Genomic DNA, 130,589 nt, shown 5'->3' with positions numbered 1-130,589 from the left:
CAGAGCAAATCCTGGGCAGAAAAACAAACCACTTAGTAAGTAAGAGCCTGAGGGAGTAAATGCATGCTAAGTGATGTAGATTTGTACAGATACTGCACACCCTCCTGCAAAATAAATAAGTCCTGGTATGGTGCAAGCAGTTACAGTGTAAGGGGTTTTATTCAGCTGTAATAATCACAGCAAGAGGGTGGCACACCAATGAAAACAGGGTATTCTTCAAGGAGAAAAAAAGTGGAAATACAAATCAAGAGTAAAATAATTTCTTTAAATGCAGACTTCTGGTTTGCTGGTTTAAATCATTTTGATTTAAATGAAATGCATCCTTTTTATCAGAAACGATTTGCTGCTACATTGCTCCAGTTTTTCTTCAGTACAGGTTCCTTGAATTAGATAGATTAGATGGACTGGGTTGAATTACAAATCAGGCTTTTATTTTGACATAATTAAAACGATGGTACTCTGTAGAGAAATCAAATACAGGTTATAACATTTCTGTAGAGAGAAAATCATTGTACATGGAATGGCTGAGAGGAGTCTCTTATTGAGTCAGACTGGCTTTTTCTCCATCACAGGGTTTTGAGTGCCTGGGTTTTGTGTTTTGGGCTATGATCTAATTCCTGTACATTTGTGCTCCATCCATGCATTTCCCACCAGCATGTTTGCAAATGCAGATGACAGCAGCACCATGTGCTTACGTAGAAGAGTTTCCATGGTGCTCAGAGGAGAAGAAAGTGTCATTAACAGAGCCAGCCACACAGAGCTTCCCTACAGCTCCAGCTCCCAGGCAGGGACTGCCTCTCTGTGAGTCAGATGGAATAAACTTTCTCCTGCTAGTCTAATCAAGAATCCTTATCATTACAGAGTTACTGCCAGCCCTGCTGCAGCTGTACAGTTCATCACCTCACTTCCATTTTAAATCCAAACCTTTTTAAAACACAGATTTCTGTCATTAGCATATTGCAGCTAGAAGGAAACTCCAGCCTGTTACGTTTGTGTCTGCATTTCTTCCTCAGGATTTAACCCTGCTCTTGGATGAGCAGTCCCAGGGAAAGTAACTGAGCTCATCAGCTGCCAGACTGTAGTATGGAAATGCCACAACCCCTTATCACACACAGAAGAGCCTGGACCAGCTAAAGCTGCCTAAATTTTAGACAGACAGCTGAGCTCAGGGCTGTTATTCTCACGCAGGGCTCCTTCTCTTTTCCTAGGTATTACAATTCTTGGTACCTTCTCCTCCAGAGATTTCCCTGATTGCAAGGAGACTGAAGTAACAGAGAGAGGAGCAGTCAAGAGCTTTGCTCTGCTTTGATCAGAGGCAGAAGTGGTAATTTTTCCATCACTTAAAGCTTCCCTAAGCACATATCATATCCTTGATTCATGAAATCCATCAGCTCAAGGGAAGAGGTGTTATGCATCTTTAGGATGTTAACAAAGCTAAAGGACTCATTCATACTGAAGTCACAGAAGAGAAGACAGCACTTTTGTGAGCACTGCAGAGAATAATATAAGCCCACCAATTCACAGCAAAATCCCCATAGAAATAAGGTTTCTTGTGCACCTGATGAGGCCTTCAGCATGTCACCTCTGTGTGCTCCAGAAACAGCTTTAAATAGGTAGAAGCATTGCAGAAGAGAAGCCAAGATTTAATAAGAAAGGATGGCTAAATTCTGCTAAAAACATTTACTGCAGAAAAGAGGAAGATGTGACAGCATCACACAACTACATTGTTCCATTGCTTTCACAGAAAACCATTAGGGAAAAAGCAGAAAAGACATGTGAAATCTTGCAGCATATGTGCTGTGTAGGGGAAATTAATTTCAGTAATCAGCACTTGTGGTAGAAATCCTTTGCACCCAAAGGGAAGTATTTTCAAATATATTGCTGCTAGTGTTCTCCTGTTCTCCAGTGCAGACCCACTGACATCACCAACTTTTTCCCCCTCTGCAGAAGTGCACTTCCAGTGCAGTTGAACATCATTGCTTTGAACATTTATTGATTGTCAGGAACATACAAATAAACCCCAACCTCCCTCTCTTTCTCACCTGACATCTCAGAGAACTCTCAGAAAGGTCAGGACTGGGTAAATACCAACCCAAAACACAGCACCTACTCTCCTACTTATGATGATTCATAACCACATTCCCTCCTACAGGACTGGGGTACCCTTCACTGTTTTCAAGGTGAACAGCCATTCCAATCTGTGTTAATCTGAACTAAAAGCACATCTGCCTGCTTTTAATACCAGAATGCCCAGGTTGGATGGGAAGCACCCAAGATATGTTTCCAGAGATGTACATCATCAAAATACGGTTGTGCGAATGCCCTAGAAACATCATTGTCAGAGAAATGATCCCATTGCAAAGCAGAATAACATTTTTAGGGATACTTCCCCATTGTTTCTTTCATCTTTCAATGTCTAATTTCGTTTATCAGCAGCCCTAAAGTTTATTTGTAAAAGCAAATATCTTTTTCCATTTCATCAATCAGTGGGATCCTTCCCATTGTTTCTTTTATCTCCCAGAGCTGGTTTTATCTACCAGCAGACCCACAGCTTGTTTGTAAAGACAAATCCACTATTCCTCTCATCCTGACTACCATTTTCTTTCCTTTTTTTGTGATATTACACGGAAAAATGTAAATGGGACCAGGAGCAAGCACTGCACAGGGTGCACAGAGCACATTCCCTGCCCTGCCTCTCTCTGCTCCAGGAGCCAGCAGTGCCAGGGTGCAGCTGAGGACAGCCAGATCCCTGGAAATCCTGCCTAATCAGGCACTTTGCTACTTGGCACAAGTGACTCCAGCAAGGGGAAGGTGATTTTGGGGCTGTTTCCTATCCAGGACTGCATTTCCCTGTGTTATCCTTGCATTCACTGGGGAAAAAAGTGTAAGGTTCTGAGCTGGCTTCAGAGTGCGTCACACAGAGGCAAAATCTGGACCTTGGTCCCAGGGGTTTTGCAGAGATCCACGGAAATTCACGCTGTCCTGGTCGTGGAAGCACAGTGACAATGAGAAACTGACATCGTGCAAACATAAGCTAGTAAATATTTAAGTCTATGTGCCAAGATGATAATATGTGGATGTGAAAATGCACCTGCAAAAGGAATGAATCAAGGTGTTGATTCATGTTGATTCAATCCATGCTGGAGAAGCAGCACTTTGGATCTGCCTTCTCCTACCACTAACAGTAAGAAAATAAAGGTTTCTTTCCTTTTGCTGAGGCTGTGATTGTAATATCCTTATTGGGCTCTGGCTTGTTGTTGAGGATGGGAATAGAATAAATCTTTTCTGTCTTGGAAGAAAAATTCAATGGTCAGAAGAGCATTGTCAGGGCCCCTGCTTTTTCCAGCTATTCTGGTTTTGAAAGGAATGAATCAAGGTGTTGATCCATGTTGATTGAATCCATGCTGGAGAGGCAGCACTTTGGATCTGCCTTCTCCGTGAGGTCTGCTGGGCATTTGTCCTGCCAGCTTAGGAATCTGTCAATGTGATTAAGGACTGACAAACTCTAAGTGTGTTTTGCCCATCAAAAAGTTGTTTTTGATTTTAGTAATCCACAGCTGATTCCCATGGTGCTCAGTTTCTAAGATGCAGGCTTACAAAAATCCCAAGAATTACTTCCATACGGTTGATCAGAGGCAGGGACAAATCTCACCCCTGAACATTTATCCCTCAGTGTCCCCTTGGAATTTGGTTCAACATGCTAACTCTGCAAAGAAAAAACAATTAAACAAACTTGCTTTTCTTGGCCACCTTTGTGAGTTGCATTGATTTACTGGAACCAGCATCAGCAGCAGGACGTGGGGGACTGAGAAAGAGAGAAGGGACTGCTGACAAAAAATGGGCATTAAATCAGCTCCAAATGTTATATATATATTCACCCAAATCATTGTGTTCAAACCTCTCCTGCCTTTAAGAGTGAAGCAAAATAAATCACCCCTGGTGCCCACAAGAGCATGTAATCAAGGAATTAATTAGAACCAATGAGCATGCTGCTATCTTGCAGTCCAGCTTCCTACCTGCAATTTGCCCATATGGACAAGCACCATATTTGTAAGTGTGAATGCCATTCTGACACAGATTTATATATAAAAATGCAACACTCTTTTCAATGGAAATCATGCCCAAAAAAGCAGAATTATATGCTCTGTTAAAAGCTGAGCTGAAAGCACTACCTGTAATCAGTGCTGCTAGGCATTGTTGCTGTCTGCTTTGGCTGTGGTTAGGCTTCATTTAAAAAATTTAACGCCCTGGGATGATTTTTTTTCTTCTTTTTCACATCAGATATGGTTTAGACAGATCTATTAAAAATCCACCAAAAAAGAAGAAAAGAAACATGTATTTCTACTACTAATAGTAAGAAAATAAAGGGTTTTTTTTTTCCTTTTGCTGAGGCTGTGATTGTAATATCCTTATTGCGCTCTGGCTTGTTGCTGTCTTGGAAGAAGAAATTCAATGGTCAGAAGAGCACTGTCAGGGCTCCTGCTTTTTCCAACTGCTCTGGTTTGAAAGCAAAACCAGTGAGAAGTCGGAAACACAATTCATTAGGAAAAGGATAAAAAAAACCCCAAATACATGCAATAATACAGAAGAAAAACCACTGACAGAGTCAGAATACAACCTGTCACCCTGCTAGTTAGGGTGGTGGTAGCAGTCCAGATGAAATGGTCTTGTCCAAGTGGTGATGCCATAGGAAAGCTCTGGTGGCTCTTGTCCTCTAGAAACCAGAGGGTAAGGGCAGCTTGTTCTGTCCCAAAGCCCAGATTGTTTCCAGGTGGGGATGCTGAGCTCCTCCCCCTGGGCAGAGCATCTCACAATGAGCTGGTATCATTCTCTGGGTCATGCAGTGGGTCCATAAAACAGAAATGGCTCCTGGAGAGAGTTATCTCTGTGCCAAGGCATTGATGGGTCCATCAACAGGAGATAAGGAAAACAATGCCCCTCCTGGTTTCAGCAGCTCTTGAGGATGGGAATAGAATACATCTTTATATTGTAACCTAGGACACCAACCCTTTGAAAAATTATGCCCATATGTGTGTTAGGAAACATTAGCTGGTTTCATTTTGCATGAAATGCAAATCCTGCTCAGGAGAGGGATCAGTATAGAAAACCTCCAAAACCTCCATCTGCAGCAAGGTTGTGCTGGCAACCCACAGACTGGCCAGTTTTCTTGCCAAACACAACATTTCTTGGCAGATTTGCTTTCTTAGAGGCAGCCATGTATCTGCCCTTGCTGATGCATCAGCAGACATAGCTCACTGTAGTGTACACACAGATCAGACAGCAACACGGGAAGTGCAAATTCTGGGCTTTCAGGAAGCAAAGCTCAGAAGGACTCAATTCCAGAAACCTGCCAGCTTGACATTTGGAGGTAGGAGGGGGAGTTCAGGACAAAACAAACAAAAGCAAAAGCCCCCAAAACCTAAAACAAGAACCAAACCTGAAAACATTCTGAACCTCAAACCTAAATGTGATGTCCAGCTTTGGTTTGTTTCTTTTCCATTTGAACATAAAGAGAGTAATTTCTGTAAGAGTGAGCTGTGGGGTTTCCCCTTTTAAATGGGTACCACGATTTTTTTGGATGGAAATCCTCAGGCTGCTGGGACAGGGGTGTCTTTGGCTTGGATCTGCCCTTCTTCATGGGCCACATCCACTATCTGTGAGGCTCAGGTGAGGCTGTCTGGGCAATACAGCTCCTCCATCAATGTATCTCATCTTCCACCTAGGGCAAAGACTGAGGGGAGGCATGAGATCTAAATGTGCCCATAAAAATCTGCCAGGAAAGACAAAGCAGTGCCACAGCACAGGTGCTGTGTTTGCCTTCTTCAGCAGATGTGCTCACCTTCCTCTTTTTCTTGGCTACACTATGGTGAGAACTCATCCTCAATCAAACTCCTCTTATTCTGTATTTTTCAAATGGCAGAGAACAAGCTAGGAACAAAACATCTTTACAGCCATTGTCTGCATATGAAAGCTTGCACTTTGTGCTGCTGCTTTTTACCTCATTTCCCCTATTCCTGTCCTCGATGCCATCAGTTCTTCTCTTCCTGTAGCCTGAGAAATCTTTGCAGTGACTTAGCCCTTCAAATCTGACCAAATCTGATTACAGCTTGTTTTCCTGCTGGGTAAACAGGATCACCCCTTGGAGGAGCATCATTAATAACCCCTTTCTACCCAGCTCGCTTCCCCTGAGGCACAACCTCCTGACATCCTTTCTTTAGGCAAATCCTTACAATGCTCACATTAATCCTCTGGTTCTCCAGCTTAATGGCTTTGCCTGTAGCACTCTAAGTGCTGCCTTACTGAAGTCCACTGTCTACATAGTCAATTATCTTATCAAAATAAACCTACTAAGATAGCCAGGCCTGAGATAGCCTTGGTAAACTCATTTTGCACTTGATCTCATTTCCCATTTACTGAGGTCAAGCTAGTTGGTTGCTTGGGGATCCCAGCTCACACAGCTCTCCAGCCTTAGTTTCTTAATGATGGCAATGACCTTTGCTACTGGTAGAAAGTCTCACCACTGGGCTGTGTTTTCACATGCCAGTTCCTGAATGGGGCAATTATGTTGCCCCTCATTTCCCTTTACCACCACCCACACCCTTTTCAGCAAGGAGTGCAAGCAGCTCTCCTGCTTTGCTTCCTCCTGCAGCTCTTCTGGTTTGCTTCCTGCTGGCCACATCCCAAGGCTCAGAGGGGTTCCTCAGAGCCAGCCCTGTTTCTGGCTGGACACAGCAATGCCAGTCCAAGCGTGGCCTCGCAGGTTTCACTAGCACAGCCAGAACAGCTCGAGCCACGCATGAGCAGCTCACATCAAAGCTGGCATGGCAGGGATACCCAGCAGAAGGAAATGAGAAGGCTCTGGGGACTGAGGACAGGATAAGCAACATTTCACTTTCCAAGTGCAAGCAGGTGACTGAACAGCATGAACAGAGTGCACAGAGATCTCACACTCCTCTGCCTCTTGCAGCTCCCCAGCTACTCCAGAGCGAGCGGTGGCAGCGCTGACAGACTGGAAACCAACACATTTCCCACACCCAGCAAATGTCTGTGCTGACACAAAGCCCTGGGCTCATGCTCTTGTCACATCCATGTCAAACAAGGAGCTGTCCTGTGCTCCTGTTGCCGTGGGGCTGGGGGAGAGCACAGGGATGGGGTATTTGATACAGGATGAAAGCACAAGTGTGATTTTCTCTCTGCTCCAAGCAGAAGTGAGTGCTCGGAGGCAGTGCAGAGCCTCTGTCATGGGAGAGGTACAGATCACAGCAACTCTAAACCTACAAGAAGGGCAGCATCCTTATTCCCGTGCTTCTCTCTCTCTCTTGGAGTTATTTTCTTAACTTTCAACAACATGAGGTCTGTCACCACATCAAATATGCTTAGTTTTTTTTGCCCCAAACCACATTCTCTTACACTGTCTGGCAGCTTTGTACAGACACATACCTGGCAGATAGTGGCCATGTCCTCCTAGACCTCAAGTGCTGCCTCAGTTTTAAGAGCAAGAGGTTTCACAGTGTCCTGGTTTGAAAAGGAAGTGAGTTGCTTGGGATGCTGTGGTCAAACCAATAGGTGCTCAGATTTGAATATTTGCACCTGAGGACATGGATACGCCTCTGAGACACAAGAGGTTTTAACTGTGTTTCCTGGGGAAGCCTGTGGTACAAGAGGGACTCCTCTCTTCTTGATGAACTGAGAATTGATTATCTGAAGGGTAGTGATGGACTGAGAGTTGGTGATCTGAGGGGTGGTAACTGAATTGAGAATCCAAGGTTTTGTCCTACTGTGATGTATTGGAAATTTGGTGGGGGAGAGGAGGGATGTTTTTGGAAGGTTTTCATTCTGAGTTCTGTGTGTGTTTCTTTTTACATAAAGTTGTAGGTTAATAAAGTTGGTTTTTTTTCCTTTATTCCTAAGCTGGAGCCTGCTTTGCTCTATTCCTGGTCACATCTCACAGCAGACTCCAGGGAAAATACATTTTCATGGGGGCACTGGCATTGCACCAGCATCAAACCACAACATGCAGTGAGCAGCTTCCTTTGCCTGGTGATTGCTGTCAGGAGCTTGCCTGCCCTTTCTGCAGGACCAGGCTGATCCTGGGAACACACCAGGGGACAGACCACAGCACCAGTGTCTTTGGTGACCCCCCTAAAGCCTTCATTGCCCTGTGAGTTTGGGTACGTGCACAGGGTGAGGGTTAAGCTGGAAGAGCAGACGCCACTGTCAGTGTGATGCAATTCAGTGAAGTCATTGTTTTGATGCATGGAAAAGTCTTCCTGGAAGGATTGCTCCTTACAGGAAGACTTTTCCATGCATCAAAACAATGTCACCACTAAATTGCATCATACAAAGCATGTAAATAGAGAATGGAAACATAGGCAGATATTTTTAAGCCCTGTCAGACCAATGGATAAAATAGAGCATTCAGTAATGTTGCTTACATGTTCCTCTTCCGTCACAGACCAGCACTTCCCAATTCTCTGAAATTCAATTCATGAAGAAACAAATGCAGAAGTAACTTTTCAAATGTTGAGCTTTTTGGTGTTCCTAAGCCCTTTCTCATGAATTCTCATGCTCTTTTGTTCTTTTGGTACATGTTCAAAAGCAGGAGTCATTCCCGAGAACAGCAGTATTACAGAGGAAGCTGGTGAAGAAATAGCCACAAGAGAAAGACAAGAAAGAAGGTCCTGGTCACAACTCAGCATCAAAGAAATCCCTGTGGTGGAATATAACCACGCAGACAAGTAACTCAAAGCCACCACAGGGCTTTCCCTAACTTATCATACCTACAATTTCGCCTACTCTCAGTTTAAGTCATTCAAGCTGAGGAAAGTCATCCTTCAGCCTGCTCTTGGTACTATAAGCTCTCCCCAACAAGCTAATAGGAATTTCTGAGTATCATTCCCATCCTCCTGCTTTCCTAAATTTCAACTACTGCCTCCAACTCTCCCTCCCTCAAGCTTAGCTCCTGTGCCTGTACACAACCCATGATTTCCTCAGACACCTTGAACACACTTGCAACTTGCTGGCAGAAGAAAGAGAAGCCCTTACTTATCAACCTTGCTCCTTTCTCATCCTTATTTGTACACTACTTCTGTCCTTGCAAACCCAGGAGCCTCACCACAGCTTTGTCTGGGATTGGAGGGTTTTCTGTCCCAGAAGACTGCAGCTGTTCTTCATTTTCCTCACACCTGGCACAGCTTTTCTACACTGTGGGCTGCAATCGTGTTCCCCAGACTGTCTCTTTTCCCATAGAAAGGAGAAACCTGCTCTCAAAGCAGAATGCACATCTAACACTTCCATCATCACTACTTGCACAATGCAGGAGGAGCATCACTGTTTCAAAACCCATAGCATGATGAAATCTTCACCCCTCCCATTGCTAAGCACCACATTCCATTAGGGTTTATGTTCATTGGCAATGCCAAGGACCTCCAAGTTTAGCCTGCTGGTGCTGTAGGGTGAGTTGAGAGTGGTTGAAAGGCAGGATTGATGGGTGCCTCTGTTTGCAGGCATGACCCACTTCTGATGGGCTCCCCCTCCACCCTGTACTCTCTGAAAGGACAGGGACTCAAGGCCAGCAGCTCCTGCAAAGAAAGCACCTGAAGGGACAACAACACAGACCCTCAGACACTGCCACCATGCAAGTAGGGAACACAGTGCCATCACACAACCCAAAACGAAAATGTCACTTGATTCACAGCAAGGATCAACCAGCCTGTCAGCCCTGGAGCTTCAGATCCACCACTGGAACCAGATACCAGCTCCACGAGAGCTTCACTGGTGTTCCCAGGCTCAAAAGCAGGATCTGGAGTGCACTAGGGAGGCCCCTGTCCACACTCTCCCCTTTACCAACATGTGAGTTATGAACCTGATGAAGGGCAGTAAAGATGAGTTTGCAGTTCCATTTTATAGATGTGGACAAGGGAAAGGTGATCACACTCCAGGAGATGTTCCCTGAGTCCCTGACCTTCCTGGCTGCCCCAAGCTGGCATTGAAGTGCTTCTCTCTGTTGCAAGGCAATTACCCTGCTTATCTTCTGCCCTGCAGAATTATAGTTATTAAGCATCATGAGAAGAGCACTAGGTGCCACAAAAAGGAGAACACACAGATTTCCCACCATTTCCCTTTCGCCCTGGAGAGTGAGTTGGGACCACCCTTGACAGTTTGTAGAACACAAACCTGCAAAGAACCAGGCTAATAATTTCTGCAATAACTCTGTTTTGTCAGCAGGAAACCAAAGTTCAGTATTCCCTGTAACCCAGCTGCCCAGAGGCACCTCTGGTCCTGCAAGGGCATCCTGCAAGGGTGAGTGCTTCCCTTGCACAGGCAGGCAGGGTCAGGCACTGCTGCCCCACCAGGCTCACTGCAGAGATCCAGACCTCACGTGGCACTTGCTGCCCCGGCTTGGAATGCCCCTGCTGCAGAGCACTGTTATTTACTGGCCACTGACAGGGCACTGAGAACTGGGGTAAGCCCAGAAATATTCCCCACTCAAAAACAAAAAGGAAAAAAAAAAAAAAAAAGCCTGCTGTTGTTACAGAGAAAAAGGTGCTATTAAAAGAACGAGAGACTGGTAAGAGTTTAGCACTGGTCCAAAAAGATTCTGTGGAAAGTGTGGGGAAGCAAAGAGAAGATGAATAGGGGAGGTGAAAAATGAGAATTCCAGATGTGCCTTTGCAGTCCCATTTTGGGGACAGCTGTAGGATCTAGAACAGGAACACTGATGTGTTTAAGTGCACCATGCATTTTTAATGTTCAACTTTTTTCTAACTCCTGGCCTGAAGGGCTCTTGCAGTTCTGAGGAAATGTCCTACAGGGTCTCAACCAGTTTGTAGCTCCTGTGCTGCAGTGCTAACCTCCACAGCCCCCTCAAACAGGAGCCCTCAACCCTTAGCTCATCTAGAAAGGCACATTTTTTTAGTCAGAAAGAATTACCCTTTTTTTCCAGATGAATGCGATGGAAAATTCTAAGTCTAAATGAGTGCTAACCACAGTGTCCAACACACGGCAGGGGCAGCTCAGCAAGCTGCTCCAACATGGTGTTTTCCAGAAGGCATATCCTGGCCACTGGTGCACAGAAGCCTAAATTTTCATTAATAAAAGATAAAATTCCTCCCCAGAATGGTGCAACATGGTGAGTTGAATGCTTTGCAGTGCTCAGCATCAAAGGGCCATCTTTGCAAAGGGGGAGAATCGTGCCCAGCTCCCCACAGCACAGTCTGAACCAGGGCAACACTTCCCTGCAACATTTTGGAGATGGAGGTGCTCCCTGATGGAGAATGCTCTCCTCACCACTTGTGGACATCCCATGGGACTCACACACAGAGATCCCTTTGGGATCACTGCATCCCTTTGAGCCTGAAGACTGCTGCTCTGCCTACCTTAGGTTTGCAGGGTCCTGCTGATGGTTCCTGCTGCTGGATCATTATCCTCCATCTATCTGTGAGGAACCCTCAACACTTTTCTCTGACATCTCTTGGATGTCACTTAACTGTGCTGCACATCAGGTTTTCATTTTTTAGGAAGCTGAGAATTCAGGAAGCTGGAAGCAATTATGAGAACCAAACGTCTCAGCGCCACAGGCAATTTTTTGCCAATGTAGAGAGGTTGTCTCATCTTCCTTCCCTGTTTGAGGAGCTCTGTGACCTTCCTCTCCACTCCTCTGTCCTTGAGGCTGGAGCAGAAGCCATTCCTCACAGGCAGCCATTCCACAAGACAAAAACACGAGGGGTTTTCCCTCTCACAGGCCCAAACCTTAGGAGCGAAAAACCCCGCTTTGCTTTTGAGCACTGCACCGCCCTGGGTAAATTCAGAGCTGTTCTAGAGAAAACAAAATGAACCAGAGAAGCAGAAAAGGTCATCAGGTACTGCTGGCAGTGTTGGAACATCGGCAGCTTTTTTTCCTACTTCCTTTTCTGTTACTATTTCTTCTGCTAGATGCTCCTCAAACTCTGCATTTGCAGCAGGGTGCAGAGGATGGGTAGATCTAGGAATGAACATGGCATGGTGAAGCATCGAGGCCACCAGGCTGATATTCCCATGCAGACCTGTGCTCTCAGCCACCTGAATTCCCCCAGGGTGCCCTCCAAGCCCCCTCCACTCTGACTTGCCCCCAAATTCCCCAGGGACTCTGCTCTGACCCAGCACTACATTTGAGATTGCCCTGAAATCCCCCAGGGCTGCAGCTCAAAAACTACCGCTGCTATAGGCACCAAGGGGGAAATTTTTGTTTTCCCTCCATGTGAGAGGTGCTGGTACCTTCTGGGGTGAACAAGGACGCTGGAGACCTGGTGTGGAGGTGATTGTCAGCTGGTAAAAATGTTCAGGTTCTACAAAGTACAATTCCAGCCGTGCTCAGTCCTGTTTCTTGCTCCTGTGTTGTGCTCCTATCCCTTCCTCACCCACTGACCAGATTCCTTCAGCTGCCTAACCACTACCAAAAATAAAAGCAATGGATAAAGCAAGGCAGTGGGATCACAAGGTGCCTCAGGACACTATTAAAGCAGCACTGCTAGACACAGCAAAGATCAGCCCTGGTTTGGGAGGGGTTGGGGTCATCAGGGAGCTCATCTGGGCCATGCTGGGGTTGTGGGGAGAGCACTGCCCCCAAATTCTGAAGGAGGTTCTCTAGAGAAGAGGCTCAGGGGTGACCTCACTGATCTCTACAACTACATCTTCTACAGTCTCTTCTACCATGCCTACAGAAAATGGCCTTAATCTGCAACAGGAGAGATTCAAACTATGTATTAGAAAGGGTTTTTCACTGTTAGGATGGTCAGGCATTGGAATAGATTTCTCAGGGAGGTGGTGGAGTTACCACCCCTAGCAGTGTTCAGGGAGTGTCTGGATGATGGTTTTGTGGCTAAGGGGTTAAAGTGTTGTGCTGGGTGGATAGTTTGACTTGGTGATCTTGAAGGTCTCTTCCAACCCTGATGATTCTGTCGGAAATGATGCAACTTTAAAAATTTTAATGTAACTTTAGGTTTGTTTGCCTTTGCGCAGGGGGAGGGGAATTGAAGTTTCTCTTTAAAATATTCTGTTCAAAGAGGTTGGGTGAGGTCTGATGAGTTTAACGTCCATAGATAGGGAGTTGCCAGAAAATACACAGGAGGTAAATGAACATTAACAAATATTACACAGGGTGGGGTCAAAAGAGATTGATAAGAGAACCAAAGAATGAGGACTTAACCAGCATCAAAGGCGAAGAGCTCAATAACCAACAGGAGATTGAATACCAAGAACTGTGTAATTTAGGACCAATGAACATGAATGTCTTTGGAGTTATTTTTATGTATACACAGATGAAAAGTCTAGTAAAGAACTATGTATGGTGGAATGATTTTCACTGCGCAACCCAGACATGTGTGGATGATAATTTCTACTGCACATCCTGGCAGAATAAAGTAACGCTGTGATTTTCTAACACTGAAAAGATGTTGTCAGAGTTCCTGTTTTCCTCGCAGTTTCAGCAGCAATTCTGTGGTTCTATAATGGGGTAGGCACAGGGGCAAAGATTCCTGGCAAAGGCTGGAGGCTCTGCTCAGGCTGCAGAGCAAGGAGGGGAAACAACCCAAAAGTGAGGAAAACCCTCCCAAAACCTGTGCCCTGAGCAGACAAAAAGGGGGATCCAGCCAGTATCAGGAAGGGGCTGCTCAGCCAGGAAGAGGGAGTGCCTGTTCGTCCACGGGAAATGCTATCAGCGCTTTTTTTTAAAAAAAAGAAACAGTTCGTTGCCTTGCCCTGTTTCACTTTCGAGTCCGAGGGCTCAACCTGGCTCCCCTGAGGGCAGCCCCGAAAATGAATGCCAACCACTCCGTCCGCTGGCGCCGAACGGAGTCCGGCGGGGGGGCCGAGGAGAGCCCGGCGGGCTGGCAGGGAGGGCCCGGCCCCGCTGCCGAGGAGGAGCCGTGCCCGGTGACACCGCCTCGGGAGGCCGCGGAGGGCCGGGCCGAGCGGAGCGGCCCGGGCCGGGCTCAGCAGGCCGCGCCCAGGGCCGCGGAGGCCGAGCCGCGCCCCATGGAGCGGGGCGGGTTCCCGTGCGCTGCTCGGAGCGTGCTGGGAGCGGCGGGAATGCTGGCCGGGCTGGCGGCGATCGGCGGGCTCGCTGTGTGAGTAGCCGCGGGTCGGGAGCGGCCCGGGGCCCGGCTGAGGCGGGGCCGCTGGCGTTCGCCGCTTCTGCTTCTGAGCAGCGAAAAGGAGAAGCGAGGCCTGAGCTGCGGAGGGTTTCTGGGGGAGGGCGTGGTTGGCATTTCATGGCTGAAGTACCTGCGGGGTGGGGGCGCTGCCTGTGTGAGCAGCCGCTGTTGTAGCCTGCCCGAGGAGCAGGGACAGGTGTCACTGCCATAGCATGGCCCTGCCAAACTTCACCCCTCGCTTCTGTACCCCCGAGGGTCAGCCTCGCCTTACCCCAGGGTACAGGAGCCGCTGGGTGCTGATGTGAGCTTGCTCAGGCACTCAGAAAGGTGGAGAACATGGTTGTGGTCACATATCCTGCAGCCCTGCCCTGGGTTTTTGGCCTTTGAGCTGGGTAGGATATGCAGCTTTATCCTGTCAGCATCCCAGCATCTCCAGGAGCTGCCACACACCCACCCATGGTAGGTGCACAGGGTCCCTGTGCTGTGAAGAAATACATCCTCTGAGTGAGACTCGTGTGACAGACAGGGTATCCAGCCTGCTGGAGCTTAGCAGGACAAGCCCATACTGAACTGGGAAAGATTTAATTCTCCTTCTCCTTTTTTTTCTTTCTCATAGTGTCTTCTACACTGGGGTAGCTGTGGGACAAAAAATGTGTCCTAAAGGAGTGGAAAACTATGTGGCATCCATGGTGCTGAGTGCAGTTGGTGACACAGTGGCATATTACAACGGGAGATGGGAGTTCCAGAAGAGTGGACCAGTCATCCACAAGGAGCTGGCAGACATGGGGGGGCTGGCCAACATCAGCCTCCAGGGCTGGATCGTCAGCGATGACACCGTGATGCACTTGGCCACGGCTGAAGCTCTGGTGGCAGCTGGGAAAAACCCAACGTTACCACATCTCTACACTCTGCTTGCAAGGAACTACAAGGAGTGCATGAATGACATGGAGGGCAGAGCTCCAGGTAACCCCTCCATCCTGCTGTCAGGGTAGAGCTGTGCTGTTGTTGCTCATGTCTCTCCTGCAGCTCGGAGCTGGGGCTGGCCCCGGCTCTGCTTTGGGCTGTTTACTGTATTTCACGTAAAGGAAAAGTGTTCCACACTCAGTACCTGTTTCAGGATGAGCTAAAGAGAACAGAATAAGGCAAGCTGAAGTGGTTTGGGCTTCTCTGAACTAGATGAAAAAGATGTTTTGTTCACATTTACAAAACATGGGTGTGTTTGAGCTTGACCTCGAGAAGGGTGATAGCTTTTGAACTTGGAATTCCTACATTCAGTGGCTAAAAAATTCACATTCAGCTACTGTAATGCACACCCTGAGATGCACCCTACAGAACTAATACAGAACTTCTCATCATAAACACAACAAATGACATGTAAAATATATTTAAGGGCATAAAGATCCTTGCTTGGAATAATTACACTTACTAAACCCAAAGACTGCTTGTGGCTAGCTCTGCATGCCTGATTTGTGCACCAGGACAGTGAGGCCAGTGTTCTTTTCTGAACCCTGTACTTCCATCCTCTCTTCTCTGCATAGACACATTGGTGCTGAGTTTGTGTCACAAGCAGTGGGCCTGGCAGTATTCAGGAAGGGCACCTTGACAGGCTACAGTAGCCAAGACATGTACAACATATCCCTGTAGTTCCTGCCCTCCTGACCCAGCTCTTCCCTGAGGATTCTATCTGTCTCTGTGCTGGTGGCCCAGGCTCTTCTGGATGCTTGGATTACATTTACATTGGAGCTGCTTAGGCTGGGCCTCTAACTTGACCAGCACAGGAGGCATGAAGTATCCAGGAAACACTCAAATTCAGCAGTCCTGTGCAAATTTTATACATTGAAATTGTATGTATGCTGAGATGTGCTTATTTGGAGTGGCCAGAGTAAGTCAAGAGTGTTCTGTCTTGACATTAAACATGGGAAAGGCCAAATCTTGCCACTGAGCATAGTGTATGGGAGCTGTGCATTTCCAAAATAAACCAGGTTGGAAACCTGAACAGGAATTTATTCTGCTTACCTTTCCACAGTGGGCTCCTGTCCTTGTGGAAAGAACTAAATTATCAGTCTTCTTTTAACACCCATATTCCCAGTTGCTCGAGTGGCCTAATTAATAAAATATTTAGGAAGAGGTAATGATGCTTGTCAGGACAGCTGAAGGTGGCAGATGAAACTTCCAAGAGATTCATGGCAGTTTTGGTGAAGCAGCATGGTTTAGTTCCCCCAGCAAGATGGATTAACCACAGCTGCCAGTGAGACAGCACCTGGAAGGATCTAAGATGAAAAGGAGAAGAACCTAAAATTTAAATATTAGTAAATAATATCACACCTACTGCATTCCTTCTGTGACTAAACTGAGCTGCAATATGCCCAAAAGAATTCCTTTTCCTGGAAGTGATGATTTGAAAGCAAACTTGCTATGGACATTAAGAGGAATGACAAGGTCAGGTCAGATTATCTAGGTAAAAAAAGAAGTACACATTGTTTAGTGGGTCCAAAGACAATTAAAAATTTTGCAATCAGAATTGCTTCTGCTGCAGGTATGAAAGGCATTCAGCTCTGAGAGTTAAATCCTGACCCTTGGCAGTTTAATTCCCACTGAAGGGAATACCTAATCCATACCCTGAAAAGCTGTCTGGATTCTCCATGGCATATTGATAAGTCCTAATGATAAAAGCTGCATGCCAATAACTTCTTTTGGCAGTTGAGAATAAATGGATTTTAACTGAGAACATAACCCAGGGCGGTGCTCTTCTGGCCTAAGTACTCACCAGGGAATTGCAGCCCTGAAGGCTGGGAATGGAAAGTTGCTGTTGGAACTTTTGCCCAACACAGATTTCCTTAGAACAGTGGGGGAAAGTCACACTGTTGGCTCACATGAGGCAGTCCAGACCTGAAAACCCAAAGCTGCGGTAACAAAGGGATTCCCACAACGTTCTGAGTCACAGGACAGCCACAGCAGGGTCCCTCAGGGACACAGCCCCAGGAGAGAACTCTGGGGTAGTGATTCAACGACAAGGTAATCCCTACACCCACTGCTGCTATTTGTGATGTGCCACAGCCCCACATTCATTGTTCCTTGCAGATGACAAAGCCAGTGAATTAAGCAACACAAGCACAGACATACTTCTTTTTTTCATGGTACAACTAAAGCACTTCTTCAGGAAACCTCCTGCTTCAAAACTGGTCCTAGTCCTCTCCCTTTGGAATCATTTACCACTGTGTGGTTTGTTTAACTCACCTTTTTTTATGTGTACTGATCAATCCCAAACAACTGTTACCTGAAGAGTCTTGGTCCTATCCCAAAAATTGAGTCCAGCTGTTCTTGAAACTTCTTCAGGTTGCCCTAATTCACACACTACTTTTTCCTTGTATTTCTTTTTTCCTTAGACCAGTACCATGCTTAGGTTACTTTTAATTTCCTCTTGTTAGTGCAAAGGATTTCTAACCTGGATGTAAAGGATTTCCAAAACAATTTGCTAATTCAAAAACTCCCCACAGCAGTTTTTTTAAAACCTGTTTTTTAAAAAAAGAGACCTGATGTGATTCCTTCTGAAGTCTTCCTAAATTGGCCTTCCAATGTTTTAATATTTTAACTGTTTAAAAGTGTGAGGGATACTACTTGTAATACTTCATAAATTGTAAGTCTTAGCTCTCTTACACTGGTTTGGTATACACGTTGTCATACACTGGTTTACACAATTTTTTCCACTTGCAAGTTATCAGTAGTCATTTCCTAAAATAATATGCACAGGCATAAAGCTGCAAGCAAATTGTATTGCAAAATAACCAGTCTTTCTTTCCATTTAAAGCCTCATCATCTTCCCTTTTATTTTAGCTACAATTAGTGCAAGAACAATCTCACTTTTTATCAAGCACTGAGGTGTGTGGTCTCAGCCTGCCCAGACAGATCTTGAAGAAATGATTTTCTCAAAGTTTCAGCAAGAGTAATCTTTGCTTTTGTTATGCAGATTTTGATTTTAAACTTCCTTAGTCCCTGTGCTCTGTCCCTTCCCCCTTGCTTTCCTGGAAGAAGTTCTCTTTTACCAGAATTGACAAATAGAGTAGTTGGCACAGCTTTTTAAAAATGTGGCTTTGTTTGACAGGTTCATTTTAATGTCCTGTTACAGGTCACTGGGTTCAATGCTTGGTAAGGTGAGATTTTTAGAAAAATGCCTCAATTTTCTGTTAGTCATCATGAAGTTGGAAATTATGCTGCTATCCCTCTTAACAATTTTGATACACAGCAGCCAGCACTGAATTAGTAAAGTACATGAAATTTAGAGGCCTGGACATGTTCCCACACTGAGACATCCTAAAAGCAAACTCACAGACACTACAGTTAGAGGCTGGTTGTGACTGGTCCCAGTATAGCTAAAGACACTTGGCCCAGCACATGACATTATTCCTGACAGTGACCACCCTTAGTTATTTTTAGCACATGTCCAGAAGCCAGTCTTAAAGCTGTGCTTGGATTTGGAGATATTTCAGTTACAGAGGGGCTGTAAATGCAGGTAAAACAGGCTGCCATAGACTAAACCCTACTGCCAAACATGTACATGGAAGTGCAGAAGCCAAGAGCCCTGCAGGGGACTCAGTGCAGTACCTGGCTGTGATGAGCAAGGTCACAGATCATGGTGACTGAGTTGCACCAAAGTGAGGTGAATTTGCTTGACCAGGCTTCTTCCTTGCTACTCTATTCTATTTAGTTTGACTTCCAAAGTAACAGAGCACCTGCCAGTTGATCAGCTACCCATCCCAGTGAGGGAACAAAGTCTAGTTTTGGGGGTGTGATAACAGCCAGCTGCTGCTGCTATCCTGTGTGTCTGAGAGAGGACTCAGCACACTGGGGTTACTCTGTTGAGCTCACCTTTGCCACTGTCCAGCATATTAAAACTTAAATGAAGCTGCTCAAAACCTGCCTTGATTTACCTTCCTGCTGGAAAAGAAGTATTTACAGTTGGGCCAGAAGAGAAGACTAGGAGGAAAAAAAGCAAGGTAGAAGAGAATCAAGATAATTCAGTGTTCCAAACCTATTTCTTCTTTACACACAAGCATTTGGGCTTGGCTCTCAAAACATTTCACTGTCTTGGCTGGGGAAACTGGCTGGGCTTTGAAATTTGGGTGTGTTTTCTTTGTCCTATGAATGTGTTGGACTAACAAGTGTTAGTCTGAAGAAGCAGCACTAGAAGAAACAGAGTAATTTCTTTAAAAAGTAAATAGAAATCTGAAGGAGATGGAGGTGGGCTTGCCACATTTCTTATAGTCTTTCTGTAGTTCTCCTTTAGTGGCAGTGTTTGGAGATGAACTAGTGAGCTGGATAAACCTTTGGTCCCACCTAATACAGCTGCTCCTAAGCTTTTGAAAGAGGAGTACAGTAGAGCCAGTCATGCAGACTGTGTTGAGGTGAGACAGGTGCTACACTCAAGGCTTCCTGTCAAACTTAAACTGCAGCAAGGGAGAGATGGAAAACATTTTCTACCAGTACATTTTCTATTAGTGAGGCAAATGAGGAGCTTGTGGGGTCTCTGCCTTTCCAAGTCCTGTGAAAAAACAGTTACCTAGACTGGCCTTGTGTCAGAGATCCTACAAACCTTTCTGTTTACAGAGAAAGAGAGATATCTAGGTATGTGCGTATATATCTATTAGTATATATGGCTTTTTTGGATAACACAAAATGTAAATATAAACCATGTCAGGAAATGAGCAATGAGGTGTTTCCTACCCCCTAGACCTTTTAATTGCTTTCATAAACAAAAATTATCAGGTCTGCTGGGGAGGACGTAGGTTGCTCCAGCAGTTTAAGGCAGGATATGCACGTAAGCAGACAACTTACGGTTTTAAAAGGAAGCTCAAATCCCTTACACAGACCGATGCTTTCTTCCCCAGTGCCCTGCCTGTCTTCCCCGTTCCCAAGCTGCCTCCTGCTGATGTTTGTGTTTCTCCCTTCCCTCTGTGGCTGTCTCCAGGTGCCATGTCTGTGGAAAGCACCAGGAAGCTGGCTCCGGGGCAGCCCAACGGCTGGCGGATCCCGTTCAGCCCGCGGGCGGGGGGCTGCGGGGCCGCCATGCGCGCCATGTGCATCGGGCTGCGCTTCTACCGGCCCGCCCAGCTGGACACGCTGATCCGAGTCAGCATCGAGAGCGGCCGCATGACCCACCACCACCCCACCGGCTACCTGGGGGCCCTGGCCTCAGCCCTCTTCACGGCTTACGCGGTGAACGGCGTGCCCCCCGTGGCCTGGGGGAAGGGGCTCCTGGAGGTGCTGCCACGGGCAAAAGCCTACGTGCAGGAATCCGGCTTCTACGCGAAGGAGAACATGGAGCAATGGTGAGCTGCGTTCCCTGCACTGCCATTTCTTAAAGCCCTTGTACCACAGGGCGAGCTCTGCTCATACTTAGGTTTCAGTAATCACATTACGGCAGACTCCTAGGGGGGCCCACACCTGGCACAGTATCAAATCAATTCAGAGTACCTTACCTTGGGGGGGAAAAAAAAAGGCAGATTGTGTTTGGGTCAGGTGCTAGTGACCATTTTTTGGATCCAGTATGAAGTAGGTAGACTTGTCATCTCATGCAACTGTGACCTTATGAAAGATGGCAAGCAGGGCTGGGGAACAGCATCAAGCTTAGGGCTGAGCTCACTTTGAAAGTTATAACCAAATCTGCATATTCACTGCACCTCTGTGTGCAGGGGCACACACAGAGGTAGAGCTGCTCTGAATTTGGGAGGATGACTCAGTTCTCACTCTGAGCCTTTGAATCCTGCAGGTGCTGGGCTGCCTTCTCCCATGTGACTGGAGGGAGGGGAAATCTAACTCACTGAAACTTGTCCTTGTGCCTCTTACCGTAAATCATGCCCCTAGTTTTGACAAATGGGGGCCACCTGCCATTTTGCCGAGCCCTTGCTCCGGGCTGGTGACGCGGTGCGTTTTCCGCCGGCGCCTGCGTGATGCTCAGCTGCATGCCGCTGCCCTGGGACAACTTACAGCCGCTCCATCCCCTCCCGTTTGGCAGGTACTACTTTGAAGAGAAGTGGAAAAAATACCTGGAGGAGAGAGGCATCTCGGATGGCGTCTCATCACCCAAATTCCCGGCCAAGTACGGCGTGGAAGAGAGAGACTCGTTCTACACCTCGCTCAGCTACAGCGGCTGGGGCGGCAGCAGCGGGCACGACGCGCCCATGATCGCCTACGACGCCCTGCTGGGCGCGGGGGACTCCTGGACGGAGCTGGCTCACCGCGCCTTCTTCCACGGCGGGGACAGCGACTCCACGGCTGCCATCGCCGCCAGCTGGTGGGGCGTCATCCACGCCTTCAAGGGCGTTCCCCCCAACCTCTACGCCCACCTGGAGTACAAGGAGCGCCTGGAGAAGGTGGCCAAGGACTTGTATAGCATACTGTAGGCAGGAGATGGCAACCACACCACAGACACGCTTACCTGTGCTCTCTCGCTTGGTTTGCAAAGCTGCCAGATTAAATCTTGAGAAAGTAAGCCAGAGCCAGACCTGCCTTTTCTCTACCAAGAGGTCAAATGTCATTCTGAGGGGCTACTGTAATCACAAACCTATTCTCAGCTATCCCCTACATTGGACAAACACCAGTCAAATGAGCCTGAGGTGGGTTCTCTGTCGATAACCCCACATTAACTCGATTCTTTGCCCTTCATTTCCTCCTCTCATTCGTCATCGTAGGCCCCACACTCGTCCATCTCACCTTCCTCCATGAAACAGGCTCAAATAACCCACTAGGCATCCCCTCAGACTGTGACAAGATCCCCTTCCACCCATACTATACTATTTAAGACATCCTAGGATTCATACTAATTGGTGTGCTGGCTTCATTGGGGAGGCCACATCGGTGCTAGTTTGGGGCTGGTGCTTTGATGGGAACACACAGTGGTGCCCCAGACATCCCTCCTGTGCTGCAGGGTGGCTGCACATCGTGTGCTCCTCAAGGGGAGCAGGAGCACCCACAGCAGCACTGCTGGGCCTGCTGCAGCAGCAGGACAGGCAGCAAACCCCACTCAAACCCCCCAAACCAGCACTGGGCAAAAGCAGCCAATTGTGTCTGGGGGCAACAGAGCTTTCTTATAAAATTATTTTAGCAGAGGATGTTTTTTGTTTCAAATGAATGTGGAAAAAACCCCCAAACCCAACCTTAAACCCAATTCTACACCACTCCTGCAATACATGTACAATGCATCATGCTACTTGCCTATTTCAGTGAATATGGGAGAATTCAGGACTCCTGACCAAATCCTTACTTAAGGCAAAGTGGGTAAGGAGAATTAAACAGGTTGCATTGTACATCAGCTTCTGTAGTGAACTATATTCTGCTTTCATCAAGGTTACTGAAAGTAATTTGCTTAACATTTACTATGCATAATTCTATGAAAATAAGGTTTTTCTTCAAATCCAGACTATGACACAGCAAAGTACTTATACTGTTTTCAGAACAATTTCAAAACCAGTGTGTTCAATAAAAAGTCCTGACAGACCTCTGTTAAATATTCTATTCTATTATGGCACGGGCTAAGGGTTGGATGGGGTATGAAATCAGAGGTGCCAGGTGTCTGCAAGCTCCAGCTGCAACAGAGAGGAGATGTGCTACCAGTGGTAGGGAGAGAAGTTATTGCATCAAGGAGTAGGAGCAGAGGGAGAGGGTTCCCAGGAGCAGGGCCTCAGCACACCTTTATGTTCTGAGTGTACATAAAGGCATAATAAAAGCCCAGAACTGACAAAAACCAGCAGCAATAGGATTCACAATTTCAACACAGTTTACTACAGCTCTTGGGTGTGTTGTATAAAACATGTTTTAGTGCAACATAGTACAAAGTTTTTGTTGGGTTTTTTTTCACTTTTTTCTTTTTTTAAAAATCCCAAACATTTTTCCACATCATGCATGGATAGGATCTCTCTCTTTCTTCTTGGGTTCATTACAGACAGTTACTGCAGAGAGAGTGCTTTGAAAAGCTTTGTGTCAAAAGTCATTACAGGAAGAGGCTGCCTTATAAAAACTGAGAGAAGTTTGAGACTGGGCAACACACTGCCAGAGCAATGGAGAAATGTCACCAGCAAGGTACATTCAGGGACCACTGTGGGAGCCACTTGCCAGGAAAGGCTGGGCTGTGTGGCAGGCCTCCAGGAGAGCCCTGCTCTGGGGCAGACAGGCTGGCGAGGAGGAGCGTGGCTCAGGTGCAGAGCAGAGCTCTCCCAGGACAGAACGGCTCCTGCTGACTTCATTCTCTCTTCTTCCTTAAAGCTGAAGTGAGTCGTGGTTCCTGCTCAGGAGCAGTACATACAGGAGATAGAAGAGTCAGGAAACAAAAGCCACTGGCTTGCAGCTGCAGCTGCTTGCACCTCAATTCTTCATTTCCATTCACTTCTCATCCCACTCCTCTCTTTGCAGACGTCTTAGCCAGAAAGGGAAGACAAGTGTGCGGGTGTGTGATACGTACAGATATAGGAATGTGATTCTATGCATATGCTGGGGCCAGGAAGCAGTTACTTCTCCAGGAGGCAGACTTCACAGAGGGCGAGTGAAACTGGGGCTTCCCAGCAGCAGAAGAAACCAGTCCTGTTCTGGTGGAGGTACAGAGGTGGCCAACTTCAAACACCTTAGCACAGGATGATCTGCAGCCACGTGGGTCCTCTCCTAGACAGGAGCAAGGCTTCACAGTGCAGATCTCCCACCTGAAGCTTCACCACCTCCGAAATGTCAAGGCATCAGGGTCTTACTGACTTAGTGCTACAGAGCATCTGCTGAGGTCCCCTCTGCTCCCAAAGAGCAGTCCGACCCTCCGGAGAGGACAAGGGCTGTGGGTATGGCACCTCTCACATGTGAGGCAGGGGGCTCTTGTGGCTGCACCCGTCCGCCCCCGCTTGGCTTCAGCCATGCTGCAAAAAAAGAAATGGCCGGATTTGCCAGGAAGACATCAAGGAAGACAACAAAAGGCCATTTTTGGCAAACATTTTCTTCCGCCAGACGGAACGCTTACAGGGGAGGAGGCGGTTCCTCCACAGGACAGGGCAGGGGTTCTTGGCATTAGGGGTGCAGGGGGGCAGGTGCCCCACGTGGCCAGAGCCCTGGTTTGGTTCACAAGAGCATATCTTTCACAGAAAGAACAGCATTTCCTGCCACAGCGACTTTTACAAGAGCAGGTGACATTGCCAGGAGGGGGAGCTTATGGAGAAATGGATTCTCTTCCTAAAGTCCCAGAAACAAATGGCAGATGCACATACACACAGGGGGAAGATTTCTCTTCACATCACAGGGTGCTGATGGGCTGCAGGCCCCTTGCTTTGTCCAGGTTCACCCTGGGGAGCAGTGCAGCCACAGGAAAACTCGTGACACATGGTGGTTAACTGCACTACGTGGCATGTTTGCTACTGGGCTCCTTGGCTGAACCATCCAGGGACTGTGAAGGTGACCCGTGGAGCTTCTCCTTTCCTCCTTCCGAGAGTCTTTACTTTGGTCATGTTGAAGCCTTCAGAGACTGGATTAAGCCTCCCATTCCCAAATGACTGGGGCACAGAGGAGATCTGCCTCATCTGAGGTGGCAGCATGGACACCAGGGAGGAGCATGACTCTGGTGAGGCCACACAAGGACCCTCTTTGCTACAACACAGTCAGGGCATTCAGGTGTCCTTCCTTTCCCCCCTTCCGTTCCGTGAGACAAAATCAACTGCTTTTGTCCTGACCGCAAGCACGCTCAATATTCAGTCTCTCCAAGACCTGGGAACACTCCCAAAAAGTTAATTGCTCCCTCCTGAGAAAAAGAGTAAGGTGGAGGCAAGAAGATGCTGAGGCTACAGCCAGTCTTTGAAATGGACCTCTTGACAGACAGCCCAGTTAACCCCTCTGGGGACAGACCTGGCTTTGTCTGTTTTGGAAGAGGGAGGAGTTAGCTCAGTGCACCTTGGGAAAAGATCTTCACTGTGGCACTGAGTTTGAGAAGGAAAAACAGTCTGTTTTGGAAAACATATACGTTTACTTCCAAAGAGATCATCCTAGGACCAAATACCCCCTGGGAACTCCACACTGTGTGGAGGGCAGGTAAAGTCTACAGTTCTTTGAGTGACCAAAAAATAAATGATAAAAAAGCAACAGTCCAAAAGAGAGGAACTGATGTGAGTCAAATTAGTCCGAGAGGAACATCTGCTATGTACAGCAAGTGCCTCTGTCCATTGGGGTGGGGGGGTATGTTCCCACAGGCGCTGGAAGAAGCCTTGGACCTTCCTGCTCCTGGTGGCTGGGCAGAGCTCAGCCACTGTGTCGGAGCACAGAGACTGAAACAAATGAAACAAGAACAACAAACCCCACTGTGCTCCTCAGGGCTCCCGGCGTATCTCCACTTCTCTCCCTCTGTGCATCCCTACAGGTGTCTCTGCCTCTTTAGTCCATGGTTCCCGGGTGGATGCTGAGGACTGGTGGCTCTAGGCAAGTGGGAGAGTAGTTGAGGTGAGGCTCTTTGATCCACAGCAAGGGAACCCCATTCTTGCCCTCTGAGTTCTTGCTGGAGTTTCGGCTCTTGAACCGCACCAGGAGGATGGTGATGATCAAGATGCCAAAGATGGGGAAGGGGTAGAAGAACACAAAGTAGAAGAGGGCATCATTGGAGCAGATGACAGACTGCAGCGTGGAGCCTGGAAAGAGACACAGGGTGGTCACATTTCATGGTTTCTCTCTAATCAGGGCATGCAAACTTCCTCAGAAACATAGAACACCAGATGCTCATTATTCCATGTCAAAGCAGGAGGTGGAGCTCTGGGAAAAATAACAGTGTTAGAACAGAAGAAAGTTCTAATGGGGCATGTTTCAGCTTTATTCCCCCAGGAGTTTAAGGAGTGATAGTCCTCGGTTATTGTTATATTTTTTGGAAATTTTTTTTTGTTTAGGATTTTTTTTGGGAAGCTGAGAAGCTTCAGAAAAAATTGAAAATAATAATTATCTAATTATTTATCCAACAAGCAGTTGTTTAATTGGTTTCATGTAAATTGTTTTAACTTAATGACCAATCATCATCCAACTGCATCAAAACTCTAAAAACAATCACAAATTTTCATAATCATTCTTTATAGCCTTCTGTAGGTATCCTTTGTCTATTCTTTAATATAATTTTAGTATAACATTCTAGAATAGAATAGAATAGAATAGAATAATAACCTTCTAAAAACATAGAGTCAAATTATCAATTTGTCCTTCATCCTAAAAACCCCAAAAATATCACAGTCCTCCCTGGTGGAGATTTTATAGTATCTTATAAACCCTTGAGCTGATTGGGAAAGTACCAGCACCACAGACTTGCCCCAGTCCCACTCACTCCTTGGTCTTCTCATCTTGGTCGAACAGAAGATGCAGGGGATGCCAGGGCCACGGCCCCAGACAGTCACCAGCAGTTCTCACCTGCATCCTGCACGTGCACAGCCACCATCCCCGACTCCTCCTGGGCCAGCCGGTACCAGACGCCATTGGGATGCGCCAGCCACTCCTCCACTCGGCACGAGTAGTTGCCGGTGTCGGCAGCGCCGGCCTGCAGCACCGTCAGCCGGAAAAGCACCGCCGAGAGCCTCTGGAAGCGCAGGCGGCCCTCCCAGCGGCCAGCCTCGGGGCTGAAGATGGCATCAGGGCCCACACTCAGCACCGCTTCCCTCTCCTCCTCCTCCTCTTCCTCCTCCCCCTGCTCCGCGTGGTCGCCCGCCTCCCTGGCCCGCAGGCTGTACCACGTCACTGCAAAGTGGGACTCAGGGCTGGAGCGGGACAGGATGCTGCAGTCCAGAGGGAAGGACTCCTTCTCCTGCACCGTGAGGTTGGCCGTAGCTGTGTCCACCTGCAGGGTGGGATCTGAGATGACAAGAGGACAAAAATCAAGAGGTGAGTGCTGAGATATCATCAAAACCATCCTATCTCAACACAAACTGTCATGACTCTGGTGCTGGGAACGATCCAAGCAAAACCCCAATCTTGATGCAGCCTGCCAAGACTCACAGGGACCTCTGAGGCCAACCCTGCAGGGACAGCATCCTCACCTCACCACACACCATCTGGCATGGGGTCAAACAGGTGCTGGCTGAAAGCACCATCCTACCCCTGCCCACCCTCATCCCAGCTAAGGGACGAGAGGAGAAAGCTGGGCAGCTCATCCAGACATGCAATGTGTCAGGATACCAAGGTCTGGTGCATGTGCTATTCCTCCCCAGCTACTGCTGCACAGAACATTGCACTTCCTGCTTTTTATTTCTCTGAGAGTGCTCAAAGGACTTAAACATCTTTATGACAGAAGAGAAGACCTTTTCCAGCAGCTTGGAAAGTCCTTAGGTGAGAGGTTCCTCCACAGAGATGGTCTCAACACTGATGCAGCAAGGATGCTCCTAAAGTCTACCTCATTTTTTTTCCTCTAGTGCTTGCTGCAAGGCTAAAGAGATGTTTTTACCTAACTGAGACACAGTGGCCAGAACCCACGATGAGTTGATTAAAGGCTGACTTCAAGAGCAATTAACATTTGGTTTAGTCATCTTGCCAGGGAGCACATACTCCAGGGATGACAATCAGTCTGGATCTAAGCTTTCATTTAAAGATTAAAAAGCCTTTTCCAAAGTGGAGCTGAGCAGGAAGGGCAAGTCGATAACTCACCAAAGAGAGAGGCACTTTCTTCTCCAGTGAGGAGAGCTGGGCAAGCCCTCCCTTGTGCAGACCCTGGGTGTCTCAGGAGGGAGCTGCTGTCCCTCAGCTCTCATCAGCCCCAGAGCTGCTGTGTCCAGTGGGCTTCTCATGACAGCACCCTCCCAGCCCTTTTGACATGGTCCCGTGAGGAAAATCTCAATTAAGGTCCGAGCTCTTCAGGCCATAAGCAATAATAAGTATTTGCAGTTTACACCTCCCCAAAGAAGACTCCTGAGCAGACACAGAAATGAATTAAGTCATGAAATTTTGGGGACTACGATGGTAAAAAGGAGGAAGAGAAGGAAATGGCTTGTCAAAACTAACACAAAGCCTCCCTCACCTTTAGCAGGTTAAACAGAAAGAGGAGAATTGATGTCTGAGGGTGCTGAGAGGTTTTCCCCCTCCTTGCTGATGATTATAGCCCTGACAAATGAGGCTGGAGATCCTCACTAATGAGACATGAGTCACAAGCACAGTTAGTCATTTTGTTAAGTACTGACTGCTATGAACAAAAACAAACAACAACAAAGCACTTCTAGAAAAAAAAATCTTCAATTAGTGAACTCCCAACTCCCTCTCTTCTTCCCACTCCACATTCTTCTGCAATTCAAGAGGAGCCTCAGAGATTTTTCCTGCTGTTCATTATCCCCTCCATCAGGGCTGGCAATTACCACACTGGATGGAGAGCTGTACTGACAACCCAGGGATTGCCTGGGGAGGTCTCTCTGCTCAAGCCACTTTGGCCAGCAAAAGTTCCCAAGCAAAGATGTGGCTGATAAGAGCTCTGCTGTCCCCTGCTCCTCCTCCACAGTACGAATCTCTGCCAGGAATGACCACTAAAATCTTTCCAGAACCTCATGCTTTTGCCAGCTCTGCTGCACAGCTAAAAGGCTGACATCTTGCTGGAATGGGCAGCCATGAAGCACTGCAGAACATGCAGAGAGGTTGCTTTAGAAGCTGGAAAGTACTCAGAGAGGGACTGTACTGTTATTTGTCCTACGGCCTTTACGATAGACATTTAATCTTGAGTCATATGTCTCAAAAACTAGGGAATTTGTATTTTCCAAGGTAAACTGCCTTTGCATCTTATCTGTTGCTAAAACAGGCAAAACTTAGCAGAGTACTCTGGGAATCTGCTTTCAAGGGTTTAGGAGTCCATCAGTGCTGGTCAGTTTTAAGAACCACCTTTTGGGAGCACAGGAGACGGCAGCTCCACTGTGTCCTAAGTCAAGGAACGTTGGCTGAACAGCAACTCCTCGTGGAGCTCAGGAGGAGAAAGAAATTGTATGATCTCTGGAAACGAGGCTCTGCAGGAAGATTACACAGCTGTAGTTCCCATGGGCAGGGAGAAGAGACAAATGTCAAAGCTCAATTAAAGCTGAAATTAGTCAGTGTAGTGTCAGGACTTTTTTAAAGCTGTTAATAGAAGATGTCTGAAAATGTTGAACTGGTACCTGCTGAAGACAGTTACCTATTTAATAGGGATGAAGAAAAAGCAGAGGCATTCAATGTTTATTTGCCTCAGTCTTTAATAATACTGATAGACCTTGGGCTGCCCAGTCCCATGAGTCAGAGGGCCATGAGTACAGGAACAGTAACTTTTCCATCCACAAACTCTGGAATTGTGAGGGATCAGCTGTGTCAGCCAAGTGTCCACAAGTCCATGGGGGCCTGATGGGACTCAGCAGGTGTTAGAGCAGGACTCCTGAACATATCCAAGGGCCCTGGGAGTCTGGGGAAGTGCTTTTTGGCTGGAAGCTGGCCAGTATATATTCCAATTTATAAGAAGGACATGAGGGAAGACACTGGAGACTACAGACCTGTTAGTCTGATCTCAGTTCCTGGAAAAACTATGGAGAAGATTATTCTGGGTACTACTGAAAGACATTCAAAGAACCATGCAGTCATCAACACAGCCAACATGGCTTCACAGAGGAGAAGTCTGGTTAAATAATTTAATATTCTTGTTTCACCTGCTGTGTCAGTGGATGAAGGGAAACCAGTGGATGCAGTTTTTCAATTTCAGTAAGGCTTTTCATATTGTCCCTCACAGCACCCTTCCAGCTGTGGGATGGGGGGTTTATGGTGCACTGGGTGAAGAACTGGCTGAAGATCACAGTTCAAAGGGACACAGTGAATGGGGCTATTTCTGGCTGGTAACTGGTCACCAGTGCTGTTCCTCAAGGTTCAGTTTTAGGGTCAGTGCTGCTCAATATATTTATCAAAGATCTGGATACAGGAGTTGAATGCACCATTAGCAAATTTGCTAACAATACCAGACTGGGAGGTGCTGCTGATTCTCTTGAAGGATAAGAGGCCTGACAAAGTGATCTAGATAGAGTAGAGCTCTGGACTTTAATTAATGGAATGGAATTTAACAAGTTGAACTGACTGGTCCAAGTAACACCATGTACAAGTAGAACTAGGAGAGAAGTAGCTAGAGAGCAGCCCTGCAGAAAAGGAACTGGGGGTGCTGGTTGGCAGCAAGCTCAGTAAGACTCAGCAGTGTGCCTTCCACTGCCCTGTTCTCATGAAAGGACCTTGCCTCTGAGGCACACACCTGGGAAGCACAGGTAGCTTCTTCCATCCTAGTCTCAATCAAAATGTGTGCAAAATCAGGAGCCTACCCTGTTTAATCTGCCAAAAGTGCTGAAGAAAAATAAAGTAAATGATAAAATGCCAAGCCCATCTAGTTGTATTTGCAGAACTTGCTCTACACCCTTTCCAGAAAAGAGTGCAATCAAGAAGACAGAGATAAAGGAATCAGCATGGTCTGTCCTGTGGTCCTGCCCTGTGCCCGAACCCAGTGTCACTGACAGACAGATGGCAGTTTGTGTGTGTGCCCTAGAAGGCACAAGGCTGCTCACAGCCCCAGACCCCACTGACCTGGCTGCCTGACAGTGAGGGTGCTGATCCCACTGTCACTGACACACAAATGGTGATTCGTGTGTGCCCCAGACGGCACAAGGCTGCTCATGGCCCCAGACCCCACTGACCTGGCTGCCTGACGGTGAGGGTGCTGATCCCACTGTCACTGCCAGACAGATCTGTGTGTGCCCATGAGGACACAAGGCTGCTCATGGCCCCAGACCCCACTGACCTGGCTGCCTGACGGTGAGGGTGCTGATCCCGGAGAGCTGCTCGGCGCGCTTGTACCAGCGCTCGCTGGGGTCGAGCAGCCACTCCTCCACGCGGCAGCCGTAGGCGCCGCTGTCGCGCACGGTGCAGTTGTGGATGGAGAGCAGGAACAGGCCCGGGGCCGGGCTCTCCAGGTGCAGCCGGCCCCGCAGGTCGCCCAGCGCCGCCGGCTCCCCGTAGTGCAGCGTGCTCTGCCGGCTCAGCCAGGCCAGCACCTCCCCGTCGGCGCGGCCCGGCCGCCGCACAGACCACTCCACCGCGAGCTGGGATGAGGGGCTGCTGCGGTTCCTCACCAGGCACTCCAGGGTCACCCACTCGTTCTCCAGCACCGTCAGGTTCTTGTGCGTCTGGCTGACCTGCAGGCGGTTATCTGTGGGAAAAGCACGTTAGAAATGCAATGTGACCAAGGGCTGCAAGGGCCCTTTGTCACCCCACAAGCCTTTCCTGCACGGCCACAATCCTGGGGTGTGATGGAAGAAATAAGGAAGTAGAGGAAAAAATGATGGAGAAAAGAAAGGACAAAAAAAAAATACTAGAGGAGGAGAAAAAAATAAGGTTTGTGTTTTTTAGTGTCTTCTGAAAATCTCAAGCTAGTCACCAACAATGACCCATTTAGTGCATGGAATTGGAAACCTACCATCTCCCACCAGGACCTGGGAGGTCTTAAGTGCACAGAGACCTAATGAAGGGAGATCACACCTCACTCTTTTCTTGTCCTCCTCATAGGATGAGGCAGTAGCCTCATCACACTCCAACCAGTAAGCCCCCTGTTGTGGAAAAAGGAAAAAAACCAGCAAGGTAGAGAACAGACAGCTGATTACAGGGAAGCCCCGCAGCAAAACAAGAAGTGGCATGAGGGCACAGTCACACGCAGTGTTTTGCTGCCTCGGGAATGTCCCTGGTTTGTGCTCCTCAACTTCATTGATACACGGGAGGGTGACTGGAAGCACCTTTTATGCGAAATGACGTGTCCAACTCTCCCAAACCCCTCACAATTCTTTCCAGGGCCAGCCTGGACTTCCCTGGTATCGCTGCTGCAGGAAGCAACAAGCACTGTACTTCCCAGAGAGAGCTGGGTGATGCAAAGGAGGGGACAGTCACAGGCCCCCGTCCCTGACCACCCCTCAGCCATCCCGGGACTCTGCAGACAGAAATGAGGAGCTAGCACTGGGAGCAAGCCATGCCCTGCTGTGCTTCCTGTGTGTGTCACCAGGCAAAGCTGCACTGGGGCTCATATCCAACATCCCTCTTGCACCCTTGTCAACAGAGCTCGTGTCTAGCCAGCCAAATCCAGACAGAGAAAATGCACTAAATACCCTACTCCAGCCCTGCTATCCATCTGGCCTGAGGGATTTTATCTTCCAGACACAGGCAGCTGGAGCAAGCAAGGACAAGGCAGGCTTCCTCATGAAGTACCAATGCTCTGGACAGTACCTGCCTCTCCCCTCTCTCCCAGCTTGTGGGGCTATATTTAGCTCCTCCACCAGCTCACCTTTATCAGTGTCATCCACTGCTCAGAAACCACCCACAGAGCAGATTTCTCCTTTCCTGGCAGCCAGCTCCCCACCTCATTAAATGTTATTCCCATCTCATGTGCAAAGGGAAAAGACACAAGTCTCCCTGTGCCGGCCAGGATCCAAGCACAGAGTAAAATTAAACTGTGTGCAAGACATAAAATTGCTTTCCCAGACAGGCACACACACAGGGGTTCTCTCTCAGTAAGTCACTAGCTGACACTTGCTACATGATGCTCTCAAGGATAATGAAACCTGGCTGGATGCAGTGGCCCTACAGGTTATGGGGGATGGACAACCTTTATGTGGGGACACTGAACAGCTCAGGTTGGAGGGAAAACCAGTCAAAGAAGGGAAAATCCTGCTTCCATGCAAGGATGTGCAGGCATGAGGATGCCAGGACAGGGTGGCAATCTCACAGGCCGCGCCGAGAGGTCCCCACCTGGCTGCTTGACGGTGACCTCGGTGCGGCCCGACACCTCCTCTGCCAGCTTGTACCAGGCGTGGTTGGGGCTGAGCAGCCACTCCTCCACGTGGCAGTAGTAGCTGCCGCTGTCGCGCACCTCGGCCCGCTGCACCGTCAGGCTGAAGAGCCCGCCCGAGGCGGAGCGCTCGAACTGCAGCCGGCCCCGCAGCCCCTCCTCCTCCGCGTAGGTGCCGTACTCGAAGGCTGAGCTGTGCGTGGTCTTCAGGATGAGCTTCCCGTCGGCGTCCGAGGGCTTGTGCACGTACCACAGCACGGCAAAGTGCGAGTCGGGGCTGGTCTGGGACTTCACCGAGCAGTTCAGGAGGATGGGCCGGTTCTCCACCAGGGTGATGCTGCGCTTCGACTTGCTCACCTGCAGCTTGGTCACTGCAGGGGAATGGAGAAGGATGGAGAGAGGTGGGTTATTAACACAGGAAAGAAATTCACCAGATTTGGGGTAGACCAGAGAGTGCTCTCTTGCTTGGATCCCACATACCTGTAAGACATTACTCAAATCTCTTCTTTCAACCCCTATCTACTCCTGGATCCTCCCACTGTGTCTCTCAGCAAGACAGGCTGCTTTTTCACAGTCTGACCTTTAAAAGACTCTTTTTAATTCATAGTGGTCTAAGGCACCAGACTTAGTAAGATGACTACGCCCAAACTCAGTGGTTTTTCTCATGGTGAAATCATAACCCTTGTACCTCAGGAAAATGAGCTGTTGACCAGTTCCAGAGAAAACCACTTCTGAGAAAGTGAATTAAATGAGACCCCAGTGGTGTCACATGCCAGCCATCTCAGTGAGATGTATCCCACAGACACGCAATAGCTAGGGGAGGAAGTGCAGGCACAACTGGAAAAGGAGAAAGAGCACCAGACTGGAAGGGATCAGCAGGGATCAAGCTCTGCTCCCCCTGGAGCCAGGAGATCTGGCTCCAGTTCACCACAAACTGCACAGCCTAGGACAAGCCACACGCCCATCACCTCTCTTGGCTTCCCAAGCACAAGTGCAACTCCCACGCTGTAGCTAAGCAATCCCACGGTGTTGAGGATGATGCAGCAGAATCATTGGCTCTAGTTCCTGCAAGGAGAGACACACAGATTCCCAATCCCTCTCTCCCTGTACAAACACAAGACAGAGCCTCCGCTGCAGTGTGTGCTCACGCTGTGCTGTCACCCCAGCCCTGAGCCAGGGCACTCCTGTTGGCAGGGAGGACACAAGGCGCCCTCCTGTGACACTTGTGCTCGGTGTGCCCTGGAGTCCCTGCCAGCCACAGACAGGGGAGAAGGGCAGCTCCCACCCAGCCAGACACACCCCTGTTCCCCTCTGAAAGGGGGAATGCTGCCTTGCTGCTGACAAGCTGCAAATCTCTTAAACAGAGCTTGGGTACAAGTGGCACCACGAAAGTGTGGCACCACAGACACAAACAACTGAAGGCTGCCAGGGGACCTGTGCCCATCCACACCCTGGAAACACATCCCACGCATCCTGTGTTTGTGAGGAAGCAATGTTTCTTCTCTCTCTCTCACCAAGGCACGGGCTCCTTGCTTTGCATCATGCTTTGCATCATGCTTTGCTTCCAGCTTCCCTTGGGCACCAGGGCCTCGGATGCCTGTCGGCACAAGTGATGAGTGACGGTGCCCAGGGAGAGGATGGGCACAAACAACTTCAAATGGGAGGAACTCCCACCACAGCAATGCTTTCTGCGCTATCACATCTGAGATAGGCATCCTGTATCGCATCAGACATTCCCCTGGAGCCTGCATTGCCCCTGGCTTTAATCAGTATGCTAATAAAGACTCCGTGCCTGGTGCCTGTGGTATGGCATGCACATACTGGAGGAAGGAAAGGAGGGGAAATGTCCTTGTTTTTCCTCCCTAGGGACTTCAACCTAATGGAAAGAGTCAGTGTCACCCTCTTGCATTTCTGCCATACCCCAGACACATTCCTTCCCCTTTGTTTCACTCCAGGACAACAGCTTTAGCTACACACCCACCCTCATCCCACCTTTTTGGCTCACCATTGGTTAAGAATGATTAATGCTCGAAATAACCAATCTTCCAAGTCCCTAGGAGATGAACCAATAAAGGATAAGGTGGTTCTCAGCAGCTTCCTTTCTCCCCCAGCCCCCTTTCCAAACAGTTTATTTTTAATTGGTACTGGATTATTTTCTGCAACCGTTACTACGGAAACCTTTGTTACTATAGCAACTGTGTATGTTAAGTCAGTAGCCCTATATCTATTAAAATGCAGTATATACACACACACAGTGTGTGGTGGGTTGCTCAATATCAACACACACACACACACAAAGCCAGGGTACACACAGAGCAGAGCTGCTGAGAGGCAAGCACCCCTCCCTCACAGTGCTCTTCCCACATCATGGCACCTCCAGGAGATGAAATGAGGATGGCTGACACTGAATAATTCTAATCTTAGTGTTTGGGGCAACAGACCCACCTTGTACATGACAGATGTATTCCACTGAAGCAGGGAGGACTTGTTCCCAGACCATAATCACAGTAATTGTCACTGTGTACAAACAGCATGGGCCCCTGAGGTCATCCAAGGACTCTCAGATGGCCCCTCAGCAGCTTTCCCTGCTCCCATGCAACCTTTGGGAAGAAACCTTTTTGAGAGTAATGGGGAAGCAATCTTACTAACTCTGGCAAAAATGAGATCTTAAATTTTGACACACACCCCCCCATCCTTCCAAGCCATCCTTGGCAGGCACTGCAGCCAGCAGTCAGGAATTTGCCCACATTTGCACTGAGTCTCTAAGATATTGATGAGGTAGTGCTTCTACAGCTGCTCCCAGCTGGAGCAGCAAGCCCTGGCAGGGAATCACAGGTCTTCTCTTTGCCAGACTATACTCTTGCAGAGGTTCATATAACACTGTGCACAAAGTTTCCTCTCGATTAGAGGTATCAGTGATATGTAATGACATCCCTGCCAAAGCACTTTTCATCAGACATGAATTATTTTCCTAAGGGAGGCACACCAGAAGATGCAAGTGCAGGTTTTGTTTCCCTCCCACAGAATTAGAGAGGACATTGCCAGTCTTTTCCAATTCTGTGAATGCCAAATGCTTCCACATCCTGGGGCTGGTTCCTGCACAGTACACAGGCACCCATCTCTTCTTCATTACCTTTTGCAGATCCTACAGTAGTGATTCAGGGCTTTTATGGACCACAGGCTGATAACAGCTAAGCTGGAAATCCTGTGGCACACAAGTTACCTTGGGGCAGCCCCACCCTCAAGGGAAAGATTCTGGTTAAGACATGGGAAGCTTTGTGGGGTAACTCACACTTCTGCTCTGCCATGGGGCTGACCATCAGCCACTGTTCACAGATACACAAATCCACAAAGCTCATTCTGCATTTGGGATAAATTATTTAAAAAGCAGAAATTAGATAATATTGAAATTGGTGGTCCAGGGTAATGGGAATGGCACAATACAACACCAGGGAGTCCATCTATCCCTTCCCATAGTGGTGATAAGCCTATTCCAGTGCAAACTGAGCCTCTCCGTGCCACGTGCAGCCTGCCAGGTCACGTTTAGAGATGTTGCCATGACATGGAAATGGTTGTAGCTGCTGGTGCACCAGTGAGGTTGCAAGAAGTCTGACACCCCAGGCACCCAGCCAGTGAAACCTCACCCTACTGACAAGGGGGAAACTCCCTTTCCTGGCTTGAGGATTTGCCTGGGCAGAGAGCCAGGAAAGGGCTTGGCCTTCAAATGCTGAGTTGATCAGGTGTGCCCCAGGGGCTGGGGTTTAGGTGAGGCAGAGCTGCTCCAGCCCCATGCCAGGCAGCAGAGGTGGTGGGCACAGCAGTGCGAACAGACACAGTTACCCAGCATTTTCTGCTGGCTGTCAAGAGGCTGATGTTCTCTTAACAGCCTCCCAAACATCTGCTCTGTGAGAGGAACAGGTGCCTGCGTCTAGGTGAAGTTATCGTGCATATCATCTGCAAACCATAATCCTTGTTGCCACAATGTCTCCTGGCTCCCTGGAGAGTGCCAGTAAAGAGGATATTGTACCTTAATGTACTGTAATTGGCCCTACATATGCTATCAAGGCTTTCAATTTACACTGGCAACAAGTCATGGTTAGAAACCTCTGAGTTTTTTTTAATCATTATTTCAAGATGCGGCAGCTTCTGGTCCTCAGAGCTTGCACCTCTGGCTGGGACCTCAGGTCAGACACACCTTACAACCCCAGTAAGCTGTGACACAGCCAGATCCTCTACAAGCTGACATGTAGTAGATGTTTTCTCCACACCATCAAGCAGGCTCCTCAAGCTGAGCATGTGGTAAGCACAGTTATACAAATATTTGGGGGAAGGGAGAGCAGTCATCAGAGGAGGAGGGCTGAGACAGTGATGTGATTCATGGTTTTTCTGCTGACTTGCTGCCTCTTGGCTCCCTCCCCTCCATTTCCTAATCATCAAGCTGGGGTTACAACACTTACCTTTAGCAAAGCACTTTGCAACCTGTACCTAAAAATGCTGTGATAAGAAGATGCTCAAACACCTTACATCATTTTGCCTTGTAGGCAGCAAGAAAACACAACAGCAGGAGTTTACTTCCCACCTGGGAGCCACAATTACCAAGTCCTGGGAATGGCAATGTTTAAAAGCAGATGAAGATACCATTTCCTCAAAACAGCCCCACACAAAACCCCAGAATGTTGCCCCTGCAGCAAAGGAGGAGGGGGCCATCCACTGAGGAAGGGGCCAGCTCTGCATGAACAGCAGCTGTGGCACAGGAGGGTGGGCAGGAGGATGGCCACCACATCCCAGAGAGTCCCCAGAAAGCCCTGGCACCACAGCAGGGAAGCAGTGTCCCACTTTGGAGGATGCTGCTCGCTGGGGAGAGCTCCTCCAGAGAACCCTTTTGCTTGGAAAGAACTGATTTCTGGGGAAATGTCCTAATTTTAAAAGCCCCCACCGAGATTTCACTGTGCTGAGGTGTGTGTGCAGGGGGAGCAGAAATGAGGCCAGCCCAACCTGAGCCCAGCCCTGGTTTAACACCATACTGTGGGTTTAGCAGGCCAGTCAGGAGAGATTCTTTTCCAGCAGCACAGCCCCATGGTGACTTCTACAAGGAGCCCCTCTCTCCCCAGCGCACTCAGTGCACAGCCCCGACGGGCACTGGCCAGGCCTTTGGCACAAACTCAGCCATCCCCTCAGCCTGTGGTCACATCCCAGGGGTACTTCATCATTACCCTCACCAGGGTCTGAAAAACACTCAGTGCCTGAATTCCTCCAGGAGGATGTTTGCCCGGGATTCAAGAGACCAGTGTGCAGGTTACTGCCACAGGCTTAGACATGTACTGACATTCAGACCCCTGCCAGCTCTTCTCCCTTCCACAAAGCAGGGCTGAGGAGCCTCCTCCAGCTCCCCAGACACTGCAAGGACTCCTGCTTTAATGACTGAACAGAGTCAAGCAAGTACACGCCAGCCTACTGATTCAGCATGGCGAGAGCCGGGTGACTCATGTTTATTAGGTTAGCTGAAATCAAACCAACCTTCAAAAGGGAAAGATGTGCAAGTCCTTTTGGAGAGGAGGCATCAGAAGAAAGGCATTTGCAGAAGGGAAGAAAACAAGATGCTCCTAGGAGGACTGTGCTCATTAAGCTTAACCACAGCACAGAAATCACAGCAAAGTAAAGACAAAGGCTTCCAGCACTGGGGCAGCCTCCCCAGAGAAGGCAGGAACATGGCAGCACAGCTCCCAGCTCAGGCTATTCTCTTTTAACTGAACACAATTCCTCCTGAAACTGGATTAGCGAGGTTGCAAATTGCATTAGCCAACATGGGAGGCTGCTGGTGCAACAGGAGCAGCAGAAAGGGAAATAGCATTAGACTTTGCCTGCCATTATTACTGCCATTATTAACTTGTCACTTTACTGTAGTGTTCCTATAACAATGAATTATTGCCTGCAAACAGGCTGACATGATTGAATTACTGGGAGAGCAGCTCTGTGGGAAGGAAAGACAGCGTTAACCCTTTCCTGAGGAAGACTCAGCTTCAGCCCCCTCCCATGTGGTCAGACAAAAGAGCTGAGCCTGTGACTCTCCCCACCAAGTGACCTGCATTTCAACGTGTTCAGCAAGTTGCTGTGCAGTCCACAGCCCAGCAGGCAGCCCAGACACTCCCCAGGCTCAGAGCAGCTGCTGCTGCAGCAAGACCAGCTGGGTATTTAAGTAGCTGCACACGTCCCTGCTGACCATCACCTGTCCCACAGCCCTGCCCAGCACTCGGCTCCAAGCACAGGCACAGGACTGAAGGAAACTGTGCCACTGCAGCCTGGGGAGTGGAGTTTGATGCTCTCAAAATGGTGCCAGAGGGTGCTGTGGCAAAGCAGAACAGGCACCTCTCCTCAAGCCCTAGGGTGGATCCCCTTGCTCATCTGCACCCCCACCAGCTCCAGCCCCAAGCCTGATCATCCCAGAGTTCCTACAAGTGGCCCCATGCCCTGCCCCTCCCCAAAAGCAGCACAGTCAGACTGCAGACCCATCTGGGGGAGCAGGTCAAGTCCATCTCTGCACGTGAAGACTGCAGGCAGTGACAAGGACATGTGCTTGGCTAGGGAGCAAGCCTGGCATTACCAGCCGTGGCAGAGCCTGTGGAGCAGCTAACAAACCAGCAGGTAACCAAGTGGGGCCTTGGGGAGGAATCATGTGTGACCCAGAAAGGCTTTTTGAAGCCCAGAAGCCATACATCTGCCAGCACATACAGGAAAGGCAAGGATGGAAAAAGCTGGGAAGCTCACAGCCTCCCAGGTCCAGCCAAGGCTAAGGCAGAGACCACTAACTGGGATGTACCACTGGCCTGGAAAAAACAAGGCTTTCCCCAAGAAACAGAAACCATGTCTGTGTAAAGAACAGCAAGAAACAAATGTTGCCCCCAAAGCAAAATGCCTCACAAACCTAAAACCAGAAACTTTCCTGCAAAAGCCTGAAATGCACATAAAAGTTCTGCATGAGAGAGAAGAGGGGAGGGAGGAATAAAAGATTCCCAGCATGAGTTGTGCCTGCTGTCAGAAAACAATATACAGCTCACTGATCACTTGTAAATTAAAATATGGAGATAGGATCACTGGAAGATAAATTCACTACCAAGCTACACTGCAGATAAAGAAATAAAAAAGTAACATACAGAGATATTTAATCAACTCCTCGTCAGAAAGATTTCAAACAAAGGAGTGCTCCGTCAATTAGGAAAAAAAAGTAATTAAATGCACTCAAAGAACAAGTTGTAACACACACAGCAGCACCACACTCCAGCTCCCATGCCATGCTGGAGGCTAGATTTCCTGAGATATTTCTTCCCTCACAAAACAACTTTGCAGTTTTGTGCAGTTGCACGCTCAGAGCACAACTGCACTCTGTAGTGCAGGGCTGATTTTCACACACCCTGTGTGAACTTGGCCATTTTCAGCAGCTCCTGCTGAATATCTGAGTGCTGGGCAGGCAGCAATGAGCTGCCTAGGGTGGTGTGAAATGTCATTTCTTGCCACCCAGAGAGCAAGCTCTCCAGACAGAGCTCAGGCAGGATCAGGAGATATTCTGGATACTGGCACACCAGCCCTGCCAGTGTCAGGTGCTGCTCTCCATGCAAAGAGAAGTCCCCTGTGAGAAGGACCCAGCTGAATCCATCCAAGCATTAGCTCACTCCACTCACCTTTAACTGCTCCCTTCCACTGGGCTAGCTTTCTGCAGGTGTACTAAACTGAACTGTGGCACAGCAGCACCTGTGCCAGCACAAGGAATAGACAAGACCACGCAGCCAGCAGCCCACATTGGAGATGAGGATCACCTCCTTCTGGGCAGCAAAGTGCAAGGTCAGCTCCACCTGCAGGAGTTGACTTCCCACCTGGGAGCCACTATTACCACATCCTGGGAATGGCAACATTAAATTGCAGCTGAAGGTACCATTTCTCCAAAACTGAATGCTCATGGATGATGCTGCTTCCATAACTAGTGAGTACAACTACTGCTGGTAGAACAACCCAGCAAAATGAGCCATCTGTCATTTCTGAAGATATTGTATTCTTGAACTTCTTAAGGAGTAAGGACATATTTCAGCATAATGGGCTACAGATCCATCACCATCTGAACTCCCTGCTTCTCTGTTAATTGGGACAAGGAAAACTACAGTAATTTTCTTTAGCAACATCCCAAATGCCTATTTAAGAAAATAAGATGGCCTTAAGAGAAAACTTTTATGTATACATACATATGTTCAAAAAAAAAAAAAAGAACCTGAGCCACAGGTTCAGCATGTTTGCAGCCATTTTGCTGTAAGGAAGCAGATCTCATGAATTCATTCTTTGCCCAATGTCAGAACAAGCAGCTTCTCATGCCAGGAGATTCCTCAGGATACAGAGCACAGAAAAATGGTGCAGGTGCCATGTACAGGGGTGGATTGCCAAAGGTGCTGCTTGGGCATACGGGGAGGGACCCCTGGGCTGGGCACTGCTCTGACTGGAGGGCTGAGAGGGCAGCAAGAGCAATATTGTGCTGCTGCAGCACTGAGCCTGCTGGCCCCAAGGCCACTCACCTCACTGAGAGCTGGGGCTCCGTGCAGAGACTGGGGCAGGACAAGAGTAGTCAGCACCTGGCTGCAAAGCTGCTCATCACCTCAAATCTCCCTCTCCCTCAAGGGCTGCCCCTGCTGACTCTGCTTTTGAGATCTTCAAGGGCAGGAGGAGTCACAAAGCTTTAGAGCTGGACACCATCTAAGTACTGCTCACAGCAGAGTGTTTTAGTCCAAGAAAAGCAAACGGGGAATCGATGAGAAGCTAAAGTGTGTGGAGAGAGAGAAGCTGTTCAAGACAACATCAAAGAAGGTGCATGTGCACAGACTGCAAACAGGCTGACACCGTGGTTTTGTACATCCACGCTGCAAACAGGAGTGGAAAACTGCTCAGGGGATATCAAAGAGAGAAAGCAGAGAGTACTCTGAAATGGAAGTGAAAAATTTGGATCTACAAAGTAACCATGGAGAGAGCTAATCTGAAGAGAGCAGCATAGCCTGGATATGGCCCAGGTCTCCTGACACTGTCAGCCTTGTCAAGGGGCTGAAAAGAAAGACTGCCTGCACTAAGATCAGTGGGCACACACAGAGCAGGCTGAGTCAGGTTAAGGTCCCACTAGGTGCAAGGATGCATTCCCACACTCCTCACCTGTGTGTAACGCATCCAAGATGCTTCATCCATTCAAAGTTCAACTTCTCAGGTCACGTCCCTGGGTGCATTTTCCAGGCTGGAGTCCCAAGAGAAACCTTGAACATAACTGGCTGCAATCAGCTCAACAGACCTGGCTCTTACAGAAAAAGCTCTCACAGAAAAAGCTGCGGAGGAGCCAAGCAGCACCACTCCCAGAAGGAAAACAAATGCAGGGAGAGGTGAATCACAGCTCTGACCCTACAAGGCCAGTGTCACCATCCCCAGTACAGCATCAGGAATGCAGCAGCACATCCAGCACAAGCTCCCTCCCTGCTGCTTACACCTGAGAGGACAGGGATGTTTAGAAGAGGGAGTGATGGCTAAAAGTGGAGAAAAAGCACCCTGGGGTGCTGGCCTGGGAAAAATAACTGTGCCAAGAGGTGACAGTGGAGAATCTGTCCCAGAGGACCTGGCAAGTGTGGCAACAGAGCTCCCCAGGGCAAATGGGCAGGAGTAGGAGATTACCTGGGGTACAAGGCAGGAGAATCAACCCTACATCTGCTATCTGCACAAGAAAAAGGGCTCCAGCTGGGTCACTAATGCAGGTCCATGCAAGGGGACAGCTCTGGGTCATGCAACACTGAGCCTCTGCACTTCATGTGTTCAGTGTGCTGGAAGGAAGGAGCAGCAGCTCTGAGGAGGAACAGCAGGTCTTACCCCACTGGCAGTGAAGGGAAAGGAGCAAAACATCGAGCACCCAGGGAAGAGGAGACTGCTCTGTGGCACAGCCACTGCTGCTGAGGAACAGGCCCCTCTCTTCTGAGCTCTTCCTGAACTCCTTCAGCACTCAAGCAGGAGTACAACCATTTGCCAGATGGAGCAGGCAGCTGTAAAGCAGGGAAGCAGTGCTGTTCCACAGAGCAAAACCACTCTGGGATCAAGCAAGCAGTAAACTTCAGTTTCCAGACTTCACTTCTGTAAGGAAGTTTCCAGCTCATTAACTCTGCTTGCTTAACTTTATTGCTGGATGCTGCCAGAAGCAAGAAGTGTCAGGTTCAAGCAGAGACTTTGTGGCCTTTGAAAAACACTTGTTTCAGCTTCCACTGAAGAGTCTGGTCGGTATTCCACTGGCCACCTGTAGTACAAAAGGCATCTTTCACAACCATCCCTGAGAGGATTCCTTAACCACTGAAATTACTAAAAATTACTAAAATGAGATGGAATAAAGGCATTAACAGAAATATCTGAGTTAAGGAAAGTTTCTCACTATACTCCACAAATGTCTTGCTGGCTAATTATTTGAAAATCAGTCCTCCTCTCTCAGCATTAAGTGTGCTATAAAGCAGCCTCCTTTTCCAGTTCTCCTCTGCCTCGTGCCCTCCTCATCTTCCCAGCATCCTAAGCCTGCACAGTCACAACCATCCACTGCCTGGCTGCTCACTGAGCCTTCAGAGAGAAGGAGGAACATGAGACTGATCAGTCTCCCTGTGGTTGCCATGGATGGACTTGGACAAAGAGGTAAGAGTCCTTCATTCTCCACTCGTTTGGTCTCTCTGGCCATTAGTTAGTTTCTGCTAGCCCAGCACAGCCACTCTCTGGTTTCCTGTGGAGAGCAGAAAAGCAGCACAGGGCTCTGCACCCACCTGAATGCAGAGCTTGAGGGAGAGCACAGCTCTGGCTCACCTCACTGCTAAAATAAGGTTCAGGAAGAAGCCACCCCCAGCTCCTCCAAGGCCAGCCTGACAAGCCTCCATCCCCCACTCCATGATGGTTTCAACTTGACAGCTCCTAATAAACCAAACTTTAAGAAGCAGCCCCTGGAGAGCCTCTGGAAGATAATTAATGCTCTAATGAAGAGCATGACTGCCTTGTTTGCTCGACGGCTCCCAGGTCAATCAATCTGCTGTAGACTGGCTTGCAAAAAAGCAGTGAGGAGCCCAGCACCCCTGGAGTCTGCTCAGTTATCATCCCCTGCCATCCCTCCTCCCATGTTCATTACTGTCAAAATCCCAGCAGCAAGAGGACAGATTTATAGAGGCGATTGCAGCTTCTCCCTGAGCGCCCGATCCAGATTTAGCCACGAAGGAACAGGACAGGGGACAAGACAAGGATGGAGGGGTGGGGAGCTGCATGAGCATGAAAGGGGTCAGAAGGTGCTCTGAGAGTGGGGGTGTTGTGTGAGAGCCCTGCTTTCTTACTCTGCTGTTGCCAGACACACTCTCCAGCACTCAGACCCCAGGACTCTGCTGAATCACTCCCCCATCTGTGCTGCAGGGGAACAATAAGTGCAGTAACACACACAGTGACAATGGCAATTTAATACACCAGCACAAATCTGCCCCAAGACTCCTTGCCAAAAGAGAGAGCACTCTGCAGACACCCAAGCCTGCCCAGATTGCAGCACAGCCCCTGTTGTGCACTGTCTGCTGCCCTTGTCTGAGTCCTGCAGACCACATGGACAGGCACTGCTCCCAGACAACGCCTGCTGTCTCATCCCTGGACACCTGGCAGGGAGAAGCAAGATCCAAGGAGGAGATGGGAACAGAGCCTGCCTGACAGCCCTTGGGTCTTCCCCTCGACCTGTCTGAAGCTATCTACCACCTTCCTCCCTCAGGCAGGACCCAGAGCCCGAGTGCTGTGTCCCCTCTGAGCTGTGCAAGAAAGGGGACAGGGAACAGTGAGGTCAGCTGGCATCTCAGTGAGCACTGAGAGCTCAGCCTGAATCCAAACGTTTCCAGGGTCACTTGGGTTCAAAAGGAACCCCCTGCTTCCCCTAAAAGGTAACTCTGCTTCCCCTAAAACCCAAGGAAACTCTAAGTGCCAGGGAGCCACCACACATGTCCTCTCCAAGGACAGGACACAGCTAATCCTGATGGATCTCTCAAGTATCAGCCCACTAAGCCTTCCATGCTGGATGCTCTTCTCAACCTGGAAAGGGGCAAGGCAAAGGGCAAAGCAATGTCTCCAGATGGGAAAATGGTGGTGAACCCTCAGGGGAAAGGGATTATGGCCTTGGGGATGACAGACCCAGGTTTTCAGACCCAGACCAGATACCACAGCAGAAGGAGAGCCCCAAACACAAAAGAAATCTCCACTCCTGCACTCAGGGCTCACTTCTAGTTCACACTGACTACTGTGCATGGTCTCCTGCCAGCTTTGGTTTCAGGGAAGCAGCTGGTGTGAACTTGTTATTCTTCCCCTTCTGCTGCAACAAGAGCTCACCAAGAAAGAAACAACAGGCATCTTGAGAGAACCAGAGCAGTCCCTGGTCTGACTGCCAACATTTAATTCATGAAGAACATGAACCACCCGCTCCAGGAGGCTGCCTGGGACACAGTAATAAAACACAGAGAGGGTGCAGCCATGGTGCTGGGAGAGCTCTGAGGAGCCCCTCTTCTCTTCCATCCCCACTTGTGAGCCATAAAGCCTCAAACAGTATGCAAGGCTCACTGAACTGACAGCTAAGATTTATTTTGGAGTCATTTGCTAAGCAGCTGGGAGACAGGGAGAGGTGAAACCATGGAGACCTGGACAACTTGTTCTGTTAAGGCATCACTTGAGTGTTACTGCTGCCAGAGCATGGTTTAACTGAGCTGCCTGCCACCCTGAGCTGTGACACACAGGCTCTCTTCCTGAAGCTGTTATCAAGGATTTCTCTTTCCCTCTCTGTCTCACACACAGATATGCATGCATGGGGCTGTGAAGAAGCATGTTACTCCAGGGACCACATCCATTCACCACTGCTTCCTAAGGAAGTAAGCTAAAATGATGAACACCACCAACTCGACCTTGCAAGCAGTAAAACATGTATTACAAGGCAGCATAATCAAGATAAATGGAGAAGATTAACCTGGAGATGAGGGCAAGGGAGAGAGAGGGAAGAAAAATGATGGAGGGCTCATGAGGTGGCTCAAGCCTACCGCATCCCCTGAAGTTGTCTAAAGACAGGGTTGGGGAAGGTGGAGGGAGTATGAAGAGGGATACTGACGGGAAAAACATAAAGTCCAACCAGCAGAGACCCTAGGAAGGAGTCCTTCTGCACAGGAACACAAAAGGAGAACTCACATCCAGCAAGGACCTGAGCAAACAGTCCTGAAGGTGTTAAAAGCCTCACTCCAGACACCAGCTCCATCCCTATGGCCAAGACAGCAGTACACCATTCAGCTCAGCAACATCCCACAGCTACCATGGCCACATATGTTTGCACTTTCCATGCACAATAGGGACACCACCAAAATATCAGTGACAAGGCCTACAGAAGGCCCCTCACTCACTCCAGTACAGGGACAGCACCTTGTAGGTTTTCTGACTGCCCCTGCCATGCCAGGTGCCTGTTGCTTATCTGTTGCACACTCTGTGTGGGCACCCATGGCTGTGGAGACTTTCAGCCAAAAGGGCTCAATTTCTGGTGAGGATGAAAATCAGGCTCTTTGATCACCATCTGTTTTTGAAGGTGCCTCCAGCATAATGAGAGATGCACCCAGTTATTGGACCACAGCTGCAGCACCCACCTATGGTGCATGGGCAGCTTTGGTGGCAACACATCTCTCTCTTTGATCCTGTTTGCCCCACTCTTCTCCTCTCTTTTCCAAGTCTGCCCTGATAAATGGAGGTGGCACGGAGTTAAAACCACCTGTACCGTCGATTTTAGCCCTTGGAAAAAACAATTACCAACTTTATATGATGATGCACAATCCAGGAAAGTTTAAGTAGAATGATAGTTTGTTACAAGATAGAAAAGCAGAATTTAGAGTTTTTAGAATGGGAGTTCAGAAGCCAGGATGGAGGGATTTGGGCGTGCCTTGTCCTTCTTCTTTCTTCTTCTTAGCCTCACCTTCTGAGTGATGGTGGCACATTTGGATTGGTTTAGAGTAGAAACACACTGTCTAACATAGCTGATAGGTATTGGAAAATTATTGCAAATAATGTACACGTAGTTTTTAGTATAAAAAGATAAAATTGCCTCTGAAGTGGTCAGTGTGCCTCAACCTGACCTGCCAGACAAACCTCGGCGGGTCGGAGAAAGAATGTATTAGCTAACAGCAAATAAACAACGTTGAGAACAAGAATAGAAGAATCCTGACTCCTTTGGCTGTCGGGCTGGGAAAAGAGACTCTCTAACACATTCCAGGGTCATCCGGACCACAGAGACTCTGAGAATACCCCATCCCCTCATCCCCCTCCGCACACCCTCGGCACTCACCTGGCCGCAGGACCCTGATTTCCAGCAGGTTGGAGGTCCTGTCCGCCAGCCTGGTCCAGCTGCTGTTGTAGTTCTTCCTCCAGAGCTCGGCCACGCACTGGTACTTGCCGGCCTCGGTGTCGCTGGCCCGGCTGATGCTCAGGCGCACGTTGTTGCTGGACTCGGCCTTCTCGATGGCGGTGCGCGTGCGGAAGGCCGCGGCCCTGTCGCCCCACTGGACGCCGCCGTCGCGCGTGAAGGTGACCAGGTCGTGGAACTCGGTGCTGCCCGCTGGCTGGAAGCGCCACGTCACCGACACCGGCACCCAGGACGGGTAGTGGGGCTTGATGATGCACTGGAGGTCGAAGGACTCGTTGTAGGTGACGCCCGGGGTGCGGGAGATGGCGGTGACGGCAAACCCAGCCTCTGTGGGAAGAGAGGAGAGGGCTTTGAGACACACCTGCCTGAGGGGGCCCTGCTGTCAGCATGCAAAAGCCAGCGTGGTCATCCAGCGGTGTGCTCAGCCACTGGAGTTGTGTCAGCTTCTCATTTGCTATGGCCAAGTGAAGTGAAAAGCAGAGGCAAAAACACACAAGTGGTGATGGCCTGAGCAGCAGTGATGGCCTGAGTGAGCATGGGCTGCAGCCATAGCAGGATTGCCCTCAATTTCTGCCCAGAGGAGCGAGATCCCCCGAGACACAGCCTCTGCAGGCTGCCAAACCCTGTATGGAAATGCAGCAGCACAACGGCAAGGGAGAGCACCTTATGGTAGAGTAGCTACTCAGCAGCAGCCCCCTGTGATTCACATCCACCTCTTGGGCAGGGGGTCCCACCCTGTCCCCCTACCCAGGTCTGCATCTGGCTGCTGCAGCTGGAGGAAGAATGAGGAAAGCAAGATGTAGCAGCCTTCAAAACCTGCATCGTAGAGGTGACAATGGTTACAAAACCCCAGGATGGAGGCAAACTGAAAGAAAAGCTGGTTGCTCCTGCTCTTCACACAGCACAGCTTTTGCTCTCTTCTAGATCACAACTCCAGGACAGCTTTATGCAGTTGTGCTCATGTGTCTGCCACTCTGCAAGCTGGTCAATACACTTTGACTTGTTCAGCCCCAGCAGTCTGCTTAGAGGAGTTGAAATTAGCAGTCTATTAGTAATTAAAAAGTAACATTTTCCAGTTAGCCAGTCAGGCATACATATTCAGGCAGAGTATTTCCACTGCTCATCTGAACCAAGCTGCAGACAGAAACATGTTCTCCTCTTCCAATCATGTCAGTGTGGCCAGCAGACTCAGCAGGGACCTTGTTTTCTTCTGCCAATGTCCCCAAGAAGCGCTCCCCTCCTCAGAGGCTCCATGGGGCGTCCCACATGGGCTGACAGTTCCCCCTCTCCCTGCAGTGCTGACCACCCCAGCTCTCAGCAGAGCTGCCACTGCTGGAGGAGACCCCAGACAGTGCACAGTGAAAAAAGGAACATCTTCTGGATCAGCATGGAGCTTCAGCATGCCACTGGCTCCAAAAGATGAGCCAGGAGCTCCCTGCTGCTGCAGGCAGACCGGGCACAGCATGGAGCCCACCAAATCTGCTCACTTCCAGCAACCCCACGGCGTCACCGTGCCAGAGCTCCAGGCCGTGTAATTACTGAGAAAACAGGTCAATCTTTGGGATTAAAGCCTCTCACAGCATGTTCAGTGATTACCCAGGAGGGCAGTGTGAGACCCAGGCTGCCTCCCCTGCAGAGCTGTTGAGTCTCAGCCCCACATAAGTCCTCACCTCCATATCCCTCAATAAGCCCTCCTGCCCCAGTAAGCAGGCCCAGCTCACAGAAACCCTGAGCCAGAGAAGGCCCTGGAAAGCCAACTTAATTTCACCAAGACCAGGTGACTTCATCAAGTTTACTCTCCAGTTGGCCTGGGCAAGGAAGCTTCATGAAGTCATGCAGAAGGCAGGTGTGTTTCTCAGGTCTTCAACTCCATCAATACAGTCATGGCACTTACATGGCACAAACAAAAGCCCTTCTTTTGGGACTTGGAACAAAAAGCACAAAAGTGGATTGATTTTCTGTAAAACCTCCCTACAAAAATACACCACTCCCTCAACCCCTCCTTCCGTGGCCAGACTGGGACTCAAGTCTGTGCCACACACTCAAGAGCCTCAGAAGTTCAGGAACATCTGGTCTCTTCTGCCAGCACATCTCTCTCTTCTGGCTGTTGCTTCTGAACCATCCTGTGGTTAGATTGGTGGGTTTGAATATCATCAGTTAAAGAGTTTCTTACCCCAGCAGGCTGGCAAACAATGAGATCTGAACTTGAAACGTGAGTGTCACTAAATTTACTGCATTTTTTTTAGAACAGCAGTTTCTGAAGCTGTAGACCTCTCTTGCTTTTTTCTTAGTACCCTGGATTTGAGTTTTTCAGGACATTTCAAAAACATGAAGCTGAACAAGAAAACCAAAACAGATTCAGCAGCAAAACAATACTCAATAGTTTCTCTACTATATTTTTATGAGGTACTTCAGCTTTGCTAGTTAAAGAGACCTAGGAATTTCTTAAGCCTAGGCAGAACATGCTCAACAGCCAGTGACTGAGGAGCAGAGATGATGAAACAACCTTTCCATCACATCTTCTGGAACTGTTGTGCACTTCTGAGCATCTTAAATTTTAACAAGAGTAGAAGTGACACATTTTAAAATTTCAGTGCTCAATCTCAAGACTTTTACAAGTGGCAGAGTAAAGGGAAGGGCTGACACTTGGGACTTGTAGCAGGACAAATGCTGCTGACCTCATGAGGAAGACACCATTGAAATTAGATGAGAATCTTGCTTTAGTTCTTTACAAAAGAACATCCCTACCTGCTTTTGGAAGCTATACAGAAAAGATTTCTAACTCCAGACAAAACAGCCTCTGAAAGGAGGTCAAGAGTAAAGGAGAGAGAGGAAAGGAGGAAAAAAGCAAGATTTTCATCAGAATACAATATGACTTTGAAGTCTGGTCTCACACACATCTTGTCAAAGCTTAAGATTAATACTTCAGAGTACCAGTAAGAGCCACACAATCCCCACCCTCCTGCCAAAATTCCCATCTCAACCTTTCAATAGAGCTCCCTGACTGTCCTAGCCTTGGCATTCTGAAAATCAGTGGCCTCATAGAAGCAGTCATCCCTTCTTCAGCCTTCTGCAGACCCCTTTTGGAACCAGCCCAAGAGGACCAAAGTAACTCACAATCCACGCACAATGTCAGACAAACTCCCTACCTGCCCTCTCCTAAACTGATGTGGCTTCACTGTGTTAGAACAGAGGAATCCCTTGGCAGAGCAGAGTACCAGCTGCAATAACACCAGGTACTGGTTTACCTTGGTCATGGACGATGCTGTGGTTCTGGGCCAGCAGCTCAGTGCCTCCCTGCAGAGACAGCGAGGACCATTCCTGACTCATGCTTTCTGTCAGAGATGCTCATCATTTCTGCTTTGTGGGCCAACAGATGCCCAGCATTCTGCACTCCTGATCAGGTGTGGGCAGAAGTAAGGTTTACCCAGGGCAGGCAGGGAGGCTTCGATGTCCATGGGCTGCCATTGGAGCACCACCACTGCACTGACCAAAATCCAGCTCCAGTACTGGCAGGACACACCATGGCACTGGCAGCCTCTCTCCTCTGAAGGACACTGGAAGCCCTATCCCTCTCCTCAGCCATTCCCTGCCCTGCTCCTGCCACAGCCACCCCTCAGACTTTGCCCCCACACACAAGGGCGCATGCAGGCGTTTTGCACCAACCTATGAGGAGGAGCTGCAGGCAGGCTGCTGGTGCCTCTGTTTTGCTGGCAAGAACAGGCAGCAGCGCTGAGAACAGCCTCAGTGATCTGCAGGTGACCTCCTGGGGGACGGCCAGGCACGTGGGGGACCGTGGCCCCAGGGCCCCCCACGCCTCAAGTACTCACCCAGAGCAGTGATGGACACCGGGGTGCTCGTGTGCCGCTCCCCAACCATCTGCCACTCCCCATCCAGCGTCCGCGTCCACTCGGCCACCCGGCACTCATAGTGGCCCTCGTCCGCCTTGACGCTGTTGAAGATCTCCAGGGTGAAGGAGCCGGGGCGCACCTGCTCCACCTGGATGCCCCCGTAGCTGCTGCGCTCCGCGTAGGCGGGCCCGGGGTGCAGGGTGCCCTCCCGGTCCAGACGCACGATTTCGCTGCGCCGGTTCAGCTTGTCCACCAGCTGCCACGCGACCGACAGGCGGCTCTGGGGCCCCAAGCCCGAGCGCACGTTGCAGCCAAAGCGCAGGCTCTCTCCCTCCAAGACATTGGTGGCGTTGTTGATTATCTCCAAGGAGATGCTGGTCTCTAAGGAGAGAAACGCACACACACAGGGGAGATGACACACAGTCGCCACTGCTTGGGCTGCAAGAAGGACGTTGTTGGCCACAGACGCTTTCCACCAGGTGCAGGAGACTGCCCACGCGTTTGGGTCCAGGCACGTCTTAACCTCACGCGTGACCACATCCAAAAACAGCTGGTGGGCAGCAAGCTGCTCCTGGTGACTCGCACACTCAAGGCAGGTGTAGGCCAAAGCTGGGAGAAATCTCTGCCTGCGGCTCAGGAGACAGTGCCGTGTCTTCTGGTCACAGGTCCGGGATGGGATCTCGGCAAAACTTGAGGGAATTTCTGTTGCTACAATATGCACTGCGTGCCAACTGGCTCTTCCAAAAAAAAAATGCTACCAGCGCCCTGTGGCTTTTTCAATTCACGTCACCATGATCACCATCTTGCCACATTCATTCCTACCAACAACTTTTGGGAGAAGCTCTCCCAAACTCCCACTTTAGGTAGCTATCGCTGTTTGGTAATGTTCAAATAAAAACAACTGGTATCTTGAGCTTCCCGGAGGTGTAAGGCTTTGTGGCTGGCTTTTCAGAGATACTGAGTGCTGGTTACTCCTGCTGCCTTCCATCACAGTTATGGACACTTAGCACCCTTAAAAAAAACATCACGTTTGTTCCTACAGCTGGTGATTTATCAAAGGCAAGAATCAAATCTGTCTGAAAGGTGACTGGGTCTAGAAACAAAACGTTTTAGAAATTTGTCCAGTGCAAGATTTCTAGCTAGACTGATTTTCAAAGCCAAACAAATGAGACCAAATATTGGTAGGATAGAAAAGAAATAGAATTTCTTTTGGAGAAATGAGGAGGGAAAAAAAAAGCTAGAGGAAAGGGCTGTATTTCCCTACAAATCTCAGAGATAGAGGCCAGTAAAGCACAAAATCCTCTTGCAGCAACCCTCTGCTTGCTCCAAGCCCACTGTCACTCCACTGGTAGCCTGGGCAACCCATGCAAGGTTCACCATGCCATGGCCACCACAGTTTCAGAGAGCAAAACAAGGAATGAGCCAGTGGAATCTTTCCTCTCAACCTGTTATTTCTGTATGTACCATGTTTCTCTCACAAGGCAAGCCTCCAGCTGTTTTCACCAGAGCTGGCTGACACACAGCGACCAGGACCGAGCTCCACGCTGAAGATCACTGCTGCTCAAGGAGCACACCTGGTTTATTCCAGTACAGCTGTCTTGCAAGACAGCTGAATCACCATCATAACAGCCTGCAGGAACCTAGCAGTTCCTAGGCCAAGCTGGTCTCCCCACTCTGCCTGCTGAGTACTTTACAGAGCACCCAGCTCCCTGCAGAGCAAGGCCAGGAGCGAGACGTGAGGAGCAAGTCAGAGGCTGTCACTTGTACCTTCAGCTCAAGAACAGAACTGCCAGCTTGGTGTCGTTACAAGGTGGGGGCCTGACTCCCCATCTGTGAACCTGACACACACCCCTCCTTTTCATCCCCTTCCCAACAAAAGAAATACATCTTGCCAGTAGGGATTCCAAGCCCGCACCGCACGTGAACTCCTATCCTCCCTCTCCTGTACTGCTGGGGTCTGGGCACATCACATCTTTTCCAGCTCCCTGCCCAGTACAGCAATGCCCTCAGGAGGGGATGGGCACGCCCCTACTTACTGAGTGGCATGACAGTGATGGGGATGTTCTTTGGCCTCTTGCTCTCCTTGTCGATGAAGTCTCCGGTCACGGTCTTCTCCCGCTCAGTCACGCGGCAGTTGTACTTGCCGCTGTCCTCCAGGCGCAGCCGGTAGATCTTCAGCACGAAAACGTTGTCACTTTCTTTGGCCACCTTGAGCTGGCCCAGGGCCTCGCGCTGGGCAAACTCGTTGTTGAGCACCGGCACGGCGTTGGGGCCCAGGCTGGCGATGAGGGAGCTGTTGAAGGCCCAGGAAATGGAGAAGTAGCGGTCGGAGACGTTCTGCGCCTCCAGGATGCAGCGGAACTCCACCGGCTCGCCCACGATGTACATCCGCTTCTCCGTCTCCAGCCGCACGCTGAACTCCTTGTCTGGGGAGAGAGACTCGTGTCAGGATGGCAAAACACACCAGGACAGCCAGCACACCTCATGTCAGGTGCTCACAACTTGCTACTCCCTGCACAGCCAATATCCCCCAGAAAAGCACATCCAGAGGTAAAAAGGTTAGAGACTTGTTTTTGCTGTGGGAGACCAGATGGGCTGTGCTCCCATTGAGCCACCTTCTTGCCCATCAAGCAAAGAGCAAGCAAAGACTTCCTCAGTCACATCCCTGTCCTCCAGGCAGCAGCTCTGGAGCATCCAGTACCACTGTGGAATATGACCTGGAGTCTAGTCCTACTCCCATCCTGCTCAGCCAGAGTCAAAAGGCAGAACTTTTGGGGATATCCTAGAGGAACAAAGAGCTCAGCCAGGGTATTTAGATCCTTAGCAGAAGCTGTGCAGGTGGCTTGGAGAAGAATTTTGACTTGTAAATGGACCTTGTGCGATTCAAAAGCACTTGATGAAATTTTTAGTTTTATTCCCTGCTGTATCACTCTTACCTCCTAACTTACCAAAATCCTCACTGTCAGGGCTAACGCCAAGTGTTTAAGATGTATGTTTTAGCTTCTGCACCAGCTCCAGATCCCCGACCACATCAGGAGATAGGTGTCATCACCCAAGCTCCCTTGTTGCCCTTTGCTGACACTTCCCTTGGCTGCAGGCAGTGCCTGGGCCCTCCTTTGCCCTGTTTCACCCTGCCAGCAGCCCCCCAAGTGAGGCACGTGGCAAAACAGGGAGCCAAACCCCAGCCCCCTAACACGGCACAGCCCCATTTTCCATCTCCTCCCACTGCCCAGCCCAGGGAGAAGAAGCAGAGGAGACACTGACCAGTGGCTTGCACGTTGACGATGGCGCCCTGGGAGCGCTTGCGGGTCATGGCGTACCAAGAACCGTCCGGGTCCTGGATCCACTCCGCTGCCTCGCAGTAAAACTCTCCCTGGTCTGAGGGGTGCAGGTTGTAGATGGTGAGCTTGGAGGTGGTCTCCCCAACCTTGTCCAAGCGCACGTCCCCCGTGGCCTGTCGCTGGGCGTAGGCGCTGCCGGCCCGCAGCACGAAGTCGCGGCTCAGGGAGATGATCTCGACGGGCGCCTCGCTGCCGCGCTGCCGGTACCACGCGATGGAGACGTGGCTGTGCTGGGCTGTGCTCTTGGACACCTCACACTTCAGCTCCAGGGAGTCGTGCTCCACCTTGTTCAGCGTCTGCGGGATCGCCGTCACCCGCAGCGAGTCCGGGATCACTGCAGCAGAGCAGGTACAAACAGCCCAGAGTTAGCCACGCCAAAATGCTGAGGGCAAAGGCCAAACACCTTAAGAGAGCTGGGGGAGAAGTCTCTTTTCACAATTACAATTAAATACTAATTGTGTTAACTCACATTTAGCCTCTAGGAAGAAGAGAACTGTCCCCAAAGCCCTTGGCTGGGAAAGGCCATGACCTGCAGCACAAACTCCAAGTGTGGTGCTTGAATTCCTGCTCAGTGGGCCCCAGCAACTGAACAAGGCTTTCCATCATGCTGCAGAGCAGCACAGTTTATTGCATCCATTTCCCATCAAAGCATTTTGTCACGAGGAGCCTCTCCTCCATCATGCACCCCCCAGCATGATCTGTGACCTCCCTCTTGCCCCCATCCTTCAGCCTCACCTCAGCCCTGATATGGTCTTCATCCCTCCTCAGTCACTGGTGGGACCAAGCCAAACATATTCAGTTCCTTTATAAAAAAATCTTCCCTTATAAAAAAGTCAGGAGATCCAATTCCCTTCTCCATAGTTTATATTGTTTCCTCTTTTAATGACTCCCTCAGGCCAAAGGAAGGAGTTTCTGCATTCAGAGGGAACTGGCTCCTCTAAGGGCAGCAATACAATTGCATCCTGACCAGTGCTCACTCCCAGGACACAGCCACCTCAAGGCACTTGGTAGTAAAACTGCTGGCTGCTTTTCCACTTGATTAACTAGAGGAAAGGAAGTAAAGCTGCTAAAATCAGGATGAAGACCAAAAACTGCAGCCCTCTGACCTTGCTTGGATTTAGAGAGAGGTTTTACCACCAGAAGATGGGATTTTTTAATAAAGAAGCCTTCTAGACTTTGCTGTCTCAAGGAACATCACGTGGAAAGAAGAATGTAAACCTTCTCCCCAGCTCTGCAGGCAAGGCAGTGTTAGTGAGCCTGCTAATGCCCACGGTTTTGCCACATACCAGTGGAATATAATTAACATATCTCAGTTTGGTTTCATTGACAGCTCTGGATGGTTTGACAAAATTAGCTGAGCTGCCAGAAGCTGCATCTGTTCCATTCAGGCACTGCTACAGAGAGCAATGAGCTGCAGTGAAGACAACCACTGGGATTATTTATGGCAGAAAAGTCAAAATCAGAAGAGGGCAAAGAAAAAAAGGAACAAGCTGGGAGTAAATGAGAGGGAAATCTTCCCACATCCAGTCCAGATGGGAGCATTTCCTTTTACTACATGTTCACCACCCAAGTTACTGCCTGCCATGAAAAGTACCTTATAATGCTGCTTACAGTGCAAGTCATTGTCCCTGTCACCACCACATCTTCTAGTCCCTCTCTACCCCTCATCTCTCTCACTGGAACCCCCATCCCCTGCTCGCTGGCAATAGTTTCTGGCCAGGATCCTTCTTACTTCACCCTTCCCCTTATCCCTGACTCCCAAACAGTGACGACAGCAACAACCAACCTTGCCAATTCACTGTACAACAAGCTTTAAACTTCTCATTTCAAACCTTACTGAGTAATTTTTACACATGCACGGCTCCCTTCTCTCTGCCCTCCAGCCACGGGCTCTTACAACTTCTCCTATGTTATTTAAATAAATTAAGCCTCATCATCAGCTTGCTGGAGTGACTTTCCTGAGGAGATGCTTTGAATGCAGAGCCTCTGTGCAACAGTTTATGGGGTGAAAGCAGGTACCTGTGAAGGAAATGTGCCTGTCCTCTTTCCCCTGGTCTGAGAGCCCTGTGTGTCCCCCAGCCCTGCTCAGCAGCACAGCTGCTCCCTGGGTAAGCACAGGGAGCTGCTGACCCCAGGAGCCTGTCTGGCATTGCAGGACAAGCCAGGTCATGCTCCAAGAGGGGACAGGCACTTGGCCTGCCAGACATGGAGTTGCCCACTTCCTGGGAGTAATACAATCCTGTCTGAAGACTGGGTCTCAGGCAAGCACTTCCACACCATTCCCTGAGCAGGCTGCAGGCTAGCACAGACATCATTTTGCCAGCTGGAACCATGACTTTGTATTTCCAGGTCATAACCCAGATGGAGGGTTAGCATCCTTTATCCCACATAGGCATGTTTTTGCAAAGTGCACTCCTGGAGAAAAGTCAGGAGGTGTCAGCGTGTGGTTAACGCTGTAATTTAACTGTGGCAACGCCTGACACACTGTGCTGCATTCCTCCTGCTACTTCACTTAAAAAAGCCATCCAAGATCCTCCTGGTTAGAGGAACTGGTGAGACCTTTTGGGTTGCACACAGCCTTCAGGCTGTTGTTTTACGTCAGCATGGCAGGCACAGATATTCAGTCAGTGCCACCTTCCTAACCAGGAGGACTTGACACTTGCTTGATAAATGACAGCCCAGCTTCTCAAGGATCAGATGATCAGGGAGGAACAAGACAGAGCCCTGAGGTGGCTGGGACAGCAGAGAGGCTCTGTGCCTCACACCATCACTCTCATTCTTGGCCAGTGATGCACAAAGAGCTGTTTATTTACACTGTAAGATGTGCCTCGGTGCTGTGCTCAGTCGGGGGGAAGCTGGCAGGAGAAGAGAAAATGCAATTCCCAAGGCACAGACCCCACTGGCCTGCACCAACAAGGGGTAAGTGAGAGGGGACCTCATCAAAGTATGCAAGTGTCTGAAGGGCAGGGGTCAAAGTGGTGCTGAGCAGTAGGAGGAGAGAAACACGAGGAAACACTTCATTTCTGTGAGGATGCCGAGAGCCCTGAAACAGGCTGCCCAGAGAGGCTGTGGAGGCTCCTTCTCTGCAGATACTGAAAAGCCTTCTGAACACAACCCTGAGTAATGTGCTTTGGGGCACCCTGCCCCAGCAGGGAGACTGGACTAGATAACCTTCAGTGGTCCCTACCAATCTCACCATTCTGTGACTCCATGTGACAGGAGAGCTACAGGCATGGCTTAGCCCATCAGGCTGGAGCAGACTAGGGCTGCAAGTCCCAGGGAAAAAAGGGAACACCAGAAAGGTGCTCACCAGGACAGGCTAGAGCATGCAGGATGTGCATTCTTGGAAGAGAAGCTCCTCCCAAGCCAGTCACCCTGCTCAGGTGGCACAGACATCAGTTTGCATTTCAGGACATAAGTGAGTCTCAGCACTGTGCCCACCTGGGAGCTGCCAGCCACCCACACTCATCCTGCAGCCACCTGCCACAGGAAGCACCAGGGCTTCTGGGGACACTCTGCAAGCTGAGCTCCACTTGAAAGCAAGGACAAGCTCAGATGAGAGTCACCTCCCTGTATCAAAGGGACCAGAGCCACACCTGAATCAGAGCCAAGTGGGATGCTGTAGGACACATCCTTCTGCTCCTTCTTTCTCACCCAGCTCCTGCCTGTTTCTCCTCTCCTCTCTTCTCAATGTGCCATCCAGGCAGCCTTCTCTGCACTCCTCCCAGCATCCAGCCTTGCTTCCTCCTTGTCCCCAAGCACAAGTCCATCCCTGCAGCTGTCACAACCCTCTGCAAGTGTCACTAGAACTCCCTTCTCTCCAGCATCAAGGTCAGGTTTGGCAGCAAGCAGCTGGACAAGGAGAGGAGTGACTGAAAAGCAATTCCTGGCAGCAAATCCACTGTGCTATCATCCCTGAGCCAGTCTCAGCTGACAGCCTTGAGCTTGTACTTAAAACACTTAAGGAATACAGCATTTCCTGTGAGTCCCCAGGCCACTGGTCATTGCACAGGGTGCTCACAACCACCACCACGTTTTGAAAGCTCCTGAAATATTGAATATAAATATTTCCACTAGAGGGTGTCAGGGACTCAGCCAGGGAGAGTCCCAGGAGGAGGAGCTCAGAGCTGCTGCCCACCGGCCAGGGCAGCCCTGCTCAGGAGGCCTGCACACCCAGCTCCAGTCAAACCACCTCAAAGGCACACACCTCAGTAACACACGACCAGTGAGAACTCAGTGAGCTAATTATGGCTGATTCCAGGACAAGGAGCTGGCTTACAGTCTCCCAGAAAACAGGCAGGGACCAGAGACTGGAGTTCCCAGGTGTGCACAGCTCAACACACTTTTCTCCAAGCCCCAGGACAGGCTCCAGGCTTCCAGCAGCTCCCAGTGCCATGCTGAACTCTGCCCACATACACAAGGATGATCCAGGTGTCTCACCTTTCCTCAGGCTAGCTCTGGTTCATCCCTGGGTCTCCAAAACCCCAAACATCTCCAAGGGGTGGGTTATGAAAGCTTTTATGAGCCAACACAAAGCAGAGATCTACCAATGTTTTATCTACTCCCAGGCAAATAGCAAAGCTGCCTGAGACTCCCTTTCCTTGCTAAGAGATGCAGGAGGAGCATCAGGCTGGGAGCCAGAGGCTGGGGAAACAGTGCTGTGAAAATCACTTAGCACCACAGCAGCCTTACACTTCAGGCTCTTCAGGAGTAAAACAACTTAGACAGGCTACCCAACACAGCTGGACCATCTCAGGGCCACTGCAGAACAAGCAAAACCCAGCAATCTCTTCTTCTCTCAGATTTCCTTATAGCTTTTACCCACTGATACACTTCAGAGACACTGGTGTTACCCTGTGCCCCATGCTGCCTGCTTTATGCCACCTGGGCAGAGCTAAGCTTACCAAGTATCAGGTGTGAGCTATTTAGGAAGAACAAACACATGCATTCCCTACCCCTAAGAAGCTGTTTCTGGCTAAGACATACACCCTGGATTTTGCAGGGAATTAGTGCAAAAGATATCTTTCCATCTGCCCCACATCATCTTGTTGCCCCATAGGGATCACAGCTCAGCACCAACAAACCTTCCAAAACAAGATGCTCAAGGGGAACAGCAATGCCAGAGCTACCCTGGTGAAACCAGAGGGAATGGCAATGAGGGTGGGAATGTGAGGAACAGAGCACAGCACTTTGTTATCAGACTTGCAAAATCTGCTAACCCTTCTGTGGCCACCAAGCCACCCCAGGGAAGGAGGGAGGCTCTGCCAGCAGACACAGGAGCAGCTGAAGGGCTCTGTTTTCTCCCTGGCAGCTCTCAGGGATCCATCCCTCCCCCACAGCACTATTGATTCCTATTCCATCCAGGATCCAGGTACGTGTGCAGGCGTGCCGTGGGAGGGAGGGGGTGCTGGCAAGGCAGGAGCAGTATCCAGATTAGCAGTGTGATCCTCTGGAGCCCTCCTGCCTGGCAATTAGCTGCACATGCTGATCCATACCTGCTGCAGCACCAGGCACTCCTCCCTGTCAGTCAGGAGCACGTGCAGTGCCTTCAGCAGGGAGCAAACACGCACACCCTGTCACACTGCAGACCCTCAATGTCACCTTTGCAAGGGGGAAAAAAAAATCTGAGCTGATCATGCCACTGGTAGCATCTCTTTAGCTTGTTTTAGTTTTAAGTACCAGCCAGAAACTCTCAGGTGGCTGCAGGCAGAGGAAAGCTGTGATTCTGTTGTTGCTGCTTCTAAGTTGTCTCACTGCCCAAGGTCCTACCTGAGGATGCGAATCAGAGAAGTAAAACCTACCACCCCAAGAGGTATTTTTACTGTGACTGAGGTGCAGGGTCTCTGTGCAGAACCTTCCCTCTTCTCTTCCTTGCCTACCTACATATAGCCACAGGCTCTGGCTACCACAGGGAAAAACAAGTATTAATAGTCTGGTTGGTTGGGGATTACTTTCCTTCAGCAAAGCCCCTTCTGCACTGAAAAATAAGGATAGTTAAAGGCAGATAAAATACTAGCAATTATTTAACTAAACTAAAAAAGAAGTCATGCACTTCCCTGAAGTAGCAAATTCCCTTCAAGGTCCTGCAGAAGCAGTCAAAATATACTTTCCATCTTTATGGAAATATTTAGATCTTATTTTAAATTAGAAGTTTAACAACAAAGTCACTTTCAGCTGCAACTCAATCCAGAAATGGATAGTGAAGCACTGAACTCGCTCTCACTCATATCACTGCAGCATCCTATGGTAAGAGCAGGAAAAAACCTGAATATAATAACACATCCCCAGGTTGCATGCTTGCAGCTCTTTTAAAAGGGCAGTTTGCTACTGGTTGAGCTGCTGGCAGAAGACAGGAGGGGAGCTGAAGGGTTAAGTGAGACAGCATGGCAGTTGTTTCACAGCAGCAGTAATAAATCCTCCGATTACAATGGTATCCTTGTTGGTACATTAACGACTGCCTGCAATGATTACGCCAATGGAAATGCATCTCCCAATGCAACTGGGTGAGTTCAAGCAGCAAGTGAGAAAAGGCACAGCAAAAAAAACCCAAACAGAAATAACTAATGTAGGAGAAAGGGGAAAGAGAATCCGACAGAAGACGTAAAAAGTGGAAATTAGGTCAGCTTTCCGACTCAGGGCCTGAACTCCTCCGTGCCTGTCGAGGGCTCTGCTTGTCACATGTGCAGCCCATCCATCTGAGGCTGTGCTCCCTCCCAGGCAGTGCCAGAGGGTCCCACTGCACTCACTGCCTGCTCCATGTCTCCACAATGACCCTTGCAAGAGGTGCTTCCTGCACATCTGAGCTCTGTGAGACCCCTCAGACATCATGGACAGAGGTAACACACCCACCCCAGGCACACGGGGCAGCAATGCTCTCCTGCAGCTTCCCCAGCCCCACACAAACCCACAGGGGCTGGCAGCAGGTACCCCAGGACCCTCTCAGAAACCCCCTCCCTGTGCACCCAGAGCACGTGTGCAAGGGGAGCAGATGTGCTCAGCCCCAGTTCTGGCTTGTCTTTGGAGGAACCTGGGAAAGCTGAAGCTTTCCTAACTTCTCAAAAGTGCTTCAGCTCCAGGAAAAAGGACGCCTGCCCATCCCTTATGCCTTGGGCTTTACTCTGGGGCTCCAGCCCCACCAGCACAGCACTGTGCAGATCATTTCTTTGAGTGGATGCTCCTCCAAAAATGCTATCCCCCTTCCCCTGACTGCTTTGGGTGCAGTGTGGCAGGTGCTGGGAGCACACTCACAGCCCCTGCCCTCAGCTAAAGCTGCTCTTGGCAACAGCACAAGCCAGGCTCCTGCTAACAAGCTCCTTCTCCTCTATCCACCCCTGTCCCAAAGCATCCCAAGGAGCATCTGCTTATTAGGACAGCTAATTTAGGTGGAAAAGTTCAAGCAACCTCATTAAAATTAAAAAAAGAGAAAAGAGGAGAAACCAGAAAGGGGTGGTAAAAGGACAAGGCGGCGCCCAGCAGTGAGAGTCATCATTTGTTCATTAAGCAAAAATTATCTGGAGCATCAGTGGAGCAAACCCTGATGACAGCAGCCCAAAGGGCAAAGGCACTGAGGACAGAGAGGCAGCCAAGGAGTGCCATGAGCTGGGTGTGGGCAGAGAGCACAGGATTCATCCCTGCTGCCATCTCCCAGCCAGCTCAGGGAGGAAAACCTTTATAAACCTTTATTCCCTCACACATGCACACTTTCTTTTGCAATCCTGCTCTGAGAGGTAGATGTGCTCTGCAGGGACTGTGCAAATCAGCCTGCAAGTAAAAAATAGCCTTGAGGAGGTGGCAGAGATGACACCCAAAAGGACATGGATGTTTGCTTCTCTGCAGCAAGGGAACTTGTGCTTGGTAAAAGGCTGGATGTCCCTTCTCAACTACCCAGCACTTGGCAGGAGGTGGTTCCTGGATAAGCTCAGAACCCCCAGACATGATCCAGGCACTCTATGGCACTGCCCTGCTCTCAGAGCTCTCCCAAAGGTAATGCTCACACCCTGGCTCTGCTCTGGGTGATAGCCCTGGGATTTGTCCCTGCCCCAGCCGCTGTGCTCAGTGACACCTGGCCAGCCTGCCAGCCCAGCCCAGCCCAGCCCCACCAAGCACCCCACAGACCCCTCCAAAACAAAGCCTGGGAGGGCAGCAATGGGCTGCACACCACCATGTGCCACACCAACCTCTCACCTGTGGGGGCAACAACCTCCAGCAGCAAGCAAGGTGAGACAAAGCACAAATCCCTCCTCTGCCTCCCTCCCTGCTCCACAATCTCACCTCTGAGAGGGTTTAGCTCTCCCACTGATCCTGAGCACCAGCAGATACTGCAGCTTAAGGCAAGCCTAAGCCACTGCAAACACGAGGGCAGAGCGCATCAGCACGCAACTCTTCCACCCAGGGTTAAGCTGGTGTGTTTTACTTAACAGCACTTGTGAGCTAAGAGCAGGGATGTGGGAATTTGCTGGGGCTTAAAGCAGCACAGGGCAACCTGCTAAGCCACAGCCTCCTGGGGCCCGCAGGACAGGCAGGGAAAGCAGACAAGGAGCAAACACGGAGCTGATGCAGCCTGGGCTCCTCTGAAGCTGTGCAGGCAACACTGTCTTAACGTGTTACACCTCTGAAGCTGAAGTTAAGAAATGACAGAAACAGGAAGCTTAGAAAATCCTCTTTTCTCCAATTTTTTGAGAAGCCTGATTCCATTCCACCTAGTGCACTCAGGCAGGCAGGCAATAGGAACAGCTGAACAAGGAGAGTTGTGTAGTATCATTTCAAAACACATCCCAGGCCACATTCCCCCCGGACTATAATGATGTTTGTGGTGCTTTATAGTCAGGTAAGTCGCCCTTCTCAAAAATCAATTTTCAAGGAGGATTCATTCTCCTCTGCCTCAGCTATACAAGCAACACCAAGAGATAAGAGTGCAAGAGCTGCTTTCAGAGATTAGTGCCCCCGCTTCAAGAGCTCGGCAGAGATCACACAGGAGGTCAAGGTATGCACGTGAGAGCTGCTTTTCCTTCACTTATTCAATAATGAAGATTTTGAGACGAGCAAGCACCTTTCTCCCATCTGCCTTTGGGCACCTAACCTGTCCCTAGAGGTGCAAAGCCCACAATCACAACTTCCAGCATCCCCCTCTGTCCTACTCCTTAGGCCCAGCAGTGCTTTATTTTTGCCTCCAGGGCAAGACAACACAGATCAAGGCACACCTGGGAGATGGTTTTTGCAAGCAGAATCTGAGTCCATCCCCTCCAAAACCCACTTTTTTGCTGAACACACCAGAATGGAGAATTTCAACCCTTAAATGCAAAGCACCAAAGAAAGCACAGAATTAGGCTTTACTCTGTATTATCACAGCTAAAATTCCTGTTCAGCCCAGGTCTGGGTCTCAAGTTCCTATGGAAAGACAGAGAGAGAACTCTGGCATCCTGATGCACAGACAGGGAAGGAGAGAATCACATCCTTCACATGCAGATTACTGAGAGACATGGGATAGTTAATAGGTAGATGAGAAGAAGTTTTGAAATCTAAGGCAAAAACCAAATCCATACAAACTAAAACAGTGCAAATCTTTTCTTCATCTATTAGTCCTGTTTAAAGCATGGAAATTATTTCTAACATATTATACAAACATACACCTTCACCAGACAATAACCATCTAGGAGCCACAAAGTCAGCGTGAGCTGGAAGGATTTCTGGAAGCTGGAAGGAAGGGTGGTGGCTCTTTTGCATATTTACAAGCTACTTTCTTCCAACAAGGTTTTGGCAGGTCAGAACTGTTACTCTGAAGCTGGCACCCTCATAATGAATGAAAGGCACAGTCTGGCTCTTGCAGGATGGAGTCCAAGTTCCCCAGCCACAAGGACCACCTGCTCTTCTCCTTTACTAGAAACTGAGGAAAGCAGAATTAAGATGAATAAAGCTAATTCAGCCAAATAGTTGACAGCCTTCCGCCATCTGGTCAAGGTAGCATAGATAAAGCAAGGCAACATCCATTTCTGCAAATCTGCTTCCTTGAGGAGTTTATTTTCTAACTGTACTTCTGCAGTTTGGTGTCTTACTCACATGGCTATGTCATCTCTCCTCTCCAAGCTTTGTCTAGTTCAGCTGGTGGTAATTTGAGGGACAGAGGATAAGTAAAAGGGAGGTGAAATGGCTCTGCTTGAAATCTTTGGGCTTCCCAGACTGCAAAAAAGTGTAATTGTGTAGCAATGAGCTAGTCTGGAAAAGCCAACGTGGCATGTACAACCAGCTGACTTCCTGCATGAGAGTGTCTGGCATCTCTGTATTAGTACCTTTTAATAAATGAGTTTATTTTTATATGCATTGATCTCAGCAGCACAGACAGACAGGCCAGTGATGGTTACAGCCAGAAGGGAAAGCTCAGTCTTACAGAATACAGGTAGCTCTCCTACACCACAGTGCTCCAAGTTTTCCAGGGCACCCCAAATCCTTTGCAGGAGACTGTGGGCATTTAAAAATAACTGTTCAGGAAATAAATCTGTCATTAAAATAAGGAGAAGATGCTTTTGGCACACCTACCACTAACCCAAAGGCACACAGTGCATCAAAGCCGTGCATTAAGAAACCCACTCAAAACACTAAAGAAAATAAGTCACAAAATAAACTGGTAAATAGGAAGTTTCCATGATGTTTACAGGGCAGGATCAATAGCACTGACTCCAGCAGAATTTAGCATTTTATTTATAGGGTCTCCAGCCCTTCTACTGGTAAAGCCTCTCAATGAGAGCCAAGTTGACACACTCCTGTCCCCAGATCCACAGACAGCTCCCACAGTTTTCCCACTCTGTGCTTGTTTCACCATTGCATCCCAGTGCAAAAGGCCCTGCAAGCTGCCAGCTTCCCAGCTGCTGCTCCCCTGCAGGTAAATGGCAAAAGGGCCAGCAGGAAGCATTGCACTCAGGCTGCTCCCCAGGAATGCCCTGGGCAGAGGGAGGCTCTGGAGCTTGACTGGCTGAGATACCCAGGGGGAAAAGCCTGGGAGCAGCAGCAGACACTCTGCTGGCGGCTGTCAGCTCAGCAGATGGAGGAAAGCACAGCATAATGGAAACACCACCAACTCACATCAGCCTGAAATGACCCTGGAGCAGGAGGAGGGCGAGGGAAGCTCTACAGAAAGAGGAATCTCTAAATGTGCTGGGCTGCTAGGAAAGAAAAATGAGGGAGCAATCCTAAGGTAATCCTTTTGACAAGAGTCTTCAGGAGGGGCTTCTCAGCACTGCAAGACTCTTGGACAGTATCTTTTTCCATATTCACCTTTTTACCAGCCTCTGCCTGGTAAATGCTCTCAGGCTGACCTCTTCCTACAGAAATTTAGGCTTCCAGAGGAGACAGCATCACCTGGCAGTGCAGTGTTTGCACCTGCCTCCCACCTAACTTCAGCAAGTGGCCACTACTTTGAGAATGGCTAAAGTTCCCAAAATGAGAGGGAAGACAGCAGTTCAAGAATAAGTTTTGCAGATCTCATTAAATAGCTGGAGAAGCAGAAGAGATACCCACCACATACTAATATGGAAAACAATTAAATGTTTGGTCAACCTTTAGACACCAAAGAAGTCACCTGGAAAATAACCATGGCACTATGGCAATCAGGGGAAAGCGGTGATTGCACTTTTTTAGATACTGAGCAATTCAACCAGGCAGCAAAAGCCACAAGAAACCAAACTTCAGTAGTTCTTCTGCCCACATTTATTCTTCTCTCTTTTATAAAAATCTCCAAAGTTGGCACTGGTATCAGCATTCTATCCTGTCTAAAACAAGGGACCACTCAAACAAAAGAACCCACTGAAGGTAGACTCAAGAGCCTTGTTTTGTGGCATAGCTAGGACACATCTTCCCCTCTTGCTTATCACTGTTTTGTTCCCTGTAACAAAGCAGGAGAGTTTTAAAGGCTATCATATTTCAGATCACAGCTAAATTCTTATAAACACAGCCTTCAAAAAGGAAGGGAAGAGCTTTAGACTGTTCCTTTTCTTCTGTTACATTAAAATGGTATGTAGGTTTTTTCTTCTTTTCCACATAATTATTCTGGTGGAGTTTTTTTGTGTTCTAAAAGCTTTGCTTGAGCACATTAGGTATTCAAGTCTCCTGTGCCCTGGCAAACTCAAGGGTGACTGAAGAACTAGTGGAACCACGACAGTACAGAGGGGAGAGTGGGGAAATCAATACATGAGGGGAGGGAGCTCCAGTCAGACTCTTACAGCTCCCATTAACAGGCACACTTGGGAAAGAAATTCCTTGAGAAATGCTCTCTTACCTGTGTGGCCTGTTAGCAGAGATGGTCACACCTGAGGCTCCAAACAGCTCTTTTAGCCTGGCTCTTTGAAATGCCACCTCTCCACACCAAAACAGACTATACAGTAACTGTACACTGCTGCCCCAAAATACGCAGGGAAGGGATAAAAAAAACCAAAAAACCAAACATCCTTGTTTAAGAAAAATGTTCATTCTTCTACCCATCACTGAAAAAAAACCAAACAAAAACCACAACATAAAAGAGACAGAAAGCTATTTTCCCATAAAATTCATTGCAAGTTTGAGTACTCGATCATCCTCAGACATTCTGGATCTATTAAGGTCTGGTTTATGCCAGAGAATTCCACACAAAGTGATTTCAGTTAAACTAATGCAGCCTCTTATCCTTGCTGTTAAAAGAGGTATTTGTAGCAGACTTTAATCCATGCAGTTCACCTTGATAATTTCAGGAATTTAAGGGGTGGGTATCCACAAAGGGGTGGGGGTAATGAGACTGTGGAAAAGATACACAGGCAGAGTGCAAACTCACAACCTCACACATGGCAAGAGAAAAGCCAATTCCTATCATGCCACCACTGCAAATTCAGCCCCCAAGAGTACCCAGACACAATATGAGAAAAATGTGAAGATTAAATTCCTAAGAGGCTGGCAAATGCCCCTCCTTTATCCACAGAGCTGCTGTTTTCCACCTCTACAGTTGGTGGTGACTGCTGTGGTTTTGCCCTAGGTGCAGACCAATACACTGCTCAGAGAGATTTTGAGACAGGGCTTTCCACTGAGCTATGAGGCACTGGCTCCCTCCTGGAAATGTTATTTCCACAGAAGGACTGAGGCATGCATGGCTGGTGGTGGCAGCAGGACTGTCCCTGCTGGGAGGCAGGCACAGCTTAAAAAATTGCTCTACTGGGAAAGGAGGAAAAGCAAGGTCAACAAACTCAGTCCTTCCCCATTTTGCAGTGCACAGCTACTCATGGAGATGGGCAGCACTGGAGACCCCAGCCTGGTTTGGAGCAACCACATTCCTCCACCTGCCTGTCCATGGGTCAGACCTGACCTCTCAGAAATGCAAACAACATCACACCTCCCCAGAGCAAAGTGTGACATCTTCATCCATCAGAGCCATGTTCTACCTAGCCAAGAAACCTCCCACAGTGCCAAGGACCTACACAAAACCAGGTGATCACCTTAAAAATCCTCTCAGTAGCCCAACAGGAGGTTGGCTCCTCCTCAGCAAACAGAGGAGCACCCATCAGGGTCCTGCACTGCTATTGCATGAAACCTTGCTATCCTTTTAGACACTACACAACCTTTCTTTCCTTCTTTCCCAAAATCACCAACCACTTCCACTGACACAGCAAAACAGACCAAAACAGGGCAGACAGCCCCCTGCAGCACAACACTTCTGGGTGGAAAATGGCAGGATTTTCCCAAGGTGTGATCAAATGGCTGTGCAACCCCAGGCAAGCACTGAATCACTGCCCCTCCAGCCTCCCTGCACCTGGAACAAAAGCCAGCAGTGCCCTGGGAGAGGCTTTGCTTACTGTCCGTGCAGCAGCTCCTGACACATCCCAGAAGGAAAGGCGGGATTGTAACCTACAGCCCCAGGGATACACAAAAGGAGGACACCATCAGCTTTACACACTCAGGAAACTTCACCTCACTGGGAAAATAATTGCAAGGTTTGGGCTGTGTTTGTTTTCCCAAAGCCCCCAGTGGCTGTCACATTATCAGAGCAGATTACAGAGCATCTCTGCTGACATGCTCAATCGCACACACCTGTGAAAACCTCTCATTTTCCTTTTAAATATTTCCCTCCTTCCTGTCTTCCACTTTTTATTATTTCCATTGTTTCTTCACAACCTCATTTATCTTCAGAGTCAGCCATTTAGATTTTAATAAAAGGCTTCACTGTCTATCCCCTTTTTTCTTCAAAGGCCCCGATTTATTTTGCTGCCTCTTCTTGGTTCCCCCCAGCCTAATTGTTATTATTTTTAACCTTCAGTAGTTTCCTTTGCTTTCTTCTCCATTCTAATCACTCCCTGTTCCTGTTTTCCCCTCGCTGTACTAAGTCCCTTTCATCCCTCACCTCCCTCTCCGCCCCTGGCCAAGCATCCAAATGCACGCGGAGCAAGCGTAACCAAACATAAATATGAAAGGGATCATCCAATTTCAGCAAAATGCTTGCCCCTACCTATTCAAATATTTAACTTGCAATGACTAAGCCCAAGAAGATCATAAATTTTTTTTACAGACCTCTGCAGGTCTTTAATAAACCTCAGGCTGCACCTCGCTGACAGCCCGAGCTGCAGTTGCTGAGCTGTTTCCTATGCATTACAGCAGATTTGCTCCAAGGTAAGCAAGAGGGATGCTGGGCTCAAATTAGAAGCAAGGAGATTTCATTCCTCAGTTGCTGGTTTATTGAAATTCAATGCTCTCTCTCACCTGATGCTTTGTTATGCTAACCCCTACCAGCCAGCAAAGATTTCCAGTCCATGGGGAAGGGAAGCAGCCACACTCCCAAGACACCCAGGGAATTGTCCTGCAGGTGACACTCCCATCAAACACGGGAGCTGGTGCATCCTGCAGCATTGGTGAGACCTGTGGCATTGCCAGGCACTCTTGTAGGGTCCCACTGCCCAACAGAGGGGCCACTCCTCCTAAAGGAAGGCAGACATGGGGGTGTCACTGAAGGCACTCCACGCCAGGGGACACCAGGTGACAGCCACATCTTGCACCAGATTATGGCAAGGGCTGTGGGGGGCTCCTCTTACCTTAGAGGGGCAGCAACTCCTGGGGTTCTGAACCCCCTGCACAGAGCACCCATCAGAGTGCACTGGTATTGCATGAAACCTTGCTATCCTTTTAGACACTGCACAACCATTTCATCCAAGCCGTCTCCTGCTGGGAACACACAGCTCCCACTGCATTTCCACCTTGTAGAAGTGCATGGTGTTCGCTGAGCTTGAGGCCTTCAGGGCTGAGCAGCCAGCTGGGACACCAGCTACCCCAGCCCATCTCCCCAGAGCCCTGTGCTGCACAGTGGTGTCTGAGAAGAAAAGATGAAACCTCCAGGAAGCTCACAATGCCCTGGGATAAGCATTTGGGAGCTGCCGGCCCCTTTCGCTCACTGCTCTGCCTGGGGAAAAATGCAGAGACAGGACAAAGATACAGACAAGGAAACCACTCCTGGAGCATAAAAGAGCCCTCACAGGAGTCATGCTGCACTTTGCAGCATTTCATTAAAAGTAAACCCTCCTGAAGGGAAGAAAATAGCATCTTTCTTTTCCAAAACGGGAGAAAACATGCAAAAGCTGAACCATACATGCCCCTGGGTGAGGCAGTAAGACAGCCTCTACTATTAATGCCCACCAAGGAGTTTTGACATAGCACTGCCACAGCACTGGCAAAAATACTGCATTTACAGAGTGGAATAGGGCTGCGGAACAAAGTCATCTAACTCTTCATGCCTTCTGCCCATTTCTAGAGGAGACAGAAAGCTGCTTCAAATGGTAATGTAGACTTTATGTGTGGCCAATCTGGGTGCACAAACCTGGCTGAAAGAGAATGCATCTATTTTTGTTTTACCTATCCTGTGAGTTAATCCCTATGTTTCACACTGGCTCTTTACACCCACCCTCAGCCATGGAGATGCCCTCAGTAATGTGGCAAGCCTTGGGTGAAGTTCGCCTGGAGCAATCCTACTGCACCCTTCCAGCACTGCTGGAAGGGGCTCCTGCCTGCCCAGCACACACCCAGGCACCACCAGCAAGGACCTCAGGCTCTGCTGGGAAGAAGGTGCCTGAGTTTAGCATCCCACAGGAAAAGCAGGTCTCACCAGTACAACCAGCCCCACAGCAGCCAGCTCTGAGCTCCGCAGAGGGAAAGTTTTTTAAACCACCCCGAATTCCCCAGCATCCCTCTGACTGCTTTCCCACAAAGCAGACCTCAAACCAGTCTCTCGCTAGGAGGAGATAAATAAATAAAATAAAACACGCCCGTGTGTGGGCTCATGCAATTTTAATCAAACTAATGTCTGCAGGAAGGGGGGCAGAGGGGCGGGGGCAGGGAGGGATTACTTGCTCCGAGCGCTCCCGTTCATTCCCATCTGCAATCCCTTCACAGGAGCACGGGAGGCACAAAGCGAGCACGGGGCTGGCTCTGCTTTAGTCACCGTCTGCTGCTCGTGGTGTCAGCCAGAGAGCACCCCGGGGAGCCACTCCTGTGCGCTCTGCCAGCTCATTACACACCGACAGGAGCACCTGGAGGGGGGAAAGCCAACGGGAGAGGAAACCCAGCATCCTAAAAAACCAGCGGTAACTCACGGCAGGAGTCAGGGAGTACAGAGCTGCTTCCCCATGGAGGGGCACATGGGCAGGGAGAGAGAGCACCCTGAGCTCCACTGGGAATGGTCTTAGCCAAAGGAGCAAGGACACTGCTCCTTTGTAGCAGGGTGACAGCCTGGAACAGGCATCAAGGCAAGTGGGTGGCAGAGAAGCACCGAAAAGATAATTGTGGGCATCTCTGGGGTGCAAGGAGAAGGCAGCAAGATGGAGCAATGGCTTGAAAAGTATTGGGTGCCACTACCTTCAGAAATAGCAGGCAAAAAGCTGGAGCTGCACAAGGGTAAGAGAAGTTAGTGTCTTGTGGGGATATAGTGATGTTTGGCAGCTGTGTCAATGTCTGATGTGCTTCAGAGGTGAAGGAGAGAAGATCATGGCAAGAGCAGAAGGGGAGCTCCATCTCCCACCTGACCATGCAGCCCTGCAAGCTTCCATCCCTGCCTCTCAGCAGGCCTGTTGCTAAGCCAGCAACACCAGTGCTCACCAGCCTCACAAAGGAACACAAAACGCTTAGTAACCATTTGGGAAGTGGTCCATTCACCTCAATACCTCCCTCGGGGACACCCGAGAGCCACCAGCTGCGGGGAGAGGCAGAGGTGACTGAGCTGCTCAGGGGGGCTCAGGTATTAACCCACCCCCAGCCCCTGGGACCTGGACACAGCTCCCAGATGGGGATTAAAGCCAGCTAAATGAGAATTTCAAACACACACCCTGCAGCAGCAAATAATCAGGTGCCAAGAAGGAGATTAACCCTGTGGGGCTGAAGGAAACAAAGGCATAAGACCCGGTCTGTTTAAGAAGCTGCTGCTGCTGCTTCTCCCAGATGAGCACAAATCCGACCAGGAGGAATCTGAGGGCCGTGCCTGCGTGAGACATACTGATTGCTAGGAAATAAAAGCCTCTGACTTCATGCAGATCCACAACAAGTGGCACGAAGATCCCTGCAATAGCTGCTAGGCAGAGGTGGTGAGTCAGGTAGTCTCCCACCCAGGTTGTACCACAGGATGCTTGGCGCTTCAGAGCTTATTTTAGCTGGTGGTGAGCAGAGCACAGAGCTCCTGCAGCAGGCCCTGCTCTGCCAGCTCCCAGACCTACAGCAGGCAGCACACAGCACCCTCAGGCAGCGACTGCCATGCCCTGACAGGTGGGCAACAGCTCCTCATCTGGGGTCAAAGTGACACACAGGCCACTGATGGAGCAGCGGGGCTATGGGGATGTCCTTCACAGTCACAAAGCCATTATTTTGGGGGGATGCATGCCAGCCAAGAGGGCTTGCTGTATCTGCAGACCCAAAAGAGCAATGCCCTGGTCAGCATTGACATGTTGAGGGGACAATCCATTCCAAGCCAAGATGGCAGAGAAGGAGGAACTGCTCCTCATTTGCAAGCAGATGCAGGCAGTGCTCCATTTGGGAGCAGGCTCTTCCTGCACTCTGCTGGCAGGATAACAGCTGTGAGAGACGTGCTCCTTACTCAGGGGCCAGCCGTGTGTCATGACAGGCTTCCAGTGACACGTCCCTAATGCTCGTGCCGCTGCAACAGGAACACGGTTCCCAGTCAAGCAGCCTCCAGCAATACCACCTTGGGCTGTGATCTTGTCAGGTTTCATAAGCTTAATCAGGCTCTGCTCTGGTTGCCGTGCAGGGGTTTCACAGACAGGCTGGCTGGCTGTCCTGCTGCTCCACACAGCATCCCGGAGTGCTCAACAGCAGTGCTAAGTCCTGGCAGTCAGTGAGAGGACTCACGTTTCAGTCTTGTCAACTTCAACCAGAAGATAGTAAGGGACAGGATGGGTGGCCCTGTGGGCATCAGCTCAGTGGATCAGTAATAGGGCTGGGACTGTGATGCCTGGCTCCAACTCATGACACTCTAGCAGTGATGGAAAGCATCTTCCAGCCTTTCAGTGAGAGATCTGAGGAGGGGGGGTTCTACAGTAGGCTCCTGGGGGCACCTGTGTCATCTAAAACATCTCATTAGTGCAAACTGCCCACAGGTATCTGGCTGAACTTAGCCCTACCAGAGCACCCTGTGGCCCGAACACACCACAGGAGAGAGCAAGTCCATCTTGCTGCTCTGATGGACTGTGACAGGGCTGCCTGCAGAAACTCATCCCAGTTCTGCCAGGAGCAGCTCAGCACCCGTGCAGCACCCCGAGCCAGCTCTGTGCTGTTCACAGCAACAGGCTCTGGCTCAGCCCGGCCCCACAGGCACAACCCAAACCCACAGCACTGCTGCCCAGCCCAGCACAGGGGCACAGACACCTCTGGGGTGCTGCTCCTCCTCTGTCCTTCCCTCCATCCACATCAAACCGTCACCAAGAGGCTCTCTTAAGCAGGTGAGATCTGAGGAGCCTGGTGTCTCTGAGGATGGGCACACAGGACAGACTGCTCTGGCCACAGACACGAGGGAGCTGAGAGGATCTGAGAGTGCCGGGCACCAGCGTCTCACTCCCCACTGCTCACCAGTCCTGTGACTCACAAAGTCACTTCAAAAGCAGCTCCTCAAAGCACCAGCACTGCCTCTGACATCCCAGTCACAAAGGGAGAGGAATAAAGGGTAGGAGGCAGCAGTGCAAAGGTAATTACTGCATCCTGACAGCCCTGATAGAAGACAGCACTGAAACCCCCATTGTCTGCTCCAGAGTCAGAAGCCTGAAACAGCATCTAGGGCACTCAAAGGACACATGGAAAGGGTCCCACAAAGCCCTACAGAAGGAGGCCAGATGGAGAGGGACCCATGTCTCTGGCAGTTCAGGGGCCTCCTCCCATTGCAGGAGGGAGCAGGGACACTCATTTCTCCCCAGCCACAGTCCCTCTTTGGCCATCCCCATTTCAGCTCTCCCTGCTTCAGTACCTCCAAGATGCCAACCTACACACCCCACTGCTCTCAACAGCACAAGAACTCCCATCCAAGGTCTTCCACCTGCCACTCCTACACTCTCTCCTCCTCCTGCCTTCCCAGTGCTGCTGCTCCTGCTTTTCTTCCTGATCCCTTTCTTCCCTCCTCTCACCTTCTGCTTGGTTTTTAACCCCTCCATCTCCCTCAGCCCACTCACTCTCTGCCTTCATTTGCTCTCCTTCACACTGCCCAGCACTGGGATGACCACAACCTTCCCTTTCCTCACTAAGGGAAGGGGTGCCATAATCTTCCTATCCCACAAAGGGTCCATCTTTGGCTCAGCTTACCCTGCACCCCAGGACTCTGCCTGGAGGCAGGAACCTCTCATGCAAAGGGATGCTCTTCCCTGCACACTCCTCTGGATATGCTTATACACTCAGGAGCTGCTTGGATGATGGGCAGTGCTCCTAAGATCTGAGAAGGGAAGACACTGGAAGCATCCCTGTGACCACAGCACACCTTTCACTCTGTCCCAAAGCACCTGCCCCTCTCAGGGCAGCCCTTCTGGCCTGCACCCACAACAAAGGAGCTCCTTCAAAGCACAGAATCTCTCCAAATTATGGACTCCTGCCCCTGATAACACCCCCTCTCCAGCCACTTTCCCTTCCCCACAGGTAACACTGCTGTGCCAGTGCTCTCCCTTCCAGCCCCAGTGCCAGGTGGGCCACCCATCAGGCACAGCCATCCCCTGCAGCTCTGCAAGGACTCCTGTCTGTGGACAGGTGGCATCAGTACACCTGAGAGAGCTCAAAAGGTGACAACAGACTGCCAGAGCACCCGTGGTCATCTGGGGCACGCTGATGCAATTTTTTTGCAATTTTTCAGTGGACACAGAGCCTGACATTAACCCTCTGCTAAGCAACCTGCTTTTGAATCTCTTCACTTCCATGCAGCAGCAAAATGCCATAAAGAAAACCCATCTCTAAACCTTCTCACCCCTCAGTGTGTTTGGCATTACAAGTTACAATCAGGAAACACTTTTGCTAAGAAACGGCTTCATAAAAATCTTGCTGTCTTGAATAGGCAGCTAAAAATGAAGGATGACAGGGTCTGAGAAAGTTAAGTGCTCAGAGCACATTGTGCCTAGCACAGCGGCATTCCTGTCCAGAAAACCCTGCCTGCCATGACACACTTCCCCAGGGCAGGCATCCCTAGCTCTACATTTCTTTGGAGAGCCCTAAGTTATCATTTCAACTCTCAAGCAGCAAGGAATAAAGCCCTGAAGGGTGCAATACGTTGAACCACGATGTCAAGGAACCGGAGCAGGGCAGAGCCGGGACATTGAAGGGCATCCAGCCCATTAGCACCAACTCATCCTCCACGATCCCTCAAGGCAGAGGCTCATTCAGACTTCAAATGGGGAGCAGAGCAGCCCCACCTCTTGCCTCCTCAGGGTAAAAATCACGCTTCTCTCTGCATTCTAAAGCGCCTTTGTTCGGGTTTGCCCTGTTAGCTATGGCTTTTCTTTGTAGGCTCTCCAGAAGCATCTCCTGTCGATGGCAAGGGCAAGTGGGGCGGCTAATCCCATTCCATTAGCATCCTCTGAAATGCTCCAAGGACTAGGATGCTGCCTGGGTGCAGGTGGCCAGAAGGCGGCTCTCGGTAAGACAGCACGACTTCTGGATGCGTGCACACACATCCAGCCCCAGAGCCGTCTGCCATCAATAAAGCCTGCCAGAGGGGGGAAGAGGATAAACAAACAGCCCACATGTGGCTCGAAAGGAGATTTTTCTCCTACAGGCACAGCTTTCCCAAAGCCAAAGGTTGCCAATGCTCCTCTTTTCTGAAGGTGACACAAAACTCCTAAATGGGGGGAGCATGTTACGTACAAAAACAACTGAGCGCCCTCCCACAAGGGCCAGGGAGGGTGGAGGGGACACCCCCAGCCCCCCATGCTCCTGGGGGCAGCAGCAGCACAGCCCCGATACCCCAGGGGGCAGATAAAAGGCTGACAGAAGCCATCCCCTCCTCGTATGATGACCCAGCAGTGCCTGCAGCACTCTCATGTTCCTAGCAGCCCCCCTTCCCATTACATTTCCCATTTATAAACAGCTGTTTGGCAGTATCACTAATCAGTGCTGCATGGAATAATGTTACTTTTCCCACCACATTACTATTTTATCTTCTATCCTCCCCACCTCCAGCTGCTGCTTTCCTTCCACCACCCCCAGCCTGGAAAGCAATAATACATTTCTTCATTTTATTCAGGCTCTACTTTTCTGATAGCAGAAACAAATTACTTGCAACTGAGGAAAAAAAAAAAAAACCCAGAAAGTTTTGGTTTTTAAAAATTAAATACTGTTAAACCCACTTAAAATAAATACTTGCTGAAGGAATATCAGCTGGAGACTGCTCTCTGACTTATAATAATCCCACTGCGCCCAGGGAAATCCTCTTAAACCTATATCAGATAAAGATTGTAAAACTGTTAGGGGGCTAAACTGACAGGGCAGACACAGAATCAAGATGGAAAATTTCTCTCCCCAACTCCTCCTCACCAAGGGGCAGCTCTGTCCCAGAGCAGGTCAGGTTTCCTTCTCAGCACACAGAGCAAAGCTCTGCACCACCTGCAGCTGAAGGCAGAGGGGAGGAAGGCCAGTCCTGCCAGGGCTTTGGGCTGAAGGAGGAGGAGGATAGGGCTGCTATGGAACTCTAAACCACCAAAGAATTGCCTTCCCTTTCCCACCTCTCCTGTGGGTAGCAAAAGCAGGGCAGAGACCCTCTGGAGCTTTAAACCTAAAGGATTCTCCCCATCTGCCCCTTCCCCCAATCCTTCTATCCCTGATGCTCAACAGCAACATCTCTAATTAGAGATAAGGATTCCGAATCATCAGAGCTAGGGGTGGGACAGAAGCAGCAGGATTTCAAGTTTAGTGCTATCTTATCTGAGATGACAGAAAAGATCTGATGTAGATCGGTAATGCTCCTAGGAGAAATTTGTGCTGCTCTGCAGTTTGCTTGAGCACCAGCCACCAGTTTGACTTTGTTGGTTTTGCAATTTTTCAACAAGATCCACACCACAGGGAGCATTTTGTGGCACAGAGCTGAGCAATGGGCACTGCACTCATCCTCTGCCATGTGGAGACTCCATTGTTCATCACCAGACCTACGTGTTCTCCAAGAGAACTCAAGGAAAGCATCACATCAACAGCAGGGACAGCTGCCCCTGCCTCTCAGGGCAGCAGAGCGACAGAAGTGCACAGCAACCAAGTCTGAGGGGCTGGAATTAAAGAACAAATAAAACAATTCTCCAGGGAAAACAAATTAAAAAAAAAAAAAAAGAAAAGAAAGAAGAGTGGGAGGAAGAGTAAACACAGCAAAAACCTCCCCAGGGAGGCACAGCAGGAAGAACAGGCAACGTGGAAGGCGAAGTTTTCGGCGGTAATGGAATCAGGGGCCGCTCATTGCAGGATTTCTCAGTGCTGCAGCTGGCTGGAGCCACGGGGACCATACTCCCTGTCAGAGTTCAGTGAGCAATTGCTAAGGCAGGGGACGGGTGCCATATGTTACCAGCTGCGCTCGCAGCCGCAGCTCTCCCGTTCAACGCTGAGACACTTGGGAGGCACAGAGCACAGAACCTGCACGCTGTGAGCCTCTCCAAACAGGCTGCCAGAAATGCCAACAGGCTCTGCCAGGGACACTGGGAGATGGTCCCCATGCCAGGGAGCCACCAGGCCGAGCTGGCTGCTCGGTGCCCAGCACGGGCAGGGAGGTGCAGGTGGAAGGAGAGATGGGTGTCCCTGAGCTCTCCTCCAGCCCCTGGAAAGCTGCCGAGCGCACAGGAGGTACGAGGCAGGTACCAGGCTCTGCCCATCCCACTTTGCAGCCTGCTGGCTCCACCACCTGCTCATCCAACCCAGCCCAGCTCCTTCTGGCTCTGCTTTTGTGTGCAGTAATTTTTTTCTTATATTTTGGAGCTTCTCTTAGTTGTGCATATAGTGAAAAAGTAATCACTTGTGAGGGGGGAGAAAAAAGGGATTAGGACTGCCCAGACTACATCAGGAGGAAATGCTGAATTCAGGATGGGAGACAGCACTAAACTGTTTCCAACATTAGACAACCTTTTGCCCCAGGCTTGAACTTAGGACGCTGAGTAACCCACTGGTGGTAGAGCTGGTCTTCAACTGCACCAAGCTCTCGGACTAAAGATTCTTTTTTCCTACTTAAAAATCTTTGCATCCTTTACCTCTCTCAGCACATTATGCTAATATACACAGCTTATGTCACCAATCTCTCTACTCTGGGGGACATACTGAAAGGCATCCTACAAAACACAGCAATTATGATTACCGAACACCTCATTTTACCAGGAACTGGCAAAGCACATGGGAAGAGTCAGCAAGGGAAGCAAAAAGAAAAAGACACGGTCTGAGCAGGGTTGTGTTTTCAGCAATTCCTTTCAGGGCAGCAGAGAACCCCAAGCCCTGCAGCCTCATTGGCACTGAGCAGGCTCAGAGTTCAGCAAAAAGCAAGTGCCACATGCCCATCACCCAGAGGGACGCCTGAGAGCAGCCAGACACGGCTCGAGAGCAGACTGGAGGGCACGACTCAGAGCCTTCAGAAAAGAGGCTTTTTCAGGAAAGGCTGCTTGGTTTTCAAAGATCATTTTAGCTGACTGTCCTGATGTTACGATTCAGCCTCGGTGCTGCACAGAAAGCCACCCAAGCAAAACACTGCAGCTCTTTACAGTCTGAAGGCAAGTCAGCATTCAGGGTTCCACATCTGCCTTCCTGACAAGGAAAGATGTACAAAGTCTGGAAACAAGAGGGCTCGTTTTAAAGACAAGCCTAGATCTGTGAGCAGAGGGCTGTGCAATTGCCTGAGGCTGAATTAATTTACATTTTTAGAAATGGCTTTTAAGAATACATTTTTTTCTTACAATGCATCAGCACAAGTGTACAGGTATGTCCAAAAAAGGACACACATTCTCATAGTAATTGTTCTCCACATGCTAGCTAAATTTAAAAAAAGTACCTCTGCCTCAAAGGGGACAATATAGGAAAAACATATGGAATACAGTGATGTGTTCCAAATGCGTCTAATGCCAGGTTTTTGAGAAATGGGTAGGTGGATGCCATAAAAAAAAAAAAAAAAATCAGATCCCCAACTGAGAGCCCTTCCCACAAAGCATGTCATGCCACCAAGCTGCTATACAACAATAAGAAAGAAAAGAATAGGAGATGGCATACTGCAACAAAACAGGAATAACTGGAAGTGTTTAGCAGGAAAACACAGTAACATGGGATGAGACAAAGACACACACAAGGAGTGAGCCCTGTCCCACTGTGCCAGGGCACGCACAGAGATTTCTGTCATAAGCCATCAGCTCCAACCTGACTGCTGTCTACAAAAGAGAGGTTTGGGAAGCACAAGGAATAACCAGCCCATGGAATTCAGTGCCAGACTGTACATGACTCAAGCACAGGTTTGCCTGTGCCGGGCTCCCACGTAGCTGCCCACGGCGCTGCGGATCACTGGCCCCCAGTCTGGCAGTGCCTATCAGCCTCACAGCCTCTGCCAGGGGAAAACTGGGTGAGCTCAGGCAGCCACACTTCCAAGATAGCAGAAATGACTAAGCAGGACAGGAGATGAATCCTATCCAGCATTATTACCAGGCAGAGCTGAAATATAAGCCTTTGTTTTTAACTCCCGCTATCTGAGGAGCTCAAAGCCCATCACAATTATTTAGCATAGACTTTGTGAAAGGCTTGTGTGCTATTATCCCTAATTTTACCAGCTGGAAAATGGGGAGGGAGATGGATTGCTCCATATCCAGGGACATGCAGCAAGTTGGCAGCATCACAGGGCTGAATGCCTGCAGCATCTCAAACCAGGTGCAATTCCCCAGGCCCTGGCCACAGGAGCTGCCAGAGGTAAATATGTTTACCCCTCCCCACTCCTTCCCCATTAACAGACAAATACTTCTTTTCCATCCATAGCAGGAACAGAAAGAAAAAGCAGAGGACCATAGGTCAATTATTTTGTGAAGGTTACTACAGAGAGAATTAGGCATATAAAGGAGGACAGTAAGAACAAAATACCCTGTGTCTAGCTGCAAAGGGCCACCTATAAGAAGGCATTTGATTTTTTTTTTTAAATCCCTTTTTAATGCCAGCTAAAGGGTAATTTGAAAGTGAAGGACATTTTGCTCCTCTGGGGAGCTAATTACTGCAACAAGCACAGCCCAAACAGGCGAAGATGAATGCAACTCACACAGCACAACACCAATCCTGCAGCTCACTTTGGTTAACTCACACAGCTTGGCCAGATAAGGCACACACATGTTTCATGGAGGTAGCCAAGCTGCCAAGACAGACTAAGGGAGATTAGGACATCTGTGCTTAGGATTTCCAAGTTCCACCTTCAAACAGCAGAGCAGAGCAATAGAGACCAACTCCTGCAACCTCACGAGAGAAATAAGAACAATATGAAATATAAAAAATATGCCAGAAAAAAATATAATTTGGGGATGTAAAATAGTCCTTGGTGTTCTCACCTGGTTGAGGTCATCAATGTTATGCCATTATTTAGCTCTGACCCTCCAAACTCATTTATTTAGCACCAACCATCCAAAATGCTGCCTAAGAGTGGTTCCTTTCTGCAGTGCAGTCAAGTATCTCATCACAGGACAATCCAGGGTGGAAGGGACCTTGGGGGTCTGTGGTGCAGCTACAGGGCCAAGCAGGGTCAGCTATAAGGTCAGACAAGGCCACTCAGAGCTTGATCCTGTCAGGTCTTGAAAGCCTCCGGAGATGAAGCCTTTGCAACCCTCCAGGACAGGCTGAACTGCTTATTTCGATTTTTGCCCTGCTGCTGCTCATCTGCAAAAAGCCTGATCTCCCCAGGACACAAGCTGCTCACTCAAGTACAGCGACAAACACTTTTCCCTGTCTCTCAGGTGAAGACAAAGAAGAAAATTGCAGCACAGAAAGAAGAGCCCCCAAAGACTTCTATCAAAACTGGTAGGCCCTTGTCTCTGAGACTGCCATCCCTCTCCTGGACACCTGCCTCAAGGCAAAGCCACCTTCAGCCCTGGTCCTTGTCTCTGAGACTGCCATCCCTCTCCTGGACACCTGCCTCAAGCAAAGCCACCTTCAGCCCTGGTCCTTGTCTCTGAGACTGCCATCCCTCTCCTGGACACCTGCCTCAAGCAAAGCCACCTTCAGCCCTGGTCCTTGTCTCTGAGACTGCCATCCCTCTCCTGGACACCTGCCTCAAGCAAAGCCACCTTCAGCCCTGCTGACAGCAGGAATAATCCACGTGCCCCACAGGGAGAGAAGTGACTGCTCTCACCCAGGCTGCCAGGAGCAGACTGTGCTCTCCCAAACCCAAACTGACGTGACTTTATCCCTCTGCTCTGTGCTCAGACAGATCACGTACGGCAGCACTCGACGAAGAAGGAGGGAAGCTGCTGCCAACAAGCAGCAGCAGCTGGTTTGGGACAATAAAAGTTCTTTTTTTTTTTTTTTTCTTGCCTGCTACACACTCTTTCGCTCTCAGCAGAGGTTTTTGGTGGCAAGTTCAATTAAGAGACCTGCTTTCTTCTCCTGAAGGCTTGTCTGAGACATACACAGCTCCCTTCTTTCCAGTGCTAGGTTTATGCAGGTCAGACACTTTTCTCCCACCTCCCATGCCACCAAAGCCTCTCAGACACACCCTATTCCTGTCATCCCTGTCCCAGCCATGAGCTTGCAAGTGGCCACAGTTACATGTCACAGCTGCAGGGCACAGAGCATCCTGAAGACAAACTTCTAAAGGCATGGTCTGAGTGCCCATGGACTGAGTCCTGCTCTGCAGAGAGCTCAAGTGCCCTGGGCAGCTCAGCATTAGGAGACAAGACCCCCACCACACAGACACAGAGACACCCTGACCTGCAGAGATGCAGATGGCTCTTCACCCATCAATGCCCCTGTCCTCCACCACTCCCAAGCTTGGCACGGTGTAGAAACTCCACCACAATGGGACTACCAGCCAAAAAACCACACAGAGCCCTTGGGAGCCATCACAGGTAATACAGGACACAGGAGAACAGGGCAGAGGCCAAGGCACCAACCCAGCCAGGCAGGATGAGACCAGTGAGAAACAGCAGAGAGCAAAAGTGTGACCAGGCTGACAGGGCAGCCACTGAATAGCACCGAGCCAGCATGAAGCCTCTCTGCCCTCTGGGACCTAAGCCTGGCTGGAAACAGGTCCTGGTGACCATCCCTGCAGGCACCACCACCAGCTCCACAGCAGCCCCTGCCCGCTGCAAAGGCAGCTGTGTTTGAGTGCTCCTTGTTTCTCAAGTCTGCACTGACATTGCTTCTTCCCAGCCTGTGGTACCGTGGGGACTGTGGTCTCCTCCCAGCCAATCCCCTTTCATTTTTTTGCTTTAACTTGTTTAGGATTGATGCTGTACAGCTGCTTCCCCCAAAATAAAGACTAAAAGACCTGCCACCTCCTCAAGTGCTTTGAAACCTTTCCTCCCGCTCTATCACTACCTGTTTAAGAAAAACCTCAAAGCTTGATTTCTTCCCTCAAATCACTTACTCTGAAAAAGATCTCAGCGTTTTTGGGAGCACAGATGAAAAAACACTGAGATAAAAGTCTGAAACTTCTGAAGAGGTTAGACCTGGGCCTCTTCACTGTTATCTAAGTGAGGGTACAGGCACACAAACAATTCATCGCAGAGATACAGTGGAGTACAAATTTGCAGTGACTCACGCTCTTTGAAGGAACTGCCATGTGCTCAGCTCTACCCTGCAGCAAAACACAAGTTTACCATCAACAGGAGAAGCACAAACCACCACCTCAATTTGCATAGCACTCCTGCAGCTTCACCAACTAAATTAGTGCACAGAAACCTCCTCTGCTGCCCATATTCCAAGAGTTAAGAAAAGGGATAATGCCAATGGTAACCTGGAAAATACTGCTGTCTTGCCAGTGGTGATGCTGTGCTTCTGGGATGCTGCTTTCCTTCACCTACAAATTTTTTGCTGTCTCTTCTTAAAAACGTACATACTTATCACAGCCAGCAACAAGCAGGACCCCAACACAACCGTGTGCACTGTCCCCAGATCCATGATTTAATCATCCTAATTTAAATTTTGTACAGCACACTCTGCTGCACACTCAAGTGTCTTCCCAATTCAACCACAAAGTCAAAATTCCCATCAGTTGCTTAGAAGCCTGATAGGGCAAGTCTCCAAAAGCAGCCAAGTTTACAACCAGTAGTGCCTAGCTCCAGTCTAACATGCAGGATCTTTCTTTAGTCAACATAGAGAACTATGCACTTCATTTAAACAAAGATGGACTGCTCTCCAGATTTGTCCTTTTCTGTCTTCTGATGGCAGATATTGCCTGGATATCTACCTTAGGCAGCAAGTCTGGTGTTAAACGGGTGGCAGACAACTCACGAGATCTTCCAAAATATTTTCCTGCCACCCTGAGTAAAAGAGCATGACACAATTTTGTGTCAGTCTCAGGGAGCTAAAATCTGAAGGCAAACACCAGAGTTGCAGACTTTGTACACGGGCTAATCCTTTCTCATAAATCACTCACAAGGCTTTGGCTCCACAACATCCTGAAGAGCTTTCTTTTTTTTTTCACCCCATCTCCCTCAGCACCTGAGATGCCCTAAATTCTTCTCCTAACACATCTCACAGCCCAGGCACAACTCCATCATCCCAAAGATGCAGCTCAGAGGGGGATGAGAAGAGGAGCAGTAGGATACAGAAAGGCTTGTTTTTGAAGCAATTGAAGACTGGTGAAGAAGATTAAGCCTCGATACACATGCTGCATGGCAGAAGGCCTTTGAACCACATGACTGGCCTCATTCCTAGCTTCAGTGAGATTAGCACTTGTGTTGCATGCCTAAAATTCAGATAAGAATCCCACAGAGAGCCTGGGGAGCACTTCTTACTCCAGGCCATCACAGACATCAGGTCCTCAAAGCAGTACTAGACCAAAGTCTCAGTGAGGGAAAAGCAATCTGGAACAGCGACATTAATAATGGCAGAGGGACAACTAACCATGCTTGCTGCTCACGAGGTGGAGAGAAGTGTACTTTCAAGCCAAACTGGCATGTCTCTGAAGCTGACAAGATTGTTTTTTAGCAGGCTCAGGGCCCTGGAGACACAGCCTTCACCAATGCTCAGATGGCAGGAGCAGAACACATCCCAGCTGCTCTGCTGCAAGCTGAAATGCCCCAGTGCAGACAGCAGCCCCATGTCCTGCTGCACCAGGGTCCCATGCAGCTCCCCTGTCCCTGTGGCTGTATCATGAAGGTGGAAAAGAGGAGAAACTCCTCCTCCAGCTCCTTCCTCAAACCATGGGACACAACAATTCCAAGGTCCCAGAGCAGCAAGCCTAAAATCAACACTGCTTCAAAGCCATCCACTTCACACATAAGTGGAGAGAATAGAGATGCTAACAAACCTGTCTCCCTTCAGGCTTTGCCGCTGCCAGAAAAGAGCCACTCAATCTAATGAGTCAATTAAAAATTCATCACTGGATGAACGAAGAAAAAAAAGAAGTTTGGTTCTTTTTCTGAGAAAATGAGAACAGTAACTCTTTTCTGTACCTCTTCTTGCACAGTATCTGCAGAAGCAAAACCAGCCTGAAAACCCCAACCTATAGTTGAGACAGGAAAATAGAAAGGACCTGTGATCTGCCCAGGTCTGCAGAGCCCATTTCCCCAGAAGGACTTCACGGTCCAACAGAGTTGAAGTCAGTCAGAAGTCACCATTTCCCATGAATGAGAGGGAGAAAGAAGGCTCTCTGTAAGGGCATTCTGTCTACAGGTCATTGGTGAGAGCACTCTGAAAAATTCAGTTTCTGTCAAGAGTTTGGCTAACCCACAGAAGGGAATGTACACAGATGCTCATGTTCAAAATGTAAGTGACCCTAAACCATTTCCAAAGTGAATTTTCAGAAATGAATTAAGCTAAACTAAATTAGGGCCCAAAATCCTGAGCACAAGCATCCATGGAGGGGCATAATGTGATTTAACTAATCCACTAGAAGTTACTTTAGATCAATTTTCTTGAGTATCTCTGACACATGTAAGCCCCAAAGCCAATGTCCTCCAAGCACAGTTCATGGGTGTCTACAGACTCCCAGATCTTCCTGGTTTGTAACTGTGGAAAGGGAAGAGCAAAAACAGATCAACCCAGCTTTGGCTCCCCAGACTCTTGGGAGAGCAGTGGAGGAGCTTCCCACTGCCCAGCCACTGGCTATGCTGACTGTGCTCAATTCCAGCTCTTTGGCAGAGCCACCAGAATCCATCCAACCCCACCCTGCCCCCAGGCACGTTTTTTCAGTGGGTGTTGGTTTCAATGGGTTTCACTCCCCAAGGTGACTTAACAAAAGCAGCGCTGACTCAGTCTTGTTTAAACCGCAGTGGGAACTGCAAATCTGGAGACCTAAAGCAAATTACAGACCCACAAATAAAAAATAGAATACTCAGGCATCTACACCCCAACCACTCATGGACATCAGATGGCAAAAAAGGCACCTAAATAAGCACCTACACCCGTGCTGTGGAGATTCACCTGGGACAGTGGCTGGGCTGGCACCTCTGAAGGAAAAAAGTCAAGGCAAGAAGCTCAACCTGAAGAAAGGCTATTGTGATTGAAATCATATCCTGGCTCCTTTCACCCTCGATTTCTTGTGTCAACACAGCCTGAACCAGCAGCACCACCCTGGGCTGGATAATGTCAAAGTGGTTTCCAAGCTGCAGCCTCACAGACATCTCCTAAGCAAAGCAAGCCTGCTTGCAGTCTGTGGGCTTGAATTTGCTAGAGGGGTGTCTGTGTTGTACAGGAGCTTTTTTAGAGGTCTTTCAGCCAAAGAGTTGGATGGAACCTAATTTGACTGCTGTTAGCTGAGTTAGACACTTCAAATATTGCTTTGAGCTTTGAGATACAGAAAGCAAGCTGAAGCTTGAAAAGGTCAAATCATCTAGTCAAAGAGGTACCATGGAAATACTCCAGATTTTAAAAGTACCTGTTTTCGATTTTTCTAACGCAAACCAAAAAAAAAAAAAAAGAAAAAAAATCCCAAACCAGCTTCTTCTGCACACTCATCTACAGACAGCTCAATCTGCTCAGTGGTTTCAGGATGTACTCAGCACTGCTGTAAGAGCCTGAAGATGACCATCTCTCCTGTTCCCTTTTATGTGCTGCTCATTACTACTGCTCTCTTCCCTGCTCAGTTATTTCACCACCTTTGGCAGGCAGCTCTCTGGTCTGCGACTTGTGCCATCTGACACAGACTCCCCGGCCTTTTCCCTCTCTGTAAATCAGCCCCAGTTTTGCTTTCAGCCTTGGCTTCAAACATTCCTCTGCCCAGCCGTGCTGCCTGGTGTCTCATTTTTATAAAGGCCTTATTAGTGAAGAACACTCACTATTTCCTGTGCCTCTATACCGTCATTTCCTGCAATTCCCACCACTGTGCCACCTGCTCTCCCTTCCAGGATTTTTATCTGACAGCCTATGCAGACCACACTGTACATGTTGGGTGGAAGGGTCTCACACCCCATTGTGGAGTTACATTTTAGTTTAATGGTATGCTCTGTCTCACCCCTCCAAAATGTAGGGTTTATTCCAAGCCTGTGATCCTCCTCTGAAGTATCACGGATGTGTAATCCCACTGGGCCAAGTCTTATTCCACACCAACTTTGAATCTCCCTGTTAAACCGTGAGGGAGACCAGATTCCTCTTGGCCCTTTTCCCCCTACGCTCTCCCTCTCTTCCCCTTCCCCCCTTCTCCCTCAGAAAGTATCATGGATCTGTAATCCCAATGGCACAAGTCTTACTCTGCACCCACTTTGAATCTCCCTGTTAAACTGCGTGAGGGAGACCAGATTCCTCTTGGCCCTTTTCTCCCTAGGCTCTCCCTCAGAAACCATGTTGCTCCCGAGGGTGGAACCCCCAATAAATCCTCATCTAATTAGCACCCTCAGAAGCCATGTTGTCTCCTTGCCTGTCTGCCCAAGTCTTACCCCACACCCACTTTGAATCTCCCTGTTAAGCTGTGTGAGGGAGACCAGGCTCTCTAGGCCCTTTTCTCCCTAGGCTCTCCCTCTCTTCCCCTTCCCCCCTTCTCCCTCAGAAAGTATCATGGATCTGTAATCCCAATGGCCCTAATCTTATTCTGTGCCCACTTTGAATCTCCCTGTTAAACTGTGAGGGAGACCAGATTCCTCTTGGCCCTTTTCTTCCTAGACTCTCCCTCTCCTCCCCTCCTTCCCCCCTTCTCCTTCAGAAACCATGCTGCTCTCAGAGGTGGGACCCCCAATAAACCCTCATCTAATGAGCACACCCTAAAGCCATGTGGAGTCTCCTTGCCTGCCTGCCCAAGTCTTATTCCACGTCCCCTTTGAATCTCCCTGTTAAGCTGTGAGGGAGACCATGTTCTCTAGGCCCTTTGCTCCCTAGGCTCTCCCTCTCTCCCTCAGAAACCATGCTGCTCCCGGGGGTGGGACGTCCAATAAATCCTCATCTAATTAGCCCCCTGAGAAGCTGTGTGGAGTCTCTTTGCCTGCCTGCCCAAATCTTACTCCGCGTCCACTTTGAATGTGCCCATTAAGCTGTGAGGGAGACCAAATTCCTCTTGGCCCTTTTCTCCCCAGGCTCCCCCTCAGAAACCATGCTGTTCCCAGGGGTGGGACCCCCAATTAACCCTCACGTCATTAGCACCCTCAGAAGCTGTGTGGAGTCTCCTTGCCTGCCTGCTGCTACCAGCGAATGAACAGCTTAGGGGGCCCCTCAGGGACTCCCCGGGGACCCCTCAAAGGAACTGCACCATCCCACGGGCCCAGCCAGGCTGCGAGCAGCACAGCTTACCCACGAGGTTCATCTTGGCGCTGTAGCTGCCGAAGTACCTCTCGTCGGTGTTGGGCGTGTGGCACTCGTACTGGCCGGCGTCGCGCTCCTGCAGCTCGGTGATGTGCAGCAGCACGGCGTCCCCCTGCAGCCGCTCCACGAAGATGCCGCGGCCGCGCACGCGCTGCGTGTAGATGGCGTAGGGGAACGAGGGGTCCACGGTGCTGACGATCTGCACCTCCCGCTCGGGGGCCGAGGGCAGGTAGATGGACCACTGGAAGTTCTGCTCCGCTGGGCCCTGGTAGCCGCTCACCTTGCACCACAGCGTGATGTGGGAGCCCTCTGTGCGGTACAGGGGTCCCTCCTGCACCGTCACTTGCCGCTGGGCCAGTGCCATGCCTGTGGGAGGAGAGCAGCCCAGCGTTACTGACCAGCAGGCAATCCCCACACCTACACCCAGATATATCCCTGCCCTTCTTCCATGGCCATGCTGGACAAAGCAAGCCCTCACACCCTGGTTTACATCCGGCACATCAGGCTCTGGCACAGCACCCCCTGACAGAACTCTTGCTGACTCAATGGAAGTGTTTTTAAAAACACCCCACAAAAGAAGCAGCTTTGAGGTAACACAAGGCCCTTGTTAGGAAGTGGTGAGAACCCAGGTGTGAAAGGGCAATGCACCACACAGTAACAAATCAGAAACTCAAGGTGACAGGTCTTTGTTTTCAGTACTTTTACTTTCCAAATCACCCCATGGAGAGAGGCCAGGGGGTTACACTCCCTCTCCTCTGGCTGCTGGGCCACCCAACTCCAATGCCCCAGGCACTCATCCTCCATCAGCAAACCTGCCAGAGGCTTCAGCTGGTATAAAACCCCCTTCTTTTTTTCCCCAGACACTCATCCTCTATCAGCAAACCTGCCAAAGGCTTCAGCTGGTACAAAACCCCCTTCTCTTTCACCAAACCCAGCACACCTTCTCCATTCTCTCTTACGCTTGTAAAGGCCCACAGAGAAATATCAGGTTTCTGGCACTGCCTTCCCAAGCCAATTTGAAAGGTGTGCATTTAGCACATAACAAACCCAATTAAAGTTAATGGAAGGAGGGGGCACTTTCCAGTAAAGCTCAGTGCCCCTGGCTCTGGAGTCAGGGCCCAGTGCCCTGCGCTGTGCACACGCAAAGACACCAAACAAAGCCGGCCCCGCAGCACGGCGACCGCGATCCGCCGGATTTTTACACAGATTATGGATGGCTGGCCCTTGGGCTCATGGCACATTACCAGCACAGCCCTCCAGGGGCCAGATAAATTACAGCAATCTATCTTGTTTGTTGCTACATCAAAGGCTCGAGGTCTGGAGACCACGGTGGGTGTTCATCGGTTATTGAGTTACCAGCAGCATGCACACATGGCAAGGCCAATCACCCTGGCTTCTGTGACTGCTTGCTTGCCATCATAAAACAGCAATAAGCCGATTTAAAGCAGGTCCTGCATAATCACGTTTGCAAATTTCATCCTCTCTGAGCGTCTGTGTGTTGGGGGTTCCCGCCCTTTCTCTAATTTTCAATAACAACACTCAAGTCCAGAGAACAATTTAACTTTCAAAAAGTGGCATCCTGCAGGTGAAGAGGTAGCCCTTGAATCTGGGTTTATTGATTCAATCCTGCCCTCTGAACATCAATGTCCAGAAATGAAGTTTTTCACCACAGCCAGCCTGGACTGGAGCCAGGAGAGATGGTTCTTAGCAGCTTAAAACAAATTGTGAAAAATGGGTTCAGCACATCCATCAGGGCATGCAGCTGAACAGATGGAGTGCAATTCAAACTATTAACTTGGGCTCAGCTTGCTGCTGCTCCAAATTATGTTTCTTTTTACTCTTTATGAAATAATGTGATTTAAGGGGAGGACGGGGAAAGCTAGCACGTTTGAAACAAACAGGGAGAGGAACAACAGAGGTGAGCACTCCCCCACTGTTTGCTGTACCAATCTCTTCATCCTGGGGACAGATACTGCTAGAGACAACTAACACATCTATGGTGCAGGCAGCCTCTTCTCTCACCCCACAAAGGCCAAAGGACAAAGCAAATATTACAGCCTTTGAAGTGAACTGTTTTCAGAGCAGCAGGAAGGACAAGATCTTTATTACACACCTAAAGACAGCTCATAATGCAATTTCTGTATGCACATATAGCCTTGCTACAGCACACACATATCCCATCTGCAATGACAATTAAAACTGCACCACAAGGCAAATATGCAGTGGTAGGAATTAAAAGTTCTACACACAACACTCCATCAGGTACTTCTCAGCTAAGTGCACAACTTGTTTATCAGGCTTTTAACACAGTGCTGGATTTTTTACATAAGAGTTTTTCAGCTATCTAGTTAAAAAATAATATTTTATCAGAGATGGGTATCTGACTTTCCAAAGCTCACTGGAAGACCACAACCCTGGGGACCCACAGCACAGATTTTTGGTGGATGTCAAATCTCACCACCCTCACAGCCAGCATGGACATGGGCTTCCTCCTTCCCTTCCCAGCAGGTTTCAGGACCTTCACTGTAACTCTAATCTGCAGTCCTCCTCCAGGTTCTGAAGAGATCCACTTTCTACATTCCTCCTCCTCTATTTTTCCTTGCACTGGGTTGCTGCACCTTCCTACAGCAACCAAAACTGAGAGAGTTAAAATTCAAAGAGCTCCCTGCTTCCATTCAGGCTCCAGGAACCTAAGAAGCTGAGGGACAGAAGGAGACAGTGCAGAAAAAGTCCTGCCCAGCTCCAGCATGGATAGAACACAAACCAGTCAGGCTTTTGCTACAGCCTGCAGCAGGTTGCTGTCCCAGAGGCGAGACACAAAGGCTCAGAAGTTGGATGGAACTCGGGAACAGGCTGGATCTCCAGAGGAGCAGCACATCCTCACTGCTGTTCCCTGTGCCTGGCTGCAAACTCCTGCTCCAACACGGGTGGGCACAAATGCTTTTCAACACTTGAAAAAAAATCCCAAACAGCAGAAGCAGAAATACTTCTCCAAAACTATTTTAATCAAGAAAGGAAAGAAGAAAAACAATCAGCCTGAGGCAGACATCCAGCAGTACATGTTGTGCTCAAACCTTTTGCATGATGTTTGGCATTTTGCAAGCTCTGGGAATTGCTATATCCATGATACACAGTATTAAGAAGAGAACTTCATTTCTTAGTGAGCAAGTGCTCTGATTAACAAAAATAATGTGTCTGAGATCCAATTTAAACTCTTATCATGCCCTCTTGAAGTGAGAGAAGAGCTCACTACAGGAGGAGCTGTGTGCTCCACACCTTCCCTAGGACACCCAGGAGACAGTGATGGTGGCATTTGGCTGGTACTGCACTGGCACAGCTGGCTTTTAATTGCAAATCCAATATAATTTAGTGACAACACAAGGGCTGATAGGGAGGAGGTAGTGAGCCAAGTGCTACTTTAAAATTAATAAGAAATTGCAGGTTTGTGCATCTGTTTTTTTCCAAAAGACAGCAAATCCCATGTGATAAGGAGGAAGCCATCCCCTGATCCTTATCCCCTTTGCATCAGGGTTATTGTTGCCAGCCTTTTGAGCCAAGGGCAAGCCAAACAACAGCCAGGCAGCTCTCAGCTTACCCATCTCCCAAGCCCTGGAGGTGCATGGGGAATAAGAGCAGTGGCAGGAGGGGGCAGTGCAGCCAGGTGCTGAGACTGAAGCAGCAAGGGACAGTGCAGGACCCAGGAGCCTCAGATGCCCAGTCCCTGCACCTGCCCTATGCCAGCTCTCCCAGCAGGGCCGCTGCAAATGTCATGGGAAACAGCTCTGAAAAGCACAGGAAAGGCAAGACAAAAGTGCTATGTCAGAGTCACACAGCCACTCAAGTCTCCCTTGTCACATCACAGCCAGGATTTCAATGCCTCTCCAAGAAAGAAGGGAGCAAAAAAGGAGCATCAGGCATCCCTGCCAGCCAGGCATCTCCCCCAGCAGTGCTTCTGAGTACATGGTGTGTTTGCAAAATCTGTACCCTCACAGCAATCTCATGATTTTGGCAACATCTGACCTTTCCAGGGAGACCCACACAGAGCTCGGAGCTCAGGCTTTCCACACACAACTGGTCATTTCAGGTGCCTGATTTAAGCACTTTGAAGAGGCCCCATTTGAGAAAAGGCCAAACATTTACCTTCTGGGAAGGAGGTGGATCTACAGGTCCCTTTCACAAGAACATGCGTGCAAAATTTTAGCTGAGAACATCGACTCAAGGCTTACTGCAGGGGACAGGTGAGTGTAATAAAAGGATGCCTGAGCACACAAAAACTCTGCCACAGCATTGACAGCTCAGAAGAATAAATAAAAACTCATGACAGAATGATGAAGAGCCTCTTGCACAAATATTCTCTTCGTCTCAGACCATATGGGTTATGTTTGCACCACATCCAAAAGCACTGCAGCAGTTGCACCAAGTTATCTTCGATATCAATAATCACTGCCAGTAGTCATTTAATGTGAAGGAGAAACTTGAGTTGCTGTGAGTATTATCCTGGGTCTCTAATCACTAGGCAGTGACTAAAAAAGTCATGATACACATGTCTTCTTGGTATAGATATCTTCTATAAGCACCAGGGCTAACAGTGATGAACACCAAAAGGATTACATGGTTTGAGGGGATATTTCCACCCCTGCAGCTTTACAGAAGTTTTCCTTCACTGAGAATCTCTAAAGCACTATTTGTCAATAACTGACAATATTAATCCTAAATTTCCTTTAAAAATTACTTTGTGCCTTTGACTACAGTTATTAGGCAGAGAACATTTCCAAGGAGATCCCTCTCCCTTTCACAAATACACAGCACACATCTGGGCTTTGTTGTTGCTGCTATTGTTTGTTCAACTTACAGGCACTCCTGAAAAAGTGTCAAGAGAGGAACAACAATGATGATAAACACTAGGGAATGGCTTCTCTGTCAGAAATAATGGAGTCTGGAGGGAAACAAAGGTGACTTGAAGGGGAACTGGTAAAGGTTTTTTCACAAATATATATGCCATGGCAAAGATGGTCAAGAATTTGACCCTTGACCATCTCCTCTAGTTTAAATACCAAGGGCCATCAACTGAAACCGGTCAGATCCAGATTTATAACAAGGGAGGCAGTTCATGCAGCTGAACACAGCAGACCTGTGGATGCCCTTGACAAAGGACACTGTGGGTATGGAAAAATTTACAGGGGTCAAAATATGAGTGGGACAAGCTCATGAAAGAGGGCTACCAAACAGGTAAATCACATCAGGTTCCTAAGGCTCCCAAAACAAGCTACAATTGCACAGCTGCCTGCCTAGAGCTTTCTGAGGCATGATGCTGAGCAGGGTGCAGTATTTACTCTGAACTGGTACAGCTGTCCTTGTTCCCCTTCACAACCCATGTCATTGCAGACTGTACTCTTCAACAACATGGGTCTGCAGACTGTGCCTTGGTTATACTACAACAGAAGCTAAAAAAGGTACCATTTTGGCTTCTTCTCCAAGAGCATGACTATTTCTGCTCTCAACACCTGAACCGGTTCCCTCAGAACATCCTTAGAACTGACATGGGAGCTAGTGCCCCATGCAGGGAAGGAGAGGGAAAGGGAGGAACCAATTCATAAATCCTACTTGGCTATGACAAATTAGCATCTGCAGCAGACCACAGGACCTGGCAGAAAGTCCCCAGTAATGAAGACAATTCAGACATAAATGCTACAGAGTCTAATTCTGAGCTGCAGAGAGATGCTCGGGGCAAGCTCAGCCCAAGAGCAGGCGCAAGTGCACCACAGGCTGTGGCCACTGCTGCCCTCCTGCAGGTCTGAGGGGACCTGCAGGAGCCCAGGCTGACCACCCAGCTGGCCACTGCACTCCAGTGCATGGCATGGTGCCATCTAAGGTGAGGCAAGTGCCAGCAGAGTTCCTCCTGCTGCTCGCCGTGTCCTGCAGGCTGTGGCATCACCCCTTCTCAGTGCTCTGACTCCCCAAAGCAGCAGCACTGAGCCCTGCACAGGCCTCTGCTGCCAGTGAATTACTCAGGGACAGTCAGCATCCTCCAAGCTCATATTCCCTCTTCAATCAGACTCATTTTTCAGTCTCACTTATGCACGAGGCTTCCCAGGGGATGGCCCCTCCTCTCTCCCTTCAGTCACCCACAGAGCTTGTAGACGCCTCTTGCCAAACCCAGCCCGTCACTTAGTCCCTGCTTTTTCTCTGGACTCCACAGCAGGGCTGACACTCACAAAACACTAACTCATTTCAAGAAGGCTCTTCCAAACTCACCATTGTCCAGCCGCTTCCCCAAGCAGCCATCATTTTTTTTTGCCATGGGCTGAAGACTAATAAAATCTCCGAGGGAGACACTCTGCCCCACCAGGCAACACCAAAGCAGAGAAAACCTTTTAGCAACACACACCTGCTATTCTGTGAAGTCTCCTGTTAAGGCACACAACCAAAAATTAGGTTTGAGCTTAATTTTTGCATAAATGAGTCACAGCAGGAACAATCTCCATACACTGCAACCTGCTGCCAGATGGATAGAAACAATGCTATCAGAAAAAAACATGTGGTAAGCCCCCACCATCCCCCCAATACAGTAAAGCCTCATTCTGGGAAAATACAGTGTTTTCTTGGGGTATTTTTTCTCATGCCAAGAGAGCTCAGTGTACTGAAAGGCTGGCTGGAGCCACCCGCAGAACAACTCCCTATTCTCCACCCTTTTGCTTTAATGTTTAAATGGTGCAACCAAAAGGATCCCTTATCATCCCCTTCCTCCATTCCTGCCACCATCCCACCACTCCCAGCACATGGGCCATCTTTCCTAAACCAACTCATATTCACTTCTCATTTGAATTCTTCCCACTGCTGAGCCAACTAAGGACAGCTAAGTGGCGAGGTCAGCCAGGAGCAATTTATACAATAATTGGTATGGAAATATCAGAATCAGTGGGGAAATATCAAAGCATGGGCAAAGTAGACAGGAGCTGCCAGTGAAGCTCTTTGTTCTTCCAACACCACTGCCTTCCCCCGTCTCCGCTCGCCGCTCCGTCTCACAGCCGCTCGCTTCCACAGCAGATGTTTACTGTCTTTTAAGAAAAATGTTTTTAATAAATATGAAAGAGATGGCATTTCTTTTAATCACCATAGATTGCTGTGGCCTGTGCCTAGCTTCCCAAGTTCTGACTGTAAAAGAGGTCTTGCACCTCTGCGATAAATATGCATCCAGTCAGACATCCGACCCCCTCGCCCAGATCAGAGCCATTTTACATCCTTTGGTTCTTCTCAGATCTGGCCCTTACATTGACAGAAGACTTCCTTATTTTCCCCAGTAGGGCATTGGTATTCTGCAGATGCACAGTGTGCAATGTGATCTGCCCTTGTGATTTCTTCCCCCCCTCTTTTTTAAGCAAACTACACCCTATATGGATGTCACATTCCTCTAACTGCTCCTTCCCTGTTCTACAATTAGGCATATTAAAATATGCTAGTTTTAACACTACCTTAGAACAGCATGTTCTTGAGCCACACATCAAAGTTGCTGTATTACTACAACCTTTAAACTTCTAAAAATGCTGAAAGGATGCAATAATAATTCATTATCTACATTGGGCACTGTGAAGACAAGAAACAATAGGCTTGGACTTCAGACTGGTCATGGGAGCTAGCTAAATGCTCCATTTCCCAGAAGCTAGGAAAGTGAGGCACCACAGAGACTGCTTTGTGAGAGACTGAGGCATCTTACACTCCAGCTTCCTCTAATAGACACTTTCTTCATGGATACCATAAGGCAGAGATGAAGCTGCCCCAGGGGATGCATGACACAAGATCTCCCTGCTCTTACAGTTCTATCATTCTCAATCATCCCACCAGAAAGTATATTTAAAGTTACTTTGCTGCACAGAAGCCTGAAACTACTCTTTAATCTAGTACAGCTTTACTTTGAAAAGTCAAAGTACTCAGCATCCAGAAGCCAGACACGCCTTTGGTCAGAGAAAAGAGCAATACCCATCACAACCAAAGGAAGGGGAATGGCTGGGCAGTCCTCCTGCGCACACATCCCTGAGCTCTGCAGCTCGTGGTGCTCAGCCTCCTTACTTCACAAGGGCTTTGAAGCACTTGGTGGCACAGGATGTACCTGGATGTAAAAGCTAACACCACACGCTGGTGCACGAGGGACAGACTGAGCTGCTGCCCTGCTGCTTCAGAGGCATGATGGTGCATGACTGCTGGGGATCCAAATATCTTGGTGCAACACACCTACTGCTTACTGCAGCTGTATTAATCTCCTGCAGAGATGCTGAGAAAAAAGAATCCCTTATAACCTGCAATCCCTGTATTCACAGAAGCTTTGACCAACCCCACAAGAATGCTGGCTCTTTTCTGTACCTAAGGTAGAGCTTGTCCTGTGAAACATCTAATCAACTGTTTCTCTTCCTCCAAGGTCAGCACACGACCTTTGCAGCCCTTTCCCATCTCCCAGATCAGCATGTTCCTCCCATCCAGCACCCTGCTACCCTTATCACTATGGGAAGAACAGAGCAGAAGCTCCCTGGCAGATTATGCTTATATTGGGAGCGTGCAGGCAGGAAGTGTTGGATTGCCCACGCAGTTCTGACTTGCACTGCTCCTCGTGCCTTATCCTTAGGAGCTTCTCCTTCCTCACAGCCCACTCAATCCATGCCCTAGTGACTTGTATCACTGCTGCTGGTTCCAGGTCTGGTTAAGCACTACAATACAAAGCAGCATTTACAGCAGCCTGCTGGAATGCCCAAGGCAATGCCTACTTTTATGTTTTCCAATGAAAAGCAGTGATGGCTTCATTAGGGCACCCCCAGCCTGAGTACTGAATCTGTCACCACATACTCCTCTGTAAGATATAGTGCAGACCTGCACAAAAAGTGAAGCCTCCAAAGATTCCTGTGTGTGCTTTTCCTTCTGTTCCTGTAGCTAGCTCTTAAAATACATGGAAGGACACACCATTTACCCTGATGTCTCTAGTACTGCTCCCAGACCTCTAAAAGACTCAGCACTGCCATTTTAGTACCAAAGCTATGAAGCACCAACACTATGAGGCATTTTGGACTGCTGAATCCTTGGCTGGTATGTGCTCCCAGCCCATCAAGAGGAGGGGGTGAAATGAAATTGTTTTGAGCATCAAAGCTAGGCAGGAAATTTCTGACATAGTTCATTATGCCCTCCAGCCCCTGTATTTCTTTTTATTATCCTTCTTTAGTCTTCAAGTCCTACATGTTCAATGTCCAGGGTCACTTGAAGAATTGTCAAACATTATTCCCTGTGCTATCACTCACTCTCAGACAATAAGAAACTTCATTTTGTTTCACAGTCAATAACGTTTTAATGTCACTTCTTTTTTTGTTTTCCTGCGTGCTCTGCGATCCCTTCCAATATTAAAAAACAGAACGTCCCTATTATTGCTGTAATTCACCTCATAACATCCCAGATGCTTAAATACTCTCCCAGGAGAAAAGAGTGTGGAGTCCCAAATCTCACCTTCACATTATCCTTGCCAAAAGGAAACAGCATTTATTACCCAGGCTTTCATTAAAGGAATTCCCTCTCTTTCATGAGATCTCTTAAAATACATCTGATGCATGGAGATCCTGCTTTCTTGCCTTCCCTCAAATTTATTTTTCCTTAAGAAAAACAAAGCTGCTTGTTCTCTTTCATTAAAACACAGGGAGGAAGGACAGACATGCAAGTGCCTCCCTCCCTCTCCAAAGAGAAACACCCATGTTTTGGCCCATCTTTCCATACTCCTTGAAGTTGCTTATTTGGTTTTCTGCCCTTCCCCTTTCTCCAAGTGACTCCAGATTTCCCCTTGCTTTGCTAAAGATGACACTTAGGAGTTCAGCACCCTTATTTTTCTCTACAACCTTTACTGGCATCTTTGTCCTTCTGGGCAGGGCTGGAGCATCTCCTTTTCAACCTCTAAACTGGAAACCTCAGGCAGCCATTTATTAATTGCTTAACCCTGAATTGATTACCTTCTAGAGGGAGAAACTTAACAGCAATCTGGTCAATATTGACAGGCTGGAAGAGCTGATGACAAAGCGCCCTGCTGCACATTCCTTCCCACCTCCCAGGGCACACCATTCCTCCAGCACTCCTGCTGCATCCTTAGACATGGGTCTGCACCTGCTCCCCACATCCTTGGGAGCACACAGCTCTGCAGAAATACCACTAAAAAAAAGTTCTAAAATGTAATATCCAGAAAAGAATGCAGCCAGGGCAATCTCTCCCTCTTCCTTCCACTGTGCTGAAGAAACATTTGTGCCCCTCAGCCACGACCATTAGCAGGAGAGAATATTCAATTTGCAAGGCAAAGCTGCCATCTTGTACTCCTTCAGCAGAAAGAGCTTCCAGGTAAATTGATTTATCCCCAAAGTCAAGTGTACTGGCTAAAAGGATGCATTTTTCCAAGACAGTTTTCCCACCCCACCATAAAGGATCACAGGAATATGAAGTACAGCCATATAGCAGCAGTTAGTTTTCATTTTCTCCCCACAAACTCATCTGGATTCCTCCCTGTTCACTAAGCAGCAGCAAGATGCTGCCTCTCAAAACTTCTGTGATTCAGTCAGACAGCATCCCTGAAAGACAGACAAAGATCCAGGGAGATTCTTCAGCTACCTGCTCCCTTTTATTGCTAATTAAGATGTTAGAACTCCTTGTCTGCATACACTATAATTTATGAGTTTGACATGCTACGCAGACTATCAGCAGTTGTCACCAAACTATCAAGGCTCTCATTTCAAATGGGAGGACAGGAGCTTTCTGGCATTTGGAAAGGAAAACAGAACAAAACAAAACAAAGGGATGCAGAAGCATTTAAGTTACTATTTCTTCCAGGAAGAAAGGCACAGTCATTCCTTCTAAGCACAGTACTACTATCAGTGAGTAAGAAGGACAATCATGGGATACTCCTCCCTGAGGAGGAACAAACCCATGCACCAGGGGGAACTGACCAGCTGGAAAGCACAGGAAAACACTTTTTAGACTAAACAAATAAACAAAACCAACACACAGCAGTGAGGGGTAACTGCACACTGGCACAGGCTGCTCCAAGAGATTGTGGAGTCTCCACCCCGGAGGTATTCAAAGTCATCTGGACATGATCCTGAGCAACCTGCAAGGGGCTCGGACCAGATCATCTCCAAAGGTCCCTTCCAACCTCAACTTTTCTGTGAAGGACCCTCCAAAACTGCATTTTCACCACTGCTGTAGACTCAGTTACCTTAGCTCAGCACCAAGCACCTACACAGAGCAACCTCACTGCACCAGCTACAGAGAAAAGGTGGTAAAAACACCCTCATCCCAGGAGATTGAGTTTAAAAATGTGGCCTCACAATGCAGTTAAGCTGATCTAGGTAGCAGCTGCCACAGCAAAAATGCAGTCTTGCCTTCCCACTCACTTTATTCCTAGCAAAATACACACAACTCCTCTCTTCATGCTTGACCTCTACATGAGCTGAAAAAGAATTACCCAAGGAAAGAGTTTTCACCAAGAGAGCAGGAACATCTTTTTCTTTGGGGGACAGGGGTAAACAACCCTTTTAATGGGCTGGGATAATGCACCAGCTCAGGCACCTTCAGCCAGCCAGCAGATGGGTCAAGAGCAGGGCAGAGTGGGAGCAAGTGCCAAGGTCTCTGCTGGAGACCCTGATGGCAGCTCTCTAGCAGGCCTTATGCAAAGGCAGCAAGTGAAGAGGTGCTGAAGGTGCTCACTTCAGGTCACTCCCCATCACACAGAGCAAAATAAAAGGGTTCCAAGCCACCACTTTCAGCAAGCAACCCTAAGAGCAGGAGACTTAATGAAGCCTGGCTTCCCGTGCCTTCAGGAGGGAGGCTGTCTCTGAGACTAATGACTTGACTGCAAGCTCCAGCTGGAGCTTCTCCTGCAGCTGGCACAGTCATTTGGAGGCACTGCTGAAGAAAAGGGTCTCCTTCAGTGCCCTGCCCCTGCCCTGACTCAGCCACCTGCTCTTCACAAGGCTTGCAGGAACTTGTTTATATCCCAGCTCTCTGCTCCTGTCAAATTTGCGTAAAATTGGCCAAAGGGCTTCCAGGTTATCTGGAAAGGGGTGGCAGAGGCAGCATGATCAGATAAGGCCTCTTTCTCTGAGAACCCAGCCTGAGGAAACACAATGAGAGGCAGAGGCTGGGAATCAAAAACCACAGAGGGAAGGAGCACCAGAAAGGAAAGGTAGAAGGGCTTTAAGAGAGAAGACACGCATCTTGCATTTGGCACAGCAGAGGAGGAGGAGGAACTAATTTGAGAGTTCAGGGGAACCAGCAGACAAAAAAAAAAAAACCAACCTGAACAAATTTCAACAGCTAGGAAATGCTGCAGCTTACATTCCTTAAGCAGAAAGACCCAGGTGCGTGCACATGCATGTAAGGAAGCACCAGAGACAGAGGTTAGAATTCTGAATTGAACAGAAATACAAGCCTGTGACACCAGCAAAGAGAAGCCACTCCAGTTTTTAGGAGTGGACAAAATTACAAAGAGGCAGGGACTCTGGGGTCATAGAACAGACCCCTTGTGGCCACACAAAAACAAACCCTGAAGCTGGTGTACAGAGTAAACTCATGAGGTCATAAGAAAAGCTCTGTCAGAGGCAGGAAAAGACAAAGACAGCAGAACGTAGAGGAAATCACTCAAAGAAGAGACCAAAACTGGTCAGTGCAAGGTCAATTACAATGTCAAGAAAGGTAGCATTTGATCACAACCAAGATGGAGAGCAGTGGGGGCTATTAAGAAAGCCCTTGTGAAGTAAATCACAGAGACAGACTAAACTGGCAGAGAGCTGGGAGGCAAAAGCTCCAGACACAGCATCCCATGGGGCTTGCAGAGGACACAGCAGCTGCTGGAGGAGGGGGAATAAAGCAGCTTTGCATTAAAGGAGAGAGGCTGTGAGCAGGAAAACAAATGACTGAGACAAGGGAAAATTAGTTGGGACCCTTAAGTCAGGCAGAAAGGTTAGAAATTCTGCCTTTGTGAAAAGCATGGAGAAGGAAAGCAGGACAGAGAAAACCAACAGGTGAAGACAGACCATCATTTGAATGTCAGATCTCTTCATAAAGTTGCTACAGTTTGAGAAGAAAATCTGAAGGTGGAGAAGGGCCTATCCAAGCTTGGGGGGCAATACCACCATCAGCATTCAGTAAAGCAAAATTTAAAAGGGTTTATGAGAGACAAGGCAGAGAGGGAAGAGAGCAAGCTCTGAGATGAGGAGGTCAGCATGGTCAGAGGACTCATGCATGACAGCAGAAGCAGCCCATGGTGGGGCTGGACATGGGAGAGAGGGCAGAAAAATTGTCCTGGCAATCCTGGGGATGAGAGGAGATGCCACTGCATTGTGGTATAAACAGCTATGGGGCAGAAATACTGATAAAAGAGAATGGGGGAAATCCACAGCCGGGGTGCACAAAAAAGCAGCAGCAGGAGTGGAAGAGGAGGAGAAAAACAGAAAGATCCTGAAGGGGAGGAGGAGTGCTGACAGAAAATCAAATACAACATGCTGGCTGGCAAGGCAGGTACCTCCCTATGGCATGGGAGACCCAGGCACAGGGAGGAATGACTCTGGACTAAGCAACAGCATCTGCTGAACAGGAGGGGCCCAGCCTCCAGCACCGAGACAAGAACTACACACGAGAGATGCAACACAGAAAGGGACACGACCTTAACTTAATGCAAGTCTCATTTGATGTATGGAGTCTGGGAAAAGCTGCAAGTTGGATATTTTCAGGATTACAGAATCAGCTCAGCCACACCACACCTCGGGCACCGGTCCAAACGCCCTTCTGCCTCCCAGAGCAACCCATCTCAGCATCCATGAGATGGATGGGGCAGCACAGCCCCAGAGATGCTCCAAAGGCCATACACCCTGACTTCAGCAAGAGCAGACTTGCCTCTTTGTAGGGCTGCAGGTTTATCTGAAGGTCTGAAAGAAAGCAGAGTCCCAGCTTCTAGACACAGACAGTGCGTTTGAGGGTGACTAACTAAACAGCATTTGTCACTAAACAAAAAAGCCTTTCCCAATGAACTGAGAAAAGGAAGAGTGGGGGATGAGGTAGACCTTTCCTAAATACACCACTCTGAGCATCCTCCTGCCTACAACTCCCCAATGAGCAGACGTATGCAGAAGTTTTCATCTTCAGCTACTTACTTAGCAAAGCCTAGTCCCCTCTGATCAGGGAGTTAAGGAAAGGCTTACACAGCTACCAGGGAGGGAGGGTTTTATTTATCTGATTCCAACATGCCCAAGTTATCAGACTCTAGAGGAATTCAATTAATGAGAATAAAACTCTTGTTTGATGCAAGTCTGGAAGGGTGCAGCGGGTTGTTTTTTCCCTGCAAATAGCTGCACCCCAGAGATTTTTACCCTGATTATAAGCCTTAACAGCGACCGATTGATGCAAGCTGAACAGATCCAGCAGCTGCACCGAAACACCACACACACTTCTGATCTGTCAGGGACTGACACAGCTGGAGGAGACCACAAAAAAGACAGGGAGAAGGGAGGGCTGCAGGGCCAGGAAGCTGGGCCTGCAATCCCAAAGGAGCTGCTGAGGCCATCCCCCTCCTCACCTCACAGCACAGCAGACTGGTGGTGAGGGTTGGCACGACTTGCACCCACTAGCACAGCTGTCAAATGTCACCTCCCGAGGTGAAGGCAAAATTCAATGTCCTGCACAAGCTCCTGAGGCAAAGCTTGGGCACCAAGCTTCACCACCTGGGACAGAGCTGCCACCCATCCTGGCAGTGTCCATCCCCACTGGTTCCCTCTCCCCCACAGCCACCCAGGGAAGGGGCACAGCCTGTCTCCCAAGGGGCTCCAGCAACCCCAAGGGTTGGCCCCGAGGTTTTAAACGTGGCAGTGGTCACACCTGGGCTAGGCTTGGCCTCTGGCACTGTGAAAGAGGGGGAAAGAAAGAATTCTGACAGCAATATAGGCTTTGGAGAGTTTTACTCAGCTAATCCTCTCCTAAGGCTGGCCAGCTGGCTTTAAAGGGAACAGACGGAGCAACATCACAAATCACTGAAGCGATGGGAACCCAACACAGGGTGCAAAACCCTCCTCACACAAACGTTCCTTTTTAAATGCTGCCACGAAGATAAGCACAGCTCCCAACACCACTCCCAGGCTGTGCTAGTCCTAGGAGATTTACCCAATGTTTATTCAATGCACATTTCTCCAAAACCCACATGGTACATCCAGCCAGGAAACCGAACAAACATCCATAATTTCCTTTGACACCTCCTAGCTACACTGCTCTGACAAAAGCAACCAGAGCCATCCAGTACCACTGCATGCCAAAAAAATAAAGGAAGAAAAAAGAAAAAAACCCCAAAGAATCCCTGTTATCCCTGTCTCCTTACTAAACCCCTTCAACACAGTGAGCCAGCAAAAGGGAGGAATCACAGGCTGAAGCAGCCAGATTCCATCAGCTGGTTAGGACAGCACCAATAATACCTCCTGGCTGTATATTTGGGAAAGACATGTAGGTGTTTCTACAGTCTGCTTACACAGAAACCTCAGGAACTCTCCCCTCTCTTCCCTAAGGGAGATTCAAGACATTTGAGGTTTAACAGCTGCAACAAACAGCATCCTCTTACTAGAGAAAATATTCAGGAACAAGATAACAAGAGACACGGTTACTGAAACGGGATGAAAACATGGAAGAAGCCTCTGGGGTCTAAGTGCTGCCCTAATGACTGCAGACTGCTACTCAGAAAAATCTGAATTCAAGTATACAGCTCTCATCACCACTTGCAGATCAAACAGGAATGGCAAGATGCAAATCCTGCTGCCTGCAGAAGAGGTAATCTAAGACACCATTTGTGAGCAGCCCACTAGCAGTGCCACAGCCCCTGCAAACACAAAGAAATAAAAACCTGCAAATGCCCTTGATCTTGCATTCATTCCCCAGTAGATTACTGTGCTGAACCCAAACATCATCACTTTAATGTCTGGAGCAGTTGAGGGCACAGTTATTATTACACATGAAATAGCAAGGGTACATATTCTCTATTCAAATTCGATTGCAGACATGGCAGATGGGTTAAAAAGATGAGTTAGAAGGAAAATAATGCCAACTATTCTCTTTAAAATAGTTTTAGGACCAGTATCTTATTTATTTCACAGCCAAGAGGTGAAGCAATTCTACAAAGCCAACTCAAAATTAGCAGATATATTTTCCCTTTACACTAGAAAAGAATGCAGATGCTAAACCTATTATATAGACAGTGAAGTGTCATCAGAGCAAAGAAGGCAAAAATAGCTAAGTTATCTGTAAGATGACTAAGCAAATGGATTTTCAAAAATATGCTTTCAAATATGACACCCTTTTCTTAGAGCTGCATACATCCGTTTAGCTTGGTTAATTTCTCAATTCTTTCTTTTGATAATTTATTTTTAGCCTCCCACTAGCACACTTCCCCAGAAGCCTCACTTCACCCTACCCACACTCAAGATTCGCATCCACATACGGAGGATGATTTAGAAAATGATGCTGATCACCCCAGTAACTATGGAGAATCTCTACTGCAGCTCTTTTAAGATCATGTACATGCATTTCTTTTACATCTGTCCATCCACTGGAAAACTCTATTCCTGCTGTATCCCACCCTCATTTCTAGCCCTTCTTCATCATCCCCACCTATATTGCAGATGTCTTTGTGGTTCCACTGGTACCTTCCAGGACTGATCAACCTCCCTTTCTCATGTCACCCTTGATCCTGTAATTTTTGCAGGTAAGAAACAGCCCCCCTCTTTCCCAGGCCAGTACCAGGAGGAGAAGGCTTCTTGATGCCACCTCAGGAACAGCAGGGGGAATGGGGGCAGCAGAATCTGAGCGCTGCTCCTGCAGCTGGGGTGGGAGCCACATTCCCCAGCACATCTCTCCAAAATGTGCTGCCAGCAGCCAGGTTTAGAGGCTGCTGGTATCAGTTATGGTCATGCTCCTCTGCACATCTCCCTCTTCCACCAACACCCAGATATCTCTGCAAGGAAAATTACCCTTTCCTCAGATTACATCTCTTCAGGGACTTAGTTGGCACCCACACAACTGCAGCCTCTGGTAATCTGCATTTCTGAGGTAACAGCAGGAGTTGGTGCTTGGCCAAGCCTCCCACTGAGTCATTTTTGTGCCACACCAAAGCCCTGCATATGACTCCTCTCTGACACTTCCTCAGGGAGGGATGGGTACCCTGAAGAGGGTGATGAAACACTGGAATGGGCTGCCCAGGGAGCTGATGGAGTCACCAGCCCTGAAGGTGTCCAGGTGCCACTGGACACAGCACTCGGTGCCATGGTGGTGTTCAGTCGCAGGCTGGGCCCCAGCACCTCAGAGGGCTTTTCCAGCCTAATTGATTCTGTGATTCTGAGGCAGCTCCTGCTGCCAGGAGCCCAGCCCTCAACCTCCAGGAGCCAAGCACAAAGCTCAGGGATCCCCTTCCCAGCAAGCGGCCTTCCAAGGCTCAAATCCATTACACTGAGATCATTAGGATGCTTTCAGTAACGCATCCCAGTGGATCTGCTAGAGCAGCTATTAGGCATTTGACACACAGCAAAATCCTTCCTCACATTCACCTCCCTACACCCTCCCCCAAAACAAGCCAGCCTAAAAAACAAGGGGATGCAGATGAGAAGGGTGACAATAGCTTAACAAGGGCAGGCTGGTGAGAAGAGGGGACAAACCTCTTAGAGATCAGCCCCTTGCCTCCCCTACAGTACCCCATGCTGCTCAGGGCACGCTCAGACAGCTTTCCCCACTGCTCCAGGAGGAAACAAACCTCCTTCCCACCACACATTTGCAGCCACATTCTTCCCTGCAAAGACTGAAAGACAAAAAATTATCCCAAACACCAGAGCCAGGCACAAATCAGAAAAACCACTGAGTAAGATCTTTTTGGCAGCCACAGGGTAACATCTGCAGAGGGACCCTGCAGGCACAACTGGACTATTCTAGAGGAGTGCATGAGGTGTAAGAGCAGCAGAAAATAAGAAATAAAAACAAAAACTAGACATCTCAGGCAAGGCTTATACATATAAAAGATGCAAGATGAGGTCCCTCTATGCTCTAATGATAATGGCAGTATCTGAAAGATCACGTCTCTTCTCACATGTAATCACGGGGAAGAGGTGGGATAAAAAGCAATGTGAGATGAGAAAAGCTTGTTTTGATATCTAAGCATGAAGATGAGCAGGTAGATTTACACGCTCCTCGTAGCCCTTTGGACTCTGCACAACTTTTGCCCCTCTGCAGCACAGGTATCTGGGGCTGGACTCTGAGTCCTAGTCACAGGAAAGGCACCTGAAGCTGATCCTGCTCAAGTCCAACTCATTCACAGCAGACAGGAGTAAGTGCTTGGCAAACTTCAAGCATTTGGCAGCTCCACACTCTAGATTAGATATAACTGCCAGCCAGCTCATGGCATGGGACTGATTAGATGTAAGAGCTCCTGAGGTGCCAGTGACCCTGAGATTAACTGTGCTGCTGTGACACTGATGGCTGGGATGAATCACAGCACAGTCACATGGGCTGTGCCCCACCAGCCCAATGGGGCTGCAAGGAGAGCTCTCCTTCTCCCTGGATAAGCAAGAGAGCTTGTGCAGGTAAGTAACACCACAGAGCTCAAAGTAAAAATCAATTTTCTTCTTTTTGTAACACCAAGAGTGAAATCAATCAGGCCGTAACAATCTCTTCCATGCCGTGTTTTCTTCCGTGCGTAAGAAAAAAAGCAGCAAACAAGACCTCAGCCCTAACACTGCCTATCTCCTCCCCAAAAAACATCCCATGACACCTTTTAAGCCATTCTCTCTACTTCAAGCAGCCAAGAACAGAGACAGAGTGACTTGCCTACCATTATATCACAAGCCAGAAGAAAGCACTGGAATTTGCACGCTGTGACTCCTGCTGTAGGCGCCGGGCAACGCTGCAGGCATAAAGGTCAAACCCTTCAGCAGGAGCTCTCAAGATATTGTCTGCAGGCCACAAGCAGCCAGCAGAAAGCTGGGAGGTGGCACAATGCCAGCCCAGCTTCCCCTGGTATCCATGTCCTTCCCTGGAAAGCGCCTTAGCACCTGGCAGGGTGGTTAAGGACTCATCCCCCACGAGACGGAGCAAACATCCCTCCTATGTAATGGGATTAGGCAGCAGAGCACGAAAACAGGATCCAGAATCTCCAGGAGAGGAAAGCCAAGCTTGACAGCACATTCAGGAGGGTGGAAGGAGCTGAGGGGCCAGGAGTGAATGAGAGGGGAAGGAGCAGAAAGCACTGAGTCAGGAGATGAGATGATATGGGGAGAGGGGCAGAGCACTCTGAAAGCACACCGGAGATAAACGCATTCAGATAATTGCTCAGAACGGAATAAATATTAGTAAGTACTATAATTACCTCCAACACTTTACAAAGCTGTAAGGAGAAATATGACTAGAAGAGAGGCTGGCACACAAACGCTGCTTGGGAAGCTCTTATTTCAAGCTATCAAGAAGGAACCAACAAGGCCTGACACCCAGGTTGGTAATTTCAGCTTGGCAGCCAGCCAGAGCCCTTTGGCTGGATCCTAGGTACTGGGTAACTCGAGTTAATAAGTGCCAGATTCCAGCAGTATGATTTTCCAGAGTACTGAGCTTCTGGATGACTTCTGGCAACAAACAACTGCCTTCTCATACTCAAGGTCCAGCTTCCCTTTCAAAGAGAGTTGGAGGAACCTGGGCAGATTGCTACGTTCATGGTGCTGATGCTGAATGGAGACAAAATGATTAATCCAAGATGAAAAAAGCCCAATTTATCTAGCAGCCAAATCTTAATAACTTTGCTGTCATGAGAGATCAGAGCACTTCCTTCCCAAAGAAACAGCCAAAAGTTCTATTTTGGGGCTCAGTATCTCATCTTCAAGCCTCCATTTCTCTAAAAGCTTCAGAAATCACCCGTTTTACAGCAGCCTGGGTCAGTGCTGAGCTCCCCTCAAAGCACTACAGAGTCTGCTGAAAAATAGATCTACCTCACCCCCTGCTCCCATCTCCCTTTGACAAGCTTATCAACTTCCCCACAAAGCCCAAAAGCCATAAAAGTGACAGCAGGCCTCAGGCAGACACATCAGGAATGCAATGTGGGAGGAACAACCAGAAAAAACTACCCCAAAAATCCCCCAGATGCACCATCATTCCCTGTTATTCCCCCTGCAATCACAATGACTCTAAAAGGGAACACATTTGCTGGGAAGCAAAACTATCAGCTTCTGTGAGCAGAGTAGGGAAAACCAGGTAAATGACAGCAATTGCAAACTCATGCCAGTAGCTAAAAACCCCCCAAAACTTAGCAGTGCCACAACAGCTATCAAAAATCACCTCCAAAAACATCAGAGCTGTTTTGCAAGGGGCAGAAAGGCAACATTCAGAAGAGCAAAGCAAACAAGTGGCATTAGTGAAATGCCTGACAGTGCTAATGGCTGCGCAGCCGCCCCTGATGCTGCTCTGGATCCCAACTGGGACAATTCTGTCACCAGAATCTGCACTGGAATCTCCTTATTCCTGCACTTCAGCAGCAATCTCAGCCCCTCCTGACAGGCAAAGTCTTATGTCTGCCAAAATCAGAAGAGACAGGAGAAGTGCTAGATGATTTTTCATGTCCCAGATGCAATCAATATCTTGTTTGGAAAGAAGTCAGCTAAGAGGAGTGGTAAGCACACTGCTCAGGAACAGGACAAATACAGACAGATCCTCACTACCTGAGTTTCTTTTGTTCACAGGAGTCTTTGACACTTGAAATGCTATGGGCATGCTGTGAGGCCTGGCATTTGGCAAAATCAATCCTTCAGAGCCTGCTCTCCTCTATCTTTCTTACCAGCTGGGTTCTTCACCTTCCTTCTCCCCCTAATGCTTTCCCTTGGTTCATCTTTTTTTTTTTTTTTTAATACAGCCTGGAGAAGAGAAGGCTCCAGGGAAACATCACTGCAGCCCTTCAAGCACTCAAAGGGGGCTTATAAAAAAGATGGAGAACAACTTTATAGACGGCCAGATAGCGATAGGACAAGGGGGAACAGTTTTAAATGAAAAAAAAGGAGACGTTTAGATTAGATGTTAGGAGGAAATTTCTCTACTCAGAGGGTGCTGAGGCACTGGAACAGGCTGCCTAGAGAAGCTGTGGATGCTCCATCCCTGGAAGCGCTCAGGACCAGGCTGGATGGGCCCCAAGCACCCTGGTGCACTGGGTGGCATCCCCATCCATGGCAGGGAGGGGGTGTGGAAATAGATGATCTTTAAGGTCCCTTCCAATCCAAGAATTCCATCAGTCTGCGACCCTTTTCCCACTCTTGCACTTGGCAGTGCAGCACCTTTTCCCTCCCTGTGGATCACTGCCCAGTAAGAGCTGGAAATGGACCCAGAAACACACACACACAGCCCCTCTATGTATTTCCTGGGTTTGTCAAGTTACCTTTGGGATCAATCAAGTCTCTGCTCATGTCAGCACCCTGACCTGCTCCCTCCCCTGCCTGCCACACTGGGCAGAACCAGGCTGGAACATCTCCTTTCAGGAGCATCCCTGCTTTTTGGCACTTGTTTAAGCACTGTGCAGCAATGAGTCCTGAGTGTCAAAGCCTTCCCTTTCCCATCACTTAGCTGAGATGGTCTGGTTTTGTGCTCGTGTCCCGTTACTTACTGAAATGTGACTTTAGCAACAGTCAGAAAGGCAAGGCTTCCTCTTGTCTCACTTGCTAATTAAACCTAACAAGAAAAAGCTTACTGACTTACATCATTTGAAACATGGTCCTCCTGATGGAGACAGGGTGAGCAACAGGTTAGAGCTGGACATGACAGAGATGCACAGAGACACCCCAGACCCACCAAAGGCAGCTGCAGACTCCATTTCTTTGCCTGGCAATGTGATCAAACCCAGCTTTGGCAGGAAAGGCTCCATTTTAGCCTCTCCATGGCTGATAAGAAACAGATGCTGAACGTCTCCTAAAATTCTAACACAGAGAACTATTCCTTAAGAAGATTTTATACGACTAGGAAAGAAATACCAATATAAAAATGGAGTCAAAACCCATTTAGCAGGTTATCATTAAGAAGTATTTAGGAACTTCAAAGCCAGAGGCAAATCACAATACAGCAGTTTTCCAGACACTGGCTGGAGGGCCTAAACGCCCTTGATACCAATAACAAGTCAAATCATGAGCTGAGGAACCCTAGAAGCAATAAGAAAAGCCTATTGTGCTAGAAAATCTTCCCCTGCCTTTCAGGTGATGTTCTGGGTCCTTTAAGTTCCTGGGCAGGAGGAATCCTGCAGATTGCTAACTATCAGCAAAGAACACTCCTTCAGGTTACAGCACTCTGATACACCCAAGGTAAACCAATGAAAACACCTCTGCCTTCAAATGAGACTGTATAACCTTTAAATCAATGACAGAACGCATGACCAGTTTTGTACGGATAAGAAAGAAAACAAGAAAGACCAAAAGAAAAAACTTTAAAAGATTTTTTTTTTTCAAAAAAGGCCATTTCCTGGTTAAGAACAAAAAAACATCAACAAGCCTCCCAACACTGAAGTGATGCTCTCCCTATGACCCTCTCTCTCCCATCCCCTTCCCTGTGGTCTGCAGCACTGTTTATTTTCCCTTTCACTTTATATAATGGGTCTGGTAGAAGTGTTCTAAGTACACATTCGATTTGCAATAAAAACTGCTTTAATAAAGACATCTAACTTGATGGAAGGTCAACTAGGAGACAACAATTCGCATAAACCAAAACCTCCTGTGTAAATAAACAGGATCTGCAGGAGCCTCAGGATGTCAGACAGTCTGGCCAAGACTGCAGGGAGGGAGCCTGCCCACGAAGAACTGCACTTGGGGACAGGCAGGAGCGGAGCCCTGATGGCTGCAGCAGTGTCCCACCTCAGGAGAGGCGATGGCCAGAGCCATCTGCAGACCGTGTCCCCCAAATGAAGCAGAGTCCCAGCCCAGCATGCTCAGGATGAGTCCAGCTCTGTCACTGCACAGCACAGCGATGCCCAGGCAGCGGGCACAGGCACGAGGGCAGCAGAATTGGCTCAGGACTCGGGGCAGACGCAGATGGAGGAAGCACAGTCTTGGCCACTGCTGCTGACAACGCAGCGAGCAGCAGATGAGGCGCCAGCATCGCTCCTGGGCCGCCAGCTGTGGTACACAAAAACACCCCCAAAGCCCCTGTGTGCAAACACCCACCACACTGCTTTCTCCATATGCTCCCCTCCAGCCCAGCAGTCCCCAGGTTGATCACACCTAGACCTGTGTGCAGGGGCAGGCAGCAGGAGGGTGCAGGAGCAGAACTCCTGAGCAGCAGCCAAGTGCACACTGCTCTTCCCCTCTGGAGACAGGCCTGGAAAATCATCCCTCCACTCTCCAAGAGGTGGAGGATCATGTTGTAAAAGCATATTGCTGTATTTTATATTTCTCAAGTGCCATACTGTTGCAATTATATTCTTAAAGTTCATACCTTCTTGGCTGGTTTTCTACCCAGCAGTTCTTCTCTGCAGCACAGTTCTTCGTAGCTTCTCAGGGGCTCCTCCTGGGCTCTCAACCCACCCCTTTTATTCCAGTTACCTTCACAAGCTACAGCTGCTGCCCAACTAAGCACTTCGCAGCTGTAGCTGGTTTGGAGTAACTAGGACCCACTTATCTAAGACATAGATCTTACAGGGACACTCTCCATAGGATCACCCCTCCATTCTCCAAGAGTCACTTCTTGGTGTTGGCATGGGTATTTCACTCCCACACGCCACTGACAAGCGAGCTGCTGCTTCAGGACCTTACGCATGCTCCGCTCCCCTCCAGGAATCGCAAATAAATCACCAATTACTATGCATGAATAGAGAGAGGAAGAGGGTAATGAGTCTATGTACATATATACATATGCAATGTTTGAACACAAAGAGCCGTAAATTGCATTCACAGGTGGTATTCTGGAGACTGTAAGAGACTCAGAAGCAGAACTATTCATAAACCAGTCACTGACATGAATGAGTTCAGCGTTCCCCAGAAGCCTATTGTGTTTCCTATATATTACACTATAAATATGAGGAGTACCAGACTTTGCATCCCTCCCTGCAAAAAAAAAAAAGGAGGTAAATCTTGCAACTACACATAGGATTAGCACTGGCTGGCACAAGTATTAATGGTCTCATTGCTGCATGAGGATTATTTACAGCACTTGCTCTATTTTCCCATTTTGTACTGGTTGTGATGAAGTGCCACTTGTTTAAAGAACCCTGTAACAAACACTGCAGCAAGAAGGGGGAAAAAACAGCAGAGATGTACAAATGTTACACCCACATGCCAGATGTGGGTTTTCAGACCCCGGTTTCACAGCTACTTGGATTTTGGTATGTAGTTAATGCTCGATATATTATATTAAATCACCCACCATCTCTTTCCTTAACCACAATTCCTCCTTCAGTGATTTTAATGAGTTTGCAAAAATGGAAGGAAAGAATGAGCTGCATTTCTTTTTCTGCATATTTGACCCATAGTATCTTATCCCCATATTCTAGCATTAACATCACTTGTTTGGAAAGCAACAGTCCTTTCCAGTCAGTTACATTTACATTACAAAATATGCATTTTTACTCAACTAAGTCAAATGATGTCTCACTTTTACAAGGGGCAACCTAAAGCACTTCTGTGTGACTTGTGGCTTTGAGGCACTGTCACACAACTCCAGCTTTATTAAAACTGGCAGCTGGGCAAAAGGGGAACCACCAGCTGAAGAATGCCAGGTGAAAGGAACGAAAAGAAACTCCAGGCACACACGCGGTAAAACAGCCTCACATTCAACACAGGGAGGCCAGCAGGATGTTTTTACGAACCAGATACGTCCATGGGATTTGGGGACCCCTGAAAAGCAACCTATCCTCCAAAGCGACAGATGACAGCGCGCAGCTCGTCCCCCGGGGAGGACCAAGGCAGGTTAGAGCCGCTTTTAGGTCAAAGCAGAAAGGTAAATCCTGCAAGCAGGGGGTCGGGGCGGGCTCGGCAGCGGGCAGGGCTGCGGGGGAGCAGCAGCACGGGGTGTGGAGCGCAGGGCTGGCGGGTCCCGGCGGCCGGGAGCCCCGGGCAGGAGCAGGGATACACTGGGCAGGAGCAGGGATGCCCCGGGCAGGAGGACAGGGATGCTCCCGGCAGGAGGACAGGGATGCCCCGGGCAGGAGGACAGGGATGCCCTCTGCCGCTCCTCCGCCGCAGCAGCTGGGCGTGCTCCGGAGGGAGCGCTCAGCGACCCACGGACCCGAGCGCTCCATATTAGGAATCCCTAATCCAGAATGGAGCTATTGTTCTTCCACCAGCAGAGAGGGAGCGTGCGAAGAGCCAAGGCAGCAAGAGCTGTGCCCTTCGCCTACACCCATCTTGCGGGCTACGACAGCCTCGCTGCCCGCACGGAGCAAAGGCACCTTGCATAAACTTAGCTCGGAGATGGATTTTTTTCCAGGGAACCCATGGAAGCAAGCTGGTGGTTAGGGGAAGTTTGAACCAGCTCCAAAACCATTTCAAAGAGTTCGCTCTCTCTCTTTGCAGAGCACACCAAACCCCCCCCCCCCCCCCACTCCGCCCCAAATTACAGACACGAAGCATGACTGCAATTCTAGCAGAGATCGTGTTTCCAAATTGGCAGAGCAGGTATGTATGTATGTGACAATTCTCAAGACAGTGAAATTGCCAGCCCTGCCGCTTCTTCCCTCAATAGCGTTAATGCCAGCAGAAAATCATACCCGTGAAAAGGCAAATCAAAACAGCTCCGAGGTTGCTCTGCACACACACAGGCAGAAAGCAGCGTGCGGGTGCCGTGCTGTGTTTTCCACAAATGCTCCTATCAACTCATCAGCACTTAAGCCTCGCACATCGGTCTGCAGCAAAAAGCGTAGAGGCGCTTTAACTGCCTTGTATTCTGCTTTCCCCGAATTTGTAGGAAGGAATCTCGCGTTCCCACAGCATCTCTCAGCCAGCGCTGGGATCCCAGAGGACTTTGGCGAACTGCACACAGTCATCCCCGGGGCAGGCACTTGTGGGACGGGACAAACCACACGTTTAACGGTACACGAAACGCCGGCCGAGAGAAGGGACCACGGCAGGACTCTGAGAGGCAGCACAAAGCAATCAAATTGCATTTCACGGCAGCAGCAGGGACTGCCTTCCCTCTACATTTCAACGCGCTCTTCCAGAGCCAAGCAGAGCACTTTGTTTCTGCAGCCTACCTTACCCCAGGCATTTTCTCCGCTTTCATTGTGCAAGCTCAGCACAGAGCCGTGTAACTCCCTACCCTCACGGTTCCCCTCCGAGACACCCCCGAGCCCAGCAGCAGCCCCTGGACGGCCGCCCGCCTTCCCAAGTTGCAGCCGGAGCCCGCCCGGAGCCGGAGCCGCCGGTCCCCTGTGCTCCCGCCGCTCCCACGCCCCGGCCGGAGCCCGGGGCACGGCGAGGAGCGGCCACGGGGGTACCGCGGCCGGAGATGGAACCCTCATTTATTTAACACACGCATATATATATACACCTACACACATATTTACAGGGCTTTTTTCTTTTTCAGCCACTCCTCCCTCCGACCACAGGAGCAGCGCGGGCAGTGACAACTCTTGGGGACGGGCGCTTGGCACTGACAAGGGGCGATCCTCCCTCACGCCCCGCCCGGGACTGCGCCCACCGGGGGTCCCGTCCCGTCGCGCCCCACCGGGGCACCCCCGCGCTGTGCTGCCCCGTCCCGCCCCTCCCCACAGAGCACTTACCGAGGAGCAGCACGGAGGCGAGCAGCGGCCGCAGGGTCCGCATGGCTGCCGGGGCGCGGGGCGGCGGCCGCCCTTGCCGCCCTTACCTCCCGCCGCGGGGCGCCGCGGGGCGCCGGCTCCCGGGGCAGGCGTCGCGCCGGGCCCGGCGGCACAAAGGGAAAGCGGCGGGGCCGGCACGGGGAGGCGCCAAGGCAGGCGGGGGCATCGCCCCCGCAGCGGGGCGGCCGCCGCGCCTCCCCTCAGCGCCGACGGCTCCCGCGGGGGAGGCAGGGGAGAGCGAGAAAAAAACCTCTCCTCGGAGGGGCGGAAAAATAAAAAAAAGAGCGGGGAAGGTGCGGGGGAGAGGAGGTGGGGGGAGGCACGAGCGACAACAAAAAGACCCCACCCCGGAAAGTTACACAAATAAGCGGGGAGCCGCAGCCGCCAGCTGGCCCCGGCCCGCCGCCCTCACCTGCCCGCCCACCCTCCCGTTGAGCGCTGCCGCCGCCGCCGCCGGTGCCCGGCGCTTCCTCCGCCCGCAGAGCCCGCCCCCGGCCCGCCCCGGCCCGCCCGCCCCTGCCCCGGAGAGCGGCGCTGCTGGGACGGCGCTGCCGAGCGCGGTGCCTGCAGGAATGTCGTGCCGTGGGGCAGGGGTCGTGAAGGAGTGCGGGGATAAACCGGGTTCCTTTGTTTTAAGGGAAAAAAAAAATAAAAAAAAAAAATATATATATATATAAAGTCCTCGGGCGCTCCTCGGAAAGCCGGCGTCTTGGGGCATGGTATAAATGCGCCCCTTTGTTTCCATGCAAACCAGGAATAACAGGCGGGCTTTGCAAGTTTCGATCAAGTGGTGCCCGTCCCGCCGCGATGCGCTGTTGGCGAGCCCCGATTCCAGGGCTGGCGTTAATGCCAGGTTGCCAGATGTGAGCCCTCAGATGTGAGATCCTCCTTGGGATGCTGCCCAGTCAATCAGCACCACAGTGTGTCAATGGCAGAAGCGCTTTGAAAGTAAACACTGAAATGCACAAAAATGGCAACACTAGGCGCTGGGGCTGAGGTTGTTTGTAAATAAAACGAGAATGAGAAAGCCTTTCTCAAGGGTGCAGACATTCAAATTTCCTTCCAAATGAAACTCCTAGCTGCTTGTTTGCTTACAAAAATAAGACAGAGGCCAGAAGTGACAGGAATAGCAGAATGAGGTACCCTCCCAGTGCTCCCATCCTGCAAGGATCCTCTACAGGAGACCCTTCTGCCTACGTACAGAGTGTCCCCAGTGAAGTGCTGGTGATGTAAATGTGGCAACCCAACCCTTTTATGCCACAGAAAGGCAGAAAGCAACACAAACCCAAACTGTCTAATAAAAGATGCCAAGTCCTTAGAGGCTGTACCCAGCAGAAGTCAGAAGCTGTCTGGATTACCATATGGACTTGCTTCCCAACGTGGCTGTCGTGGCAGATGCGTTGGTAGCCAGCTCCTAGTGACCCAGCAAATTCTATTTCTGCAGGCTAATAATGTTAAGCGTGCCGTTTTCAGAGTGGGAGGTTTAATTTGAAGCTTTGCCACGCTCTCTGAGCAGAGGAACCAAAGAACAGAATAATAACCAGAGATCTGGGAGAGAAAGGGTTAGTGCTGTACTTGCACTGAAAATGAAGCTCACGCTTTGGCCCTTAAGCTTTAATTGCATCCAGACTGCCTTCAAGTGAGACTTGGAAAAGGAACAGAGGTGTTGATAAGAGTTCATAGAAAATACCAGTCTATTTGGCTTTTCTCTTAGGTGATTTGAGGACTGAAGTGTCATCCACTGTAATATTGCTCAGCTTACCCAATATTTGTCACATTTGTGCTATTATAAGTCCTCATGGACAAGCCTGTGAGTATTCGGAGCAAGAACTGTGGAGCTACTTTGAAGTAAATAAACGTCCAACATCTTTAAATTGGTGCAGGATAAAGATCATTAACTCATGCAGGATAAAGATAATTTACTCTCTTGCTTCAAAAGATATGCAACTAGAGAAATAAATAAGCAAAAAAAAAAACAAATTAAGAAATACAGGGCATGGTCAGGATAAACTCAATAAAAAGGAGGTATTAAAGCTTCATGATACACAAGATAGTTTTTCTAGATGGCAAGGGATATAGACTTCAGATTCATGACATTCCTATGTGGACACATTATTTCCATCTTCAGATGAACAGACAGAGACGAAAACACTGACATGATTCAGGTGATTTCCAGGGACAGGTCAGGGACAAGCCTGGTGTCTTGGCTCTGAATACATTGCTTTTGCCAGTGGAGCCTGTTGGAAGATAATTCAAGGTGATTTTATGTGAATTCTTGCTATTTTCCAGGCACTATGTGACTTTATAGCATACAAGCCTAACAGGAGCATAAAAATGCCCGGCAAAAATGTTATCAGAGATTCACTAAACTCACATCCTCTTCTCAGAGCTCTCGCGGAGTATTGCATTAATGCATAGTAACAATAAAAATATAAAAAGACCATGGAAATGACATTATAGCATTATAAGATTAATCCAATTCCAGTCAAATTAGATTATAATAAGAACTGTGTGTGCTGAAGACTATTAATGGGAACCTGTGTTTCAAGAGCTTCGTCACCTTTGCGCGTGCTCTCCTCCCTGACCCCGATAACAAAAATAGCTTGGTGTTCACCAGAGAGCCCCTCTGCAGGGGAATTCACAAACACCTCCTGGTCTTTTGGGGAAAACACTGGCCTCACTTCTGCATCAGGGGAGAAACTGAGGCTCGGGCAGCACAGCTTTCTCTAGCCCAGGGAGGCAGGCAGGCGTTTCGGGCTCACATGGTGGGACTCTGTGGCCGTCTGTCTGTCCGTGTGGTTTACTCACATGGCCAAATGGAAATGTCACCTCAAAGAGAGAACCCTTTCAAGCACGAGGGTACCGTGAAGCAGCTTTCCAGGAAGGCAGATCTGGGCTGCCTTGTTCTCCCAGCACAAGTGAGTCATTCAGGAGCGCCGTGCTCAGCAGCAGCCGGAGCGTTTTGGTCGGGCCACGCGGTTGCTCTTTGGCAGCTGGAGGCAGACAGGCGTGACTCAAGCCGTGCTGATGATACACTCATTAGGTCACAACCCACTCCAGCTTCTTGCTCAGTGCTCCATCACTGCCAGCAGTGTGCTGGGACTTGCTTCCCCATGGCTTGCCTTGGCAGGCAGGGCTGGAGACTGGGCAGCAGGAAAATGGGGAATTGATCCCGCGTGGTGCCATTTGCTGGGCTGCTCAGTGCTCACACCGAGCCACAGGCACTTCCCATGTGTGAGAAATGGAGTTGTAAAGGATTCTCAAAATCTGGCTGAAAGCTCACACAGTCTTGTACATTTGTATGCAAACACTGAGATAAGTTGTGCTGACTTAGGAAGGCCATGGAATAGAGATGACATTGTTGAGAGAGAGATTGAACTAGAAACAAGTTACAAATGATGGCCTTGCAAAAAGACCAGATATTTTAGGGAATTAGAACTGTGAAAGATGCATTGTAGCAAGACCACATGGGGTAAAAATATAGGTGATTGGTGTTAGAAGTACTAGCAGCATTGCGTGGCAAAAGCTAATAGGAAGAAAAATATTTATAAGGTATTATATAAGGTATACATATACATATATATGTATACCTTATATAATACCTTATATATATATATATAAGGTATACATATACAAGGTATATGTAAGGTATACATATACATATATATGTAAGGTATATTATATAACCAGGAAATAGGTTGGCTTCTGATAAAATGGCGTTGAGTTTTACACCTCTTATGTCTCACCCTTCAACGAGACTGATAATGGAATACGATATTTTAAAACACCTCTCAGTTGCCCCATCTCTGTAAGGCTGGATTTTCCAGCACCCATGCTCCTGCCTTTTCCAGCAGAAGCACAACCAGTGGTTCCTGAGTGGGAGTTGAGGCTGGGCGGCTGCTGTGTGGCCGAGGCCATCAGGGGAGATGCATCCCAAGCTTGGGATTGCCAGAGGCTGCTGTAGTACAGCAGCTGTGACAGGAGCTGCGTCCTTCGCCCCAGGGAAGCAGTGATATCAACATCCAGGCTCTGAGCATGCTGCTTGCCCGATGAGCACAGCCTGCCCCTGGCCCACACATAAGCAGGGAAGTTAAACTCTTGTCTGGCCCTCAGAGAAAAGAGGTTTGTTTGGCAGAAATGCAACTCATGTATGTTATGAAATAGGAATGCTGGTCCTTTTTCAGGACAAAACACTGCACACCCTCAAGTATGGACCCAGTTGGGATTTACCCTGCTCCTGATTAGCACGTGGGAGAGGGAACAAGGCACAGAACAGATTTGCAATCCTTAGATTTTAGAGCAGGCAGTAACCTGGGTGCTAATGGTAACAAGCTGTAGCAAAAAGAGGGACTGGACTCAACAGAGCAAGGCAGGAGAGTCCCGACTCCTTTGTAAATCAGGAGAAATTATTTCCTTCCTGTAGGGGAGGGGAAAGAAACCATGGTGGGAGAAGAGGAGGGGGAGATTTAACTGCAGTTGCAGGAGTGACTCTCTCCCTGAGGGCAGTGACTTGGGCCAGAGCTGGAGAGCAGAAATGACTGTGTGGCTCAGAGACTGGGGGCTGTATCCACATCCCCCTCCTCTCAGAGGCCGCCTGAGCATTTCAGATTGAGCACAGTCAAACCATCCAGAAACAGAAAGCACTTAAAAAAATTATCCTATGTGATTTGCCCAAGATCACAAAACACAATCCACAGAACCCAGGGTCTTAAGTCTGGAGATGTGCTTGGGGGAGCATCACAATGGGGTCAAAGCTCCTCTGCCACACTGTGAAAGGGAGAGGAGCTACACCTAAAGCTCTGGTCTGAAATGGGGAGGGATGGCCAGAGCCATTAATTTTGACAGAATCATTGCCTAAAACATTTTCTCCAGACCTTATTTACACTGTGAAGTTTTGAACATCAGTTTCACCCAGAGGAAAAAGAAGATATTTATATTTAATGGCCAACATTTAAGCTCCTTTAAAATGAGCTGAGAGGTTGCAGTTGGAACAGAAAGAAAACCCTAACTGCCCTGGCACAAAGCAGCTCTGCTGCCATTGCAAGGAAGCTGCCATCTAACGAGACTGAGGTTTTGGGTTTAACTCAGCCCACATTGCACCTTAGGACCCATATGCCAATCCTTTGATGGCATCAAGGCAGTTCCCAGGAAGCCCCATGGATTTGAAGGAATTCCCATTTGTGTGCCCTGGGAAGATGGATGAGGAAAGGGAGAAGGAGATAGAATGAGGGAAAAAAAATCCAAAAGCCCTGTGTAAAGATAGATCGACACATTTCCAGATTTTCAGGACATCTGTCAGCAAGCCCCAGAGTGTATGGCAGCTAATCCCTTTGCAGATTTTCTTTTAACTGTTGCTTGACAGAAGAGTATGCCAATTTTTTTCATAAATGTACCCACATCTGATGTTGCACTCAGCCTGAGGTTATGATCTATCTGCAAGGAAAAACATTATACTACCACCTTGGGAAATAACATCAGGGAAAGATCTCTCCCAGAAACACACAGCAGCGTCAAGCTTTGGAGCGTGTGCAGAGTGAAGGATGTTTCCTGAAGCTGAAGAAGGCCAGAGGTGAGGTGGCTACCTGGCACATAGCTGCATTCTCCAGCACTCCTGCTGGCTGCTGCATCCCTGCCAGGCTGAGCCAAGGCAGGGCAGAGGGCTGGTGCTGCCAGCTGGGCTGAGGGGCAGCTCTGGTCTCCAACCCCTGCAGGAGCCCTCCCACATGTCCCCTCCAGACACAGCTGGAGTGCTGGAATTCAGGACATCCCTCTGGCTGCCCTGGAGTGCCAGCACCCCTGCCAGGGGGCTCAGAGAGCCTGGCACAGAGCCCAAGACACCTGTGGGTTTGATTATGACTCATGGAGCAAATTGCCAACCTTATATGAGGATCTGCAAGCCATGAAAGTATAAGTAGAATAATGATTAGTCATGGGGTGAAAAAATAGATTTTTTTGGGTTTTTAGAATGGGGGTTCAGGGGGCAAGATGGAGGAATCTGGGCATGTCCAGCCTTCCTCCTTCTTCTTGGCCTCCATGTTCTGCTGTGATGTTGGCACTTTTGGATTGGTTTAGAGCAGAAGCTCACTGTTTAACATAGGTGATAGGTATTGGAAAGTAACTGTAAATATTGTACACGTAGTTTTTAGTATAAAAAGATAACACCACCCAGGGGCAGCCAGAGTGCCTCAGTGTCCTGCTGAGCGGACCTTGGCAGGCCAGGAGAAAGAATTTCGTAGATAAGAAACAATGAACAACCTTGAGACCGAGAACTGAAGAGTTCTGACTCCTTCTTTGAGTGCTGGGCTGGGAAAAGAGATTTTCTAATGTATCACAGGGTCACTGTGACCAGCTAAAGCCCTGAGACTGGAGCATTAGTGCAGCTTGGTGAGCACTGTGCAAGAGCAAAAAGCTACAATGAGGCAACGCTTTGCTTGCTCCTGATTTAACTCTCAGATGCTGTGTTCTGCAGCGTTCAGCTGTGGCATCCTTCATCTCTGAGGACAGGCAGAGAGCAGCCCATAAGGCTGTTCCTCTGTGCTGCACTGCTAGAATGGCTTGGTCCTGACGTGGGCATGCACAAACTGCAGGGGCAGAGCCCTTCAGGGCCAGGAGGACTGGGCTCATTAGGCAGAGATGACAGAGGCAAGGCCCCAGGTACTGCCTGGCAAGCTGCTGTGAGCTCTGCTCCGTGGGCAGCCAGACCTGCAGCTGCTGCTGGGACCTTCCAAAGGCTCTGCCTGGAGGACACGCAGGAATAACACACTGCTTTTCTGCTTTCTAATGCTACCTACCAAAATCAAGGCCAGGTCCCAGTTTTGTGCTGTTTTGCCAGTTAATTCAGACCTTCCCACGCTTAGAGTGAGTGCCAGAATAAGGCGTGTGAATAAAAGGTTGACTCCAAACCTCAAACCCCTGCTCCATCAGTGATTGTATCTTTGTTTTCTATCCATCCAGAAAAGTGACACAGAAAAAGGGGCAAATGGACATTTCCATTGTCAATTTCTTCATTGGCAACCAGCAAAAAAAATGGGTGTTTCTTCTTTCAAATTTTACTACTGAAATCACCTTTGCCAAGTATGCTTTCAGCCTCTCGTCTCACAAGACTTTCAGCTCCTGGTTGCACTTCCCATTTTTTCCATAGGATCATTTTTAGGAAAAGAAAATCTAAATTTCTTGGCCCAATCCGACAATGTGAGATTCTTTGGGTGTGTCTGAATTCTTTCTAAACAGTTCTGGGCAACTGTACCAAAAAAAAAGAATAAAAGAAAAGAAAAAAAAAGCAGCAGTCTCTCAGCTGCTGTCATTTATCTTAAAACATTTCTTTCATCCAGTTAGCTATGATAAGCACTTTCATTGTTACACTGGAAGAAATATGTTATCATTAGGTTTCAGACTCCACACCTTCATTTCTGTGACTAGAGCCAATTCATACCTCTCTCAATATTGGCCTGACAGCAAGGTAGCAGCTGATAGTGGAAGATAGCAGCAATTCTACTTGCATTTTCTGTGGGTGTTGATCACCTTTATGTAATAAAGAAATGGTCTGGGATGCATCTAAGAGGGAGAAGTCCAGGACACCATGCCCTTACTCCCACGACTGTTTTGCATTTTACATTCAAGAATCATTATAGAAACCTTGAAATATTCATGACAGCAGCAATGAAAGCCCAGGAGTCTCACTTTCTACTGAGGTTCCTGAATGTTACATTATGAGACTTGGTCCCCCGTTTATCCCTCCACCACCTTCTTCTTTTCCTCCCTTAGCATTTCATCTCCCACTCCAAGAGGTTGCCATTCCCAAACACAGCAGGCTTTGCTGTTTGCCTCCCAATCTGAACTGAAAGCACACAGCACAGGCAGCCAGCTATCTGGCAATGCAGGCAGGCAATGAATGGCTTCTCTACTACACTGCAAATGACTCATCACCTCCAACTTCTCAGCTCCCAGAGTCTCCCAAAGGAGGCAACAGGTTTTGTGCATTAGAGCTGCAGCCAGGTAATTTAAATTAGTGCACTGGCAGGGTGAGCACTGCACCTTCTCCCTATGGTAGATGCTTGTCCAGCATCCCTGTGTCACCCTTACAGAGTTAGAGCAGGGAAGGCTGTAGAAAAGCACACTTCCACAACAAAATGTAGTCAAAAACCGTCTCCAGAGCACCAGGAACACCTTTTACCCCCTACCTTAAGTGTCACCTCCTTAAATTCTGTACAGAAACCATGCTGGGGACCAGGCACAAGTTTCAGCGTGGAGCAGGGGTGACCTTGGTTCACAGCTCTGTGCCTTGCCCACATGACCAAACCTTGCACCCCCAGAGGCCCCAGGCTGGGGGAGGCACAGGGGCCACCCTGCTCCAGGGTGTCCTCAGCTCTTTCAGCTGAGCTGATGGCAGTGTGCTCACGAAATGTCAGCTGCCAACACAGCTTTGTGCCGACTCTTCACTTCTCAGGGCTGTTCCACGCGTGCTGAGAGGAGCTCTTCCATCACACAGGCCATGGGATATTTGCTTCTCAAGAATGAGGAGAAAATAACTTCCTGAGTCTGGAAGCTTCTCTGGTGTGATGCCCCTCTCTGCACCCTGTCACTTCTCCACGGAGCAGGGAGCCCAGGGAAGCCCTCTGCTGCTGCTGCCCTCTCTGCCTTCATCAGCTGCAGAGTTGGAGGTGAAGCAGGCACAGGGCAAAGCTGGGGGAAGAGGCAACAGGTTTGCAGGATGGTTTTTGTCAGCATGATTTGCTGTCCTCAGCAATTTCCTGCCTGAAAGCAACTGCTGTGACTAAAGCTGGCCCCGACACAGATGGTTACCAAATCCTAGGGATATTATCTTCCTCCCACTTTGCCTTGATGGAAAAGACAGATCAGGGGACACAGCAGGAGAGAACTGAGGCCATGGGTTCCCCTGAGGCAGACCCAGTCACGGCCCCCTCACAAACACCCCAGGGACTTGGACTTGCTATGGGCCAAATTGCCCTGGCCAGCCAGCACAGACAGGTTTCCTTCTGCAGGGCTGGGGCTGCCCAGGTCATCCCACCCACGTGGAAATGTGATTTACAGCAGGGCTGCTGTAAACTGAAAATCTGAATCGTTACTCTGCTGAAACGTTTGCCAGATTCCTTTGCTACCCTCCCATTACAGAGGAGCCTCTGTTGTAGCAGATCCTCCTTCCCTGAGGGAGAAGGGGAACCAGCTCTTGCCCTAAAAGGGCTTCTGGCTCCAGCCAGGGGAGTTCACCAGCTGCTTTTCCAGAAGAGCCGTTTGCTCTGCCTTGTTTTCTTTCGAGTGCTGTTTGAATTCCTCTGCAGACACACACACCAGGCAGAGCTAATGCCACAATGGAGCTGAGGAAAGAAACTCATCTGCTGCCTGTCCCCCAGCACCAGCCCCCATCCCAGGGGATGGCTCAAGTGGCAGCACTCAGCCCAAGCCCTGTACTCTAACCTTACCTTTCCTGCTGGCTTGCTTTGGGATAATCAGCTGGACACTGCACCCCTCTCTGCCTTGGTTTCCACCCCAGCAGGAAAAAGTAATGCTCTCTGCAGTGTGTCATGAATTTTCTGGCAAGCACCCCTGCCAGAAGGGGAAGAGCTGCCAGCAGCTGCACTAGCACTTGATCTGGGATGCATGGATGCAGAGACAGGCCTCACCTCAGAGGTCTGGACAAAGCCATGACAGACCAGATTTGATATCTTCGTATTCCCAAGACAAAAATAAATTTTAAAAAACTGCAACAAAATAAACCACACACAAAAAACCCCCAACCCCCCAAAGAACTAACCAGAAAAAAATATCCAAAGCACTCTAGCAGAAACGGGATTTTTGGAAGTGTGTCACAGCGCCTGAGAAGGAGTAAGGCAAGAGTTTTGCAATCTGGTTATAAGCTAGTTCCACTTTCACCTCAGCCAGTATAATGCCAAATACAGTGGCATTATAATGCAAGCATGGTGTCATCTTGTTGTTTCACAACCCACATGGAGGGATGGTCCTTAACATTCATAAAAGGAAGCTTCCTTGTACCAACAGGACCTGAGCTGCCCTGCCTGTGCTAATGGGGTGATTCTGGAAGCTGTCATAGCCCCTAGGAGAAAGAGGCAGATTGGGGTGGGGTGGAAAAGGGAAGAGGAAATGCCCTGATTCAGAGTTATGGATTGGTAAGCAAAGCAACAGCAGATGGTTGTGGATAGAGGAGCACGAAGGAGCCATAAGGCAACGTTAGTCATCGTGATTAAGCCACAAGAGTGTCTACACTGGCAGTTATTTGGTTTGCTTGTTTGTAGACACACACTTCAGGAGCTCGGAGGAGATGTGAAAAGGGGTGACAGCAGATGAGTGTGGCTGTCCTCAGAAGGCTCCTCCCTGGCAAGAGCAGTCATGCAGGTACAGCCCAACAATGCCTGTGTGGGCAGCTGCCAAGGGAAGGCTGGCACGGGCCTCCATGCCTCCCAGGCCACTGCGAACAGGGAAACCCAGGACAGCTGAAGAGCTGGGAAGGCATGGGAAGTGAAAGGAAGCCAAAAAATCAAGCGTGAGGAGGATGACCCAGTCCAGCATCATTTTGAGGGGTTTCTTCAGAACTCTCCTATGAAGGGTAGAGGAAAGGGCAATGGGCTACGTGAGATGTCAGGATGAGACAAGACTGCACATCAGCAGGACAGGACAGGGTTGTAGGGATGGGGATGTAGATGGGGCTGTAGGATGCCTTGCAAGGCAGCCAGGGTGGAAGGTCCAGTTGCCCTGAGTGCAGGCCACGTGGGGAGACCACAATCCCCCACAAGCAGTGGGGACTGGGGACAAGAGCATTAACATTGCTGAGCTTGAGCTTTTGGGAGCCCTCCATAAAGAAACAACACAGAAACAGAATTAAATTTTGATTTGGACTGGAGAACATGGATTTAAAGGTAAGACACAGGTTGATTTATGTTCAGCATAAAGACAGTGGTTGGACATTTGTTGGCATATGAGTTGGGCACCTCAGAGAGGTCCTGTTTCCTCTCAAGAGGAAAGAGAACTGTTGAGGAAGGAAGTGGCAACCTGAAGGATAGCAGGTTTAATTAATCTTCACAACAGCATTTCCACCTGATGTACTCTGCAGGGCCTATGCTGAGAGAGAATGAGAAACTAAGGGTGGGATCTATGTCTTCATATTTTATGGATCTTTCCCTCTCTTTCAGGGGAGTCAGGAGCAGCCCTGCAGCAGATATATCCTGAAAAGAACAGCAGCTATCTGTCACCCTCAGCACACAGCAGTCCTGCATCTGTTTGGGGAAGCTACCAGCCCTCTTGCAGCTCTGTAGGATGGGGTTGGAATGGGATATAGTGGGATACCTGTTAGGAAGAGCTCACCACACTGAGCTCTCCCATTTGCATGGACCTTTACAGTCCTGCCAGACAGAAAGCAGCATAACTAGGTAGAGCTTCCCAGAAGGGAAATTACAGCCCAAATATGTTTTCTGTATAGGAAATCCAAAAGAAGATGAAGAAGGGGAAAAAAAAGAAGCCCTTATCTATATTTATAAGATGAAGCTTTTCCTACACGAATAAACCTCTTAACACATTTTTCTGGGCGCTGAGGTTATATATTTAATAGGTTTTTCTGGTATCACTTAAAAGTAGATCACCACCATGCAATGACGCCTGCTGCACTCTTTTTCTGGCATCCTCACGAGCTCTCTTCACCCGTGCCCCCAGTAACTAGAGCACCGTGTGTTATTCTCACCAGACTCAGAGAGAGGATTTTTCCTTTATTTAAGAACTTCTCCTGCAGAGCTGCTTGGTCAACTCCATTTTTTTGGCCCTCCATGCTTTCTTCTTTCCAACTCCACCAAGAGCAGAGGAGGCACTCTCCAGAAGAGGAGGGAAAGTACATACCCAGCTGAAATCCTCCTCCTAGCTCTTCCTTGGCATCCTGGGGGTGCAGATCAGCTGTTCTGCCCTGGAGTGCAGATTGTGGATAGCAGAAACACGCACAGGCCTCCAGTGAAATGGCACCATGGCCTCTCATGCCGTGGGCAGTGTGTCTAATGCCCATATTGCACCTTTATAGAGCAATGAGAAAAGAAGCAGCTGCCTTACAGCATTCCCAGGTGTCTCTGGCTACCTCCTTATCCCGAGGACAGCTCTCAAGGCCTGCCTGAGGAGCCTCTCCTGCCTGAGGAGCCTCTCCTGTGCACTGCTTTGGTGCCCTGGTGAGTGCTGCAGCACAAGCATCCTTCCCAGCAAGGTGCTGCAAATTAGTGATGGACATATTGAAGCACACAAACCAGTCCTTAAGAACTAAACCTGCAGGGCTGTCTCACCCCCCAGCCAAGACTGCTTTGGTTTCCTTCTTCCTAGAGCCTGCAGTTCTGCATTGCCATGCAAAGGGCACAGATCTTCTGGCATGGCAGAAAATGTTGACAGGAGTGATGTTAGCTGTAGGCAACCAAAAAGAGAGTGCATCCATCGTGCTCAGGGCCAGCTCTGTGGAGTAAGTGATTTGTAACCAGTACATCTCTGCTTTCCACTTTTCAGACTTGGCATTTGGACTTTTGTCTAACCTCTTTCCCCTTCTTGTTACGTGGTGGGCAGAAGTTTCATTTTGTTGCTTTATTGTCTCTCAGCTCCTTATTAAATACAATAAGTTAAAACCATTGCCTTTACAGCCATCCCTCAAGAGGGAAGGAGTGAGTTACTGTGGTGTCACTCCTGTGTTCCTGACCTAGGAGAGGAAAAATTGTGGGACTGCTCTCCTTTGCCTCTGCAAGGAATAAATATCTTGAACTGATTCTTGAGCTGTGGCGTGCTGTAGTCTTCTCACTGTTTCCTCCACTCACTTCCCACTCTTTGAGACAAAATAACTGCCTCTTCATCTAAAGAGATTTATCTATTCACTTTCCTGCACGGACAGAAAAAACCCATTTCTTCCCCCGCAACAATGCAGCTAACTCTGGGGTAGAGCTTGACAGCTATTTCACAGCACAGAAGGAGTGGCAGGGAAAATGCAGTTGTTTTTGCCTGCAGAGATGGAACAGCGGATTGGGATGGCAAAAACTGCAATTTCACTGGAACCTTGAGAAATCCTTCACGGTTTTCAGAACTTAGCCCAAAGAAAAAAAAAAAAAGGGAGCTGCCTGTAAAGGCTGAGTCGCCAAAGCAGAGGCTGATTCAAAGGGAAGGGCTCTGTTCAGTGAAGTGCAACACTACCTGCTGGAGCACCCACATGCTCCTTACATGTCCTTTCATCCACCTTGTGAGTAAGCCCATTTCTGCTTACCTGTGAAAAGGGCAGTGTCAGAGGCAGGAGCAGCAGGAAAGGTGAATCCCTGCTCCTTCTCCGGACACAGATGCAGCTCTCACACACAGCATCCATCTCGCCTGACCTGATCAGAGGGCGTCACACCCCTGTGAGAACTGATCCAAGAGCTCTTCCTCCTGGTATCACATCTAACATATGCATCAACCAACATTTCCCCTCCCCACCGTTTCCCTGGCCAAACCTGCTCCAAAAAATGAGAGGTTCAGCAGAACTGGATCTCCACCAGAGCTGGTTCAGGGACCGTGCCTCTCTGAGGGCACAGTAAGGTGAAAGTGCCGAGGAATCTCAGCGATAAGCTCAATATAATTATGTGCTCAAGACATTCCAGATAATTCGGGGTTTCTGAGCTTCTGACTGTACGAAAGCAAATTATCTCGACACTGCTAAGAGTGGAAGGTCAGAACACAGGAGAGGTAGGCAAGTTAAGCAAAAAATCAGCCTTCAGTGGGACCTCATACATCAACGTCATTCACATCTAAAGTAGTAAACAGAGTAGATGTTCTGTGCATATCCTCAAGGAGAAATCCAGCTGACAGCCCTGTGTCATCCCTGTCTGCCAGCCTCCTTCTCTGCTCCCTCAGTGGGAGGCACACCAGGAATTACACACAAACATCCCTGTGTGACACTGTGAGTAGTCAGAAGGGGGGAGCCGCTCCTCAGTTTCTCAAAACACCAGGAACCCCAGCTCCTCTGAGTTCTGGGTGTCCTTGCTCTCACTGATAACATCTCTGTGGTCCCAGCCTCCTCCAGAGGCCACCAGGAGCAGGGTTCGGCTGGAAGCATTTGGCAGAAGAGGTCTCTGAGCAAAAGAGGGTGGATCAGAAGGTGAAAGAGTGACTGTTGCATTATGCAGCATCCACTCCTAACAAGGGAGTTAGATTTTGATCTGCTTGCTGAAGTTTGCTGTTTCTGCTCTGGTACCTGGAGGTCAGCTTGGTGCCAACATCTGTATAACATCAAACATTTGCATCCATATGGAGAATGTATAATTAAAGCTTTCTGCAGACAACTGTGAAAACTTTCTCATATTCTCCCTAAATTGCATTGCAACCCCCAGATGAGGGCTGGGAGCCAAAATGTAAAAAGTCTGGCATAAATATTTAAATAACTTGAGATACGTATTCTTCAACTATTAGCTAATTATTCTGTGCCAGCCATAAATGGCATCTGGTTCCTCACACAAGGATGCTGCAGGTTGGGCACATAAGTGGGAAATGAAACGTGACTTCATGCTAATTAATATTAATGAGCGGATGGAGAACCAGCATCTCTTTGAAAATATCAGCTCAACAGGAGCCCAAGTGTGATTCATTATGATTATTGCTGGGGTGACAGCCACTACCAATCTCAGAAAACCTCTGTTTCATGTAGCATCTCTTCGGGAAGGGCTTAATTGGCTGCCAGAAGAAGTGTGGGTGAGCAGGGGAGGTGCTTTCACACCAACCTGCAGGTATGTGCTTTATTATTGCCTGCAATAGGAGGAATAGTAACAATTCCTTTACTGTGTGCTTGCTGTGGTTACCTTCCTTTGCTTGGTTTGCTGAGGCAAGAGCCGAAGCCTGCTGTCAAAATCCTGCCATGTTTACTCCCATCCCTGAAAATCAAGTCCTTTCCTTTATCCCTCAGTCCCTCTCCCACCAAACTCAGTCCCTTACTCCCCAGACACCACCCACCTTTTCCAGAGTGCCTTGGCAACCAGCTAGCTCGGCTCTGAAGCCTGGAACCTGAACTGAGAGTGTTTTGCCTGGGAAGGAGAAAGTTTGTTCTCTTCTCTCACACACCACCATCTCTGGGATGTGCTCACCATGATGCCAGGGGAAAGTCTGGATGGTACCTGGGCAGGTTTATTCCTTAGCTAACACACAGCCACATGATGGGAATTGCCAATTTCTGGTCTCTTCTTTCAAGCCTGGGTGGGTTGCTCTCCATTCCTGAAGCCCACTCAGTCCTTACCTGGGAATGTTTGTCCTCATATGGAGATCTTGGACCATCTCTAGTTGGCAGCCTGTGGCTTTGCTTAGCTGTCATGTTTGTATACCACACTGATAGATCTGCAGCTTTAAGTAGGGCTCAGATGGAAATGCTGGACAATCTCTTTCCTAAAGCCTGTTAAGTCAACGAAAAGGTCTCCAAGTTGGTTTCTGCCCTTGAAGCAGCTCTTAAACTTCTGTTATTATATACATTTGGGAAAGATGTTGGGCTTTTGGATTGCATCAATCTTTTTGCTACCTAGGAATTACCACCCATCCCATCATTTGCCAGCTATTTCTCTGCTGCGCTCTCTATTTCTCAGTCAATTTTATACTAACAGCTGACTAGTCCACCAGCTAATTTCTCTCTGGTCTTGAACAAATATCAGCAAAAACTCAGCTGAAGCTGTAAGCCTGATGCAGCTTTGCACTATAATTTTCCTGAATCAGGCAAGTACAAAGACCCAGTAGGACCAAGCACAGATCTCCAGGAAGGGTAGGAGACCACCACATCTGAATCATCACTGCATTTCCCACTAGTACAGCTTTAACACTGCCCCTCCTTCATTATCCTCACCACTCCCTCAAGTCTTTGTAAAATCAGTCCTGTCACTGTGATGACTAACAGAAAA

At 49.1% G+C, this 130,589-nt stretch overlaps 2 protein-coding genes across 2 annotated transcripts; one reads left to right on the top strand and one right to left on the bottom strand.

The window, feature by feature from the left end:
- The first annotated feature begins 13,761 nt into the window (after positions 1-13,761).
- ADPRH (ADP-ribosylarginine hydrolase) lies at positions 13,762-21,555 on the top strand. The gene is made up of 4 exons (XM_054270295.1): positions 13,762-14,105; positions 14,749-15,095; positions 20,098-20,458; positions 21,145-21,555. The coding sequence occupies exons 1-4, from the start codon at positions 13,795-13,797 to the stop codon at positions 21,530-21,532; spliced, it is 1,407 nt and encodes a 468-aa protein (XP_054126270.1). The 5' UTR covers positions 13,762-13,794; the 3' UTR covers positions 21,533-21,555.
- Positions 21,556-22,887: 1,332 nt separating this feature from the next.
- On the bottom strand, positions 22,888-114,734 carry IGSF3 (immunoglobulin superfamily member 3). The gene is made up of 10 exons (XM_054270293.1): positions 114,661-114,734; positions 87,891-88,268; positions 54,484-54,894; positions 53,256-53,645; positions 51,199-51,600; positions 47,291-47,695; positions 32,886-33,296; positions 30,892-31,299; positions 26,535-26,972; positions 22,888-25,774 (listed from the first exon to the last, which is right to left on the bottom strand). The coding sequence occupies exons 1-10, from the start codon at positions 114,701-114,703 to the stop codon at positions 25,524-25,526; spliced, it is 3,537 nt and encodes a 1,178-aa protein (XP_054126268.1). The 5' UTR covers positions 114,704-114,734; the 3' UTR covers positions 22,888-25,523.
- Between the last annotated feature and the right edge of the window lie 15,855 nt (positions 114,735-130,589).

This window comes from Melozone crissalis, unplaced genomic scaffold, assembly GCF_028551555.1.
Source record: "Melozone crissalis strain CALT ecotype California unplaced genomic scaffold, PUWL_Pcris_2 ptg000009l_1, whole genome shotgun sequence".
NCBI classification, from domain to species: Eukaryota; Metazoa; Chordata; class Aves; order Passeriformes; family Passerellidae; genus Melozone; species Melozone crissalis.
The sequence above is the reverse complement of the archived record's forward strand: the minus strand, read 5'-3'. Positions and strand labels throughout refer to the sequence as shown.

Coding starts and splice junctions, on each gene's coding strand:
- ADPRH (XM_054270295.1), top strand. CDS start 13,795: ATGAATGCCAACCACTCCGTCCGCTGGCGCCGAACGGAGTCCGGCGGG. Junction 14,106..14,748: donor GCGATCGGCGGGCTCGCTGT/GTGAGTAGCCGC, acceptor TCTTTCTCATAG/TGTCTTCTACACTGGGGTAG. Junction 20,459..21,144: donor AAGGAGAACATGGAGCAATG/GTGAGCTGCGTT, acceptor CCCGTTTGGCAG/GTACTACTTTGAAGAGAAGT.
- IGSF3 (XM_054270293.1), bottom strand. CDS start 114,703: ATGCGGACCCTGCGGCCGCTGCTCGCCTCCGTGCTGCTCCTCG. Junction 33,297..47,290: donor AATCAGGGTCCTGCGGCCAG/GTGAGTGCCGAG, acceptor ATTCCCCTGCAG/TGACCAAGCTGCAGGTGAGC. Junction 26,973..30,891: donor CCTCACCGTCAGGCAGCCAG/GTCAGTGGGGTC, acceptor TTGTCATCTCAG/ATCCCACCCTGCAGGTGGAC.